The following is a 144,179-nucleotide window of genomic DNA, read 5'->3' on the forward strand; positions in this document are numbered from 1 at the left end:
ATGAGAAGAGATGAGATGAGATCATTTGAGTTAAGATGAGACAAATTGAGAAGAGAAAGAAAAAAATGAGATGAGAAACTGAAAAGAGAAGAGACACTGAAATGAAACTGCAATTAGAAGAGAAGTGGTATACTGAAAAGGAGAGGTCGGAGAGTGTTGTTTTGGAGTGAGCGTGCTGTTCTTCAGGAAGCGCTGAGTATTGGTATGCTTCTCTGTTCCCCTCTGACTCTTACAGCTGTTTCCTCCCATCAGCCCCTGCAGGAGGCCACAACACCACACTGATCTGTATTACACGGCCCCCAGCCCTGCCTGACACTATACAGCTCATTTTCATCCCAGCATGTGCTGTTTCCAGACAACAATACACACACACACACACACACACACACACACACACACACACACACACACACACACACACACACACACACACACACACACACACACACACACACACACACACACACACACACACACACACACACACACACACACACACACACACACAATCCACATTATTCAGAAAGGAAAATGGAGTCATTCCTCAAAAGTGAGGTAAGCTGTAAAAGTGGGTCCCAGCCAGAAGGTAAACATCTCAGTCTTGGATCAATATGAGTGGAAGTTTGCCATGATCCTTGGGCTAGAATGAAACCATAGAGTCCTGCAGTTTAAAGCTATTTAAAACAAGCAATGAATGTTGAAAATTATGACACATAAAACATTAACTTTTTAGATTTATATATTTATTTAGCTTTATTTTTTAATGGTTCTTGCTAACATAAGCGTCACTATTACAATTGCCTTTTACCGCTATTTCCCAAGTATTAAAGAGGACCTATCATGTGTTTTTTTTTTTTTTTTTACATTTTCTACTCCCTGAAATGCCTCGATTGTAGTCTTGAGTTTTCTTGCGGGAACGTACACATAACAATTCCTGTTAGAGAAAAAGATGTGCTCCATTTTCTAAATTTTGCTCTTTTAATCAAGAAACAAACAACACTACTTCACAAGTGTGTCTACAAAAGCAGCAGCCAATGAGTTTGAGGATTCTCTACAACAGTTAATGACATTATTTCAATATAATAATCTCATGTGATGTACTTTACACTATTTAGGTAACACTACAAACGTTTTTTTCTTAATGTGTAAAACTTTTTCGACTAGCGCCAAAGTACAGAAAGCACCTTTAAGATTGTCAACTAGCATATCATAAAAATGATTGAAAGTTACAAAGATTTTCATTAAAGGAGGCACTTAAGCCATATTTAGAGACGAGAATTTAACATATACTTGTGAGTGCACTTTTTTTTTTGTCTTGGAACCATAAAACCCCTAGCAACCATATTGTAATTCCCTAACAACCATCTAGCACACCCTATAAATTACATAGCAATGAGGTTAGTTTACCCAAAAATGAAAAATGTCATAATTTTCTCATTCTCATGTCGTTTCAAACCTGTATGACTTTCTTTCATCTGTGAAACACGAATGGTGTTTGAAAAAGGCCTCTGTCCATGCAATGAATGTCAATGGGATCCAGTTTTGTTTTGGACCCCACTGACTTTCATTATAAGAACAAAAACAGTTGAAACATTCTTCGACATATCTTTTGTGTTCTGCAGAACTTGAGGGTTTTTCATTTTTGATCGAACTATCCTTTTAACATCAACCTAACAAAGTAACAGATGACAGATACTTTGTACAATCATGTTTTGGTGTTTCACCTGATATATGAAACATTTCATAAACTTTTTTTTCAGAGGGGAATGTTGCACCTTTTTCATGAGCTCAGCATGTATGTTCAAAACAGCAGCTGACAGCCAAGTAGCAGACTTATTCATGTGAACAAAAAGACAGTTATCTCTGCTCTCCTTTTTCCTTTTCAAAAAACATAGAAACACTGATCTCCTGTGAGCCTTCTGGGCTTTCCAACACTGCTTTAATTACTGTCTGCTTCTGGGGTTCAGACTGTCCACATGGTTGTATGGGAGGAAGGGTGTTTGATCAGTCTGAGGTTGTCTTGACTTGTGTGACTTTGCTGTGCTGTTCTAGTTTTGATCCTTCTACTATTTTGTGTTTTTTCCTTCCTGTAACCCTTTGCTGCAACCCTACAACAAAGCAGAACCTCCCCTGATCTGTCAAGGCCTGTTTTTCATGTCACTATGCTCTAAACCTAGTCATTACCCTCTCGATTCCCCAACCCTCCGTCCCACAATGCCCTACACATTGCTGTTTCAGGCTGCTGTCTTCTATGCAGGGCTTGACATTGACACGCGCCCAAACTGCCAAATGCAGGTCTATTTCAGCAGTGGCGTGTAAAACAGTTACACTTTGCCACTTTGGCGAGCTGAATTTTATATGTGATATATAAATTTTTCAGTTGTAGTCTTTTAAAAAGGCATCTTAGTAATAAACTAAGTTAAATTAAGTGTTTTCAAAAATAAAAATTGTTCGATACATATCGATACTGAAATATCTGAAACGCTTCCAATTCTTATTTTATGCAGAATAGATACACAATACCAGCTGCACTTTCTCGCTCTCTCATCTTTCAGACAGCGAGCTGACACAAACCCGCCTCCACTCACTTACTCATTTAATTTGATCTGGACTTGGATTTTGGGGTTGCATTGCTCATATTGCGCATAATCTTACTCATTCCTGCAGATTTTGTGCTCACACCCATAGTGCGCATACATAGAGCTTATTTTAATAATTGATAAATCTGTCGATTATTTTTTCGATTAATCGATGAATCGGATATAAATATATATATATATATATATATATATATATATATATATATATATATATATATATATATATTAATTTCCAACCCTTTATTCAAAAACAGAACTGACAGTGCAAATTCACAGTGCAAAAAAATCCAGTGCAAAAAAATGGACTAACACAAAAAACATACACGTGTATGCTTTACATCTGCCAAATATATAGATTTTTTTTTAAAATAAAGTGCACAAAAAGATGTATATTTTTGTTTAAAGGGACCTAAGCTGTCAGAACAATAAATAATTGATAAAAATTAAAAAAAATCAGAAAACTTAACTTAACTTGTTCTCACTACACTCGCACACACTCACAAACTCTCACACTCACAGATGCACACGCTCACAAACTTGTGTTTTGCTTACTCTTATATAGTAATATACTTATATACTTTTATATACATATATATATATATATATTACTATGTAGTATGTACCAATTTACTAATGCTCAGACACACTCAGTCTCTCTTGCGCACTGTCGCTCGCGCGCAGACACACTCGGTCTCTCACGAACGATCTCGGGCGTGCTCGCTGAGTTCTTTTTGCTTTTGTCCAGTCCGGCGCCTCATAGATCTGCTCCGCTCCGCGCTCAACTCAACTTTTTTATATTTATACTCAAACATCTCTGTGAATTATTGACTGGCGTAATAATTGTGCGACACCACGAATTGATAATTCGTTTCCAACTCTTTTAATAATCGATTTTTATCGATTTTATTTGTTGTTGCAGCTCTAACGTATGTTTAACAGTATAATGGACCCGTGTGTCAGGTTTTAAAGTGACAGCTGCCTAATATACCTGCTGCCAAATTATGAGATAAAATGTCAGTTTTTCCTCATGGTATCTGTCAAAATTGTGGCCAGATAAAATTTTGAGTGGCTAGTAACTATGGAAAACCACTAGCCACAGTAGCTGGTGAGCAGAAAAGTTAATGTCAAGCCCTGCTTCTATGGCATGGTGGTTGAGTCACTGCATGTATTTCTGTAATAATTTTGGCTTTGACTTACTGTAAATGCCCGAGAGAGAGCTTTCTGCTTTGAGGTCATGCCCATTGAGATATGAGATGACTAAGATTAGCCCTGCTGATTTCCTCGTGTGAGATGCGTGGCTAATTGTCACCACAGTGCATTTGGCTTCACTCAGAGGGAATTTCAGAGAGTGACTGTTCCTCATCAAAGTGCCATTGTTTGAATGTGAGATAGAAAAAGAGAATCACACAAACAAAGTTTGTCACAGATTACAATCAAAACCAGTCACTATGAACCAACTGAAACAGTGTACTTTCGCATTGGAAGCTACTTTGAACCGTAGCTTCCACAGCTAAGCTACTCATTATGTAAAGTAGTTAAACCATTCTTTTTAAAAAGGAATTTTCCACACTACAAACTGATATGAAGTGGTAACTACATTGAAGCTATTTAAGTGGGCTCAATCTCTTTGGATAAGTTTGCATGTTTATATAATACTTATTTATGCACATTTATGTGTATATTTTATTTATATATATTTTTTACCTCATTTAAGAAAGTTTTACACATAGGAATTAAGTACTTTTTGAAAATGTTTCAAATTCCGCTGGCAAGAGAGACTTTTAATAAACTTGACTTTAAATAAAAAAAGCTTGAAATGGTTGCTACATACAGTATAGAGAAAATAGAAAAAAAAGGGTGATGGCATTCAATTTGGTAACACTTTATTTCGATAGTCCACTTTAGACATTCTACTAACTATAAGTAACTTTGCAGCTACATGTCAACTAACGTCACGTTACTCCTGTCTTTAGAGTATTAGCAGACTGTCTGCCTAATATCTGCTAACACTTTATTTTGTTGGTCCCCACATAGACATTCTACTGACTATAAGTAACTACAAGTCAACTTGTTCTCCTAACCCGAACACAAACACCTAACCGTAACCTACCAGTCTACTGACGGTCTATTACAGCCTACTACTACTCTAATGACAGTTAGTTGACATGTAGTTGAAAAGTTACCTATAGTTAGTAGAATGTCTAAAGTGACTATATAAATAAAGTGTAACCTTAAATTTTTCTAAAAACTTTAACATCCAAAATGCATTTTTGATTTTGGTGCAGCCCCTCTATTGATCCGACTGTTCATGGGTGGGAATAGAAGAATGCAGGGATTAAATTTGTAGTGTTAACAAAGGGCCGCAAAAAAAAACCAGGTAATCTGACTTTTAGGTAATCTGGCGCAGGTGAAACAGAGAAAGAGTACACATTTTTCATTTAAATTATAAATTTGTATCGACTTTGCAACAATACAAAGCTGGTCAAAAATCTGCAATCTGAACAACTTTTTAGGTATCCTTAACTGCTTAACTGTCACCGTTTTTAATTGCATTTTTTCATATCACATATTTTAATAATCATCATAAATGAAGTATCATTCGAAAGCTTACAAATTCATCCTGTGAAAACCGGTTTGAAATTGGATGTTGCGTTACCATGAAAACGGTACTCTAAATTATTTTAGCAGGCTCCTCCCCTTGTGGGCGGTGTCAGTTTTCATATTACAAAATTTATTCTAACTACTTTATAATCAAAACCTTTTTTAATCTTGATAAAACACATATGGTCGGAAAGGTCTGAGTCTCAAGGTTCCATATTTTCTGATATGTGTTTGACTTTGGAAGTACATTAAAGAGCATCTATTCATGATTAAAGTGCTCGACACGGATCTGCGGGGGTTAATAAATGTCTTCTGCAGTGAAGCAATGGGTTCGTGTAAGAAAAACATCCACATTTAAAACTTTATCGACTAAAATAACTAGCTTCTGGCAGATGGCCGTACGCATCGATTTACGCCAAAAGAGTAACCCTTGAACTTGACGCACAACATATTGAATAGATGTGCTTTAATGTACTTCCAAAGTCAAACAGCCATTCACTCTCATTATCAAGCCTGGAAGAGCCAGGACATTTTTTAATATAACTCCGATTGTTTTCGTCTGAAAGAAGAATGTCAGAACTATCCCTTTAAAGGAGAATGCATCAAAACAAAATTTCAATGTGAATGACACCCGGTGACTATTTGTGGTACAGTGCCTAAACAAAATCTCATAGGAACTTCAATTTTTAACACAACTTAATTAGACATATGGCTTTGATTTTAAAGTCATTTTAGAGTAAAATATTTAATAATATAATATTTAATATTTAATACAGTACATTTGATTTACAGTAAATTTAAACTTCCATAACTTTTCATAATTTCATTTTATGAAGTGCTTTCACTTCAGCAATAATCTGCTGAGTGTCTTCTTTAAAACAAGACTTTGGTATACAATTTAGTTCTATATTACCATTCTTGAATTACAAGCATTTAAGTTTGGATATTTGCAAAACCGCAAAACACTCAGGATATCACAGGATCAAAACATGGTCAGAACAACCAACTTAACTTGACGAGAACAGACCATGAACTGAACAAACACAGAGTTTAAATACACAAACAAAATAATCAACAAACATCAGGTGTAAATCATAATCAAATCAATGAGAAACCATGGAAGAAAACTCAAACATAGGAAACAGAATTGAGACAAGTACAAACACAAGAACAGAACCCATCGTCACAAGTATATGTTACTATGTGTCGAAAATACAACTAATGGAACTCTTTTGGGAGAACAACAGCATTGAACACTTTGCGATACAAACGAAGGTGGAGGGACTTTGCTCAGGCTCAAATGATTCAGTAAATTGTTAATTTGAATTGGTTCGTCAGAACTAATTGACCAAAATGATTCGTATTTCCCAACATTTCATATTTGAGAAAGTGTATATTTTAGGAAAGCATGTTTGATTAACAATAGTTTGCTACTGAAAAAGCTACACTATTTTTTAAAACCATAAGCTTTTGTCACAAAAGTGAAATATTTACTTAGTAGCATTGCTGCTTTTAGTACTTTTAGTCAAGGTCTGCATTCAACCCCTTCTTTTTTTGTTCTTCTCTCATATGTATTTTGGTCTTTTCTGTCTCCCTTTGTATTTATATCCTGGTCTTATAATTTTCAAGGTCTGACTAATATTAATCATTTTAATTGTCACTTCAGCTTCCTTCACACAAATAGATGCTCAAGACAAGCCATTTCTGCATCTAACGACCCCATTATATTCTGGGATGAAGGATAGCTGTAGGCAAAGAATATCTTGGAAGCATAACTCACTCTTTCTGAGTAGACAGACAGCGGCTGGTGCCAGACTCCCAGCCTGACTCTTTACGTCTGTTACCCCCTGAGTAACCAACTCGGTCCCATTGATAACTCCAGTGAGACCTGTACCAGTAGCTATTAATTTATATTAGCTCAAATATAGTGCCGCTGATTTTCCTATCCATTTCCCCAGCCCTCTCCGTGCATCTGTGCCTCTTGGATTAATGACTGTTTTCTTTGGACACAACGTATTTCACCCTCTATATTTGCTGAATATGACATGACAGATGCCAGAAAAGGGAAAGATACTCTTGCGTTTGACATTTGAATGGAAAATCTTGTCTTAAGCCAGCAGCTTTATAGTGCCATAGACAAGAGATGCATGAAAACATAAACAGGATACCAGTAAAACCTTAAATGACATTATGTATGAACATGATGTAACGAGACTTGTTATTGCTGCAACACTGTTTATCTGGCCTACTTTCGATTCTACCCACACTCTGCTACTGTTTATCATCCTCAGGTCTGGAGTTAAAAAAAAAAAGATAAATTCCTACAACATAAACATTTAAATTAGTAAAGTCTGAAGCAATTTGAGGTTTTTCACACACGGTTGTCATAGCTCAAGGGAACTATTGTATTGTCTGCTGATTCCTGTAGTTTAAATGCCGATTGCTGTCTGCACCTCTGCCACATTCCATCTTATTAACCGTAGAAACATCTCAGGTTACGTATGTAACCCAAGTTCCCTGAAGAGGGAACAAGATGCTGCTTCAAGATGCGGTGGGAACGCCCCTGCATGATTGCGTCCTGAAGCAAGCGTATAATCAGTCCATTGGAAAGACGTGACGTCATCGGCGGGTGACGTCATCGACCAGGAAACAATAAAGCACACCTGAAAATAGACCACGCTAGCTTCTGAAAAAGCCAAAGCAAGTCGATCACAGGCATGCAGGGAGTATGGCAGGGCGACGCAGCGTCTTGTTCCCTCTTCAGGGAACCAGTGTTACATATACATAACCTGAGACTTTCCTTTTCAAGGGAACTCGAGCTGCGTCGAGACGCTGTGGGAACACCATACCCACGACGCCATAATACAAATGCCTGTTGTGTGTTAAGTCAATGCGCACACTAAGAAGCAAGCACCCTAGACCCTGGAGTGGAGCCTAGATCCAAGTCATAAAATCGAACAAATGTATGCGGTGAGGACCAGTCTGCCGCATCGTAGATGTCATGGAGGGAAACCCCCAATAATAAAGCCTTTGAGGCAGCCATACTCCTAGTACGGGGGTACTAATAACAGACAGAACACCCCTTTTCAGTGAACATAGGGAGCATAGATACCGGGGGGGGAAAGAGTACAGGTGTAGTGGCGGCCACACCTGAACCATCGCATTCAACCGAGAGGATCTGGGTGCGTGAGAGAGAACCACAAAGGACAGTGCATTGTATCTGACGATGCGAAAAAGTCGACTTGAGCTTGACCGTAGTTCTCCCAGAGGAGCTTTACCACCTCACGGTGAAGTCTCCATTCCCCGGGCATCACCCCCTGCCTTGACAGGATATCCGCTCCCTGGTTTAGATACCCCGGAATATAAACTGCCCTGAGAGACAGTAATTTCCCCTGGGCCCATAGGAGGATCTGATGAGCCAGTTTGCAAAGCTGACATGACCTCAGGCCCCCCTGATGGTTGATATAAGAGACCACTGGTCTGGCAGCTCTGGCATGAAGTGCTTGAGAGATCGAAACACCGCCATAATTCCTAGCTGATTTATGTGCCAGGAAAGTAGATGGTCCAGCCATAGAGCTTTCACCGAGTAACCACTCATGATTGCCCCCCAATGGCTCAGTGGGTCTGAGCCACCACTGCAGCGGTCTCATGTACAGCAAGCCAAAAGTTATTACATTGGACGCAGCTGCCATGAGACCCAACAGTCTTTGAAACTGTTTCACAGTGCGTGACTGGCCTAGTTTTACTCCATTTATGGCTCGGAGAATCGAAGAAATACGTGCCGGTGACAATTGTGCCCGCATCGTTGTCAAATCCCATACCATATCTAGAAAAGTGGTCCTCTGAGACGGGAGGAGCACACTCTTCTTGGTGTTGAACCTCAACCCCAGCATCTTCATGTGAGACAGAACTACATCTCGTCGCCGAACTGACATCTGCTCAGACTGAGCTAAAATCAACCAATTGTTGATATAATTCAACATTTGGATGTCCTGGAGTCTCAGGGGAGCCAGAGCTGCATCCACACATTTCGTAAAAGTGCGGGGTGATAAACCTAGGCCGAACGGAAGAACCCGATATTGGAATGCTTCGCCCCCAAAAGCAAACCTCAGGAACTGCCTGTGATGAGGATGGATGGATACATGGAAGTAAGTGTACCTCAAGTCTATCGTGACAAACCAGTCAGCATCTTGAGTTTCTGAACCCTGCAGTTTAGTTGGCGCAGATCTAGAATAGGACGCAACCCCAATCCTTTTTTGGCTGTAAAACCCTGACTCCCTGCTGGGAGGAGGAACACTTTCTATAGCCCCCTTTCGTAGAAGAGTCTGTACTTCCTGCTCCATAACCAGAGCCTGCTCGGGATCCACCACCGTAGGGAGGAATATGGGCGGACGAGAACCGAACTGAATTCTGTAATCCTTTTCTATTGTATGCAGGACCCAATGAGATATATTTGGCAGTAGTTTCCACGCTGCCAGAAATTCTACTAAAGGAACCAGTCTCTCGAGACTGGCCTCAGGATTTGGTCGAACAGCCACTTCGGTGCCCTTTAACGGCGAACCAGGAGGGAACAACCGAACTGGCTGTTCTACGACCCTCCTCGGAGGATCGTTGAGATGTGCAGACACCTCGATGCCCTGAAAAGGTGAACCGGCAGGGAACAACCGAACTGACTGCTTTATGACCCTCCTCTGAGGATCATTTGGGGACGCTGACACCTCGGTGCCCTGAAACGGCGAACCGGCAGGGAACAACCGAACTGGCAGCGCTGCGTCCCTCCTCAGAGAGTCGCCCCCCAGGGGGCGCCGAGAAGACACGGATTCTCGAACCCGTCTCTTTCTGGAGGGCACCACCCTCAGAAGTCTGATACCCTCGGCGTCTGAATAATGACAGTCCTCAGATCTTGTCTACCTCTAACAGGCTTCGACTGAGACCGCCACCCAGGCCCCCCTGATTGTGAAGGCGACGCTCGAGTCACGAGTGGCGACGCTCCTTCTGCACTCTGTGCTGCGAGGAGCTTGTAGACTGCCGAGACTGCTCACGCCCAGCAGTCTCAGGGACATTAGATCGGCGAGGAAGAAACTTCTGGAACGCCGCTGATGGCTTTTTCGACTCTGAAATCTATCAACGACAGTGTTTATAGTGTTGCCGAATAGCCTTCAAGGCGAATACGGAGCGTCCAAAAGAACAGATCTGTCTCTATCTTTAATATCAGAAAAATTCAACCATAAGTGTCGCTCCGTGGTGATTTGGCCGTCTCCTTGGTGGCCCGGAGAGACAGATATGTTGCGCCATGCAATTCTCAAATTACGTCAGCGCTGACTTCCTCACAATCATCCATGTCCCTAAGCAGATCAGCCTGGTATGCTTGCAAAAAAGACATAGTATGCAAGCATGTCGCAGTCTGACCTGCTGACGAATATTGTTTACCCACCAGCCCTGAAGTAGCTTTTAATGGCTTGGTGGGTAACGCCGGGGCTTTTAATGATGACGCTAATTCAGAAATAGCTCGCAAGCGTCTCTTCAGCCCGAGGCATTGTCATATAACCAAAATCATTAATACCCATAACATTGCTGTAATTAGATGTCTGAGGATTAAAAACTCGAAATGAAACTGGTTTATTCCACGATTTCGACACCTCAGTATGGAGATCAGGGAAAGAACGGCAAACCCCGGCGATGAGGCTGTGATCTAGATGGTAAATATCTTTCATCTAGTAAACTCTTTTTATAATCACACTGTTCCTCGGCTGGCCAGTCAATATTTAATTTGGCAACAGACACAACCTCAATAAGCTCCACATCAACAAGGGTATGAGATGGCAAACTCTCATAATTCCCTGCATCAATGCTGACAACATCCAATTCCTCAGAACTGTATAATTGCAGCATTGGTGTCTCATCCTGGGGAGAAGAAACCACAGCGTGTGCTTCTCCCTGAGATAAGACACTGGATCTGGCAGGTGAAGGCTGAGACAGCGTTGGGCCCGTCTCAAACCCCACTGTCAGATCCATTTGCAAACCCCAAGATGTGCGTCGCCGCTGTGCCTTGGCAGCAGCGGGACCCGCACCTTGGGGAGAGTGCACCGAACCGACCTCCTCAAAGAACGCCCGGCGGGAGTGGAGCATCCTCACGGACAGCTTCTCGCAATGGTCAAAGTCAGCTCACTCGAGAACTGACTGGGCATGCTCCACTCCCAAACAAGCAACACAAAGCTGATGTGTGTCCCCACCCTTGATAAAACGAGGGCAGGGAACAACACAACGCTTAAAATCTAGCTTGTTCGCCATATTATATTTATTCTGTGAAATATTGTGCTTGCTATGACTGACAACAATAAAGAGACAGGGACAGTATACAGAGAGCGCTTGCTGAAGGCACAGAAGCTAGAACAGGCTGTTTTCAGGTGTGCTTTATAGTTTCCTGGTCGATGACATCACCCGCCGATGACGTCTCGTCTTTCCATTGGACTGATCATACAGCGCTTCACTACGCAATCATGCAGGGGCGTTTTCACTGCGTCTCGACGCAGCTCGAGTTCCCTTGAAAGGGAATTATATTTGTTTTCAAATCTGAATTGGGGATGCTACTTTGAAACCGTATATTTTAATTCTACTAGTAAAAACCCTTTTAATGTAGGACTACATTCAGATAAATTCACTAAATCCACCACATTTTTGGAGCATTTCATATAAATAACAATATGGAATTGTATTGAGCTGAAAAAGTGCTTCACAGCTCACAATAATAATACAGCTCACAATTTCTAACACTTTAATTTTTACATACATTCCTTACAAACAGTGCTATACATACTGTAAGTCTTGAAGATTTGTAAAAAAAAAAACTAAAAGAAAAGATAACAAAATAATAATACAATAATTATCATTATTATTATTCAATATTTTGTAAAAATATTGTTATTCTGACCTGTGAAGCACTTTTCAAATGCATGTATAAAATAATGTGCTATAAATGATTATTATTATTATCAGTATTTTTATAATTTACACATTTACATTGCTTTTATATTACCCTTCATACATAAAATCAAGTTTTAACAGTTATCAAATAAACCAAATAAAATAAAGAAAAAAACATCAAATCATCACAAACTGATTCTCTAAAATGACCTCAACTTCTCAATGCAAAATTCATATGCAGGAGAGATATATTTAGGGCAAGTATGTTTATATTATTACCTAAATTCACTCAACTGTAAATCTGTGTGCAAAAAAAATAGAAATGTATCTTTGTAACACCACACTGCTACTAGTTGGAAAAAGTAGCTTGTTACTGAAAACTTACTATTTTCAAACCATCTGAGCTACTGTCACTCTACTGAATCTGAAATTACTTTTAGTTAGTTATTCCTCAACTCTTCTTGTCCTGTAATAGTGACAGATGTCGACTGTTGTTCCTTCTCTGAGTTGAAGTGTGTGTTGGAGTTGTGTACATCCTCGCACAACGTTTGTAAGAGAGAGTGTTCTCTGTGGAATAATGGTGTGCAGGTATGAATTATTCCACGTTGCCTGCCATGGTGCTGCATTGATTGACGTAACCCCTTGTGACGTTTCCGTAGTAGAACTGAGCTTTGTTTTGTGATGCTAAAAAGTGCTGGGTGCACAGCGTGCGCCTTCCACGTAAAGAGAATATCAGATTACGTGCACTCTAGGCTGATTGGGATGGACAGCGCAGCACACAGGCTAATACAATAAGACCATTAATTGGGTCTGGGTTGTGGGGTCTAACTATGGCGTAAGAATTGCAGGCTCTGCGGTTACACAGTTACAAGAGCATCTGGCCCGAAATTAAATGCACTGTATTCTTTAGTTCTGAGAAATCCGATCTTCATCCATGTCTCTGTAGAGTCAAAAGGCCGTATTTATATCCAGCTGCATGCAGGTCAATGCTTACATTGGTTCAGTAGCCAACAGCCTTGTAGCCTCGTTGCTCTTCCACATATTTATTTATTTGGATCTGTGCCCTTCGTGGGTCACAGTGACCTGATTCCTCTTCCATCTAAAGAGTGTCAGGTCTCTGATTTGGATCCAGATGTTTGCCCTCAGGCGTATGAGAGGACAGCTACTTAGCCTCCAAGACCATCGCTCAAAACACTGGCAGGAGCTCAAAAACCGAGCAAGTCACGTGTCCTATTTTATCTTCCAGAGAAATGTTTTTATTATTGTTATTATTATCAGCTTTCAGTTGGATTGTTTAAAATGTGCTATAAATTATTATTATTATAGTATCAGACAGATAAGACAAATTTCAGATTCTCTAAAATGAATTGAACTTCTTAATGTGAGATTCATATGCAAGAGAGTTTACTTTGCTGTAAATCTGTGTATGCATGCATATCATACTACAAAATTAGGAATACACATCTCTTTGCTTCAATTTACAACTCATAGCAAGTCACGTGAGAAATGTCTGGGTTGTAAACAAATTAGGTCTTCCATGCTACCCATACGGCATATCAACTCTAACTGTGTTCATGTAGGCCTAGTTACGGTGGCTTATTTTAAAAGGATATCCATCCCTCGTGAAACGCCCTCTGCCCCCCGACAGTCCCCATCTTGTCTCGAGGCCGTTGTCCATTACCCCCTGCTTCTGCTGTCCCTCTTCTCACTCTAAAACTAGTCCTGAAGGTCTTCATGTCCCTGTCTTAACCAGAGGTGGCATTCCCAAAGTAGGGTGTTTTCGGCATGGATCCCCAGGCTTTTTCTAGATTGGTGTTTGCAGGCCTGGTGGGGTGGCGATGGGGGCAGTTCTCTGTTGCTGTTGAGCTAGAGAGAGGGCAATTGGGCTTCTGAGGATGTTGACTCCACAGATATGGGTCATGAGAGGATTTGCCAGAGATCAGGGGGATGGAGGGGAGGAGGGGAGGCGGTAAATACGGCTGTTGTGGTGGCACTTTATTGGAGTCATTGAGTTTGTTGTGCTTCAGTAATGTTAGGAGGCACATCGTCTGGCTCCATTTAAATGGTAATAATGTCTCAAACACAAGAGTGCAACAGAATGAAGTACTTTTTTTAACTTGACACAGCATCATACAATTATGGCAGTCCTGGTGTGAGATAGCCTACTTATGAAAGGCCAATTGTCTCACACAGCTAAATCTTTGACTGGATGTCATAAGGCAGTGTTTCTCAACTTGTGGGTCGTGGCGCAAAAGTAGGTCGCAAGACCATTTTAAGAGGGTTGCAGTGTGTAGTCATGGAAACAACTCAACAACAAAAAACTTTGAATAAAAATGTATGATGCATGAGACTTTAATTTTGAAAGACGGTTGACCCTTCTGCGAAGACTCATCTCTTCCGTCAGACAGAACGTGTTTTTCCATTCCACTGTTAGACCGTTGCACTTGAGTCTTTTGCCACATCTTGCATGTGACACGGTGTTCTAAAACCCGCCATACATTGCAAACACCAATCTAGAAAAAGCCTGGGGATCCGTGCCGAAAACACGCTACTTTGGGAATGCCACCTCTGTTTAAGACATGAGGACATGAAGACCTTCTGGTTAAAAGAAGTCCAACTTTTGAAAAATGCGTCTCGAGACCTTGCATGTTTTTTGATTTTTTCAGTTTTCAGTTCCAATGACCTGCGTCTCGCGTTTGATTTGATATCTACTGTCAGTTGAAATGTTATCAGGCCATATATCAGAGTCATTATTCGAATGTTATTTTCATAACTTGTTAGGCCCGGTTCACACAGAACAATTTTTTGTGGTTAAAATTACGAGCATGCAACGTTGTAGCTATGTTGTCAATTATTAAGTCATGAAATTACCAAAAAGTACCTAAAAATTACGTAACTATGTACATCGCGTGTTAGCTGGGAGGGATTTGCATGCAGGTATGATGTTCATTCTGTTCATCAAGATCAGTGTCCATATGTTTTATTAACAGTTTATGTTAGTATTGTTCGGGCCACATTCCATAGCGAGCTCTGAGCATTCACAGCACGACAAATACACACACTCTTTACTCTATTCGATTATGTAAGTGTGAACTCGAGAATGTTAATAGTTTGAGACTGCTATTTAACATCATTATAATACTGTTTATTCGTCAGTTTTAGTTATATTCTTACAATGTATGTGTATGTTAATTAAAGCTGGATGATACTTGTGCGTGTGCAAAACATTTTTGAGAAATACATTTGCTTGGTTTAAATTCCTAAAAAATGTGGGTTGCGGCTTTAAGACCATGGGAAAATATGATTCCCACGGCCAGACCAATTGAGAACCACTGTCATAAGGTCTAGACCATACTGCACCTTATTCTGACCAAGAACCGCCCAATTATACAGGAAGAGACTATCTGACTGAAGCTATTTTCCACTACAAAATAATTTATCTCACAATTCGGGGGACAAATGAAGAAAAATTTGAATTCTGATTTTATTTATTATAATCATGAGTTTATATCTCAATATTTAAAGAAATAAAAGGGGGATAATTATAAGATGTTAACTCAGAATTCAGAGAAAAAGTCAGAATTATGAGATATACTGTAAACTCACAATTCTGAGAAAAAGTCAGAATTGCAAGACATTAACCTTAAGTCAGAATTGTCGCAATTGACTCTTTTTCTTTTAGATTGGGCAATATAGTTTGTGTGTGTGTGATCAATACCAGTTATTTGTATGTTTAAATGTGTGATAACTGATATGCAGAACAAATATTTATTCATTTTTGTTCCCATTAAACTTTGAATATACTATTCTTTCCCATTGTGTATGATGTTATCTACGATGTGTGTTCTGATTTTGATGCTGCCCTATTGAAAAATATAATCAATGGTAAAACACCCAAGTCTCCAACACTCATAGTCAACCTACCCACATAATGCAATTTTGTGTCATTACTTTGACAACCACTGTGGACATTAGCAAACATGCTATTTTAAAAAATCAGATGTGCATGGCCACATTAATATGCAGTTTGAACAGTTGACAGCCTGATTGTGCTTTTACTTCAGGAAATTGTGTCAACCAATCAGATTTGAATGTGATTTAAACAAGTGCTTTACCATTTTTTTAGTGCAGTTGGCATCAGACTGTTAGTGAACGGATTGTGGGCGAGACACAATGAGGGCCATAAATCCTTATGTAAACACCCCATGTTTAGCTTCCTCCATTTATTCAATGATATTTTAAAGTTCATGACCTTTTGTTAATCTTAACATATTCTCAAGTCTTTGGCTAATTTATTATGTCTGTAGGGGTAATGAGAGGAAGTGAATGTTTACAGAGTCACTTGAGGATAACTCGTGCACCGTCAGCCTTCAACAGTTTTCCACAGTGTAAGGCTTTTAATATGAGCAGTTACATGTCTGCCGAGTGAGAGCGGACCATCGTTGCGGCCGCTAACAGCATGTGCCAATCAGCTTCAGCAGATCTGTCACTTCTGAAATGCCACTTTCTCTTTTCCACCACCTCCTTTAGTCTCTCTCACTGTTTTCTCTCTTTATCCCACTCACTTCAACGCTGACTCATTTTCTCACAGAGGCTTCGTGTCTCAAGAAAAAAAGCCAACAACACTGAACTGAAGTGAACTCCCTCTTTATTACTTTTTTCGGTGCTTCACCCCCTCCCTCACTCCTTCTCGCTCTTGTTCTATCCAAACCATAGAGATGGCGAGGGTTTCCAAAACAACAGCTGGATCGAAGTCACCCAGGGCAGGGCAGGGCAGGGCAGGAGTGGATTCAGATAAGGATAAATGGGTAAATAGAGAATATATAATGGACAAGCATAGTCTAAGTCTGAGTATACTATTTTGAGTATATATATATATATATATATATATATATATATATATATATATATATATATATATGAGTTGGACATTTATGCAGCAGGAAACAAATACAATCACATACATGTTTACCTCTATTCTCTTTAGTTTGGCTTTTCCCAGAGGAGAGAGAGGCTGAAAGTCAGCAATCTGCCAAGCTAACGCTTGCTAATGCATCCTTAACCAAAAGTGACAGTGAAGGCATTTTCAGTCATTTTCATTGGAGGAGCATGATGAGCATATGTGTATACATACTGTAATGTTAGCTTGTAAAATTGGACTTGGGTTACATTTACTCAGATAAGAAATTGCCAGCTAATGAAATCATCTGTAGGCATAGTTGCAGTAGTGTACTGAAGAAAATGAAAACAAAAAAATGTTCCCAAAGTCACCAGAATTCAGACAGCTTTTGTGCTGTTTTTGCAGAAAATAAATCTCGCAGGGGACCATGCCCCTGGATCCCCCTTGAAAATAAGGGTATGCTTCTTTACTTGATACGGAGCCTGTGCCCCAGTGCTGATGAAAGGCTATAATGCCCCTGGGAGAGGGAAGCACATCTCTTCTGTTTTCTCCCTAAAGAAAGGTATTGCAGCATTGTTGGGCCTTTTACCCACATCTATCTGTCCAGGCTCTTATAATGCTCATCTAATGAAAATTATCACCCTATCTGAGTCTATTAAAATCATAAACAGAGAAAATAATTGTGTAGGTGTTGCCACAAACCGCCTGTTTATTAATTATACAAATTTGTGTTTTGGTGAGTGTGAATCGCATGATTCTCAATGGAACAACAAACAATGAGGAAATTGAAAAGTGACCGTGCCGTCTTTGCTTTGTCCGTATGCTGTCTTTTTTTCTGTTGTCATATCTGTCTCTTCCTCTTACTCGTTTGTCTTCATTTGTACAGGACAAACACAGTGCAATCTAACACATAAATCATCATAGGAAAGAAGTCACAAATTAATTATTGTAATATCTCAATTGTTTCTAGAGAGCAATGATATTAAATTGAGAGTAAATAATAGACTTTTGAAATGATTTTGCTTCTTATACTATACTTACCCTAAGAAAATGATCCCAGTGATCTCACATATTTCAGAAGAGATCTCAGCAGTGTCTCAGGACTGTGCTCAGATTTGCCAGCATACTAAATAAAAGACAGATCACAAATGAGATCTTTTTAATATGTCAATTGTTTCTCATAGACAGCCAAAGAGCAAATTGAGACTTTTTAAATCGCCTGCTGCTCAGATGTTTCTCGTGACACAAAGACAACAATCTCAGAAAAGATCTCAACCAACCTAACGAAAAGATAAATCACAAATGAGATCTCTTATTTATTCTCTTATTCTAAATAGTTTTTCATAGATAACCATGAGAGGGTATGTTTACCCGACAATGATATGCTTAAAACTGAGAAGTTTTTCCTATGAGTTTTCCGCGTACAGACGACACCATTGTCAAAACGCTCCCTATTCACACGAATCAACGAAAAAGATTCGCTAGGCCATTAGATGGCGATGAAACACTATATACTGAACATGTAATATGCATGTCCATGACGTCATCGTTTTCACAGATTCATGTTTTTATTGTTTACACGCATAGGCGGATTAACCATATGGGCAATTGGGCAAGTGCCCAGGGACACCACGTCCAGGGGTACACCAGCAAATTTTTATTCATTCTTAAACGTATTTTTAGTCTATAGGCTATATATACCCTTTCATCAGAACGTAACATTAGCGTGTCCACCGGCACGGAGCAGATCGAGTGTTTTCAATGAATTCTAATGGAAGTTAAACTTTAAGCTGGCACGTGAGCTTGAAGCTAAACTTCTAAATGAAGTGAAAACGCTCGCTCTGCTCTGGCTAGTGGAAACGCACCATTACAGATTATGGGAGTGTGATGTGCGGTTTCGGGTGTTTTGCGTCCTTTGAATCGGAATGAAACTGCCTCACGATGCTTATGTAGGCTATGTGTGAATCCACTACAGAGCATCAGTCTTGCACTTTCACGTTGTACTACAAAAAAGTTGCAGAAAGAGTTATTTTCAGTTCAAAACCTCACAAAACCATATAGCTAAACAGATGTTATTGCCAGACCAGTCTAAAACATCGGCATGTCCCTTTTCAATTGTCCAGATGTTGTTCAGTTTTTTTTTAAATAATATTTTGCAGCATGCTTTGTTTAATGAAATTTATATTGTATCTTGAAGTGAAACAGATGTTTATTATATTATGCCTGTAACAGTTGGGTTCACTAGTTCTAAAATGTTTAATGTTGCATACTTGCAGAAAGTTATCTATAACATTTGGGTTCACAAGTTATAATTTATAATTTATAGAGTACATTGCAAAAAGTGGTAACCTGATTTTTTTTCCTCAAATTGTTTCAACTTGAGCCAACATTCTGTTGTCAGATAAGTTTATTAATCAGTGCAATTTGTCAGTGCCGAAAGTTGGGTTGACGTCAGAACTCAACATTGGACAGACGTTGGATTTTGGTTGGAAATGAAAGTTGGCTTGACGTCAGATGTCAGTCTTGGTGTCAGTGCCCAGGGGCACCAAAGAGTCTTAATCCGCCACTGTTTACAAGGAGACCGTTTTCAAAAGTTTTACATTTTTATTTGAAAATAGTGTTGTATAAACAGCCCCTAAATGGAGAGCAAATCGAGATTCGCCTGCTTCTAAGATGTTTCTTTTGACAAAGACACCAGTCTCCTCTTGAGTTTCAGATCTCAGCAAAGTCTCAAACTTTACTCAGATTTCCAAAGAGACCAGGGTTTACATTCAAAAGTCAGAGATCTCATTATAAACTCAAAAATGTCTCATCACATTCTTCCAAGACGGAGTTATCTGACCTATGCATTAAATGTTATAGCTCTGTAAACGAGAAACATTTACATTTTTTTTACATTTACATTTACGCATTTTGAAGACGCTTTTATCCAAAGCGACTTACATTGCATTTCAAGGTACACATTTACATTCTTATCAGTTCATCTGATAAGAAACATCTGAGTATCAGAACAAATCAATACAATTTTCAGATACTCTGATTCTTTAAGCAGAAAACTGGGAAAGGTATTCTTGGAAGGCCTGAGACTGTACATCAGTGCAAGGTTTTACACCACAACAATCAGCAAACCACGTTTCAAATACAGTCATCCCTTTTCAACCCGTTTCAAGTTGCTAAACAGGCGGAGAGGAGGTGTTCCATTGGTGTTTGTGTCCTGCAGAAAGTTCCCCAATGCTTATCAGGTGAGCGACATGTGTTGTTCCTCTCACCGCCTCACAAAGCTTGTCCGGCTCGGTTATCAGAGAGACCAAGCCCACTGCCATTTGAGAGGGTGAGTCAGCTCCCTACAGCCTGGATCAGTTTCTAAGTCCTTCTGTCTCTTTATATCCCTGCTGTACCCCAGAAGCACATGCTTGAGAAACATGCACACAAGCACCTGTACTTCTTTTTGTCTGTCCTCCACCCTGCTAATGGACAGTTGACACCAGAGATGACCCACCCTCATGCTTTCTGTAAGAAACAAAGCTGGCCTTACCTTAGGGATGCACCCGTAACCGTTAGGTAACATTAGTTGGTTAACTAAATGTGTGTTTACCACTGTACACTGCCTACTCACTGGAGCGGTGAGTCTAGTTGAGATTGATATCAGTACTTGTGCTTTTTTATCTTTCTTTAAGCAAGAACAAACATGTTTTTCATTGGAGAGAGCTCAGTGTTTTTGTGGAAAGGTTAAAAGCAGCTTGTGGTTTGGATATACGACAGACGGCCTCTGGTTAAACATGAGCCAATTTGATGGTGATTGTTTGAAGCAAGGACCATATCTGCCTTCTGTATCTGTCTTTTTCTTCTCTCTTTCTCACTTTAGCCCACTGTCAATCCTGCTAAAAGACAAGGATCTATTTTTATGCCAGTTTAAGCTAGTTGTTTTAGGTTAAGGACTCTTTTAGCTAATCAATAGGCGTAGCCATGCAGCTAACCAGCAAGATATGCTGGTATAAAAATATATATATATTTTTTTACTGATCATCCGTGTCCGTATCCGAACCTGTATGACTTTATTTCAAATAAGAGATATTTTGATGAATGTGCTGGTCATTCTTTTCCTTACAATGAATTTGACCTGGAGCTTTCAAGCTTCAAAAAGGATGCAAAATCGCCACAACAGTATCGTAAAACTAGTCCAAAACTATCAAAATCAGAAATGACAATTCAATGCAATTGCACACTCTTGTTAAACAAAAAGTACATTTTTAAATTATTTTTGAAATTATATAGTTTTAAACCTGGTTGAAGTTTACTGCCGAAGCATGTATGGTAAATTAAAATACTTTAAAGGTGTTACGTGTGGGTTTTGTTGTGTCTTGTATATCACGTGATTCCTTGTTTGTCATGTGACCCTGCCATGTGTCTTGTCTTTTGTTGTTGTTGCTCAGTGTCCACAGGTGTTCCTCGTCCATGTTTATTAGTCTCCCCAGGTGTTTCTTATTAACCACGCCCCCTTGTTATCTTGTTTAGCTTGTTTGTTTGTGTATTTAAACCCCTGTGTTTCAGTTGTTGGCTGTCGGTTGTTGTTTGATGTGAGATGTTCCCAGTTCCTTGTTCCGTGTCTTGTGTGCCTTATACTGAGTTTTCCCTGGATTTCTGTTTGTTGGATTATTAAAGTGCTTGCGATTGGATTCACTCTCTGCTTCATCCTTGCTGCATCGTAACAGAACAACCGACCTTAAAATGAATCCAGCAGCACGGACCTCGTCTGATCTCTCCAGCATGAGCCGGGAATTCGCTGATTTATTTCAATTCACGTGGGGATTTATTCCTCTTGCTACTTCCTGCTACCTCGGAGACGAGGCTATTAAATTGTGTTATCGGCTGGGGGTTAAGGAGGTCAACCCGAGGGAGCTTCCCAATATCTCTGGTCTGGACTGGAGAGAGGCACTCTCCCGATGTCTGAAGAGCTTCCTCCCATGGTACGCCAGGTCATCATCTGTCCTCCACGCCCAGCTGGATTTTCACGTCCAGCCAGAGCTTCACGTCACCCATGTCCAGCTAGAGCCTCACGTCAGCCACGTCCAGCCAGAGCTTCACGTCAGCCACGTCCAGCCAGAGCTTCACGTCAGCCACGTCCGTCCAGAGCTTCACGTCAGCCACGTCCGTCCAGAGCTTCACGTCAGCCACGTCCGGCCGGAGCTTCACGTCAGCCACGTCCGGCCGGAGCTTCACGTCAGCCACGTCCGGCCGGAGCTTCACGTCAGCCACGTCCGGCCGGAGCTTCACGTCAGCCACGTCCGGCCGGAGCTTCACGTCAGCCACGTCCGGCCGGAGCTTCACGTCAGCCACGTCCGGCCGGAGCTTCACGTCAGCCACGTCCGGCCGGAGCTTCACGTCAGCCACGTCCGGCCGGAGCTTCACGTCAGCCACGTCCGGCCGGAGCTTCACGTCAGCCACGTCCGGCCGGAGCTTCACGTCAGCCACGTCCGGCCGGAGCTTCACGTCAGCCACGTCCGGCCGGAGCTTCACGTCAGCCACGTCCGGCCGGAGCTTCACGTCAGCCACGTCCGGCCGGAGCTTCACGTCAGCCACGTCCGGCCGGAGCTTCACGTCAGCCACGTCCGGCCGGAGCTTCACGTCAGCCACGTCCGGCCGGAGCTTCACGTCAGCCACGTCCGGCCAGAGCTTCACGTCCGGCCAGAGCTTCACGTCAGCCACGTCCGGCCAGAGCTTCACGTCAGCCACGTCCGGCACAGAGCCTTCACCGCTGGTCCCGTCCGGCACAGAGCCTTCACCGCTGGTCCCGTCCAGCACAGAGCCTTCACCGCTGGTCCCGTCCAGCACAGAGCCTTCACCGCTGGTCCCGTCCAGCACAGCGCCCTCACCGCTGGTCCCGTCCAGCACAGCGCCCTCACCGCTGGTCCCGTCCAGCACAGCGCCCTCACCGCTGGTCCCGTCCAGCACAGCGCCCTCATCGCTGGTCCCGTCCAGCACAGCGCCCTCACCGCTGGTCCCGTCCAGCACAGCGCCCTCACCGCTGGTCCCGTCCAGCACAGCGCCCTCACCGCTGGTCCCGTCCAGCACAGCGCCCTCACCGCTGGTCCCGTCCAGCACAGCGCCCTCACCGCTGGTCCCGTCCAGCACAGCGCCCTCACCGCTGGTCCCGTCCAGCACAGCGCCCTCACCGCTGGTCCCGTCCAGCACAGCGCCCTCACCGCTGGTCCCGTCCAGCACAGCGCCCTCACCGCTGGTCCCGTCCAGCACAGCGCCCTCACCGCTGGTCCCGTCCAGCACAGCGCCCTCACCGCTGGTCCCGTCCAGCACAGCGCCCTCACCGCTGGTCCCGTCCAGCACAGCGCCCTCACCGCTGGTCCCGTCCAGCACAGCGCCCTCACCGCTGGTCCCGTCCAGCACAGCGCCCTCACCGCTGGTCCCGTCCAGCACAGCGCCCTCACCGCTGGTCCCGTCCAGCACAGCGCCCTCACCGCTGGTCCCGTCCAGCACAGCGCCCTCACCGCTGGTCCCGTCCAGCACAGCGCCCTCACCGCTGGTCCCGTCCAGCACAGCGCCCTCACCGCTGGTCCCGTCCAGCACAGCGCCCTCACCGCTGGTCCCGTCCAGCACAGCGCCCTCACCGCTGGTCCCGTCCAGCACAGCGCCCTCACCGCTGGTCCCGTCCAGCACAGCGCCCTCACCGCTGGTCCCGTCCAGCACAGCGCCCTCACCGCTGGTCCCGTCCAGCACAGCGCCCTCACCGCTGGTCCCGTCCAGCACAGCGCCCTCACCGCTGGTCCCGTCCAGCACAGCGCCCTCACCGCTGGTCCCGTCCAGCACAGCGCCCTCACCGCTGGTCCCGTCCAGCACAGCGCCCTCACCGCTGGTCCCGTCCAGCACAGCGCCCTCACCGCTGGTCCCGTCCAGCACAGCGCCCTCACCGCTGGTCCCGTCCAGCACAGCGCCCTCACCGCTGGTCCCGTCCAGCACAGCGCCCTCACCGCTGGTCCCGTCCAGCACAGCGCCCTCTCGCTCTCGGAGACGGAGGAGGAAGAGGACTTCCCGCGTCCCGCAATGCCTGGAAGTCCTCCCTGTACTTCCTGTCAGCCCAGAGTCCTCGCCGCTGGTCCCGTCCGATCCAGAGACTGTTCAAGTCACGTCTGCCGATCCAGAGAATGTTCAAGTCACGTCTGCCGATCCAGAGGCTGTTCAAGTCACGTCTGCCGATCCAGAGGCTGTTCAAGTCACGTCTGCCGATCCAGAGGCTGTTCAAGTCACGCCTGAACCTGATCCAGAGGCTGTTCAAGTCACGCCTGAACCTGATCCAGAGGCTGTTCAAGTCACGCCTGAACCTGATCCAGAGGCTGTTCAAGTCACGCCTGAACCTGATCCAGAGGCTGTTCAAGTCACGCCTGAACCTGATCCAGAGGCTGTTCAAGTCACGCCTGAACCTGATCCAGAGGCTGTTCAAGTCACGCCTGAACCTGATCCAGAGGCTGTTCAAGTCACGCCTGAACCTGATCCAGAGGCTGTTCAAGTCACGCCTGAACCTGATCCAGAGGCTGTTCAAGTCACGCCTGAACCTGATCCAGAGGCTGTTCAAGTCACGCCTGAACCTGATCCAGAGGCTGTTCAAGTCACGCCTGAACCTGATCCAGAGGCTGTTCAAGTCACGCCTGAACCTGATCCAGAGGCTGTTCAAGTCACGCCTGAACCTGATCCAGAGGCTGTTCAAGTCACGCCTGAACCTGATCCAGAGGCTGTTCAAGTCACGCCTGAACCTGATCCAGAGGCTGTTCAAGTCACGCCTGAACCTGATCCAGAGGCTGTTCAAGTCACGCCTGAACCTGATCCAGAGGCTGTTCAAGTCACGCCTGAACCTGATCCAGAGGCTGTTCAAGTCACGCCTGAACCTGATCCAGAGGCTGTTCAAGTCACGCCTGAACCTGATCCAGAGGCTGTTCAAGTCACGCCTGAACCTGATCCAGAGGCTGTTCAAGTCACGCCTGAACCTGATCCAGAGGCTGTTCAAGTCACGCCTGAACCTGATCCAGAGGCTGTTCAAGTCACGCCTGAACCTGATCCAGAGGCTGTTCAAGTCACGCCTGAACCTGATCCAGAGGCTGTTCAAGTCACGCCTGAACCTGATCCAGAGGCTGTTCAAGTCACGCCTGAACCTGATCCAGAGGCTGTTCAAGTCACGCCTGAACCTGATCCAGAGGCTGTTCAAGTCACGCCTGAACCTGATCCAGAGGCTGTTCAAGTCACGCCTGAACCTGATCCAGAGGCTGTTCAAGTCACGCCTGAACCTGATCCAGAGGCTGTTCAAGTCACGCCTGAACCTGATCCAGAGGCTGTTCAAGTCACGCCTGAACCTGATCCAGAGGCTGTTCAAGTCACGCCTGAACCTGATCCAGAGGCTGTTCAAGTCACGCCTGAACCTGATCCAGAGGCTGTTCAAGTCACGCCTGAACCTGATCCAGAGGCTGTTCAAGTCACGCCTGAACCTGATCCAGAGGCTGTTCAAGTCACGCCTGAACCTGATCCAGAGGCTGTTCAAGTCACGCCTGAACCTGATCCAGAGGCTGTTCAAGTCACGCCTGAACCTGATCCAGAGGCTGTTCAAGTCACGCCTGAACCTGATCCAGAGGCTGTTCAAGTCACGCCTGAACCTGATCCAGAGGCTGTTCAAGTCACGCCTGAACCTGATCCAGAGGCTGTTCAAGTCACGCCTGAACCTGATCCAGAGGCTGTTCAAGTCACGCCTGAACCTGATCCAGAGGCTGTTCAAGTCACGCCTGAACCTGATCCAGAGGCTGTTCAAGTCACGCCTGAACCTGATCCAGAGGCTGTTCAAGTCACGCCTGAACCTGATCCAGAGGCTGTTCAAGTCACGCCTGAACCTGATCCAGAGGCTGTTCAAGTCACGCCTGAACCTGATCCAGAGGCTGTTCAAGTCACGCCTGAACCTGATCCAGAGGCTGTTCAAGTCACGCCTGAACCTGATCCAGAGGCTGTTCAAGTCACGCCTGAACCTGATCCAGAGGCTGTTCAAGTCACGCCTGAACCTGATCCAGAGGCTGTTCAAGTCACGCCTGAACCTGATCCAGAGGCTGTTCAAGTCACGCCTGAACCTGATCCAGAGGCTGTTCAAGTCACGCCTGAACCTGATCCAGAGGCTGTTCAAGTCACGCCTGAACCTGATCCAGAGGCTGTTCAAGTCACGCCTGAACCTGATCCAGAGGCTGTTCAAGTCACGCCTGAACCTGATCCAGAGGCTGTTCAAGTCACGCCTGAACCTGATCCAGAGGCTGTTCAAGTCACGCCTGAACCTGATCCAGAGGCTGTTCAAGTCACGCCTGAACCTGATCCAGAGGCTGTTCAAGTCACGCCTGAACCTGATCCAGAGGCTGTTCAAGTCACGCCTGAACCTGATCCAGAGGCTGTTCAAGTCACGCCTGAACCTGATCGCTCTATGTTTGTTTCTGTGTTTACGTCTGTCCTTGTGGCTGTTTCTGTTCTGGTGTCTGTTCCAGAACCGGAGCCAGTGTCTGTTCCCGAGCCAGTGTGTGTGTGGTCTGTTCCCGAGCCAGTGTCGTCTGTTCCTGCGCCTGAGTCTCCGCCCTGGCCGCCCGAGGGGTCGTCTCCGCCCTGGCCGCCCGAGGGGTCGTCTCCGCCCTGGCCGCCCGAGGGGTCGTCTCCGCCCTGGCCGCCCGAGGGGTCGTCTCCGCCCTGGCCGCCCGAGGGGTCGTCTCCGCCCTGGCCGCCCGAGGGGTCGTCTCCGCCCTGGCCGCCCGAGGGGTCGTCTCCGCCCTGGCCGCCCGAGGGGTCGTCTCCGCCCTGGCCGCCCGAGGGGTCGTCTCCGCCCTGGCCGCCCGAGGGGTCGTCTCCGCCCTGGCCGCCCGAGGGGTCGTCTCCGCCCTGGCCGCCCGAGGGGTCGTCTCCGCCGGGTCCCCTGCACGAACCTGGCCCTCCGTCCCTCCCCCAAGACCGCCTCCACTTCACCACCCTCCTGAACTTTAGTGTTTTTGTTTCAAGGGGCGTCGGGAGCCGCCCATAGGGGGGGGGCTATGTTACGTGTGGGTTTTGTTGTGTCTTGTATATCATGTGATTCCTTGTTTGTCATGTGACCCTGCCATGTGTCTTGTCTTTTGTTGTTGTTGCTCAGTGTCCACAGGTGTTCCTCGTCCATGTTTATTAGTCTCCCCAGGTGTTTCTTATTAACCACGCCCCCTTGTTATCTTGTTTAGCTTGTTTGTTTGTGTATTTAAACCCCTGTGTTTCAGTTGTTGGCTGTCGGTTGTTGTTTGATTTGAGATGTTCCTTGTTCCGTGTCTTGTGTGCCTTATACTGAGTTTTCCCTGGATTTCTGTTTGTTGGATTATTAAAGTGCTTGCGATTGGATTCACTCTCTGCTTCATCCTTGCTGCATCGTAACAAAAGGGCTGGTAAAAGACAATTTCACTTTTCTAACTTTAGTTAGTGTGTAATGTTGCTGTTTGAGCATAAACAACATCTGCAAAGTTACAGCACTCAAAGTTCAAAGCAAACGGAGATATTTGGGTTTCACTTTATTTTGATGGTCCCTTTAACACATTCTGTTGTTTATAAGTAACATTGCACCTACATGTCTACTAACTTTCATTAGAGTATTAGTAGGGTATTAGTAGTCTGGTAGGATTAGGGTTAGAATAAGTTGACATGTAGTTGCAAAGTTACTTATAGTAAGTAGAGTGTCTATTGGAGGAGCATCACAATAAAGAGTTTGCAGATATGAAGCAGAGAGTCTACAAATACTCTAAGAGAGTTATTTGACATGTAGTTGCAAAGTTACTTATAGTTAACAGAATGTTCAAAAGGGACCATCAAAATAAAGTGTTACCGATATTTGCTTTTAAATAAATACATTTCTAAGGACTACAGCAAACAGCCGGTTTTGGACTACACGACATTCCGACAGGGTTGCTGACGTCAGCAACCCCAATAAACCCCTCCTCCGAGAATACGAAATAAGGGGGGCAAGGCCATTTTATATTGCATTGGAGAAGAGTTATTGTGGTATAGGAGTGTTGTTGCCGCCGCAATGTCGTCGAAACACTGTTATTTTCATCAGTGCCTGGATTGCAGGTCCACTTTGTTCAGGATTCGCACAACGGCTTGTGCTGAAAGATGGAGCTGTTCCAACTTTTAGAATAGAAGCTGTTGTTTACGGGCCACAATCTGTAAGTATGATTTATTTTTCAACGATGTGTTTTCCTGTAATATTTCGTATTGTTAATTGTACGTTGTAGCAAGGAAGTAAACAAATAATAACGCTGTCTGCTCGATCATCTTCACTAACATTCTCTGGGTCTGATTCGGGCTCAAATTGGTATGGTTTTATTGATGCCATCGTTTATAAAACACAAAAGCACAAACTAGGCTACCGGTAAAGGTACGGGGCGTGAAGTTTCCGGAAAACGTGCACTAGGCGGTTAGCGAATCACAAAACACTGGGCCAGCTAACCAATCTGAGCCCATTGCGTATTTTTGAGGGACTGGCTTCATAGAACCCGGAAACCATCAGACCATTTTTACAAGGAGGGACAGAGCAGTGTAGAATAAAGGTAAAATGTATGTAAAATAATGCAATTTTTTAAAAACGAAGCATGAACACATGTTACAGTGCACCCCAAAAACACAATCAAGCCTTTGAAAAAAATGTGTTTTACCACCCATTGAAACTTATATGTTATGTACTTAAATATGTTTATGCGTTTTTTTATGCAATTACACATTTGTAATGAAGTTACAATTTAGTTAAAAATGAATGAAAATGTACTTAAAAGTAAAACTTCTAATGTTACATGATTATAAAGTGCAATTTTTACTGAAGTGTGTTTAGAAACAGTCATGAAAGTGTATTATTTAAGTACACTTACAAATTAAAAATCTATCATTTCCTCACCCTCAAGTTGTTTCAAACCTGTATGAATTTCTTTCTTCTGCTGAACACAAAGGAAGATATTTTGAAGAATTTTGGCAACCAAACAGTTGATGTACCCCATTGACTTCCAGTAGGAAAAAAATATACTATGGAAGTGATAAGGGTGAATCAAATGTTTGGTTACTGACATTCTTCAAAACATATTATTTTGTGTTCAGCAAAGGAAAAAAAATCATATGCATTCAAGGTACACATTTACTTTCCCAGGGAATCGAAACCATGACCTTGGCGTTGCTAGTGCCACACTCTACTGTTTAATGTACAGGAAAGCTAAAACAGTATTTGAAGGATTTTAAGTGCACATTCAATGCAATACGCTTCTTTCTCAGATAGAATGGCAGAGATTAAAATTTTTAACAATCGCATTAAGCTTATTCAGAAACCTGATGGAGACACTGGCACATAAGCATCCCCCAAACACACGCTGGTGACAGGCTATGCTGGTCTTTTCATCAGGGAATAGAAAGATGTTAAATGTTTCTGTGTCACGTGTGGCTGTATTGTGTCATAACAGCTGCCATCCCAGAGTGTGTGCCTTTTAACATCCTCTGACTCACCAAACCTGTCAATTGTCCACTAGGTAGGGATATTATACACCAGAGTTCATGACTGGGCCATGGCATTGTGCTCCCTTTGCTGTTTTCAGCCAGCCGACCTGCCTTTCACAGTCTTGACTATGGAGACACGCTGTTCAAATAGCTCAGTGAGCAGCTGTTACAGGTGACACATTCAAAAAGACACGCAATATGAGTAACTAAACACTGGCCTTTCTCAGTAATAAATGGTAAACGCGACTCCAAAAACTCCAGATGTTAAACTGATAAGGATAAAAGAGAACAGGGAGTTTAGGATTCACTCCACCTGTCAAAGTGTTTTTGGGTAATAAAAGCATACCTTGCCTTTGATGGGACATGAGGGTATTGTGCTCACATGTAGTACAAACACTGACTCACAAGCCAAAGTAAAGAACAAAAAGTGAACAAGAAAGAGAAAGAAGAGTAAGTTTTTGGACTCCTCTGTCTTGGTTTCCACCTTGTTGACTTAACTCTCATCTTCAATTGATCCCTTTTTAAGTGCTTGTTCACTTGGACCGCAGGCTATCGATATACTTAGGAGGTAAAAGGGCTATTCACTTTTCCCATCTTCTTGTTTTGTCTCCTTCTCTGAGAAGGAACTCACCTGGCATTTCAATTGAATCGACTGGTGTTGCAAAAGCACAGACAAAAAAAGAAGAAAACCTTTTGTCAAGTTGTTCTTCTCACACAGCGTCTTGAGTCACTAACTCCATCTCCTAGCTCTCAAGCTAATGAGTCTCTGAGTGACATTTTGCTAATTTCACAAGACAGGCTCCACAGATAAGTGTCTTTCAGTTATGTCTTGGTTTCTTTGAGAACTGACATCTTCTAACTTGTTTTTGTCTCTACATACTGTCAATTTTCAAATCAGCCGATAAAGGCTGACACCCAGTGAAAGACGAGTGTCAGCAGGAATCGCTAGAGCGGACACTAGCATTGTTGCTTTAACCAAACCATGAAGTTTATTATTTCTGATATAATTATGTGTGTGAAGGTACAGTCTTCTTGAAGTTTGTTTAGGAGTTAGCCAAGGTAAAAATGAGCCAAACATCTGACTGTGTGTTGTTGAGGTGATTTGTTCGCATGTTTGGCTAATGCTTTAATGATTTAACAACACAAAAGCAGTGAGTCAAACCTGGAAACAGACTTTTGTGATGTTCTGTTTATAAAAACTTTCCTCCACTTTTCAAACTGAAATACTCCTCCACAACCACGGCTTTCTTGAAGTCACAATATTTCACAAGAGTTGTCAGAAGCTTTTGCTTACTTGACTCCCTGAAAGCATCTTTTTGTTGGCTTTGAAACTCCTCTGTCAGCAGTGTTCGGACAGTTGGTCCATATGATGTGGCCCTATATCAGTTTTCTTGAGTTTTATGTGCAAATCCACTTAAAAGTCCTCCTGTGAGACTGGACTGACCACTATACATCAACAAGTTACGCTCCATTAAAGGCTGGAATGTGGTTTAACTGTCTGTGTAGCGCTAGCTACTTGGGGACCCTGCAGTTTATTGTTTACAGTACATACAGTAAAGATAAAGAAGCTAAAATGGCAAATTAGTTTTTTTTTTCAGTACGTATACAAGAACCACTCTCATACCTAAATGTTTGCTCTGTAATGTTTCACATACTGCATACTACGAAATTTAAAGTGATAGATCACCAAAATTGTGAACATTTCATCATTCACTTGACCTTCATGTTGTTCTTAACCTGTATGACTTTCTTTCTTCTGTAGAACACATAATAATATATTTTGAAGAATGTTTACACTGTGTTTTCCACATCTTATCTAAATGTTGGACATTACAGTTTATCGTGTTACACTTGATGTCACAAACTTGCTTTGGCTCATGTAACTGTCTATGTTAAAAGATAATCAATAAGGATGTCGTTAATTTAAAAAAAATCTGTACGATTTTGGACAGTTATGGTTGCAAACTCTCTTGGTCTCCCTACTCTACAATTTTGAGAGTGATTAATTTGCCCCCCTAAAAAGAGAAAACACAAACTAAAGTTAAAGGTGAATATGACTGATAGCATTATTCATTTATTTTATTTATTCATTTTTTAAAAACTATATCTATAGATATTGGACTAATATATAATCTTTTGGCCTTATTTGGCTACAATTATAATTTTGTGAAAATCTTGTATTGTGAAAGCCTTATATTCAAATATCTTAGTAATATTCAGGAACTGTATCTAAGATTAATAAGGAGCTATAAATAAGATTACACTTTATTTCAATAGTCCACTTTAGACATTCTACTAACTAATAATATTAATAATAATAATACATTTTATTTATAGGCGCCTTTCATGACACTCAAGGACACCTTACAAAATCCATAAAGTTATCACATTAAACAATAAAACCAGTACACCAACAAACCTTAAATCACATAAAAGCCTGCCTAAACAGATAAAGATTTAAAGACTGAAAGACTAGAACTTCTACAAGAGCAATTATCTATTACCACAGAAGAAATATGTGACTTAGTTATTGTATTTTTTGAACCAACAAGAATAATTTCTGTTTTATAACTGTTTAATCTTAGAAAATTACTTGAAAACCAATGGTTTTAATTCACTTAAGCACTCACCAAGAGCAGAAGAGGTAAACTTTGAAGAAGGTTAAGAAGACAGATAAAGTTGGGTGTTGTCGGTATAACAATGAAAATGAATGTTATATTTCCTAAAGATGATGCCAATTGGTAAAAGATTAATAATAAACAAAAGAGGTCCAAAAATAAAACCCTGGGGAACACCAGTGACAACATAGGTGGGTTTTGATTTAAACTGTTTAACAACTAATTGAATGCGGTCGGTGAGATAGGAACGAAACCAGCTTAAAGCCATACCAGTAATTCCAATGGATTCCAGCCTGCTCAAGAGTATAGAATGTGAAATGGTATCAAATGCTGCACTAAGATCAAGAAGTATAAGTATTGATAAAAGACCAGCATCAGCAGCTAGTAATAGATCATTAGAAATCTTTACAAGAGCAGTTTCAACACTGTGATGAGAACGAAACCATGATTGTAACTGCTCATATTAACTATTACAAGAAAGATGTTCTAGAAAAAAAATTTTTTTCTAGGATTTTTGACAGAAACGGCAGATTCGAAATGGGATACAAATTTTTAAAATTCTTTGAGTCTGTCCCAAGTTTCTTAATAATAGGTGTTATAACAGCAGTTTTAGGTGCCGTAGGGACAGTACCTGAAAGAAGTGAAGTATGCATGATATCAGTGATTAAAGAGTAAAGAAATGATAAACCAGCTTTAACCAAGTGAGTCGGTATTGGGTCCAGTTGACACGTGACATATTTAGATTTTTGTACAATGAAACAAATTCAATCAACTGTTAGAATTTTAAAAGTAGAAATGAAGATAACGGAAATGGCACGGAGCTAGAATGAATTATGTTACGATCAGGGTTTGGTGAAACCAATTGCTGGTGAATATGTTAAATTTTCTTATTAAAAAAGAGCATGAATGCTTCACATAATTCTAAGACACCAGAAGTCAGAAGTAGAGCAATAACCAGGAATCACACCTGAACAGCAGACCAAATCAAGAGTATGGCCTTTAAATGAGTTGGGACATTGATAAATTGCTGTAGTCCAAAACTATCTAGGCATGATAAAAACTCCTTTTAACATAAACTATTTGTGTTGTCCACATGGATATTAAAATCACCAACCAATACCACATGGGGACAAGGAACAAAGAGGAACAAAAAAATCCTGTAGGAATATAGAATTGGCCTTCGGAGGCCTGCATACAATAGCAAGGATAGTTGGAACGAATCCATTGATTTGCAAGGCAACAGGTTCAAATGCTGTACATTCTGTTACAGGAAGAGTTGTAACTTTCCATTTTTCCTTATATAGTACTGCAAGCCCCCCGCCCCGACCAACAGTACGTGGTTTACAGAAAAAAGCATATCCAGGAGGAACAGAATGGATAAAATGGAAAAAGTCATTACTTCGTTGCCAAGTCTCAGTTAGATAGAGAAAATAAAACTTACGATCAAGCAGCAGATCATTCACAAAAGGACCTTTATCGGAGATTGATCGAATATTCCATACTCCAAATGAAAGATCGTTCTTACCGTTGTTGAAGGTAGTCGTCTTGGTTACCTTGGCTAACACACTGTGATTAGCAGTCCGAATATGTTTCCTTGGAGGACGAGGGTTCGTAGACCAAATGGATGGAATTGCACTCAGAGAGACAACTTTAAAACTCTGGCGACATCCACGATGAACATATATACGGTGTGGTATAAAAGCAATATCCTGATGTGGGTACAAAGCAGACGGAGGCTCGCCATAATACACGCGTAGCTTCAACAATACTGCTGCCGAGTTTTGATACAGCGGATACACAGGATGGAAGATTGAGCAGAGGATAATCCACACAACTGAAATCCATATAGGCAGTTTGACGATCATCATAGCCACAGCTGAGAGGATAGAGGAAAAGTCAGACAGGCCTCAAAGCAGATTTGACAGGTGAGCAGGAATCCAGCAATGTCTCAGGCAACAGTCTCAGGTAGCAGCAAAATCTCGGTAAATCCAAAAACCTCGTACAAACGAACAAAGTTTTTATCCAGTCCAGGCAGGTGAATAAAACACAGGTAAACACAATTAACTAAGCAGATAATCTAAGAACTAAAATCGTTAAATCTTCCTCAGAGCAGCGGCTGCTAACTGCGCCAGCATTCGCCCCACAGACCTGATGAACTATATGTAATTTTTCAACTACATGTCAACTAACTCTCATTAGAGTATTAGTAGGCAGTAGTAGACTGCCAGTAGACTATTAGGTTAGGGTTAGGTGTTACGATTCAAGTTAGGAGAATAAGTTGACTTGTAGTGTCCAAGTTACTTATAGTCAGCAGAATGTCTGTTGGAGGAGCATCAAAATAAAGAGTTAGCAGATATTAGGTTGATAGTCAACTAATCTCTAATGACAGTTAGCTGACGTACAGCAGCTGCAAAGTTACTTATACACTTAGTAGAATGTCTAAAGTGGACTAATGAAATGAAGTGTTACCATAAATAAATACATACTAATATTACTAATAATACATTCTATTTATATTTATTGTTTTTATCATTTTTGTGTGTGTATAAGTAGTGACTCACACTGTTTTGAAAGATTACGTGTTGAAGAGCAACTTTTAAGTCACTTACTCACACAATGTTCTCTCTCCTAAAATATAAACAAGTGTAAATGTCAACAGCATCATGTATATCTAAAGGACTGAAGTCTGTCAGGTAAAACCTGAATTTAGTGATTTAATCAGCCTGTTATTTTATTCCAACCGTTACTTCTGTTTGGAGGCTTTTATAAATATTTAGGATATACATAGTGTTAAAGGGCACCTATTATGCAAAGTTCACTTTTACATGGTGTTTGAACATAAATGTGTATTGGCAGTATGTGAGCAAAACCACCCTAGAATGATAAAAATCCACCCAGTGTTTTTTTTACAATCTCAATAAATCATAAGCACTGTCTCAGAACGAGCTGTTCTAAGATTCGGCTCAGTGTGACGTAGAATTGAGCAAGCCCCACTGACGTGGTTTGATTGACACAATGGTTTTGGCATAGACCCCGCCCTCAGTGATCTGTACACCAGCCTCCATTGTTTCAATGACAGCCGGTGTTCTGACGATTTGTGCTGCCTTATCGAAAATGTCTCCTAAGAAACATAACTGTTCTGTTGTGGGATGTAATAATGTACATAGTAGTTTTCACTTACTTCCGACATCAGAGCCACTGAAAACGCAGTGGATGGATTTTATTTAGGAAGGAAAGGCGCCACTTAAACTTCCAAAATACATTTATGTTTGCACGAATCATTTTCTGACAGACTGTTTTGTGAACGAGGGTCAATTCAAAGCAGGTCTTGCTTCAAAGTTAATCCTCAAGTGTGGATCATTGCCTACTGTTCGCGATCCAACGTCACCTCCAGTAGAAGTAAGTGTATTTTATGATTTTTGAGCAAATAGTCATTTCAGTCGATGTCAGCCAATTCAACAACAAATGCGTCTAAAGTTGTTGTCGTCGTCGTAGGATGTGTAATAATTTAAACCTTGTTTGTATAGTGTGTGACCACACGTTTATAAATATATTTTTTAAAGATATTGTATTAAAAACTGTGCATGTTTTCTGTAAAGACAAGACATCAAAATTGCTGTTTCATCCGTCTTGTAACCTTCCATACAACAAATAGCGTCAGACAGTTTTATGTCACGTATTATTTTTTGCAACAATTACAAATGTAAATAAATGAATATCTGTTCTATCTCTCTTCAGCATATATTTTCTTGTTCTGTAGCCATCTTCTCACATTTGCCACAAAAGCACCTGTACGGCAAGTAATGTAAACATGACGCAACAGGGCCCTCGCATAAATGTAATTTTGTTTGTACGTAGCAAACGTTATCACAGTATTTGTGTTTGTAGTTTCAAAAAATTGCGCCAACGTTATCACAGTTTGTGTGTGTCTGTGTGTGTGTTGCACATCCATAATTGCAAAGGGGACGCGATTACAACTCTATAAGTACATACATGTATCAAATAACCATTCCGAGTTATGGACCATTCCTGGTCCATTCTCATTTGTGTTTCTTCTGCCGGAGTCTCTTCATCATCTGGGTCTGATTCCGGTTCAAACATGTACGGCTGAATGCCATACAAAACAGCGGGTCTCGTCTCTCACTCTCAGCCATTGTGCTTCTACCGACTGTTGTTTGCAAGTTACGCCCTCATCCAAAGGCTGGGCGGGGATATGCAGCTCATTTACATTTAAGGTGGTACACACCTAAAAAGCTCTTTTTAAAACAGGCCACAAAAATGCCATTTTTCAAATGGTTATAATAAATTAATTGTGGGGTATTTTGTGCTGAAACTTCACAAATACATTCTGGGGACACCCGAGACCAATATTACATCTTGTAAAAAGGGGCATAATAGGTGCTCTTTAAATTTGCTCACTGTATGCTCGCAAAAAGCAACATGAACATTCTTCCTAAATTTCTCCCTTAAAAACGAAGAAAGAAGAGTAAATGATGACAGAATTTTCATTTTGGATGAACTGTCCCTTTAACCTTAAAGTCCTCCTGAGCTGAATGTTCTGTTGCAACTGTGGTTACATGGACTGTGTATGACCTGACCGGAGAACTGCACGATCCCCCCACCCCCCACCCGCACATACACAGAACTCAAACTAATGACTTTTCTTTCCTCACTCCCTCACAGAAAGATGATAAGAACACCATCAACCAGGTTCACCTGAGGCCAGTCACTATGCGAGAGTCCTTTAATCACTCTCTCACTGTCTCTCTCTCTCTCTCTTCTCTCACTGACGGTTTTCCTCTTCTTTCTGCTTCTCGTCACATCTCATCTTTTCTCTTCTGGCTGCAATTAATGACATTGCTTTATCAGACGAGTTTGTCCTTAGAAGATGCGCTGAAGATTAACATGCATGTCTCGTAAGGCCTCTTAATGAGCTGACCTCCTGAAAGAGATGAAGACCGCAGGAGATAAGATGAAGATAGTATGTGTGCAGTCCACATGGCTGTGCTTATCTAATAGAACTGATGCAATCCACATCATGTCATGCCAAGCCAAAAATACACTCTCTCTCTCTCTCTCTCTCTCTCTCTCTCTCTCTTTCTGTCCCCGTTCATGCCAGATCATCTCATTGCAGCTCATTTCCAGAGGGGTTTTTGGGGACAAGGGGACTTCCATCTGCAGTTTATAAATACCAGCAAGGTCAAAACATTCTGAATTCCTTAAGTAAACAGGACATGCAGAGAATTAAAGTCTGTGTGTGTTTTTCTTTTTTTCTTTTTTTAATGGCTGCTGTTTTCATGTGTTGTCGTAAAGCACTGGGTCCATTTTTTCCTTCAATAAGTTCCTGGTTTTGTTGACTCTCCAAATGCCTGCGTGTCGTTTATGAGGTCATATGTCATGTGTTGAACAATTAAAGATACATGCTAAAATTAGAGCGCTGCTGGATTTTACTGTCCCCACCTGCAATGGGTCCAGCAATTGTTTCCCATAAAAAAAGCCCTGCGGGTCAGAAATTAAACTGTGACTGGCCAAGACTTTCATTATATACCAATATTATCATCTTATTTTTTATCATCTGCTCATATGTTCCTCTCTGTGTGTGTGAGACAAAAGCTCCATTTAGAAGGGATTAGACCCTTATTAACATTGGATGTCTGTGATGTCATTTACTGATTCTAATGGGGTTGGGATCTCTGTAGTTACAAAGATGTCAGTGTTCGTTTTCTGAATGTCGACATTATGGAAGGTTATGTGCTTTGGTTGTGAATAATCATATAATTAGAACCTACTTGTTATGTCAAACCTCTATGATTTTCTTTCCTGTTAACCCTTTCACACGTATGTTTAAAATATCCCAAGGCCGTGTGTCCACCAAAGCGTTTTTTCATGCAGCTGGTGTATTTTTCCAATTGTTTTCAATGGGAGCGCCGCGTTTCTTAAACGCCATGAGCGTAACGAGGCGCTGAGCGTTTTTTACTGGTCGCCGAGAGTTGAAGAATGTTCAACTTTGGGGTAAAATGCAGCGCTCATCACTGTCACTTTTTACCCAACCATCCAATCACAGTGGAGGAGGGGCGGGACAAATATCACACCGACCAACCGCCATATTCTGCTTCTTAATAACGGAGCAAGCATAATAACGGAACAAAATAATTTAAAAACAAGAGCCAGAGAAAATACTTTACATGTCGACATTTTAATATCGAATCAACACAGAATCAAAATATGTGTGAAATGAGATACTAGTAACACTTTTGTGGATATTCCGTATAAGCAAAGTGTCTCAACTGAAAAAAACAACAACAAATGCTGCGCTGCCAAAACGCTATCAAGTGCCCATAGCTTGGCCTTTTCAGCAGAGCTCCTAGCGTTTTCAGCTGGCTAAAAAATGTTTTGGTGGACACGCCACCTAACTGACCCCCCAGTGAGAGTTTTTCCAAGGCGATCGTTATTTAGAACCTGTCACTTTAATGTTTCCATGGTGACGTGTTATTGCTTGTCACATGACACAGTGCAACCACAACACAGCGCTGAATGAATGATGATCTGCTTTTACGTCATTTTTCCTTTTTAATTCAAAATATTCACAAATGTATTAGCTATAGCATGAAACACTGATATTCCGATTGTCAAATATGTGCAAGTGTATGTGTTTTGTTGCTTAAACCATTTATAACGATCGCGTTAGTTGAGCTGTATGTGCGATGGGCGCCGCCATGTTAGTTTGTGCCACAGTTCAGTGAATCGGATCTGTTGGATTTACAACACGTCAATTCTTCCACTTCTCACAAAATACATGAAAGTAAGTGGCCGGTGAACTGGGAGAAGAATAGGGTCAAATGTAAAGCTACTTACACAATGTGAATCTGATATGAATAAAACGTGTTGTCTTATTATAATGGAAAGGATTATTATTGCCGCTTGCATAGATGTCAGTGTTTATTTAACAAACTCAAAATCAATTTTTTGCTAGTACTTATGTGTATTTAAATGTCTGAAACCTAAAATAAACATTATGTGGTTGAAAACACTCAATAGTTGTGATATATGACAACAATGAGTGCGTCCGTCTCTGGCTCAGCGCCTGCCAACGCGTGAAAGCACGTTTGAATTTAGCAGCTGATCACGTGATGCACTGACCGTTCTAATCACACCGGTGTGATCGCACGCTTCCAGGGACCAGCCTAGACTGCTCACACCGGTGTGATCATTCGTGCGAAAGGGTTAATCATAAATATATATTTTTAGCCCATACAAACTAAGTCAGTGGTAACCAAAACTCTTTGGTTACAACATTCTTCATAAGATATAATTTGTGTTCCACAAAATTAAGAAATTCATATAGGTTTAGATTTGAACGACATGAGTGTGAGTAATTATTTAAAGGTGCAGTTTAATAATGAATTTTAGGCTCTCTGTTGCCATCTTTGTTTGAAACATAAATTGCAAGTGTGCAGATCGTTAGTGCCTCCCTCTACAAACTAGATTAATGTAATTAATACATTTGAACACTGATTTTCTATAATTCAGTCCATTTATAATGAAAAAATTACATGAGGAATCTTTTGTAGAATTTTTTTTTTAATTGTTCATTGGCTTTTTGCCTTTATATTAGGGCTGCAGAAAAATGACTGAATAAGCCCAGGGAGTGAAAGTGGCATTGGGACCGGGACATAACCCAGGCTGAACCCGAACCTAGACCAAGCACAACAGCTTTCGTAGTAGCGCACTGCCCCGTTTCACAGTCCTGGTTATAATATATCTTTTAAGGGAAGACATTACTTAAGGTTAGAATGGCTACTACTATTACAATGATCCTTTTGAGCAGTTAGCAGGATCTGGCTCTCCTGATTGATTTAATTTTGTTATGTCGGATGGGATGCCAGCTGGCAGTAATTCTAAAAGCCAACTGTTGCTGGTCCATGTTACCCAGAAAGTTGTCTAAAAAGGTGCAGAAATGTAGCTTCAGTTACACTATTTGACAACGTTCTAAATAAAGGAGAAGTGCTGTGAAAATACAAAAAAACAAACCTGAATTTACCCGATCTCTTCTGGAAAAACTAGCCCCTGGACTAAAGCTAGATATTATATCTGATGATTTCATATAATTATTTGAATACAGGGATAGTCAGCACTAAGAATTTCGCCCTAAAACAGTTATTGAACCCATCAAACTTTTAACCATTTGTGTATGACAGTTCTTTGAAATATAAATGAGAATGATAAAACTCTTTACAGTAAACCATCTGGAAAACACACATTCATTCAGTTTGAAATGCATTTCCAGATCGTTAATGTTTACCTTAAAAATATAACGTGTCGGTCAGGTAGACTGCTGTACATTAAATTTCTTTGCAGTAACAACACCACAAACTCATCTGACTGGCATGTTGTCAAACACAGGCTCTCAGAGATTAGGCTGCTCTTATCTACATAGCTGAGATGCTGAATCAGCACTGTGAAGTGCTAGACTGAGCATGCTCTCACGACTGACGCCTGGCTCAGGGTGGCAGTTGTTTATCTCTGCAGGATGTTAGTCAGGGCCCCTGGGAGCAGGGTTATGGAACAGGCATGTCTACAAGAGCTTCTAGGGGAGTCCTGGGTGTCATAACACTGACTCATGACCCTGTACTTCAGGAGGCCACAGCATCACGCATACATCCTTGTTGACTCAAAAATCCAGTGTGGAGAGACAAGCTCATGAAATAACAATCACAGTATGAAAGATAAAAGCCATCCAATCCTTCAGCCCTTGACTTTCCTTAAGACTATCGGCATGAATTGAAACCACAGCACTTTTGCCAAGCAGCTGTTGAGGTCACACCAAAGGGAACTTCAGAACAAACCAATGTAGTACATTTAGACTAGTTAAAATATTTTTTTAAATCTCTGAAATACTGACTTATTACTAACATATGCTGATTTATTTAAAGGTGCTTTAAGCAATTTCTTTTTTGTAAGTACTCTCTATTGCTTCATAATTTATAGAACTGAATCAAAGACATGGTGGTGAACTTAATGTAAGTCTATTCAAAATACTTAAAAAGTCATGTAGTAACTCTCATGTATGGAACTCTACGCTACGTCCATTTTTGGTGATGCTATGGGAATGTATACCAACTGCGCCATACATACTGTGCGCCATCACCTGAGCACAGATTATGACGAAAGCACTTGGGACCCAAGTGTAGAGTCCAAATCCAAACTATAAAATTTGGCAAATGTGTGCAGGGAAGACCATCATGCTTTAGACCATTATGCTTTAGACCATTACACACATCCTCGAGAGAAACTCCTGACAGAAGTGCCTTAAATGCTGCCATACTTCTGGTGGAGTGGGCCTCACAGCCAGAGGCGAAGGAAGGTCACGCACCTTGTAAACCTTAGAGATAGCCTTCACTATCCCCTTACTTAATGTCTGCTTGGAAGCTGGGGAACCCTGTCTGGGTGAACCGAAGCATTCCAACAGCTGCTCTGATTTACACCATTTAGCTGTCTTGTGTATGTAACATTGTAGGGCCCTAACAGGGCAAAGCAAATTTAGCTTCTCATGGTCTGCTGACACAAAAGGAGGAGGCAGAGCTGGATGTGTGAGGGAGAATCAGAGCAGGCAATGTGTTGTCTCCTCAGATGTAAACAAGTCCAAATTAATTCCTGCACCTTGGGGTGGAGTCTCCATTTCCCGGGCCTCAGCCCCTGTCTCGAGTGGATGTCTGGTGATTTATGTACGAGAAAACTGATGTGTTGTCTGAGTGGACAAGAACATGATAGCCTCTGAGGTCCAGAAGTAAATACCTCAGCGCAAGAAATACAGCCATCATCTCCAAGGAATTTTTGTGCCACAAAAGATAAAGAACCCGAGTTGAGTGGCCGCCTAGAACTGCAGCCCAGCCTGAAAGGGACGCATCCGTCGTTAGTGTCTTGCGATGACAAGAGGCCTCTAACACAGGTCCCTGGGACAGAAACCAAAGCTTCTTCCACATCACTAGGGTACTAAGGCATCTGCATGTAACCCTGATGGTGTGGAATGGTTTGCCTCATCAGGGAGAACCCCTTGGTTTTGAGACACCACTGTAATGGTCTCATTTACAGAAGGCCAAAAGGAGTCACGTTGGACGTAGCTACCATGAGTCCCAACAGTCTCTGAAACTGTTGAAACACAGTAAGGCGCTTTGCCTAGTTTGGTCCTGCCTACGGCTAAAAGGATCATCTCGATATGAGCAGGGGATAGTTATGCCTGCATAGTAGTTGAATCCCAAACTACTCCTAGAAAATTCTCTGTAGTGGAGAAAGCACACTGTTCTTGGAGTTCAGCCTTAACCACAGAAACTTATGTGAGCGAGGATGACATCTCTATGCAGAATCACCATCTCCTCTGACTGAGCCAGAATCAGCCAGTCTTCTATGTAGTTGAGAATATGGATGCCCTGAAGTCGCAAGGGAGGCAGTGCTGCATCTTTGCACTTTGTGAAGGTGTGGGGTGACAATGTTAGGCCGAAAGGAAGAATGCTGTATTAGTACAGCATTGGGGTGTTGTACAGCATGTTGTACAGCATTAGTACAGCATGGGGTGGTGATGGCGCAGTGGATAAGACACATGCCTTTGGTGTGAGAGACCCTGTCACATGCCTGTCCTGTCTTGTGTTGCACATGGGTGTTTTGTTATTTTGGGCCATGTGCTCTGGTCGTTGTCTGATCCCTCCCCCTCGTTACCTGATTATTGTTTGAGTTCTTCCACCTGTCCCCTCTTGATTTGTTCCCTTCTTAAGTCTCCTCTTGTTTGCAGTCTTTGTCGGATCGTTGTCTAATGTCTCCTGTTCCCCGTGATTCCCCGATCCCCACTTCATGTTAAGGTTCAGTTGTTTCATTCTTATTTATTGTGTTTTTCCCCCTCGTGGGTTTTTGCTTTGTGTTTGTTTATTGTTGTAATAATTTACCATTCTCTGCATTTGAGTCCTCACACCTTTTTTTATCTTGCACGTTCCGTGACATAACGATCCGACCAAATGAGGACTCAGCGGAGAAGAGGGGCCATGCCAGAGACTGTTTACGTTCTGTCTACCCAGCGAGAGACTGTTCACGTTCCGTCTGCCCAGCGAGAGACTGTTCACGTTCCGTCTGCCCAGCGAGAGACCGTTCACGTTCCGTCTGCCCAGCGAGAGACTGTTCACGTTCCGTCTGCCCAGCGAGAGACTGTTCACGTCCCGTCTGCCCAGTCTGAGACAGATCCGGAAATGCCCATTTGTGTGGCCGCCAAGGCACTCACGGACTATCTGGAGCGTCTGGCTCGGATCCTGGACATGCCCGTGTCTGCTGTTCCAGAGCCGGAGCCAGTGTCTCCTGTTTCAGAGCCGGAGCCAGTGTCTCCTGTTTCAGAGCCGGAGCCAGTGCCCGTTCCAGAGCCGGAGGCAGAGCCAGTGCCCGTTCCAGAGCCGGAGGCAGAGCCAGTGCCCGTTCGGTAGCCTGAGGCAGAGCCAGTGCCCGTTCCAGAGCCGGAGGCAGAGCCAGTGCCCGTTCCAGAGCTGGAGCCAATGTCTGTTCCAGAGCCAGCGCCTGTTCCAGCGCCAGAGCCAGTGTTTGTTTCTGTGTTTGTGTTTGTTCTTGTGACTGTTACAGTTCTTGTGTCTGTTGTTCCTGAGCCGGTGTCCGCTGTTCCTGAGCCGGTGTCCGCTGTTCCTGAGCCGGTGTCCGCTGTTCCTGAGCCGGTGTCCGCTGTTCCTGAGCCGGTGTCCGCTGTACCTGAGCCGGTGTCCGCTGTACCTGAGCCGGTGTCCGCTGTACCTGAGCCGGTGTCCGCTGTACCTGAGCCGGTGTCCGCTGTACCTGAGCCGGTGTCCGCTGTACCTGAGCCGGTGTCCGCTGTACCTGAGCCGGTGTCCGCTGTACCTGAGCCGGTGTCCGCTGTTCCTGAGCCGGTGTCCGCTGTTCCTGAGCCGGTGTCCGCTGTTCCTGAGCCGGTGTCCGCTGTTCCTGAGCCGGTGTCCGCTGTTCCTGAGCCGGTGTCCGCTGTTCCTGAGCCGGTGTCCGCTGTTCCTGAGCCGGTGTCCGCTGTTCCTGAGCCGGTGTCCGCTGTTCCTGAGCCGGTGTCCGCTGTTCCTGAGCCGGTGTCCACTGTTCCTGAGCCGGTGTCCGCTGTTCCTGAGCCGGTGTCCGCTGTTCCTGAGCCACCGTCGTGGCCACCCGAGGGGTCTTCACCGCCCTGGCCGGGCCTCCCAGGAGTAAGCGTTCTGTCCGTCCCGTCCCGCCCTGGTCTGTCCCTCCCGTCCCGCCCTGGTCTGTCCCTCCCGTCCCGCCCTGGTCTGTCCCTCCCGTCCCGCCCTGGTCTGTCCCTCCCGTCCCGCCCTGGTCTGTCCCTCCCGTCCCGCCCTGGTCTGTCCCTCCCGTCCCGCCCTGGTCTGTCCCTCCCGTCCTGCCCTGGTGTTTCCTTCCTGTCCGACCCTGGTCTTATGGAGCGTCTGGTAGCCGCTCCGTAGGGAGGGGGTAGTGTCACATGCCTGTCCTGTCTTGTGTTGCACATGGGTGTTTTGTTATTTTGGGCCATGTGCTCTGGTCGTTGTCTGATCCCTCCCCCTCGTTACCTGATTATTGTTTGAGTTCTTCCACCTGTCCCCTCTTGATTTGTTCCCTTCTTAAGTCTCCTCTTGTTTGCAGTCTTTGTCGGATCGTTGTCTAATGTCTCCTGTTCCCCGTGATTCCCCGTTCCCCACTTCATGTTAAGGTTCAGTTGTTTCATTCTTATTTATTGTGTTTTTCCCCCTCGTGGGTTTTTGCTTTGTGTTTGTTTATTTTTGTAATAATTTACCATTCTCTGCATTTGAGTCCTCACACCTTTTTTTATCTTGCACGTTCCGTGACAGACCCGGGTTTGAATCCACTGTGAGACACCAATGTATCCCTGAGCAAGACACTTAACCCCTAGTTGCTCCAGAGGCGTGCGACTTCTGACATATATAGCAATTGTAAGTTGCTTTGGATAAAAGCGTCAGCTAAATGTAAAATGTAAATTATAGTATACTTCACCCTCGAAAACGAACCTGAGAAACTTCCTGTGTTGAGGAAGGATGGATATATGGAAGTATGCATCCTTTAAATCTATTGTCTGATTTAAGTCCTGGTAAGGCTGATAGTTAACATCTTGAAGCCGAACGTCCTCAGAGTACGGTTCAACTGCCGAAGATCTAGTATGGGACACAACCCCCCATTATTCTTGGGAACTATGAAGTACTGGCTGTATAACCTGGAGTCTCTTTCGGGAGGATGGATACGTTCTATAGCCTCCTTTGCGTATAAATATATTTATTATATTTATATAATATATTTATATTTATATTTATATAAATATTTATATTTATATGTATATAAAATATATTAAAAGTGTACTTAAGTGTGTTTAGAAGCGGTAACACTTTATTTCGATAGTCCACTTTAGACATTCAAACCGAAAAATTCACTGTAGAGTGGTATAGGGATCCTCCATAGGGAGAGGCTAGTTGGCACTTCAGCACTGCATTGTCATCAGGTCCAGGCGAAAGTCCTTCGTCAGATCTGGAAACGGCCCTGCGGGAAAACCTTGGGATAAACAAACACACTAAAATTAGCGTAGATGCCATTCTTCTTATGATGTAACGAGTACATCAGGATTTAAGGGAAGTGTTCCCAGTTCCGGCTGACCTAATCTAAGCAGCCTAATATTGAATTATAGAAGTCTATAGAGTGTTATGTGAATGCTAGGTCAAAGAGATGTGTTTTTAGTCTAGCTTTGAACTGACAGACTGTGACTGCTTCCCGGACAATGTTAGGAAGATTGTTCCAAAGTTTTGGTGCTAAATAGGAAAAGGATCTACCGCCAGCAGTCGATTTAGATATTCTAGGTATTATCAACTGGCCGGAGTTTTGAGATCGCAATAGACGTGAAGGACTATAATGCGTTAAGAGCTCGCTCAAGTACTGGGGAGCTAAACCATTTAGTGCTTTGTAAGTAATCAGCAATATTTTAAAATTTATACGATGTTTAATAGGGAGCCAATGCAGTGTTGACAGAACCAGGCTAATATGGTCGTACTTCCTGGTTCTGGTAAGAACTCTAGCGGCTGCGTTTTGAACTAGCTGTAGTTTGTTTATTAAGCGTGCAGGGCAACCACCCAGTAGAGCATTATAATAATCTAGCCTTGATGTCATGAACGCATTAACTAGTTGTTCCGCATTTGTCAATAAGAGCATATGACGTAATTTAGATATATTTTTAACCCTTCGGAGTCTTGGGCTATTTTGGCCGTTTTTGAGTACTTTTATTTTTTTTAAATTTTGCAACATAAACAAATGTTTACCATACCAATGTTTGGTATAATTTTTTTCAGCACAACATCACCTATATGATCAGACAATTAGTTTTTCACTTTGATGTACTCTATCAACATACTGGACCCAAAATCACACAAAAAACACAAAATCCAAATAGAAAAATTATAGCTTTTCTACTACAAAAAACACAAACATGCTCAATGAAGCATTTTAAAAGGTTTAAAATGTAAACACAAGTTGTAAATGTCAACATATACAGGTACAATTCAGATATAATCAACCTATATACAAAAAAAATATGATTTACAAAAAAAAGGGGATGTAGCCATAGGCTTTTTTTCTTTCTTTTTAGCTCAGCCACTATTTAAAAAATGTTGTGCACACAATTATTCAGAGAGCTAAATTTAAGGCCTTGCATTCCCAGAGTATGAGGGTTCGCAAATAGTGCAAATACAACATAAAAAATGTAAAATTGAGATAAAATTAAACTATATGCAGCAAAAAGCAGGTGTGGCAATTGGCGTTTTTTCTTTTCTTTTTTGCTTAGAAACTCTACAAAACACTTCATGTACAATTACACAGACAGCTACATTACAGGGATTTCATTCCTTGAGTAAGAGGGGTTCCTCAATAGTGCAAATATACCATAAAAAAGGTAAAATGAACACAAAATCAAATTATACATACAACTATTTACAACAAATATCAGGTGTTTTTTTATTTTTATTTTTTATCTGTGCCTCTCCTCAAAACAGTTTATCTAAATCTACTCCTAAACTACCTAAACTACTCCTAAACTACCTAAACTATCTACACTACTCCTAAACTATTCTCAAAATCTACTCAAACTCTTCCAAAAACTAGCAATAATCTCTCTCTCTATATTTAACGTATATATGTCTCTCTTTATCAACTCCGTAAATCCTCTGCCTTTCAATTTTGCGTCTTAGCTCAGTTGGCTCCTCCTCCATTCCCTAAAATGTGCAGCCTGAAGAGCAGAGTCAGCAGATTCACACATTTTTCTCCGTTTTGTTTTATGACAAAAACCGACGAAGTTATTAGAATAAATGCAACGCCTGTCGCATCCCATCTGGCGTTCTTTTACGAACGCGTCAGTATTTTTTTATATAAAGTTTAAATGAGCATATCTCCGTTTTTACTTGGTCTATCAACACAAAACAAAAAGTAAAATAGAATTTCAAGCCAGCACTTTCGACAGAATTGGACGGCAGCGCTCAACGTGACTTTGTTTTTATGCTTCAACGTCTTAAACTGGTCATGTAACTTGATCACGCCGGCGTGATCGGCGACCCCGAAGAGTTAAGATGGAAAAAGGCGGTTTTACAGACACTAGACACGTGACTTTCAAATGAAAGATTGGTATCAAAGAGCACACCCAGGTTCCTAACTGACGACGAAGACTTAACAGAGCAGCCATCAAGTGTTAGACGGTATTCTAGGTTATCACGTGTGGAAGTTTTTTGTCCAATAATTACAATCTCTGTTTTTTCAGAATTTAGTTGTAGGAAATTACTAGTCATCCAATTTTTTATATCAACTATGCATTCCGATAATTTTGTGAATTGGTAAGTTTCGTTAGGTTTGGAAGAAATATAGAGCTGAGTATCATCAGCATTACAGTGAAGCTAATTCCATGTTTCCTAATGATATCTCCTAAAGGTAGCATGTACAGAGTGAACAGCAGCGGTCCTAGTACTGAGCCTTGTGGTACGCCATACTGAACTTGTGATCGATAAGACATCTCTTCATTTACTGCTACAAACTGATAGCGGTCAGATAAATATGATTTAAACCATGCTAATGCAATTCCACTAATGCCAACATAGTTTTCTAGTCTATTTAAGAGAATGTTGTGGTCAATGCTGTCAAATGCAGCATTAAGATCAAGTAACACTAATAGAGAGATACAACCACGATCGGATGATAAGAGCAAATCATTTGTGACTCTAATGAGAGCTGTCTAAGTGCTATGGTGCGGTCTAAATCCTGACTGGAAATCCTCGCAGATACCATTTCTTTCAAGAAAGGAACACAGTTGTGAGGATACTGCCTTTTCTAGTATCTTTGACAGAAAAGGTAGATTTGAGATCGGCCTGTAATCAATCTTATAAATGAAGAAGTTCATAAAGTCATTACTGCTGTGTTTCTTGGAAACCTCTGGGCTTGAAGCTTTCTTTTTCGTTAGTGTAGCCACTTTTTCAAATAAATACCTTGGATTATGTTTATTTTCTTTTAATAGGGTTGAAAAATAAGCAGATGTAGCAGCTTTTAAAGCCTCTCTGTAAGCAATCGAGCTCTCCTTCCGTGAAATCCGAAATACCTCTAGTTTTGTTTTCTTCCAGTTGCGCTCCATTTTTCTGGCTGCTCTCTTAAGGGCCCGGGTGTGCTCGTTGTACCACGGCATTGGACTATTTTCTTTAATCTTCTTTAAGCGCAACGGAGCAACTGTGTCTAAAGTGCTGGAAAGGAGAGAGTTAAAAGTTTCTGTTGCAATATCAAGTTCTTCTAAGCTATCTGGGATGCTGAGACGATGAAACTGATTAGGAAGATTATTGATAAAGCAATATTTAGTGGCAGAAGTGATAGGTCTAACATACTTGTAACACGGAGTTGGCTTTGCAGCCTTGGCTAAATGTAATTTACATGAGACTAGATAATGATCAGAGATGTCGTCGCTCTGCTGCAGAATTTCAACAGCATCAACATTGATTCCATGTGATAATATTAGATCTAGAGTATGATTACGACAATGAGTAGGTCCTGACACGTGTTGTCTAACTCCAATAGAGTTAAGAATGTCTTTAAATGCCAATCCCATTGCATCTTTTCCATTATCTACATGTATATTAAAATCACCAACAATTAGGACTTTATCTGCAGTCAATACTAATTCTGATAGAAAGTCAGCAAATTATTTGATAAAATCTTTACGGTGCCCTGGTGGCCTGTATACAGTTGCCAGCAGAATTGTCAAACTTGATTTATCGTTTACATTATATATTTTTACATTAAGCACCAACACTTCATAAGAAGTATATTTAAAACTAGATTTTTTAGTGGTTTTGAAAATATTACTATAAATTACAGCAACACCTCCCCCTTTGCCTTTCAGGCGAGGTTCATGTTTATAACAGTAATCATGGGGGGTGGACTCATTTAAAGTAATGTAATTGTCTGGTTTTAGCCAGGTTTCTGTCATACACAGCACATCTAGGTTATAATCTGAAATCATATCATTAACTATGAGTGCCTTTGAAGTAAGGGATCGAATATTCAGCAACCCAAGCTTTATCGTTTGCTCATCTGTATTATATCTATTTTTTATTTGTTGAATATCAATTACATTTTTAACCTTAGATCGGTTTGGACGTTTTTTGGATTGCCAAATTCGGGGAACAGACACAGTCTCTATATGATGATATCTAGGTGAAAGAGGCTCTATGTGATGGGATTTATCTGACCTTGGTGAGCTGACCTTTAGTCAGTTTGTCTGCTTCCTGACCTGAGCCCCAGATTGTCATGTTTTGTCTCTAAGACTATGAGCCAAATTACTAGAGAGAAGAGCAGCACCATCCCAGGAGGGATGAATACCATCTCTTTTCAACAGGTCAGGTTTGCCCCAAAAACTTTTCCAATTGTCTATGAATTCTATATTATTTTGCGGACACCACTTAGACAGCCAGCCATTGAGTGATGACAATCTGCTAACTATCTCATCACTCCTTCGAACAGGAAGGGGGCCAGAGCAAATTACAGTGCCTGACATCGTACTTGCGAGTTAAAACACCTCTTTAATATTAATTTTGGTTATCTCCGACTGGCGGAGTCGAGCATCATTAGTGCCGACGTGAATAACAATCTTAGAGAATTTACGATTAGCATTAGCCAGCACTTTTAAATTTGCTTTGATGTCAGGCGCCCTGGCTCCCGGCAAACATGTGACTATGTTGGCTGGTGTCCCTATTTTCATGTTCCGTGTAATATAATCGCCAATTACCAGGGCACAATCAACAGAATTCTCAGTGGGTGTTTCACTGAGTGGGGCAAATCGATTTGTTGTGGTAATCGGAACAGAAGAGTGTTTTTTTGATCCGCGACTAGAGCGATCCCTCACTGTCACCCATCTGCCTGACTGCACAGGCAATAATTCAGCCGGAACCGAATCATGTAAAGAGTTCACTATGCTAGGGGCATCCGAAATAGAATCTAAAGCTCTAGCACACTTACTATCCTCAATTAAAGTTTGGATGGGTGTTTCTAATTCTGAAATCTTCTCCCCCCGCCTGACTGTTTTCTTGCATTTATCACATATAAACCCTATAAGGCTATGCTAAACATGTAACATGAAGTGCAGGTGACAATAACAGGACAATACATTACTCACCGTGTTTGTTGACTGATTCTTAGTCACCTGGGCTTTTTATGAACTCAGAGGCGCGGGCGCGCGAGAGAAAAACAAATAAATAACTGAGCGCACGGGTGGCGCGTTAACAGGCTAGCGAGTTACTAGCGTGTTGTGCTAACAATAACGGAAGCTAGCGATGTCAGGTTAATCTGAGATGTTGTCTAAGCTGTATTTAGTAGTATAAACAACTAGAAATGGTAGTAAATGATGGTACAAAACAGAAAGAAATACAAAGCTAATACGAGGCTTAGACGGAGCTTACAGCCTCGAAGCAAACAAAACACAGCAGGCAGCTAGGCAGACAGGAGCAATCGATCAGGAACAGCAATCGATCAGCAAGTCTAACAGCCGTATAAAACCTCTTTAATTAAGCATGCTTCTTTTTCACAATGGAATGAAAAAATACAGTAGAATAAACTAGAACTTTACTTTCCAATGCTATACTTAAGCCAATTCATTAGAATGAATCATACCTTCCAACACCACTTCTGAGAGAACAAGCCATATACAAGGAAATGGGAGCTCTAGCGCAAGTTCTACCGGGAAGATTCGAATGTCATGTCATTCATTAACCACAGATCTAGCCAATCATCACTTGACATATGGAGTATATAAATCCGGTTAACACCCATTACTACGTTTGCAAATACTGATGCCGGCATTCACCCCCATCCTCTCCACCACCACCAGGTCGGTCCCTGTCCATCCATATGGGGTAGGCTCTGCCCCTGCCTTCATATTCAGTTAGGGACCGCAGGTATCTGCTACCCTCCAGATCTGAATTACGTTTGAGGCCTACGCCAAATAACACTATCATTTAATCTATTTGATACTAATTTGCAACACAACGCAATCAGGATAATGCAACCAAAGAATCAAGTGGGCAAGTGCCTGCCCTTTGATTTGTGGAAGCTAGCCTTTCTAGTAAAACAACAGAAGTTTACCAGTATGGCTGCTGAATCGTTGTGTTTTTGATCCTGGGTACCCAGCTGGCATCATAACTACCGGTAACTTAACCAGCAAGACTACCTTGGCCAAAGTTCTCCATACTTTCATTGTCTGAGCAACTAGTCTGTTCCTCATTAGCAGTGTGTATATTGTCCTTATCTCTCCATATTTCCTCAAGACCTAGGCACCCTTGACTGGTAATAAGGGCTTCTCTTTTTCACGCTTGACCTTTTTCTCTGACCCTGAATATAAGCTGCTAAGCACTAATTTCATTATCGGGTGAAAGGTCATGATACCTGTGCTCTCAGGGCCCTGTTCTAATCAGCTGCTGTGTAATAGTGAGTGTCCAGTTACACCCCCTGTCTCTGATGCTAATGTCTACGTTTGGGGTCACAGGGCAAAGATCAGGGGTCAGGTCAGAGGGCTGGGAACTTGGGGCGATGCAGATCTATTCAGGAAAGCGGGTCATCCCAGATGGTGAGAAGTATACTTTTGCTCCGGCAGCCATCTGATGGTTATGAAAATCGAGCAAAATTAGATTAGCACATGGCAAGAGACCATTCATATGTGGACAGGATACGTTTTTGGCTTAAATACTGCGTCTATTTTTCTAAAGTTTAATCAAGGACATTAAGGACATTCTAATAAATGAATATGAACATCATGAAAATGAACATACACTGTACACTACATGTCAACGGTTGGCAAGATTTTATATAAATCTTTGATAAAAGATTTTTTGATTAACATATTTTTAAAAGAAGTCTCTTTCACCAAGGCTGCAATCAAAAATACAGTAAAAACAGAAATATTGTGAAACATTATATTTATTTATTTATTTAAGATAAATAGTAATCTAGCCCTGTGATGGCAAAGCTAGTTATTATTTAACAGCCATTCTCCAGTCGTCAGCATCACTTGATGATCCTTCAGAAATCTTTCTAATATGTTGATTTGGTGCTCAAGATATATTTCTGGTTATTATCAATGTTGAATGAAAACAGCTACTTTATATTTTTGTGGAGACTATGATACATTTTTCTTTCGGGACTCTTTTATTAATATTATATATATAGTTCTGGAAGAAATTAAGAGACCACTCCAAAATTATCAGTTACTCTGGTTTTACAGTTTGGTCAAGTTTGGTAAAGGATAGTAATAATAAAAATAAAAACATAGCAGCAACCCTGAATTTCTTTAGTAAAAACTTGCTCAGTCATAGTTTAATTTTATTTTTTAAACCCAGTCAACTGTTTGAATAACCGTTTGAACGTGCAGCTGCTGGGTTTGGTTGGACACAATTTGAATGCATGACTTTGTGAGAATAAAGCTGGAAAATGACAGGACATGGACCATCGCATCTTCCCAGAAGCATGAGTGGTCTGCACAGCAGGTGTTTAAATATTCTCAGTTTTTCTGCAGGAGAGACTAGGCCAGTAGCAGAGCTGCAGTCTGGGTTCTAGGGTCTGTGTATCGTGCTCGGTCTCGTTCCCTGCCTGTGTTAATGAAGTGCTGACATTAATGCCCAGACTGGCTCACTGCAGGCCCTGCTCAGGATTGATGACGTGGTCACTGTGGAGAGAGGCTATGGCTGCTGTTTAGAGTTATGAGTGATAGATGGGGACCCGCTGTTTTCAGCATATTGGCCTTAACATACTGTTCCAGAAGATGTTAAAAAAAAACATTTAATCAGGCCACGCATAGCGCTAGACCAATGCAAAAAGGGACAAGAGGAATTTCAGAACAACAGTGCCTTACTGTTTTTTATACTCGTTTTTTTCACTTTTTCAAACACTTCATTATAATTTTCATTAGTAAGTCCTTCTCAAACTTTATATAATGCTCTCTCACACGCACGCACGCACGCACGCACGCACGCACGCACGCACGCACACACACACACACACACACACACACACACACACACACACACGTACGCACGTATGATGCTAAAGGCACAAAAAGGCACACCTTACCTTTAAATTAAAATAAGTTCAAAGATCAAATTATATTATAAATATATGTAATGCCCATGATCTTAGAGGGGACAGAGCCTTTCACCAACACTCACTGATTCCTGTTTGTCTTAATGAGATCCAGATTCAATAATTATAATGTGGACTTTATTACCTTTCATAACATCCAGCCACAACTTCATGTCATTTCCACAGCACTGCACTTAAACGATACTAATGAAAACAAGCTCATTAGGATAGAAGGAATGGCAACAAGCCAATTAATTGCTGCAAAGTTTGTTCAGTTAAAGTTATCCATTGGCTTGATTAACTTCCCTTTTTCATGTTATTTTCAGTTGAGTAAACCAGTCTGGATACATAGTAAAATATGATCTGCTGATCTTTGAAAAGGTTGATTAATGTTCAATCTAACATGGTGACATACATTGAACTAAAAACATTGAGTTTATCTTGCTTTCAAGGCCATCTGAAGACAGATTAAATTTTGTCATTGGTGTATAGTTGTGAAGTGCTTGGGGAGGGATGGAAAGGGAGAGCGCTCTTGTGAGTATGTGTCTGTAATAAGAGAAGACCATGTCACACTGAGAAAAAGAGGAAGAGATGTGAGAGAGAAGACACAAATTGCCACACACATAATGGCAACCTTAAACTTCCTCTCAAAAGTGGTCATGTGCTTCTGTGGACCTGTCATTTGCTAATCGGACTCACAGGATGGGTAGTTTTGGTCTTAAACTGGACTAATGGTAACCTCAAAAACAGTTCTACTTTTGGCAAATGTAAAGGCAATTTCACACCTAAACTGAAGAGAATAAGCCTTAAGCTTTAAGCCTCACACCTGTACCGTAGATGTCACATCTCAAACAAACCTTGTATGTTGCCTGGATTGCTGAAGTAGAACAAAGTTCAATACTCTTACTTAAGCAATAAAAACAAAAAAGAAATGAAAGACAAATGTGATGTTTTTTATAGCATAAGTCATTTTTGCTTATTCATATGCTTGAACTGTAAAGTCAAAGGTCAGCAGCAAAGTCATTGGTTAATACAGTGAGATTAAGTACAGTATATTAAGTATAGTAAAGTAAATTTATAATACATTTAACTATTGCAGGGTTGCGTAATATTCTGAGTTTGCATTTCACTGTTGTTATTCATTTAGAGGAATAATGAATCTGTCTTTGTGCAAGTGAAATGAGTAAATACATGCTCACATTTAGTCTAGAACTACAATAACCATGTTTACACAGCACACACACAATGCCTCTGCACCTTACACCTGATTTCTCTCAACAGGGGACGTGAGAGATGTCAGTCAATAAATGGGAAAAGTGACCTGCGTTATTTTGTTGTAAGTTTAAAGGTAATGCATTACTTTACTAGTTACTTTAAAAAAGTTATCTGGTTATGTAACTTGCGTTACTTGCAATGCCCCCAACACTTTTAGTCAGCCAGCAAAATATAAACATATCTGGTTCCCTATCTATCTGACTGTTTCAATAAGATTCTATAAAAAAAAAGTTCAGCCTGAACTGGTCTCAGGTGGTTTAAGCTGGCCTGGCCAACGTGCTGTTAAGCTCGTTTATCTATAGTCAGCTGGCTTCTGACAAACCAAGGGGGTATTCCAGAAAGCAGGTTACTGTATATGTTCCAGGGTAAGTTTACTTCAGAGGTTTTCAGTGCGTACATGCCTTATTGATGAGGAATACTAGTATATACATATAGTTATATTTTTAGTCAAGTAATGTCCCCTTTATTTATACTGTGATTTATACAATGCAGATTGTTTTTAAAGCAGATTCACAGTGATAACAGGAAAATAATGCATTCTGGATGTTGTTCATCTGAAGTTCATTCAGTTCACATTTAAACTAAATGGGGAAGCAAAATGTCTAAACATGAAAAAGAAACTTTTTTTACAGCCATCTTATCTTTGTAAGCAGACTGCTCTTTAATTCAATCATTTTATTTATGTTTGTGTATATCTTTATCATCTATATATCATCAAACAGACAATATAATTCTTGTATAAAGTAATACAAACTAATTAACAATTAAAAGACAAGATTAAAAAAATTTGCACAGTAGGTGGCGATATGTACAAAGAAGAAGAAAGAAGTATGGAGCACGTCTGTTTCTATGTGTCTCCTGGATTCGGCACTCTGTTGAGAATGTGTTCACTGTGAACATACTCTAAGTTGACTAAATTTACTCCCAGTAACGTTCTTCAGAACAAATTACCACAAGGAAAAATAAATTAAGCTGGTCTTCCAGTTTGGCCAAGCTGGTTTTAACTGGTCTAAATAGGTCACCCAGTCAGTCTCAGGCAAACCAGACCAGCTGGACCAAAAGGTGCCAAACTGTTTAGTTCCAAGCCTTCTCCACCACACATACAGTACATGCAGTTTTCAAATAATACAAAAGCACTTGAATAGCTTGATCAGGTTCATTTAATTAGGTTTGAAAACTTGAAGCTAAACTCTTTTTTTTACAGCAGGAATGTGTGTCTGTTCTAACATCCCTTGCAGCAAAGCTGATAATGCAGCTTGTACTTGCATTGTTTAATGAATTGCGTTCTGGGACATTTCTGAATGTTTGAATGTGTGAAATTAAGCTTGCGTAGCTAGCGATTGCCTTCATATAACCTTGTTGAGTGTGAAAAGTCTTATATCAGTCTAGGTCTCTCAACAAACATCACATGTTGTATAGTAAGCACTTTTTCCCTGGTTTAGCTGGATAACTGTTCAATCCAGCAGGAAAACCATGCATACTGAATCAGTTGAATTGGTATCTCTTAAATGTGTTTTTGTTGTGTCTGTGATGCAAAGTGAATGAAAGTCCTTTACGCCGTCAGCAGCAGACGAAATGTAAAGCTGTTCGTGTGAGCAGGCTGTCTGGGTGTTAAAAAGGCCCTTGAGGACCCTCCTTTTCTCAAATGCCTCTCCCCGTTCCCCCTCCCTCCTTCCACCCTGTTTCTGGCTGAAAGCATCCCACCCACACTGCATCTGTTACTATGGCAACAGCCACCCTCTAGGGGGACGGGTACCATCATTAAGAAGCTGCTGCTCCTATCAGTGTGCGGCTGAGACTTCAGCCCAAATCTGGGCGCCCTCCTCCCCGAACACTAGTGCCATCTTGACACAGACTCCGTGACAAACACACCTCAGTTTACACACATCAACATCTACGTTATCTTGACATATTTCTTATCGCTCAGCTGGAGAGAAATTGTCTCCGCAGTTCTAAGTGTAATTTCCAGATACTCTGAATGACAGTGTTTTGTCATGACGAGGGTGTGCGGGTGGAAAGAGTATTTCAGGAGGTGTTAAAAAGACACAGTGTTGTTTGCTTTGGGCTCCTTGGGTTAAATGAACACCATCTGTTGACCGGAGAGGCCTATGGTACTGGAATATGTGAATATCAATTAGTTGCATTTTTTGTGAATCTCGGCTGTAACAAGATGCTTCGTATTCACACACAGCTTCAGGATGTGGAAGGAGGTGTGTGTGTGTGTGTGTGCCGACAAGCGGCATTCTTAATTAAACCTAATTGATATGCATGGAAAAGGCCTGATATCTGTGTGCGAATTTGACTGTTATTGTGAGCATATGGTGCCTTAGACAGGGGAGATGGTCCCTTTTTTTCCCCTCTTGATAAGAGGCCCTCTTTGGGGCCAGGCCCCGACTGTGAGTCTAGGGTGGGGCCCTGGCAGTGCTTTTGCCATCTTTCTTTTATTTTATTAACCTGTCTATTACTTTGTAACACTGCTTTTTCTTTCCTTTCCATATACCCTCAGTTTTCATTCTTAATCAATGTCTTTTTTTCTAATTCTTCTTTTATCACTTCCTCTCTCTCTCTCTCTCTCTCTCTCTCTCTCTCTCTCTCTCTCTCTCTCTCTCTCTCTCTCTCTCTCTCTCTCTCTCTCTCTCTCTCTCTCTCTCTCTCTCTCTCTCTCTCTCTCTCTCTCTCTCTCTCTCTCTCTCTCTCTCTCTCTCTCAGTCTCATTAGGACAGATGGAGGAAGAGTGTTTTTTGTCTGCTGGGTCAATGTGAAGTTATTAACCTGCGCAGATTGCACTTCTTCCTCTAGTCTTATTTTTATCTCAATTCTCCGAATGAAGGAGTGGGGGAGAGAAAAGTCAACTATTTTTTAGTGTTTGCAAGGCAGTGCCGTATTGATATTCCTCAAACGTTTTGGTTCGGGATGGTTTTAAAACTCTGACTCCGAGCATTAAACTTCTGTGATTCAGCTATCGATTTTTGGACTTTGCTTAGTTTTTACTTCAAGAAATGTATATAGATTGATCCTAATATATGTAGAATTATGTGTATGTTTATTACTGATTTTACTTTGTCTTATATATATATATATATATATATATATAGGGGTTAACTAAAACCATAAAAAATAACATTTTTGTTACTTTATATAAAATAATGAAATATATAAAAAACTTAAAACTATTTGATTTCAGCTAGTTGCCAAAGCAACATTTCTCATTTTAATTTAGTTTAATTTGATGTACTAAAACAACTAAAACTAAAATAAATATTTATAATAAAAAATTAATAATAAAAAAAATTACAAAAAAATTTATTGTAAACAGAAAATTGAAAAATAAAAAACTAATTTAAAATATTAAGTAAATACATTAGAAATATAATATGTTTGTTATCATAACTGAAACTGCATGACAAGTGTTTTATTATTATTATTTGTGTGTGTGTGTGTGTGTGTGTGTGTGTGTGTGTGTGTGTGTGTGTGTGTGTGTGTGTGTGTGTGTGTGTGTGTGTGTGTGTGTGTGTGTGTGTGTGTGTGTGTGTGTGTGTGTGTGTGTGTGTGTGTGTGTTTTGTGCACAATCCCATTGGTGGCAGATTGTTACATCTTTACGGAAAAAAAATGCAATGTCATTGTACCATAAACTACAAAAATGTCGATTAAGAATATACAGTAATTGTGAATAAGTCCAAAACGTCACATGGGACATGCTGGCAGGGAACCAAGCCAGACGGTTTGTGGTTTTGAAGATTAAACCCTAAACTTGCCTAAAACTAAAACACTGTTCTGCCATGAATGCACATGTTTTTTGCTTCAGGAAATTTTAATCTAATTTTCTGCGCTGCATCTGTTGACGGATAATGTTTCCTCCACGTTACCCATTACAGAGAAAATACACTATTCTCTCTTTTCCACAGGTGTCTTCTCAAGTGTTTTTATTTTTATTCTTGACAACATTGCTTTGTTAGTGCTGCTCCTTACCTCCGAGCACTGCTATCTTCTCTATTCTTCATGCTAATGCTCCTCTGTTATTGTGTGTATGTCTGTGCCTCGGGCCTATCACATCTCTGCGTGTGTGTGAAACCTGTGTGTGAAACTGCTGCAGTCAGCATTCTGCGAGATACAGAGTCCCTTGTGGTTAGTAAACAACACACTCCTGCGGGCCGAAACTGTTTGAGAGGGCGATCCAGGAGCAGAGGAGAAACAGACTGAAGAACAGAGAGAATTTTAACGGCATCTGGGATGTGCAGTTTGTGTATTCTCACAGCCATTTGACATGGGTTTTGTATGTGGCATTTGCCTGTTTATGTGCTAACGTTTTCTTCTCACAATGTTTCTCTAACCTGTTTTTCCAGAACAGTGATTCACTGCTTACTTTGGAAAGTAAACACTAAACACAGTTTTAGATTCCCTGTGGGAAGTTTTATTGCTCTGTTACAGCCCATGAGACTATAGTCTCAGTTATGTTTAATTTGAGTACTTTAGGAGAAATACAGTAAATGAGACAATCGTTGGCACAGAATAGGACTATACAACTATCAAATTATCGTGGTATAGCTCAGATAATTTGGTCTTAGTGCAATTTGATAAGACCCATTGAAAATTTGCCAAGCAGGAAATTTAAATGGCCAATGACATGATGTTCTTTTTTGTCTATTAATTATTCAGAAAATATTAAAAATACAATTCCCACATACAATGACTTGAATACACTTCTTCTGCAATGAGAATGTACCATATTAAATGTATACATTTAAAAAAAAGGTAGGGCATACATTTGAAAAAAAAAAAACGCACAGATGCAACCGTCCTGATTACATAATGAGGAAAAAAGGGCCTTCAATTATTGAACAGAAAAAATATTTGACCAGTTTAATATAAATTATATACAGTTTAGTATATATATATATATATATATATATATATATATATATATATATATATATATATATGTATAGGTGCCCTCTCTCTCTCCCTCTCTCTCTCTCTCTCTCTCTCTCTCTCTCTCTCTCTCTCTCTCTCTCTCTCTCTCTCTCTCTCTCTCTCTCTCTCTCTCTCTCTCTCTCTATATATATATATATATATATATATATACTGCCGTTCAAAAGTTTAGGATCGGTAAGATTTTTCATGTTTTTAAAAGAAATCTCTTATGCTCACCAAGGCTGCATTTATTTGATTAAAAATACAAGAGCAAAAAACAGTAATATAGTGAAATATTATTACAAATTAAAACAAATGTTTTCTGTTTTAATTTATTTTCAAATGTAATTTATTCCTGATGGCAAAGCTGCATTTTCAGCATCATTACTCCAGTCGTCAGTGTCACATGGTCCTCCAGAAATCATTCTAATATGCTGATTTGCTGCTCAAGAAACATCTATTATTATTATCAATGTTGAAAACACATAAAAAAGCCAATGGTATCATGACATTCTCAAGGTCATCAAGTCTTTTCAAATTTCCGATTACAATGCCACATGGTATATGTATCTTTAGGAGAAACGATATAATTTGTAATTTTCTGCCGTTAACTATCTAGAATAGATTTATGAAAACCGGATAGAATTATTTGAAATTGAGGTGTATTTTAATTTAACAGTTATAAGCACTGTTCACACATTATTCTCATATCAAGGGTTTATTTAAGCAATGACTTTATAATAATGATTAAGTCCTGCAGACAGAATGAGAACTATTCCAGCAGGTCATACAGGAGTACAACTTTACTTTTCTGGCCACATCCTGAACGAATGTAAAATAAGGATACAATATTTTAAACCTCTAATTGTTAAACTCCAATTATTTTCCCTTCCCACCCATTTCTGCTGGGAGCTCTCTTGTGTCTGCCCTGCACTTCCACTCATCTCCCTCAGATTGTCAGTCCAGGTCCATTTTTCTCCCAGCGGCCTTACTGACGTTCTATTGAGGTTGAGTGCACAGAGTTGAGTGGTAGTCGATAATGAGGAACAAAAAGAACAAACCCGATAATGAATATGGCTGATTGTAATTGTGTGGTGAGGATGAAGCTCTTCCCCAAGATTGATTGCAGGTGGTTGGTGGAGAGACTTTGATTCCATTTGATTCTCAGCAGAGAGCTCCTTCTCCATATCAACCTAATCTCCACTCTGTAGGACATATGCCCACTCTCTGCGTGTGTGTACTTGAGTGAGACCACAGACACGAAATAGCTCAGCACATGTACTGATTCCATCCACCATCAAGTCGATGTGTGGCTCACATAGAGTCAATGTGAGAGAAGAATAGACAAAGTCACACGAAATATTGAAAATCGCAGTGCATCTAGGTACTTAATCTTACAATGAGGAAATAGATAATCATGAATAATTGATATCATGACTTGTGGTTGACCAATTAAAATGGCTGATACCAATATCAAGAGGAGAGAGTCACACTGTGCCACTTTAATGCAAATGATAATAAAAATAATTCTAATGATATATACAAAAATATTTAATGAGAGCAAATGATATTTATACAAAAATCCAGCAACACTTTACAATATGGTTCATTAGTTAACATTAGTTAATGTTTTAACTAACATGAACTAACAATGAGTAATACATTTGTTACATTAATTATTAATCTTTGTTAATGTTAGTTAATACAAATCCAGCTGTTCATTGTTTGTTCATGTTAGTTCACGATGCATTAACTAATGTTAACAAATACAACCTTTGATTTTGATCTAATGTTAACTAATGAACGTCTCGGTAACGTATCTAACCCTCGTTCCCTGAGTAGGGAACGGAGACATTCCGTCGTGACGACGAATGGGGCTTCGCTTAGAAAACCTATCAACTTCGAGAATTACAAAATGAGCCAATTGCAAAGAAATGCCATGGGTCTGTGGAATTTGCATTGTGTAACTCCGCCCCACCTCGTGGGTATAAAAGGAGGACGTCGGCAACATGCAGATATGTTTCTTTGCTGGGGAGCCAAGACAGTCCAGTCGTGCCAGCGGTGCCAGCGGAAGTGGCAGGAAGACAGAACTTCACCCTTTCCAACTCAGGGAACGAGGATGAAACCGAGACGTTCCCTTACGTAGTCACTACGAGTTCCGTCGTGGTGGCAAACAGGGTTCCAGTCTAATCACGCCACCTTCTGGGCTGTCTTCCAGAGCCCTGCGTAAGTCTGAGCACCCTTTCGTGAGACTAGCACGGACGAAGGAGTCCTACTTAAAGGATTAATTCACCTCAAAATGAAAATTTCCTGATAATTTACTCACCCTAATGCCATCCAAGATGTTCGTGTCTTTCTTTCTTCAGTGGAAAAGACGCGCCAGGCATTACGTCATCACGTTGGAAAGGTCAAGTGAAGTACCGCCCCATTGTTTTTAACCCTTTGGGGACTAAGCTCTTTTTGGTCCGTTTTCTCTATTTTTACATTTGGGCTTATAAACCATATGTAATGGAGATGGAACACTATGTGTTTGGTATCTATGGATTCAGAAGACCCTAAGCTAACATAAGCACACATGTAATATGTTTATAAAGGAAGTATGCCTGAAAATGTACCATAAACTAGAGAATTTCAAAAACGGAAATTTGATTTTTGGCATTTATTTTACTGTAAATCACACATCACACAACAATAGTGAACAGTTTTTGAACAAAAAATATATATTTGTCAAAGCCTTTGCTTGACAGATATGTGTAATTGTTAAATAAAATGTGTAAAGAACAATGAAAAATGTAACTTTATTTACAAATAGTCCTAGGCGTTTTTCTTAGGAATGCTTAGAATTTTCTAAGCAATGCTTTCTCCTCGTCACTCTCCAATAATTGTTCCAGAGCTTGTTCCACCGTAAATCGTTTACTGCTTGCCATCATAAAAGTGCTAAAACAATAAATAATAATATAATTGTATGTGTATATATATATATTATAATTGTTCTGTCTCTCTCTCATATCTCTGTGCGCTCTCGCTCCGTAAAGCCTTGTTTATATTCGAGGCGTCCGTTCGCTTTCTGTCGTCTCTGCCACTCAATGCTGTTTGCGTAATAGTATATGGTACCACCCCTTGCAAGGCTACAGAGTCCTCCGATTTGCTAGAATACGTCATGGTAACCTTCCTCTGATTGAGTAAGAAAAATATTCCTCCATCGGCAATTTTTCCATTGGTTGTTGCTCGTGAATCTGCCAACAACATCGATTTCATTGGTCTTTGACGAAGTGGTATTGCGCAACAAGGAAGTGTGTATACAAGCCGGGTAAGTTTGTTATCACTGTTTTCAGCGGAATCTGAGGAAGACGGCAAAAAAGACCGCACCTCTCTATCATTAATAGTTTTTAAGATAATTACACATTTGTAGAAGTATGTCATTTTGGGCGGTACCGCCCAATCCGTCCCCAGAGGGTTAAAGTGTGGAGAAGGAGGATCGTTCAAATTTTACTATATGTTGAATGACATATTTATGTCTTTGTGTCAGTTTATTATTTAAAATGGTCCTTTCGTGTGCGTATCCTGCATGTTTAAAACAATGGGGGCGGTACTTCCACTTGACCTTTCCAACGTGATGACGTAATGACTGGCGCGTCGCAGACCAGCACAACAACAATTGTGGTTAAAAAGTATATCAATTTTTATTTTTTTTAGAAAATGACTGATCCTTTCGCTAGATAAGACCCTATTCCTTAGCTGGGATCGTGCAGAGACCTTCGAAGCACTTTGAAGCCCTTTGAAACTGCATTGATTTGGACTTCATATGTTGGTGACCAATAAAGTCCATTGTGTGGAGAAAAATTTTGAAATGTTTTCCTCAAAAAAACTTAATTTCTTTTCCACTGAAGAAAGAAAGACATGAACATCTTGGATGGCATTGGGGTGAGTAAATTATCAGGGAATTTTCATTTTGAGGTGAACTAATCCTTTAACACAGGAATATCAAGGTAAACTGGGAAGCATATCTCAGTGGAAATATGCAATCAGTGCCAACCCGAAGTGGGGGGGGCACATACACATACATACACATACGACACGGCGGGAAACACATGGAAGAACACTGGGGTGTCCAGCCCACAGGGTGGAATGTTTCAACCCCATGGGTGGCAAGGTGGCTTGCCGAGGGAAAGACATATGCTCAGAGAGGCTTACAGTGGAAATACACATGTGGGGGTCACCATTGGGGAACCATGCACCACCTAGGGATGGAGTCGCCATTCTCCAGGAAGAGGCTGAAATCGTGAGAGCTCGTAGGCTGCACAATTCAGGGTTCCCGGAATATAAATGGCTCGAAGTGACCTCAGATGCTTCTGACTCCATAAGAGGAGGTGGCGGGCGAGTTGCGACATACGGCGGGAGCGTAGACCTTGTCGGTTGATGTACGTTACTGTCGCGGTATTGTCTGAGTGGACTAGTGCGTTTTGGTGCTTGAGCAACGCCAGAAAGCGGTGCAAAGCAAGGCGTACTGCCAGCAACTCGAGGCAATTGACATCCCAAAAGCGCTGGGGTCCTGTCCAGGAGCCCGCAGCAGCATGTCCATTACACATGGCACCCCAGCACGTCGTGGAGGCATCTGTTGAGACAACAACATGCCTGGAAACTCGTTTTAAGGGCACTCCAGTCCGTAGAAAGCTGAGGTTCGTCCACAGGGTGAAGGTCTGACGGCAGGTCGGAGTAACTGGTACTCGGAACGTGCCTTGTTGCGATGCCCACCTCGGGACTCGGTCGCAAAGCCAAAGCTGAAGTGGTCTCATATGAAGCAATCCGAGCGGCGTTGCTGCGGATGCCATTTGCCCCAGGAGGCTTTAAAATAACTTCAGTGGAACCGCAATTTTGCCCAGCAGTGACTGCACGCGCTCCTCGTCAGCTGTGCAGACATGACAACCGAGTCGATTTCCATACCGAGAAAAGAGATCCTCTGCACTGGGCAAAGTTTGCTCTTCTCCCAGTTGACCCGAAGGCCCAGACGAGATAAGTGCCGAAGCACTAGGTCCCTGTGTTCGCAAACCTGGTCTCGAGAGTGAGCTAGGATTAGCCAGTCGTCGAGATAGTTCAGGATGCGAACCCTGTGTTCCCGTAGATGAACAAGGCCTGCCTCGACGACATTCGTGAAGACGCGAGGAGAAAGGGCTAGCCCAAATGGGAGAACCGCACACTGATATGCCTGCCCCTCGAAAGCAAACCGAAGAAACGGTCTGTGTCGAGGAAGAATGGAGACATGGAAGTAGCCATCCTTAGGTGGATCGCTGCAAACCAATCCTGTGGTCGCACACATTCAAAAATGCGTTTGGCCGTGAGCATCTTGAACGGCAACCTGTGAAGGGACCGGTTCAAGACGCGCTGGTCTAGGATTGGCCGTAACCCACCGGATTTCTTCGGGACAATGCAGTAGGGGCTGTGTTCATTTTAAGGAACACATATTTTCAATATTCTTATATTTTTAGCTTGTTTTCCAGTACAAATATCTAAATATTCTGAAAACAAGATACAATTACTTGAGAAGCAAAATGACATGAGTTAACGAGTCTTGTTTTCAGAACAAATGAATCAAAGTGGCTTTAGGCTTAAAAACGAAAAGAAAAATCTGCTAATGGTGTATGGATAATCTTGTGTTCCCTTTAAACTAAGATTAATTTTCTTACCCCACTGGCAGATTTTTTTTTGCTTAAGTTAAGCATAAAGTCACTTCATTTTGATACATTTTTCAGAAAACAAGACTTAATTTCTTAAGTATTTTTGCTTCTTAAGTAATTGTGTCTTTTAAGAATGAATTGAGAACTGGTTTAAGAATGTTTAGATATTTTTACTGGAAAACAAGACAAAAATACAGAGGAAGAAAATATTTCTTTGAGTGTGTAAAATATTCAAAAATTTGAGTTTAGTTCTGAATAGCAAACACTTTCTTGCTAGCATTGAATCCCTTCTGGAGTGCTCTTGGGAACAGTTTAGTCCTGAATAACATTTTCTTTCAAAGTATTGCTAGCATTGTGAGTTCTATTTGGAGGGCTCTTGGGAAACGGGTGAGGGAATCGATAGGTCATAGGTTATCTCTAGGGAACACAAGGCCTAATGGAATTCTAATGACACATCTCAAGCTCATTGGTCAATAGCCACAATGCACACTCAGGCAAACGCAGCTAGACGTCAATAGCGCTCCAAAATGTAAAATCATGGATAAAACCCATAAACACCCTTAAGGTGGACAAAGAGTGAATAAAACTCGTCTGTTTGAGGATGACAGTGTTAAGCTAAGTTTGACTTCTGGCTCTGAGGTCCTTTCATAGATGTTGATGGTAATTGAGCACTGCGAGCACACTGTCTAAGTGACTGCAGGACTATAGAGCCGTATTGATGAGAATTGGAGTGAAAAGAACTTGCTGGAGGTGAGTGTTCACTTTAGTGGCCAGCTGAGCACATCCCTGCTACCAGCATGTTTGAAGGACGCAAATGTGCTTGATAAATCTTTCCTTTTGTGAGAGAGCTGACACAATGTGCCAACACACTGATAATGAAGATTCGCTTGAGGAGCCAATTAGATTCAGCTCTGCATCACCTGATTTTTACTGTATGAGGTTTCTGTTTATGGATATCCAGACATGGGTTTGATCAACACAAGTCATATGGCATAGATTGGAATGGCAGATCTTCATCTTGGGTGATAACTCAACACAATCTCATGAAAGTGCGTATCTATACCACGGATTTTATTTCTCGTGCCAATTATACGGCAAAAATGGTTTTAGCGTGTGTATGCTACGCACTAAAAAACACTTGGGTAGGATTAGGTTGGGGAGAGCGTCCGTATTACACGCCATAAAGTGTGTATCATATGCACGCGAAAACTGCGTAGCATATGCACGCAAAAACTCTTTTTGGCGTATAAATGCCACGAGAAATAACTCATTACGCTTCCTTTGAATCGCTGTGGCCTGACATTCTCTTCCTCTTTTACATCTCTTTTTTTGTGATAGAAATTAAAAACAGATCACCTCTGCCTTCAGAAGCCACAAGGGCGGATAGAAATCAGTGAGGAAGTCGATCTGCTGGCCACGAGAACTCAGTTATTGAACACTAATACTGTGATAGACATAACCTCAAAAACAGTTTGGACAAAACTTAATTTACTTTTTTCTTGAAAAGTGTGCTTGTGCACACTTGTATCATTATTATTACTATTTTAAAAATGAACTTTAAATAAAAAGTTTTTTGCATCAGAACTTTAATTCAGCAGACAGAAAGGTTTTGAAACATTTATAAGCAGTTTTTTTAATGAAAAATATGATAATGCCAAACTACTTAATAAGTTATTCTTTTTTTAATCACTTTTTTTTCTTCATTTATGCCTCCCAATTTGTCAACATTTCTTTAACATAATAAATAAAGTCATACAAGTTTGTAAATTATTTATGATGGTGAGTAAATTATGACATAATATATATATATATATATGTGTGTGTGTGTGTGTGTGTGTGTGTGTGTGTGTGTGTGTGTGTGTGTGTGTGTGTGTGTGTGTGTGTGTGTGTGTGTGTGTGTGTGTGTGTGTGTGTGTGTGTGTGTGAATGCATGTAATATTGTTTCATCATTGATCATTACTTTATGGTTTATTATTGTAAAGCTGCTTTGAAACGATCTGTATTAAAGCGCTATATAAATAAGGGTGAATTAACTTGAATGTCTTTGCATTACTAACAAAATATCAAAGCAAGTGGGATTTTTGTCCTAGCTATTAATGTGTTAAAAATACACAAAAAATGCTATTAATTTAGTTCACCCGAAAATGAAATGCTGTAACCATTTACTAACCTCAAGTTGTTCCAAGACTTTTTTTCTTCTGTGGAATGCAACTTATATATTTTGAAGAATGTTGGTAACCAAACAGTTCAGTGTTGATTCAGTTCAGTTCCATGACTGTATAAAGTTCATCAATTATGAAATGAGTTCAATTCATCTACTGTATAAAGTAGCTCTGAAGAAAACAGTGATAGTATCATCCATTAATGTCAGTGCATTCAAGTCAATAATATTGCTGAATATTAAGTATCCCCAAATAAGCAAGCCAAAAGGAACGCCATCAGTGACAGAACTGGAGAAAAACAAACAAAACAAAAAAACCTTTGGGAGAGTTTGATGTCATTCAGAATATTTCATCCAATTCCTTCTGCTTGAAGATTTGGAGTCATCATTGGAATGGATAATTTGTGCAGTCATTAAGTATCCAGGATCCATTGTACCCACACATAAAGTATATACTTTAGTATACAGTAAAATGAGTCTCTGAAGACCAGAATTATGTTATATCATAGTGTTATATCATAGCATATCATAGTTATATCATAATGTGTTTGTTTGAAAAAGTCATCCATGTTGCATCTGCACATTGGCCTCACCATCTGCACAGCACATGCAGATAAATCTCACAAATTGGACTGTTTGGCAAACGGTGTTGGTGGTGGGTAGAGAGTGTGTGTGTTTGTGCGAATAAGTCTGTTTTTGCTTTATTTGAACATTAATTCATTATGTGTCAAGTGAATGTGTAGGTCTAGTTCCCACATCCCAAGAGAAACAGTGTTTTGTTTCCTCAAATTCTACCCTTCTCTCAGGTGAGCCAACCACTCGCACCGTGTGATCACAGTATTTTGATGTGATTTTTAACTAGCGCATTGTAATTCCATGAACAAAATGTGGTATTTACATAAACAGGCAAAAGAAAAGCAACCACCAATTTTGTTCCCATTATGTCAAAATATCCTCAGTGCCCTTATGCAACATCATAACATCACAGCCTTTTGAAGATTAGCTTTGCTTCAAAGCCCCGCTCTTTTTCTGGCCTATTTCTTCCAGACACGGTCTTAATTAATATCTATTTCTATGCCTGGGCTTAAACGTGCATTAAGGGCAGCCAAGAATTCATCTCCTTTAATCTGTGCAAGGAACTGCGAGGAACCTTTTATGTCGTTTTTGTTTTCATCTGTCTCTCTTGGAGAGACTAGAATGGTATTTCTGAAGTTGGCTGCCGTTCCCAACTGGAGGGCTTCATAAAGCGTGTTTCTAGAAGCTTTGGTCTGTTTGCGGCGTGTGACGGTACATTCAGAAGGACCTGAAAAAAGGTGAAGATTTGATTTCCAGCGCTGCCACAGTCTGAGAGAGATATCTGAGGTAGAAGATGTTTTTCTGCCTTTGTTGTTGAGGAACAGGAAGATGTTAGGCTGTTGTAAACATGCAAATGTTTCAGAGGATGTGTGTTCGAGTGAGAGACGAGGGGGAAAATATTAACACGTGCATACACACAGATTCTTTTCAGAAGTGTTTCATCCTTTTCTACTTCACGTACAGAAATACTGACTGTACTACAAGACTCAGCAGTGTGATTAACACCAGCGCCGGTTCCCTCGAGGCGCAGTGGGAACACAGAGAGCCGGTTCGCTCTACCCGGAGGGTCTGTACACTAAGGGGGAAAGCAAACACATTTACAAACACTCCCTCTCAAACTCTTTAAGTGCATATTTGACCTGGGTTACAACACTTTCTCCCCCATCCCTCACTCTGTGTCTCATCCACTGTTTTAAATAATGCATCTGCCTGCTAGAGAGAGACCTATTAAGGCCTGATTTCACCCAGGGGAGTTCAGAGAGCTGTGTGTGTACATGTGTGTGTGTGTGTGTGTGTGTGTGTGTGTGTGTGTGTGTGTGTGTGTGTGTGTGTGTGTGTGTGTGTGTGTGTGTGTGTGTGTGTGTGTGTGTGTGTGTGTGTGTGTGTGTGTGTGTGTGTGGCTGGCGGTGGATGTTGGTCTTTATAATCCTGTGAGACTGCCAGCTCTGTGTAGCTTTGTTTCTGAAAAAATTCTCTGGATGTTCAGGGACTTCTATTTGTGTGCATCCTTATAGTAAATATATATTTTGTTTGTTTGCGTGTGTGTGTGTGTGTGTGTGTGTGTGTGTGTGTGTGTGTGTGTGTGTGTGTGTGTGTGTGTGTGTGTGTGTGTGTGTGTACAACAACAACAACAACAGCGCTTGTATTTTTTGCTGTGATAGGGACAAAATACTACATTGCTTATAAAGCAAATGTGCATGCATGTACACTTGTGAAAAATAAGTACACTTAATTGTATTGAATGTGCACTTCAAATCTTAAAAGTATACATTTAAAAAAGATTACACGTCATGACTATTTCGTAAAAGTACACTTTGTAACAATGTCAAATTAAAAGTTGTACTTTAAAGTACATCTATGTCATGCAAATGAAAGAAGTACACTTATTTTGATGTGTTGAATTCGATTACTAATACACTTGCACTAAGTGCTTGATTATACACGCTTACACGATTTAACACGCTTGAGTGTGTTGTTTGATATTACATTTAAAGTGAATATATTTTAAATGTACTAACTAACTTCACCATTACAAAGGTGCAATTACAAATATATTTCAATCGACGGCATAGAAGGTTCGATAGAAATGAGATTGAAGTATATTTTATTGACCATAAATGCTTGTCAGTACATTGGGTAGAACACTATAACTATATTTCAAAGACAATAGAAGTAATTATGAATTACATATAAAGATGTTCTTAAGACCTACTTAAAGGTAGGGTAGGCCATTTTGAAGAGGCTAGCAATAGCAAGCTAGCTTTGAAAGCATGTGATCCCACCCTCCATTCAGAGCATCTCCAAAACCACTCCCTTCTTCAAAACACATAAACACACACAGCAGAGTCTGAAAAGTGTCACATTTCTCATGTCTCAAAGCACATGACATTACAAAAATAATGATTGTAAACAACTTACAGAGTCCTGACTTGTACCACCTGACTGCAGCAAATTAATTTCGGCATTGACAGTGTTGACATAAAAATTAATAAATCCAAGTCAGAGGACGTGAACAGTTCCTGTGAAGAACGTCACAAGTTGCCATCTTGTAATTATGGTTATGACATGGCGAGAACGCAGCATAAGGTCATTTGTTTTGGCTCAGGAGGAAAAGGCGGCTTCTGTTTGTTTGTGGTGCTTGATGACTGTCAGTCTATAACTCTGCATAGCCTCATGGAACGCGCTGGTTTAATGGCATCAATAAACTAACAACATGTAAGCTGCTGATCAGAGAAAAATATGTAGTGTTTAAAACGTGTGTAAGCGTAAAATGTGTAAAATGAGAGTTGCTTGTCACAAAGGGTATTATGGTTGGTTCCTGTGGTTGCTAGGTTGGTCTGGATGGTTTTTAGGTGGATGTTTACCGGGTCAAATCAAAAGAGTCCAATATTCCATCACCTTACTTTCACATGGCAACATTTCAAAATGGAACAAAGTTTGTTAATAGAGGTCATGTGTGAGCAAACTGTTCTTTTCATTGGTCAAAGTGCAAGTCATTTATTAATCTTTAAAATGAAATAGCATTAAAATATGACCAATACGAATAAGCCATAAAGCCCATATTTTTTTATGTTATGTTTTTATTATTTACATTATTACGATAATCGTGTTTTACGCAGTACGTTTGAGGACCAATGAGGTTCATTCTCATGTGTTTCACATGAACGTTTGAGCTTCAGCAAGAACCAATGAGGTTCAATCTCGTGTTACACAGCACAGATGAGCTTCGGTAACAACCAATGAGGTTCATACAGCAACTTACAGCAACTTACAGCAACTTTGAGAGAGAGCGAACTTCAAACAGTCATCATCTTTTTCCCAATCATATCTGCAAGAACGAACGGTTCATTTTCGTGTTATGCTGCACGTTTGAGCTTCCACAAGGTTTGTTCACGCACGTCAAGCAGGTTTGGTTGAGCTTTTGTTTATGTTCACTGATCAATATTTATATGTAAAAGCCTAAATTCAATCTGTTCATCAAGTGATTGTGTCTCTTCAGAAAATTTGGACTAAAACACTACATTTATATGGATTAGTTTTACTATCTCTTTTTGAAGTGTGAAAGTGGTTGCGTAGATGTCAATGGAGAGTACAGAACTGGCAGATTTTATTAAAAATAATCGTCATTTGTGTTCCTAAGATGAACAAAAGTCTTACGGGTTTTGGAACAACACGAGCGTGAGTAAATTATGACAGAATTTTCATTATTTTGGGTGAACTATCCCTTTAAAATGGCTGGTTCTAGACTCTTTTTTTGTTGTTTTTTTGTTACTACATTACTGTTTTTATGCTGCTTTTAAGGTAAAACATTTCAATATATTCAGTCCAGTTTTTTTTTTTTGCATACACCTTAATTATAAAGAGCCATTATGCACCATGGTGGTGACTAGACTGGGACCCATTAGATAATCAGTTGCATTGTATTTAGTTATTTGGTTATACTTTGCTTCAGGGTCTGTGTGATGCCTCAGGAAAAAATGCTAAATTGGGCAATCAAATCATGTTAGAGCAGCGATTATGATCAATTTGAATTAAGTGCAAATTTAAAACAGCTCTTTTCCATGGTGCTCAAGGAACCTGGAAATGTTACTGCCAAAGACTTGATTTTACTTTTAATTAATTTTATATTATACTGCTCATGTGCATTATATAATAACATATAAATGCAATTTATGTTTTAAAATCAAAGCTGTAAATGTGTACTGACTTTTTATTAGGAATGCACCAATAATAAGCCAATAATTTTTTTTCATGGTATAATGACCGGTATAATAATTATACTATTCTATTTTGATTCATTTATAAACTTGTAAAGTATGAAAAATATACATTTATTTTGAGAGAATGAAGATTACATTTAACAGTGTTATTAAATTAGTTTTTTTTGTTTTTTACAGATCAACTTGTGTTGTGTTAGGTAACTGCTAAGATCATCTAAATAAATAAAAATATAGGAGTAGGAACAATTATTCAATATCAAACCATAATGATTATTTAAAAAAAGGGCTGATGATTGATGTGATAACTATATATAATGCATCCCTGGTTCTTATGTTTTTGAAGAGTCTTGTGCTTACAAATGCTGAATTTATTTGTTAATAAATAAGTAATTTTTGAAAAATCATTACAATTTAAAGGGCACCTATTATGCAAAATTCACTTTTACATGGTGTTTGAACATAAATGTGTGTTGGCAGTGTGTGAGCAAAACCACCCTAGAATGATAAAAATCCACCCAGTGTTTTTTTTACAATCTCAATAAATCATAAGCACTGTCTCAGAACGAGCTGTTCTAAGATTCGTCTCAATGTGACGTAGAATTGAGCAAGCCCCACCGACGTGGTTTGACTGACACTGTGGTTTTGGCATAGACCCCGCCCTCAGTGATCTGTACACCATCCTCCATTTCAATGACAGCCGGTGTTCTGACGATTTGTGCTTCCTTGTCGAAAATGCCTCCAAACATAAGTGTTCTGTTGTGGGATGTAATAATGTACATAGTAGTTTTCACTTACTTCTGAAATCAGAGCCACTGAAAACGCAGTGGATGGATTTTATTTACGAAGGAAAGGTGCCACTTAAACTTCCAAAATACATTTGTTTGCGCGAATCATTTTCTGACTGACTGTTTTGTGAACGAGGGTCAATTCAAAGCAGGTCTTGCTTCAAAGTTAATCCTCAAGTGTGGATCGTTGCCTACTGTTCGCGATCCAATGTCACCTCCAGTAGAAGTAAGTGTATTTTATGATTTTGAGCAAATAGTCATTTCAGTCGATGTCAGCCAATTCAACAACAAATGCGTCTAAAGTTGTTGTCGTCGTCGTAGGATGTCTGTTTATAATTCAAACCTTGTTTGTATAGTGTGTAACCACACATTTATAAATATTTTTTTAAAGATATTGTATTAAAAACTGTGCATGTTTTCTGTAAAGACAAGACATCAAAATTGCTATGTTTATACAAAGGCCAGCACATCGACACGAAGCTGTAGAACGAGGGATATTGGCGTGCAGACAGAAACATCACATACATGTAATTTTGTTTGTACGTAGCAAACGTTATCACAGTATTTGTGTTTGTAGTTTAAAAAAATTGCGCCAACGTTATCACAGTTTGTGTGTCTGTGTGTGTGTTGCACATCCATAATTGCAAAGGGGACGCGATTACAACTCTATAAGTACATAAATGTATCAAATAACCATTCCGAGACGTCCTGGTCCATTCTCATTTGTGTTTCTTCTGCCGGAGTCTCTTCATCATCTGGGTCTGATTCCGGTTCAAACATGTACGGCTGAATGCCATACAAAACAGCGTGTTCTCTCACTCTCAGCCATTCTGCTTCTACTGACTGTTCATTGCCATATAGGTATGCAAGTTACGCCCTCATCCAAAGGCTGGGCGGGGATATGCAGCTCATTTACATTTAAGGTGGTACACACCAAAACAGCTCTTCTTAAAACAGGCCCCAAAAATGACATTTTCAAATGGTTATAATACATTAACTGTGGGGTATTTTGTGCTGAAACTTCACAAATACATTCTGGGGACACCCGAGACCAATATTAAATCTTGTAAAAAGGGGCATAATAGGTGCCCTTTAAAATAACGGTTTCCAATTTTAATGATATGTAATCTAATACTATAATGGCAAACCTGAATTTTCCGCATTATTAGACCAGTCTTCAGTGTCACATGATCCTTCAGAAATTCTAATATGCTGATTTGCTGCTCAAGAAACATTTCTTATTATTATCACAGTTGAAAACTGAAACAGCAATACATTTTCTTGGTATTTTAGGATCGCATGTTCGACCTTTTACCAAGAATCTGGGTGTGATTTTTGATAATGCTTTTAAATTTGATAAACAGATTAGTTCAGTTGTTAAAACCAGTTTTTTTCAGCTGAGGCTTCTGGCGAAGGTCAAGCAATACCTGCTACGCAAAGACTTTGAAAGAGTCATACATGCTTTTATTATGTCCCGTTTAGACTACTGTAATTCTTTGTATGTTGGATTGGAGCAGTCATCCCTTCGTCGGTTACAGTTAGTCCAGAACGCAGCAGCTCGACTTCTAACCGGGACTAAAAAGCGCGACCATATTTCACCGGTCTTAGCCACGCTGCACTGGCTTCCTGTTTGTTTCAGGATTGAATTTAAAATTGTACTAACGGTTTTTAAAATTTTAAATGGGTTGTCACCGTCTTATTTAACGGAGCTCTTACATTTCCATACACCTGTCAGAGCACTGAGGTCTTGTGATCAGTTGCTCCTCGATGTGCCCAGATCTAGGTTGAAGAATAAAGGTGACAGAGCCTTTGCAGTGGCTGCTCCACACCTCTGGAATAGTTTACCTATTCATGTAAGGAAAGCTCGGACCATTGTAACATTCGAGTCCTTGCTTAAGACCCATTATTATGCCTTGGCTTTCAATTCAAGTTGAGCTTTGATATCTTGACCTATTGTTGCTTATTTTTATTGTATATTGTGTATTGTTTGTGTATTTTTATTTTAGTTTATTTTTTATCTTGAATTTTGTTAAGCACTTTGGTCAATCATGGTTGTTCTTAAACGTGCTATATAAATAAACTTGAACTTGAACTTGAACATTTTCAGGATTCTTTAATGAATAGAAAGCTCAAAATAACAATTTATTTAAAATAATTTTTGTAACATTATAAATGTCAAATTTGATCAAGTTAATGCATCCATGCTGATTACAAAAATAAAGAATATTATTAAACCGAAACTTTTGAACTGTAGTGTCAGTTCTAACTTAGAGTATGGAGTGATGTAAGAGGTGTTTCATATCATGTGTTGCGTTCGCTCCCACTGCATTCATTCATTCTGCTCTGTTGCACATTGATACGTATAAGCCTATGAAAGAGTGAGTAAGAGAATGAACGAGAGAGAAAATAGATGTTGCTCTGGCTTCATGTCACTGTCAGATGTAATGAAACATGGATATGAATCAAATGCACGCTCTCACACACACAAGTGTGCGAAATCCGCCCTACCTTCATTAGGCTGTACATATTTTCCCATGTAAAGAAGATTTGAATATGAAATTGAAAGAGTGTGCCCACTGAGGCATGTGTGTACACAAGGCAGCCTCGTCCTAAAACTCATCTGTGTGTTCAGTCAGGTAGAGAGATGTTTTTCTCTTTTAAATTGCCACTTCTGCTGTTTTCCCATGATAATGACGACAAGAAAAAAGGCAGTGAGCGATAGATATGGAGAAAAACACTGAGATATATAAAGTGATGTGGAGAGGCACTGCCATCCAATAGAGTTTTAAATCTTGCATACTCATTTAAGCACAATTCACGCTTAGATTCCTCAACTGTTTGCGTGGCAGATATTAGAAATCTCGTTGGTCGCATGTAAGTGCTGGATTTTTTTGAGGGAAGGAGTGAATGTTATGCCGGATATTTCTGGATGATTACTTACAGCGTAAAATTCCCCTGTGCCTCATGTCAGGTTTCTTGAGTGTTGTCTGGTGGCGGGAACATGAAAGTGAGGTGATGTTACACGAGTGAAAGTGAGAAGACCACAAAAAATAATGAATGCGCGAAATGGAGGAAGAAGCAAAGGTAAACGAGTCTTAGGAGAATGCGTGATACAAAATCGAAGGAATGAATCGGAGACAGAAAAAAAGAGTCAGACAGGGTGTAAAAGGCAGAGATTTATGCAAATCATTATGCAAATGTGGGGCACTGCTGAGGTAAAATTGCCCTCTTTCCAATCAGAGAATCAAATCCATCACTAACCTGCTGCTAGAGAGGAACTGTACGGAGACCGGTGGAGGAATGGATGGATGGAGGAAAGCTAAATGACTGCCCCATACCCAGAGATAGTGGCTCCCTGCTGGGGGGATAACTGCAGGCTGGGGCCCTTCTCTCCTGGAGCTCTTTGTCTCTGAGACTCCCAATCAGCCAGACTTCAGTCTGCCATCGCCTCTGGAGGGCATTAATGACACCTGCTACACACACACACACACACACACACACACACACTGTGATGCAAATCCCTCTTTTGGGTTCATGCTTCCACTGTTGGTTTAAATTGAAATAGTAATAGCGCTGAGAGATGGCTAGGCAAGCTTTTGTCTGACATTATTTTGAATTTTTGGAAATTTCATTTGGAGATTGGATTTAGAAACTGCTAAGTTTTCTCTCTTAATTCAGTTTTTGTAGGCATACTTTGACATGGAATACACATCCTGGAACGGTTTGCTTTTGCTAAGTATGCAATGCTGCCCAGCATACTCCAGAAACATGGATTTTAGGAGGCAATATTTGTGGGTCAAAAAGTAATTGAAATGTATAATTAAATGCACCTTTTTTTTTTTTTTTTGCAAAATAAGTGGATGACTTTATGAGTGAATATTATGGCACCGCTGTTGTTCATCTATCTTGAATTTTGGATTTAAATTAGAACTTAAATGGCATGCGTATATAACTAAAATGAATTTTGAAAACAGAAAATGTAAAAATAAAATTGAAATCAAAATATGAACAGAAACTGCCTATTATCAGTTATCATAAAAATGTAAATAACATAAACATAACATAAAAAATTATGGTCTTTATGGCTTATTCGTATTGGTCATATTTTAATGCTATTTCATTTTAAAGATTAATAAATGACTTGCACTTTGATCAACGAAAAGAACAGTTTGCTCACACATGACCTCTATTAACAAACTTAGTTCCATTTTGAAATGTTGCCATGTGAAAGTAAGGTGATGGAATATTGGACTCTTTTGATTTGACCCGGTAAACATCCACCTAAAAACCATCCAGACCAACCTAGCAACCACAGGAACCAACCATAATACCCTTTGTGACAAGCAACGCTTACATTTTCCTTAGAAAATATCTAACTGCAGTTTTAAACACTGCATATTTTTTCTCTGATCAGCAGCTTACATGTTGCTAGTTTATTGATGCCATAAAACTATTAATAAACAATTACTAATTGCTGTTGTGTTTACATTCATTTAAATCCGCAAAGTGTTCGATGGATTCAAAGCAAGTTGCATCTAATTAGCTCACAACCACATTCTTCTACTTTCTTAGATAACACAGCAGTCAGTCCAAACATGAAGATGAAATGAAAATTCATTCCACCCGTCAAGATCAAAGGTACACCTTTCTAATCAAAGGAGATTAAAACTCGCAGTGTGTAATAGGCATGTGTGGAAGTTTAAATTGGTATTTAGTTTGAGGCTGCGCATGCATGGTGAGTTTGTTAAGAGCGCGGGATGATTTGCCAGGTGGTTGTGCTGCTCTCTGCGCATTTGCAGATAGACCCTCAACTCAGAGGGTGAATATATTCACCAGCCCCTCTGAAAAAAATCCCTTAGGAATCCGGGCCAAACCACACACGCTTCCGCTCGTTCCAAGCTTGTTTACCTGCTACTGATTTGCCTCTGGAGAGGAAGAGGGCTCAGAGTGCCACGCTCTCCCTCCGTGCCCACTCCCCCAGCCAAGTCATTTATTTGGCCATTTACACACTGCTTGCCAACACGTCTCTCAGAAACCAAGAACGACTGCGGGGAGGACGCGTAGGGGGAGGTCCCGGGGCGTTCGTGAGCCAAGACACCCAAAGAGAGAGCAAAGGGCTGCAAAAGTTGAATGCTAAAGTAGAACACATGCACATGGCCGTTTGAAAAGAGATGGCATCTTTTTTTCAGAGTGAATGAAGAAGCGATTTTGTGAAGAGTGAGGCTGAGAAGAAGACTGCAAGTGATTTTTGGAGGGGCAAGTGTGGGTTTGGCAGCTCCGCACCGTATCCAGCTGCTCCCACGTCCCAACGCTGTCATTCGGCGTTCCAGCGGCTCACATTGTCAGGAGTTTCACAGATGGTCAGTGAGAGGTCAGGCTGATATGTTCGCCGCCATAGCCAACAAAGCAACCTTTCCTTCTCTGTTCTTCACCCAAAAAAAGATCATAAGATTACGCTAGGAGGCAGTGATTTTTCTATTCACAATTGTTTTTAACAGACGTGCCACTTCAAGTTCTTGGCTTTTAACTATTTTAAAAGCTCTCAACAACAAAAAAAGCTCTTATATTCCCTAGGCCGGCGTTTCTCAAGCTGGGCTCGCAGCAGGCCACAAGGGGTTGTGCAAAATGAATGAATTATTTCGAGTTAATCTTGAAAATAATAATTGCATTTATTTTGTTTGTTTATTTTACAAAATATATTTGTAGGGCTGTTAAAGTTAGCACATACTTAAGATAATAATTACATTTAATAAAGATCATATTATTTACTTATGCTTTCTAAAGATTGGTTCATGAGTGGGACTGGGGGTGGGGGTGGGGGTGCAGTGGATAAGACACATGCCTTTGGTGTGAGAGACCCGGGTTCGAATCCACTGTGAGACACCAATGTGTCCCTGAGCAAGACACTTAACCCCTAGTTGCTCCAGAGGCGTGCGACCTCTGAAATATAGCAATTGTAAGTCGCTTTGGATAAAAGCGTCAGATAAATGTAAATGTCATGAGTATCATGAAATCATGAGATTAATAGTAGTTCTTTTGACAGCAGTAGTTTTTCATGAACAGGAGGGCAAAAGCCATTTTTTCAGTCACAGTCATTTTCAGTCACACTGGAACGTAATATTTAGCTTCATTTGAAAATACAGAGGCCATTTTGGAAACAGCATTATTTCCTTGTAACATCGCACAATATTTTATATAGGTGTCTTTATGTTGAACTCTTTCCCTGCCATTGGCAGAAATTTCCGGCTTTCTGTTTTCACTGTTATGCACTATTACGCATCTTCTGAAAGAGTACTGATCAAAACAAAGGCGAAGAAAAATCAGAAAAAAGCGATTGATGCATTTGCAAAATAACGCGATCATCAACATTAAACATCATATACAGTAAATCAAAACTGCCTAACGTTACCGAATGAAATGTCGACCAAGGAAGAGTTATATAACTGTTCAAGATTTGGGGGTGTTGATGGACTCGGTCTACTCCATCTATCTTTTGATCATCATTCTGAATCCCATCCAGTCTTTGACAAAAACATTTTTTGCTCAAAATGTACTTGCCCACATTCAAATGTTGATAAAAAAAAGGAATGGATGAAGCTAAAATAAAGTGTTTGTTGTTTGTTGTTCATGTTGTTGTTTAATAATTGACATTAAAATGCACTATACAAACTTAAATGGTTGTAATTCAAGAATGCTTTGGAATAAAGACCTAAGTTTGGTCTTGTTTTAAAGAAAACTAACAGCAGATTATTACTGAAGTGAAAGCACTTCAATAAATTAAAGTATGAAAAAGTTATGGAAGTTATAATTTACAGTAAATCAAATATACTTTATTCATATATATTTTTTAATATAAAATAAATATTTTACATAATATTTTTTACTATAAAATTACTATAAAATGAAAGCCATATATCTAACCAAGTTGTGTTCCAAATTTCAAGTTGATATCACAAAAATTGAAGTTCCCATGAGATTTTGTTTAGGCGTAGTACCAAAAATAGCCACCGGGTGCCATTGCATTCCATTGAATTTAATTGTATAATTAAATTCAATGGATATGTATATAATATATATATATATAATATATTATACTTTTTAGAGGACTTCTTACTTTACTTTTTAAAATATAATTTTATCTTTTTTTATTGACAAATACTAGATTATGTTTTATTATGAACTTTTAGCATTAAAAACCAAAGTTTCAATTATTAAAAGTGTGTGTGTCGACTTTTTGTGACAAAGGTCCGAAACTCCTGTAATGACGTTGATTTTTTGAGGCGTACTCTTGTCATAAATTCATATATTACTGTTCAAACATAATTTGTAAGAAAAAAACAGCGCTAAAATATCTATTTAGAAGTCTTAGACCTTTCCAACGATATATAGTTTGTCATAATTAGATTAGGATTTGATAGTAATATAGCGAAGTAAAGTTAGATATCCCGTATAGGGGATCGTGACAGTTAAGGGGTTAAAAGCAGATGGTATGTTCTTTCTTTTGATATATTTCATAGTCAAATATTCATTCATACCTCATGTAGCTACCAATAGGAAGTACATTGAAAGTGCACAAATGTTTAAAATAAAATGCAACCATGTTTAATATGTAAATATGTTTAATGCAATGATTTTTGATACAGTTCATGTTCACCAAATCTGGTAATGTTTGTTATTGTTATTTGTTTATTTATTTGTTCATGCTTTTTAAAGACTGGTTAGAAATCATGAGATTAATTGTAGTTAGTTTTATTTTTGATGACAGCATCAGCCTTTAATTGAAAGGAGAAAAGTATTGTTCCCTATCGGTCAGTCACTACAACGTAGGTCAAAGCCATAAAAGCTATTTTAACGGCTGGTAAGGTGCGCTGCACAGAGCACGCAAAAGCTGTTTTCACAGCCGGTAACCAGCGAGAGAGAGAGCGCGGACAGACGGGTGCACATTCCTGTCTGTGATCGCAGTGCCTGTTCCCCTGTGTGCCTCAGCACTTGTGAGTGTAGTCCCTTAAAGACCATACACAGATAGTTTGCATCTCTTTCAAGATGATGTTCTATCTGTGTGTTTCTGGATGTGGTCGTTACCTGGGGTCATGGAATGGTCACGCTCACTGCCTCGTGTGTCTGGGCCTCGAACACGCCTAGGCAGCGTTCGTGGATGAGTCATGTACCCATTGTGGGAAGATGACCATCTCGGAGCTGAGGTCGAGACTCTTGTTCCTGCAAAGTGGCGGAGTCCCCGTGCTTCTGCCTCGTTCCAATCCTCCCCAGAGGGTTGCTCCGGGCAGTGATGTGGGTGACCTGAGGATTACTGTGAGCGCGCTTCCTTCGGGGAACCAACCCCCTAGGAACCCTCAGCCCTCCCATGCTCCGCAGCCAGTTGAGCTACCAGATGAACGGACTGGACCATCCTTGAGGTGTGTACCAGTTTTTCAGTTTGGTGCTCCCCGTGACGACCAGATGTCGATTGCTGCATCGGAGGGTGGGTCAGAAGTCTCTGCGGACTACGGCTCGGACCCACTGCCTCCTTCGGCTGTGCCAGCGGTGCCCGATTCGGACCCAGAGATGATGGCCATGCTTTCCCTGGCCGCCAACAGGGTTGGGCTCGTGTGGAACCATCCATAGTGTCCCTAACCCTCGAGGCTGGATGATTGGTATCTCGGGGTGGCACACGCTGGTTCTCAGCAATCCACCCCAGTTCACTTCTTCCCGGAAGTGTGTGAGGAGCTCACGGGGACGTGGACGGCACCTTTCAATGCCAGAAACCGTTCCGGGGGTTCCTCCTCCCTCACCCCCCTTGATGGCGGGGCAGCTAAGGGATACACCCGTATCCCGCCAGTGGAACAGGCGGTTGCTATGCAGCTGTGCCCTAACTCCACTTGGCGCGGAGAACCATGTCTTCATTCCTGGACCTGTAAGTACTCGTCGGACCTAACCGGCAAGGCTTACAGAGCCTGTGGGGAAGCTGCCTCTGCCATGCACGCTATGGCGTTGCTGCAGGTCCTTCAGGCCAAGGCACTGAAGGAACTGCACGAGGGTGGTCACAATCCACAAGCTCTCGAGGGAACTTCGTGCCGTGACGGACCTCACGCTTCATGCGTCGAAGGTTACCGCTCGGTCAGTGGGTCGCGCGATGTCCACACTAGTGGTCCAGGAACGCCATCTCTGGCTGTGTCTGGCCGACATGTGGGAGATCGACAAGATCCGGTTCCTCAACTCCCCCGTGTCCCAGACCGGCCTCTTCGGCGAAGCGGTCGAGAGCTTTGCCCAGCAGTTCTCGGGTGAACAGAAGCAGACTGAGGCCATCAGACACATCCTGCCGCGGCGGTCAGCTGCTGCCTCCACACCATCATCCGTGGCCCCCCAGTCTGCTCGTCGCCGGGGGCGTCCTCCTGTTTCTGCCCCTGCTCCCGTGCCGCAGCAGCAGCCTCCACCTAAGTGGCGCCGTAGAACCGGTCGCAGGCAGGACATCCCGCCCATCCAGGCCCTCGCCAAGAAGGGCGGCAAAGCCAAGAGCAAGCGGCCCTAAGACGGGCGACCCAGAGATGGAAGGGACTGCTCTCCAGGAGACGATGACCTCATCGCTCCATCCTCCGGGAGAGGGCCGGGCGTATAATCCTATGTTTCGTTTTCTTTGTGTTCCGCCGCTGGCCTTAGAATCAGCGGTACCCAAATTTTCAATAAAAGAGCAGTTTCTACCATCTCTGGGTCCGAAGAGGACCCGGAGAGCAGTGGGGGGACAAAATCCTCACCACTCTCATGCACCTCCTCTGTCGCCAGCAGGCAGCAGTGTGCGGTCCGGGAACGCCACCGAGCCGCCTCCTGCACCTCCTGCCCTGTGGAACCAGTTAAGTGCTGCACAGCACACTCAGACGCCGCTACAGGCCACCTCCCAGAGAGAGCCGCCCGAGCCGTGTCCCTGTGTTGCACCTCGCTGCCTACTCCGGGTACACCTACGGCCCCTTTGGTCCCGCTTGTACGGTCCCTGCAAGCCTGGTTAGCGCTCCCCAGACAATCTCGCTGGCTCATTCGGACCATCAGGCTATGCGATTCAGTTCGCCCAGCGTCCCCCCAAGTTTTGGGCCATCCACTCTACTACAGTGAGAGCATTTGATGCCCATGTCTTGCGTGCGGAGATCGCAGTCCTACTGGCGAAGGACGCGATAGAGCCGGTCCCTCCAGCCGATATGAGGTCAGGGCACTAGAGTCCCTACTCATTGTACCAAAGAAAGGTGGTGGGTTACGACCGATCTTGGACCTCCAAGTTTTGACTCGGAGCCTCCACAAGCTACCGTTCAAAATGCTCATGCAGAGACGCATTTTTGAATGCATACATCCCCGAGATTGGTTTGCAGCGATCGACCTGAAGGACACGTACTTTCATGTCTCGATTCTTCCTCGACACAGGCCGTTCCTGCGCTTTGCGTTCGAGGGTCGAGCATACCAGTACAAGGTCCTACCCTTCGGGCTATCCCTGTCCCCCCGTGTCTTCACAAAAGTCACGGAGGGGGCCCTCGTTCCCATGAGAAAACAGGGCGTTCTCATCCTCAACTATCTCGACGACTGGCTCATACTAGCACACTCTTGAGATCAGCTATACGAACACAGGGACCTCATGCTCAGGCACCTCAGCCAGTTGGGTCTTCAGGTCAACTGGGAAAGGAGCAAACTCTCCCCCGTGCAGAGGATCTCTTTTCTCTGTATGGAGTTGGATTCGGTCGCACAGACAGTGCGCCTCACAGAGCAGCACACTCAGTCTGTGCTGAACTGCTTAAACACGTTCAAAGGCAGGACGGCGGTTCCACTGAAATTCTTTCAGAGGCTCCTGGGGCATATGGCAGCAGCACCAGGAATAACCCCTCTAGGCCTGCTCCATATGAGACCGCTTCAGCACTGACTTCACGTCCGAGTCCCGAGATGGGTGTGGCATCACGTCACTCACCGGGTGGCAATCACACCGGCATGCCACCAGACCTTCAGCCCATGGTCAGATCCCTCGTTCCTGCGGGCAGGAGTCCCCTCGGAACAGATGTCCAGGCATGCTGTGGTATTCACAGAGGCCTCTGCCACTGGCTGGGGTGCCATGTACAACGGGCATGCAGTGTCAGGGGTGTGGATGGAACCCCAACTGCATTGCCACATCAACTGCCTCGAGTTGCTAGCAGTACATCTTCCCCTGAGCCGCTTGAAAAGACGGCAACAAGGCAGGGACGTGCTGGTCTGTACGGACAACACTGCGACCGTTGCGTACATCAACCGACAAGGTGGTCTACGCTCCCGTCTCATGTCGCAACTCGCCCGCCATCTCCTCCTCTGGAGTCGGAAGCATCTGAGGTCGCTTCGAGCTATGTATGTCCCCATGCTCAACTGTGTGGCCGGCGAGCTATCACGAGCTATGCTTCAGGGAGAATGGCGACTCCACCCCCAGGCGGTTCAGCTGATCTGGAGAGAGTTCAGGGATCCTCAGGTAGACCAGTTTGCCTCCTCAGAAACCTCCCACTGCCAGCTGTTTTACTCCCTGACCGAGGGAACACTCGGGACACCTGGCCCCTGGGCCTCCGCAAACATGCGTTTCCCCCAGTGAGCCGACTTGCACAGACACTGTGCAAAGTCAGGGAGGACGAGGAGCAGGTCCTTCTGGTGGCGCCTTACTGGCCCACCCGGACGTGCTTCCCAGAACTCATGCTCCTTTTGACAGTCCCTCCCTGGCCCATTCCTCTGAGGAAGGATCTTCTGACTCAGAGATGGGGCACCCTATGGCAACCGCGTCCAGACCTCTGGAAACTCCATGTCTGGTCCCTCGACGGGACGCGGAGGTTCTAGGTGACTTATCCCCAGAGGTACTTAACACCATCATTTTAGCACGGGGGCGTCCACGAGACGTGTTTACGCCCTGAAGTGGAACTTGTTCGTCGAATAGTGTTCTTCTCGCCGAGAAAACCCCCAAAGATGTTTGATAGGGTCTGTGTTTTTTCCTTCTTGCAGCAAGGGTTGGAGCGAAGGCTGTCTTCCTCCACCCTCAAAGTACATGCTGCAGCTATTTCAGCATATCACCACCACATAGATGGCAAAACAGTTGGGAAGCACGACCTGGTCGTCAGGTTTCTTAGGGGGGCGAGATGATTAAATCCTCCTCGTCCACCCGCCATACCCTCTTGGGACCTTTCCCTGGTGCTTCGAGCACTTCAGGATGCTCCCTTTGAGCCTCTGCAATAAGTAGACTTAAAGGGTTAGTTCACCCAAAAATGAAAATGATGTCATTAATGACTCACCCTCATGTCGCTCCAAGCCCGTAAGACCTCCGTTCATCTTCAGAACACAGTTTAAGATATTTTAGATTTAGTCCGAGAGCTTTCTGTCCCTCCATTGAAAATGTATGAACGGTATACTGTCCTTGTCCAGAAAGGAAATAAAGACATCATCAAAGTAGTCCATGTGACATCAGTGGGTTAGTTAGAATGTTTTGAAGCATCGGAAATACATTTTGGTCCAAAAATAACAAAAACTACGACTTTATTCAGCATTGTATTGTCTTCCAGTTCTGTTGGGGATCCGCGTTCATGAGTTCTGTGTAACTCTTGCTTTGCGTCTACAATGCATATGACACATTGACAGGCCCTTAGTTTTGATTTCTCAGCATTGAATATACGTTATACAGTGCTTGCACTGAGACAGTGACTGTGATGTCAGGTTAGGTTTGTTACATGGGCTATGGTCTGCTTCCCCCCCACACTTCATTTAAAGGGCATTAAGTCAGACTAGCTTTACAGTTGATGGTTTCTGGCCCCGTGATGCACATATAATGTATATATGTCATATCTGTCTCTTGAATGTTGTAAGTTTCTGGTACTGACAGTCAAGTGTCAGCCGTTAAACCCCAAAGGTCTTTTATAGCCAACAGCCAGCGTCCTACTCAGTTCTGTCACAAAGTCTTTATTTTTCCTGATATTTCTTGCTTTTTCAGAAATGCATGACAAACTACAGTAACACTTTTTCGGAAACGCATGACAAACTACAGTATATTTGCTTTATTTAATATTTTAAATAGCATTTTTGTATTTGGCAATATAAAGCGAACGTTAGATTGTTGTAACTGAAAAGGTCTCTTAGCAAATTGGCATCTGTAATGCAACTTGTCCTCTAATTTCAGAGATTTATTTTAACGTGTGTCTCTTTGAGAAATCATCATTTAGAGCGACATTTGCCTATGAACAACAGAATCAGCTGCGGCTCTCATAAGTGTTAATGGAAAAGCTAATGACAGCAGAACATATGTTCACACATCAACTCTCCCTCTATCACTCCTTTCTATCTCTCATTTGACTCACCACAGCTCTTAAGTCCCAAAATGAGAGCTTGTTTTCCTAGTATTCAACTGCCATGGTTAATTGGAAAATTATTTTCTTCAGGTCTCCTGTTCGTGTCTCCGGGCTTTTAAAAGAGATCTCTACATTGAAAAATTAGGCAAATGGACTTGCCAGAAAAATATTTTTTCCTCATGCATTTAAACATAAAGACCCTTCACACTGAAGGAGAGATTCATTAGCACAATGTTGCAAAAGCTTGTTAGTGAGGCTCCTAAATGAAGATGGCTAATATAGTCAATATGTGTTTGGTTATTACTTCTTGGGCTGAGCTATTAGAGCTTTCAATGTCCTCACAATTATGCCACCCTTATTTCTGCATGCACACAAACACATTACACGCTCAGGATGTGGGATATTTATATCTTGAGAAATGTAGTGAGACGTTCTGCTGCTTAAAATGCTGCTATACTAGTAGATAATTATTTTTTATTAAGACCAATATGATGAAAAAACAACAGCATTGAGTCACAGTCTGTCGGTTAGACACCTGGTGAAATGGCAATTGAAAGAAACTTAAATGCATGCATTTACTTAATTTAGCCTATCATTAAAGACATTAAAGGAATAGGGCACCCAAAAATCTTAATTTTGTACCAAACCCGTATGACTTTCTTTCATCAGTCAACCACAAAAATAAATGTTAGGCATGATATCCACGCTGCTCTTTTCCAGTGGAAGTGAATGGTGACCAGGTACTGTGAAAAAATAAATAAAAATGAAATGTCAAAAACAAAATTAAAACATTTACTGAAAAACTAACATACTGTAACTGGGAAAAACTTGCATAAGCCTGTAACGTTGCTGACATGGAAGCAGATGAAAACAATGATGTAGTAGAGGACCAAAGTGCAGTTTATTATAATGGTGATAAATCAAAAAAAATGTGAAACATAAACCATCAGATAATCCAAAACATGAAACATAATCTAGAAACTTGAAACCATAATCCTGGAACATGGAACAGCATTCAAACTTCTATACATGACAAAGTAACAGGGCAGACATGAGGGTTTAAATACACAACGACTAATCGCAACAAGGGACACCTGTGAACAATCAAACAATGAACCAATGAGAACATAACACCTGAAACAAGGAAAGCACATGACATGATCACATGAGGACAAGGGAATCCCATGAAAAAAAAAACAGGAAACAAGGAACCATGACTACAAAATAAAAACTAAAATTAAACTAAAAATACAAATGACCACAAAATAATTTTAAATGTAGATTTATACATGTTATTATAAAGCTAGGAAAGAGTGATGATTTAAAATGTGTCTTCTTCTCATGTTAAATATAGCCCAGTCCATAATACTCTTATTATGCTCTTTTAAAGGTTCCTAATTTTGTTTTGGAGGTCTCCTACAATAGTTGATGGATGGATGATGGATGATCCAAGGTCAAAATGCACTTTAATTTTCTCATAATATACATTGCACATCACATTCTCACAACATCACAACATTCCCTCTAAACCCTCCTTTCTGCGAGCCTACTCTGCTCTGATTGGCCAGATGGCCCAGTCTGTTGTTATTGGTCCACCACTTACAGTGCGTGCCGGAAACGAAAAGCCAATTGCCATACCTACATTTCAGCAGGATCTTTCTTAGTGCAGTGATAAGAACAGAAACGTGACACAACACAAACATAACCCTTCCAGAGCTCAGCTACAGCTACAGTGTTAGAGGGTCAAAGTAGACATTGTTCATGGATAGCCAATGAAGACCATAGACTGGCATTATGCAAATTTGTTACGTTGTCACATAGGTATGTAACAGTATGTGAGACTTACCAACAACTTGTTTTAGTAGTTCAGAATTATTTTTTTCTTTTAGGATACAATAACTTTATTTGTTGTGCACTATGATCTTTAAAAACTTTGCAGACCTTTACATTGACAAACAGATATACTACACACTACATGAAAGGTAATATTCAAAAAAGCATAATTGGGACACTTTAAGGTGTGTTTTTGGAGCTTCCTAGCCCTTGGTCACCATTCACTTATTAAAGCAGAACTAAGTAACTTTTTTACCTTAACCGAACAGTTTGGAGTCATTGTAATGTTTATATTACTGATTTCGTGTTGAATGGTGGTCGTCTCGCACCCCCCTCGTGCCTGTGAGCCGCAAAACCACCCTTGCAACTTTGGGCCGGCGGGCCGCCGGCCTCAGTGTTAGGAAGTATTGTGTGATATCAGGTCTCGCGAGGTAACGAATTGCTTTACGGCACTGCACGCGTATACGCCCCCATCCAGGATACGGCTAGCTATAAGAACAACTATCGTCCCATGGCAAAGCTGGCATATAAGAAGCAGAAAGCTAGAAAAGCATTGTCGGAGGAACAGAGAAAGAGGAAATGGCAGACTGACCGAGCGAGGAGTCAGACACGAGTAAACATCGGACCTGCGTTTTCAGAATGGCGAAAAAAACCGAAGAAAGCGCGGTCGGAAGAGTCTAGAAAAAGGTAACGAGAATCTGACAGCGCGAGGAACCGGACAAGAGTCCCACTCGCTCAGTCTTTCACTTTTAAAGTTGATTCCTGCGATTATCATGAGAACAGTTGTCAATGTCTCACATAATTATCAGGATATAAATAAGCCTACATGTTGTAAATAGTGTAAATGAGCGCAATTTGCAAACTATTATGATAAATTGCAATAATCATGTCTAACAACATCATAACGGACATTGTTACGAAATCAGGGCATTGAGCGTGACAGTCACACATTTCGGTCTTTTGTCACGCTCTCCCGCCACACATTGTATTTCTCACGCTGAAAAACTATTTGTAATATATTTAATATGCCAAAACTCTGGCCGTGCCGCTGTCACTGTGGAACCGGCAGGAATCAAGCGTGTCTCCTCTGGTGTTGTTTGTCGAGCTACACAATAGCCAATCAGAAAATAGCACTATTGTATCTGGGTAAGATTTAACGCAACAATCAATGACAAAAATGTATCTGTCGGCTGGATGTCACTCTTGCTTGTCTTCAAAACTTGAGAGCCCTGCGAAATAATGCGACGTACATGATACACATTATTGGTGTCATCTGGCATTTAGGCTCAGGTAAGCCTAACGCGGTAGGCTACTTTATTATTATGAAGTGCAAAGGCCATGAGTGCAGATACGCTCTGCTCTAGTGGTGTTTACGAAAGTAACGTTAAATACAAGTACTCTACAGCGACTCTAGGGATTGCTGTTTGACAAAAACAGAAATCCTGCATAGTGCCGCTTTAAATGAAAAAAGAGAAGCATGAACTTGGAACAAAACAGCATGTTTTGTTTTCCATGGAGAAAACCCGTCAGGAGAGTGAATAAAAAAATTATAAACTTATCTTTTGATTGAACTATCCCTTTAAGATTTCACAAATGCATGTGTGGCAGTGCTGCAGGGTCATAGTTGACAGTACAGTCCTTTCCGGGTCAGTTGGTTAAACAGTGACACTAAGGGGAAAGTACCTAATAACTTCATAACTACAGTGTCACAGGACTGAACCTCTGTAGGCAGCAGTTGGTTATTATAAAGTTAATTGGGGAACATGGGAAGCATTGTATAGCACTGGGGTGAGAGGGTAAAGATGCCATATTGTTGAGACGTGTGTTAAGGGCTGCAATATCATATTTTCCCTCTCGGTTGGGGACATGATGGATGTGGCCCGTCCGTGCCCAGATGGAGCAGGGCAAATCCCATCCATCACACAGAGGGGGCAAGCAAAAATTTCACCCCACTGGCATCCTCACGTAGCACACCCTGTCCTGCTGTACATTAGCCATCACTATGGTGATACCGTTCGCTCGCTGTTCAGCTGTATTACAAATGGTCATGTGAGTCCAATGTGCTTTTAAAGACCGTCATGGTCTTTGGAGAGTGTTTGCACCATGCAGGCTCCTTAGTTAGTCATACATTTAAACTTTATGGTGACAAACCAAGAACTTTAGAAACTTCAACACCACTTGCAAGGACTAATTCATAAACACATACACGGAGGGGTTTGACTGAATTTATGTTTCTTGATTTATTAGGCTTAGACTTAAATGCTTGAAATTCGTGTTGTAAACATGTACAGTATTGTTCATATGTAAAACAAGGTGGATATTTTTAAGAAGCTCAAATGTAAGGTTTGTTTAACATTTTTGGTTACTACATCTCAGACCAAACCAAATAAACGTTAACTGAAATAAAATAAAATACTATAAAATGTAAAAATGTTACTATAAAAATACAATGGTTTATATATATATATAAACATTTTAGTTCTGCTAGTCGTTTACTTGGTTTACTGGACGTACTAAAATAACTAAAACTAATAAATAATAAATAATCTATAAAGAAACATATATACTGTGTGTTATACGATATATATATATATATATATATATATATATATATATATATATATATATTTATTTTTATATATATATATATATATATATATATATATATATATATATATATATATATATATATCAATATATCAAAACTATTGTATATCAGTGATATAAAAAAAAACAATGTCATAGTTCATTGTTCATTTTGTGTTTTGCGTAGTTGATGACTTTTATAGTATTCTAAAATGCAGAAAATAGTAACAAAAAGGATTAGATATTTATTTAGTAGATATCCATTTGTTAACATTGTGCATTTAATATCATCAACAATGTTTCACAGCATTAATCTTGGTTTTAATGTAGTATATAATTTATAAATATATATTTTTATATATAATTTTAGTTCATAATGCATTAATTAATGCATATTAATTTATATTAATTTATATTACATTATATTATATTATATTATTATTATATTATATTATATTATATTATATTATATTATATTATATTATATTATATTATATTATATTATATTATATTATATTATATTATATTATATTATATTATATATTTCATTACATTATTCACATAAGCATACACACAATGCTGATGTGAGACTATATACCAGCACAGGAAAGAAGCGCACACTCTCACTGTGCTTGGATTCAAAACAGATCGATAGCAATTCAGATCATTTGAAGTCATTCTGGGTCTTCTGAAATTCAATGACTCGATGAAGGGAGAAAGTGAGAGAACTGGAGACAGAGCGGAGGTTGGAAGTATAGGAAAAGGGGAATAGGAAAAGAAAGAGCGAGCGTCCCTGCTGCCAAGCTCACATCTGCTCATTAGGAGTTATTTCCATATTCTCAATAACTCTGTCAAATTTGATTGGGTCTCTGCCGTTGTGTTGAGAATGTTTGGGATTGTAATGGAGTAGAATATAACACAATCACCACTCCTGAGATCAACAGAACCGAGTAACAGCAAATTCATTTAATCACTAAATCAAAATAAGGGCTCGTTTAACAGCTATGCTGAAAACTTCAGAGGTAATAATAGTAAGCAAAGCAATGCCATTGCAGGAAGTTGACTAATGAACCATAACATAAATAATTACCCCTCTCATTAATTACACTATACAGTAGGTATTTAATCCATTGTCATTAATTATTGAAGTTGAGGTTAGCTCATCTCCTAGGTTAAATCGCAGTGATAATATTAATCTGAGGTATCCGAGTTAAATATTAACGTTGCTAAATGATGCCTTGACAGTTCAATGAAAATATATAATTTGGAATAGGAACATTTATAGGGCCATAAATCGACATGATTGACACGTAATATCATTTAAATTAGTGGACCGAGGTCAAAGGTATCAGTGTGTGAGTCATGTGGGGTTCTCCTGCTCCGGACCTCCTGCAGGGAAGAAAAAAATTGTCCAGGCAAATTACCATTTTACTTTGCTAGAATTCAAATCAAACCCTTTTAGAAATAAAACAAAAAGGGGATTTCCTTTTCGAAAACTCTTTTATTTGAAACGTATTTACACTCAGCGGGGTTATCTAGGTCATTTTCAATCAGAAGATGCAATTAATAGACTCATTGTTTTATCAGCAGACCCGGAAATAACCTGTTTATGTTATCTCATAACAATGCCAGGTTATTGCTTTTGTCCCCCTCCATGATTAACCACCAACAAACAATAATTAATTTGATATTTAAGCCTGTTACAATAGTGGCAGCGACGAGCTCCCTGCATTTATTTTGAGTTAGAGCCATTAAGCGTCATTCATTGTGTTTGGTTTATTTTAATTAGCGCCTTTTTTTTTTTTTTTGGAAAGCAGCAGAACTGCATAAGGAAGAACAGAACAGAATCTACTGTTGTTATGTGCAGCTGGAGCATCGCCAGGCTTTTGTTTAGCGCAACCATATTGCCTTTACGATTGGCTGATGAAATAACAACTGAAATCTTGCATGTGTATTTTTTTGCTCTTTTTATTGCGAGCAAAAGTAGCACATTCATCCATCACTGAAAGGCTTTGTGTTTCTATGGGTGATGACGGCCCTGAAGATAACGTGAGGTGAACAAAGACATTGGCGCTTCCTGATTGGCTCATTTAATCTCTGTCACTGTAATTGTTGCAGGATGACTGTAGACTGATTTATGTGCTAAAATCAATGACCCAAACATGCCTTCAGCAGCTAAAATTCCCTTCAGCCTCCAAATAAGAATTTCCAAAGGTTGGATCGAATTTTTCTTATTAGCTAAGGCTGGTTTGTACATAAGAGCATTTACTTAATTTTAGTTGATTTGCATACTGGACTATAGTATATAAAAACCTAGTGACAAAGTGTGTGGCCACACGGATCAGATTTCATTTTACTGAACAGTGCGTTTGGGTGAGCCAGACTCTAACACAACACAGAAGCAGTTAGTCTGACTTCCTATCATGTACATGCCAAGTGCAATTAACAGCCTGAAGACAGGCTGCCAACACTGGGATAGGGAGAGGGTCACTTCATATGCATTGTTCCTGCTGGTAAACTACTCGAATCTGTGGACACTCCATGCCAATTTAAAATAGTCAATTGAAATTTGATCCAAAAACACACATATAGGTGATATAAACTTTTTTGTAATGTTATGAACGGGTTTGAATGGTGTAGGTGTGATTAGGTGAGAGAGGTGGTTGGGCAATAGAGTTTTTTCCTTGGATCATCAGGAGTGACTGTAGAAAATACTTTCTTAAAGTGATTTTGATAATATACTTCAGAATTTTGATAATATACTTCTGAACTTTAGGTTTTTTAGTCCAGTGTAAATTCATACACTACTGTTCAAAAGTTTGGGGGCTGTAAGATGTTTTTCAGTCTTTTATGCTCACCAAGGCTGTATGAGTTTCTTTCTTTTGTTGAACGCAAAAGAAGATATTTTGAAGAATGTATAACCAAATAGTTGATGGGCTCCACTGACTTTCATAGTATGGAAAAAAGTACTATGGAAATCAATGGGGTCCCATAAACTGTATCTTCTTTTGTGTTCATCAGAAGAAAGAAATGTATACAGGTTTGGAACAACTTGAGGGTGAGTATGCAAAAAAAAGTATGCTTGTATGCAAAGTATGCAAAAAATCCATAAAAAAAATCACATATTTCACTATGAACTCAAATATTTCTCCTCAAATTCTTCCAAGATCAAATGATCTGAGCTAAAGTACAGTTCCAAGTATCCTAGTAAAGTTCACTGTAAAAAAGAAAGTTGCTGCCTTAATTTTTTTGTACACTCAACTTGGATTTTTAAGTAATTTCAACTTACATTACATTAGACTTAAAAAGTAGAAATTGAGTTGAAAATTGCATATAAGTTAAAGCAATACAAAAACATATGTTGTCATAACTCATTGATCATATCATTTTTTATAAATAGATATTTCATTTTTTTATATATTAGAGTCAAAGGTTTTTACAGAGGGGGTTCTGGATATGTTTATCACCCCACAAAACAGAAAATACTGTCAACAGCCAAAAATAAATACATTTCAACCATTTTTTAAGGAATAGAATTTTATATTAACAAACCCCTCAGTAAAAAAAAATAAGAATATAAATAAAAATAAAACTGTAAAGTTTGTGCTACTGAAGTGGAGATTTCTTGCTCAATGTAGAAAAACTAATTTTGAGAAAATGACCATTTACAGACGCAAATAGAAGTGCTCTAAAAGATAGAGTTAAATGTGTATTTTGGATGTTGTCTTTCTACTAGTCTGAATTAAACACTTTATAAAAAGCCAAAAAACAAAACAAAATCTCAACATTGACGGATGCGTGAAAAAACACTGTTTTTACCTGTAGTGTCTTGCCTTAAAAGACATTTGAGATTCAGTGAATACATAGATGAAACAACTGAGCTATGAAAGACTAACATCTCTAAAGTTTCCCCAGGGATATGTTACATGTCTGTGACGTATTATGATTTCTGTCCTAAAATTACCCATGATCCCCCCTCTTCTTTTCTCTTAATTCCATCAACACGTCGAAGCTTGCTGAGTATTTTTTTTCTCATTTTTCCGAACTCTAGTTTGAAAAGTGTCTCTCAGCTCAGTTGTTGACATGCATCTTCAGTCGAGGAGACAGCAGGGAAATTATGCAAGCTCAGCGAGCTCCTGCAACATTCTCACATCTCGCTAAGCAGATTATTCAAATTACCCCACAGGTGCACTATATATGTTCTGCCGTAAGACACCTGCAATAGTGCCTCCCAACAGGAAGCACAAGGTCAGAGCTTATTCAGAATTAACCTCTAAGATCTTGTTCAATCCTCCGTAATGCCAAAGAAGAACAGTAAATGAGTTGTTTGTCCATTCAGTCGTGGCTGTCGGTCGCTCGGCACCATACCAGTGCTGAATTTTTCTATTTTTTTGGTGAGTTTGTGAGAATAAATGATCATCATGCTTCATTACTTGTACATCATATATTTAGTTTGAGATCTGTAAGCTTATTCTTATCAATTTTTAAAACAGGACTGCTTAATATTTTTGTTGAAAGTGATCTTACTGTCACATTTGCTCAATTTAATGGATCCTTGCTGAATAAAAGTTTTTAATTCTTTTAAAAACTTAATGACTCTAAACTTTTGAACTGTAGTTGGGGGGGGGGACAATAGATTTACATAACAATAGATTGAAGTTGAGAAAGTATTTGTTCAAAGCATTGAACAAAGCATATATATATATATTGAATTAAGGGTGATTGGGACATATGTCATGGAACGGGTGAACGGAGACGAGGATACAAAAGCAGGTTGAGGTGATGTGTATAAAATAATACAAAATAAAGACAAACTACAACTAAAACAACCCGATGGGAAAAACAAGTAAGGCTTCAGGCAAAAACAGGAATCACGAGGAAACATTGACAATGAACCAGCACAGGACTACAAACACAGGGAGGCTAAATAGGGGAACAAACAAAGGAGGGTAACGAGCAGGACAGGTGGGACAAATTAACCAATAATCTGATAATAAAATGGGCGGGGTTAGACAATAGACCAGAGAGCAAGAAATAACAAGACAGTCTTGTGCTCACAACAGACCAGAATAACACAAACACATGACAACGTGACATAACCCCCCCTCTACGGATCGGCTACCAGACGCTCCAAGACCCACAAAAAACAAACAAAAGAAGAGTCCAGGAGGGAGGTGAAACGGTGGAGGATCAGGGAGAGAGATGGGGGGCCGGGCCCATGGAAGGGAACAGAAACAGGGGGTGATGGTTTAGACGGCGGCCAGGGCGAAGCAGACTGTCCATCGGGCGGCCAGGGCGAAGCAGACGGCCCATCGGGCGGCCAGGGCAAAGCAGATGACCCATCGGGCGGCCAGGGCGAAGCAGACGACCCATCGGGCGGCCAGGACGAAGCAGACGACCCATCGGGCGGCCAGGGCGGTGAAGACCCCTCGGGCGGCCAGGGCGGTGAAGACCCCTCGGGTGGCCAGGGCGGTGAAGACCCCTTGGGCGGCCATGGCGGTGAAGACCCCTCGGGCGGCCATGGCGGTGAAGACCCCTCGGGCGGCCTTGGCGGTGAAGACCCCTCGGGCGGCCAGGGCGGTGACGACCAGGGTGAAGACGACCACGGCACAGGAACAGAACCCGGCTCAGGAACAGACACCGGCTCAGGAACAGACACTAGGATAGTAACAGCCACAAGGACAGACACAAACACAGAAACAAACATTGGCTCAGGAACAACAGACACTGGCTCCGGCTCAGGAACAACAGACACTGGCTCCGGCTAAGGAACAACAGACACTGGCTCCGGCTAAGGAACAACAGACACTGGCTCCGGCTAAGGAACAACAGACACTGGCTCCGGCTCAGGAACAACAGACACTGGCTCCGGAACAGCAGACACTAAAGGTCTGAAGGGCGTCTCCAGGATCCGAGCTAGATGCTCTAAATAGCCGATCAGTGCCCCTCCGGCCACGAGAATGGGCATCTCCCGATCTGTCTCCGACTGGGCAGATGTGGCGTGAGCCGTCTCTGTCTGGGCAGATGTGACGTGAACCATCTCTGGCTGGGCAGACATGCCCTGAACAGTCTCTGACTGGGCAGACGGGACATGAACATTCTCTGACTCGGCAAACGTGACGTGAGTGGTCTCTGGTACAACTTCCGGAAAAACGGCGGGCTGCTGGGTTCTCAAGGCGGCTGGAGGTCTTCCTCCTCCACCGTCTCTGACGGCGATGTGCAGACTCTGGGCTGGACGGAACCATCGATGAAGGCCCTACGCTGGACGGAACCAGCGGTGAAGGCTCAGTGCTGGGCGGAACCACGTGCACAGGAACCTGGCTGAAGGGTGACTGGACTGCGGCCCGATGTTGGTGCCCACGACGACCATGTCCCCCTTCATGGCCTCCACGAGTCCCCGAGAATCTGGCCAAGCGGGTTCCCCCAAAAGATTGCGACCGAGCAGGAGTCCCAGACGAGCTGCCAGTCGCAGTCCTGGGCTTACCTCCTGCCACCCAACTGCTGGCTCCCATGGTTTCCTCAGTCCTATGAGCGCACATAGCGAAATAGTCCAATAAGGAGATAGCAGATCCCTTCTCTCTCGCACGAAAAATCTCATCCCGCTGTATCCACATATTGGCTGGTTCGTTCTGTCACAGAATGGGTGAACGGAGACGAGGATACAAAAGCAGGTTGAGGTGATGTTTATAAAATAATACAAAATAAAGACAAACTACAACTAAAACAACCCTGAGGGGGAAAACAAGAAAGGCTTCAGGCAAAAACAGGAATCACAAGGAAACATTGACAACAAACCAGCACAGGACTACAAACACAGGGAGGCTAAATAGGGGAACAAACAAAGGAGGGTAACGAGCAGGAAAGGTGGGACAAATTAACCAATAATCTGATAACAAGATGGGCGGGGTTAGACAATAGACAGGAGAGCACATGGCACAAGAAATAACAAGACAGTCATGTGCTCACAACAGACCAGAATAACTAAAACACATGACAACGTGACAACATACTGTAAGGTCGAATGGGACAGTATAACCAAATCAGTACAAAAATTATTAATATCATGTTTCTATTTTCAGAATAGGTTGTTTTTATTTTGTCCCATCCACCGAAACACAATTTGGGTGGATGGGACAGCATGATTTTGGGTGATTGGGACAGTGCTTAAAGGCTTTGCTAATTAAGAAAATGATTAACCCTGCAATAGACAACCATTGTTTATACTCTGTATGCTCTAAATCAGTGGTTCCCAACCTCTTTATTTAAATAAGCCCTAATCAAGCACAAAAATATTCATGAACCAAGCTAGATTTTGCTAAAATAAAATGACCTAATTCTGAAAATAGAATTTTATATATAGTTAATTTTTTACTGATTGTGTCAAATCTGTTTGTCAAACAGTATGTGTGTTTTTAATTTATGGCAAGAAACCTTGCACAATGCGGAAATTCAAAAACTGTCCCAATGACCCTTAATTCACCCTATACGTAAATGCGTACAAAGGCGTAATTTGTGGGTGGGACGGGGAGTAACCATTTTATATTAGTAGATGGATGAAACTATCAATGTACCATTGAAATAGATCTCCCACCCCACACACACACACCCCTGTCCCACCTAGTTTTTCAAATAAATTTGTGCCATTATACACAGTATACATATACAAACCATGTGTCATTGAGTAGGAAAGGGCATGATCATGCTTCTGCTGTCATGTCAAATCTGAGCTTCTGACTGTGAATAATTCCGACAATGTTATTTGTGAATAAATCTGCGAAGCATCTACGTTCATTCATCCGCTGTCCTCTGTGAACTCTAACAAACAAACACACAATCACACACTCAGGCAGCACTCAGATACCCCTCCCACAAAAACACTTCTGTTTGCCAGACAAACACACACACACACACACACTTCCTTATATGCCCTCTCCTTAACAGACTCTAAGGCACTTCACTCAACTGCCGTACTCAGACTCGCATACACACAGACACACACACACACACACACACACACACACACACGCACACACACACCTTTACCACCTTCCCCTGCTGTTAGCGAGGAACATGCCAAAGCAGAGCGGCAGAGTAAGACACACAGCTCAGACTGGAGTGTGACACTCGGAATAAATTAGCACACTGGCTGGTGGAGCGAGAAGGGAAGGTGGGCACGATAAAGGAGCCAATCAGGCGCTGAAGCCCCCCTTTACAGGACATGGGGCGACTGGTGCTCGGCTGTTGCCAGAGTGAGGAGAAATTTTGGCTAGCAACATTTCAGCCAATCGAATTCTACAAACACCGGCAAAGGGGAAAACAACTTTACGCTGTGTGTGTCAAGAAAATGAAAAATGTGCTCTAAAAAAAGATTTCTGTTGCCAGGTTTTGGGCTGCTTCTTAGGGCGTGTTTGCATGCCGCAGACTAGGACGAGACAGACGCTGTCTGAATCTGCTCTTTTGTCTGGTTCTCGCTGCAAGTTGGCTACCTTTAGGATATTTTTAAAAACATGGATTTAAGCGTGACAGATTATCTATAGGTCGCACCCCTTCTCACTAGCTGCCTTAACTATTCCTCAATGTTTCCAGTTGACATTTGTTGCTGCAAAGGCATGTTTTCTCCTATTGTCCTGTCCTAAGTAAACGTGCGTGGCTGCGAGAGAGAGAGAGAGAGAGAGAGAGAGAGAGAGAGAGAGAGAGAGAGAGAGAGAGAGAGAGAGAGAGAGAGACAGAGAAAGAGTTGCGTTTGACTGACAGTCGTAACCTTTTCAGTATGCGGAGTTGAGGTAGGGTGGGGAGGTGGCGCGTTTCAGAGCAGACAAGCTCTTGTCATCTTTCGATAGAAGTGTGGGAGGTCGTCCTGTATCCTGTCCGTGTCGCGGCTAAGCGTGCGTGCGCCCACAGATAATTTCATACTCCACATCTGCTTCAACCCCCACACCCCCACACCCCCACCCCCAATCAAACCCCCATTCTTTTTTCTCCCTTAAGTGATGTTATATCCTGCTTTTTTTCCCTTACATCTCTGAGCAATTAGCACATTATTCTGAAGGATTGCAACCAGCACTTTAAAAAGGCGTAATTATCTTTATTGAGCATGCTCCCTTTTTTTGGCACTGAGGACAACCGCTCTTCCCTGTTGTTACCACGGCCACCGTTGCCGCTGTTGCCATGGTGTGGGGTTGCTCTGTTAGGTGTTAGGCTGCATTTGATTGGTTGAGAGTGCGGTTCCCATTAGGCAAATGTTAGCGTCCTGCCGGCCGGAGTGAGATAGGCCTAATGTACACTGAAAATATTGAACTTGGCTTTCATTTTACATCATCATATCAGGCTCATTTGATTTATCTTAACTATGTTTTTCATTTTAAGAATTAAAAGTGTCTTTAGAGTTTTTGAACAATATTATGTTAATGAATAAGAACAATTTATTTGTTTCAGCTAAGATCCTGTCTGCATGTTGTGTTTGAGGTGGGATAATTCACACAAACATTTCATTATACTGTACAAAATAATTATATAATTATTCAGCATTTCTTATATAAGACATTCTGCAAGACATATTCAGCAAGAATGCATTAAATTAATTAAAAGTGACAGTAAAGACATTGATAATGTTTCAAAATTTTTCTATTTCAAATAGCCTAAACGCTGTTCTTTTGAACTTTCTACTCATCAAAGTATCCTGGACAAAAAGTGTATCACGGTTTACAGACAAATATTAAGCTGCATAACTGTTTCAAACATTGATAGTAATAAGAAATGTTTATTGAGCAGCAAATCAGCATATTAGAATGATTTCTGAAGGATCATGTAACGCCGAAGACTGGAGTAATGATGCTGAAAATTCAGCTTTGCCATCACAAGAATAAATTACATGTAAAAATATATTCAAATAGAACAGTTATTTTAAAATGTAATAATATTTCACAATCTTACAGCTTTACTACATTTTTTATCAAATAAATGTAGCCATAATTATGCTCTTAAGAGCCTTCTTTGAAAAAGGTAAACAAAAATAAAAAAAATAAAAAAAAACTTACTGAGCCCAAACTTTGAATCCTTTTAATACTGTGCTTGTTTTAGCTCCCACACTATACTTCTAGGACACTCCCTAATTTCTTTAAAATGGTCCGCAGAAGTACTGGCACACAGCAAATGATTACATGACCCAAATCAAGACTTGATCTGCACACTGCATTTCAATACTGGTGAATGAAAGGGTGCATCGTTAAACTTCTTTCTCTTATGGTTTCTTGTGGAATTTCTTTTTTTTTGCGGTTTAGTGGTCAAGCCTGATTCTTTGATGCTAACCTTTCGAAATAAAAGTACTTGCAGAATGTTCCCACTTTTGGTGACAGCGTGCTTTAAACGCTCGGTGAGTAATTTGTGAAATGAAGCTATTTTACAAGCCTTTCACAGCAATCTTAAAGCACATTTTGAGGAGCTCATAGGCTAACAATAGTCATTGTAGACCAAATAGTGAAACACAGAGAGAATTACTAATGTTTTTTTTTTTTGTTTTTGTTTTTTGCCTCAAATGTCTTGAGAAAAAGCGTGTTGTGTGCTTTCAGCATTGATGTAAAGAGTGAGCATTCAAAACGTTATTTTAAAAACTAACTTTTTTCCTTGTATAATTGAGTAACTTTTGCAATAAGGAGCCAGAGATGTAATCTCTGTTTGGTTTTTGGCTTTTCAAAGCCTGATTATGTCAGGGTCTTGACTATGAAAAAAAATCTATTTAGTCTTTATGCTATTAACATTGAGAGATGTAATTGCTCAGGATGTTTGCAGGCATGCTTTTTTATTATAAAGGGATGAATTAATAGTTACATTAAAGTTAGTGACTTTCAGAGTGGATTGGAACATAGCTATTTGGATTCTGTATGGTGTTATTGTGATTTTAAGAGGCTAAATAAAAGTTTTAGAACTTGCAAGAAGTTTTAGAAAAAAGGTTACTAGAACTTGCCTATTCCTAGACTAAAATGCAGGTTTGAGCTGTTTTACCTGAAAGCAACGTGCACTGACATATCTTAAAATATGTCACTGCCATTGTTTTGTCTTAAGATGAACACCAGTAATGCTTTTTTGCTAAGGCACATATAAATGTCCTAATTGAACTGAGGCCTAACACTGTAAAAAAAAAAAAAAAAAACACTGTTTAAGTCATTTCACCTTAATTTACATTAAACTGACCTTAAACAAATTAGTTGGATCTTATTCAACTAAGCCTGTCTTAGTCATCATTTGTCTCCTTGGTTACTCATTGATTAGTCATTCTGTTCAGCCTATCATTAGTTCACTTTGTTTCCATCTGGTATTTGAGTTTCTATCTGTTCCTTTGTCTGTTCTCGTTAATGTTTAGTGGTTGCGTTTGTACTATTCTTGAGCGATCTGTGTTTCTGCAAGAGGATTTTGTGCACTTTATACTTGTTTGCTTTATTCTCAGCAATATATAAGTTATATATTTTTTATTTATTTACCTTGAATATAACTATACATAACTATGTAATAACGTAACTAACGTGAATTACTGATGTAACATTAAAGTTTTCAAAACAAATCTTGTTCTACCATAAAGACTCAGAAGGATTCTCGAAAAAAGAATTTATTTTGTGAAAGGAGTTTACAGACAAAAATAAAGGTAGATGCTCGACAAGCTCCGTCTCTGAGTTCTTTGGCGTAGGCCTCGTCCTCCGTCAGGGTCTGAAGGTTAGCTTATAGGTCCTGCCTGATGTTAGAGGCAGGGGCGGAGCCTACCCCCCGACGAGTGGACGGGAGCCATTCTGGTGGTGGTGGGGAGGATGGGGGAAAACTTTGCTACGACACCTGCGGGCAACAACATGGAACGGTAGGATCAGTCTTTTATATTCAATGTCGAGCTGTGATTGGTAGTGTGGAATTATAAATTAGTGACGTGCAATGGAGTCTTTCTGGTAGAACTTACGCTTACGCTTTCATTTCCATCCTTTATCATTACACAAAAGAACGACAAACAATCGTTTGTAAAAACACAGTTTTAGGTAATAGTGGCCCACAGATGATTAGCAGAAGTTTTTCAGTAAGACAGTAATAACGCGAGTTAGCCAGTTAGCCAGAGACATACACAATATAAAACCCATATTTTGAACACCTGGTAGAAAATATATACATCAATAATTAATCATACTTACAGGTTGTGATTCTGAGGAGCAAATTAGTCCAAATAAACTGAGTACTGACCCATCTTTAAAGTGTCAGGTCTGGGATTCGAACCCAGAGTGTGTTGCTGGTAACCCAAGGTTCTAACCACTGTTCTATGGGGCAGGTTGAACTCAATTGGCAGATAATCACAAGAGGCAGGTCTTGAAGGAAAAAGAAGATAGTCTTTACTCAGTTTTCTTCCAAAGCCAACACAAAGGATCTAGCATAAGTGCTGGGTTTAGCAAGGTACAAAGCCACACTGAATAATACAGGCAAAAGGGTCCAAAAACGTAAAGCAAAGTTTATCAGATAAGCTGGTCAAAAGGTCTGAGCAAAAAGTCTTCCAAGATAGACCAAACGGGAAAACAAAAAAGGCTTAGGCTAGGCAAGAGAACTTCAAGACTGAGCATAGATACAAGCAAAGACAAGTCTTTAAATATACACCCATTAACACTAAATAGGCACAGGTGATCTCATTGAAACAATAATAAGCAGTGAATTAGTAGAAAGATGTGGAAGGTCTTGTGCTCTCAGTTTCCCTCTGCTGGACAGACCGTGGTGTGACATCAAGAGCAAGCGTTTTGCAAATCCCGCGTTGAACTCCGAGATTTGAGAAGTGGATGTCAGTAAAAAGACGAGTTGTGGGTGGGTCAAGTTTTCCGCGGACGGACAACGTACAAAATAGGCGGGTAGAACGTCCTGGTTGCGTATGCAACCCACCGTTCCCTCCAGGGAACGGAGGACGTAGTCGACGGTCGACTGAATGGGGACCTTGCTAGAGAGCCTACCCTCTTCGAGTACTATTAAACGAGCCAATGTAATTGGCGTGCGTGATTCGCATCACACACTCCGCCCCCCCGCGGCGCGGGTATAAATACGGATGTGGATGCACGAACTAGTTGCTTTTCGCTGAGGAGCCGATAGTAACCCGGGGTCGGCGGTGGTCCAGCGGTAGTGGCAAGGGGACTACGTCCTCCGTTCCCTCCTTCAGGGAACGGTGGGTTGCATACGCAACCAGGACGTTCCCTTTCAGTTGATAACGTCAGATGTAGTCGACGGTCGACTGAATGGGGATAACCTTTGAAAACGCCACTAACGCTGCCACCTTCCAGTGCCTAAACCAAAGCCTACTGATGCCCCCGCAAATTTAAGGCGGGGAAGGACAGGGCTTTGGCCAGGGAGGGAAGTCACTGCTGTTCCTACAGGACCACTGGGAAAGCGTTCCCCGTACATTGGAAGGAAGGGACGCTGCGGAAGCCATATCCAACCCAGAGGGAGGTAACGTGGAAAATACACATATGAACTGGGCGGAAACCGGGCAGTCTAACATATGGAATGTCACTGGGGTGGCTCCAGCCTAAGACGGGGGGAGACACACCGGACAGTGACGGCAGAGAGACTCTGCCGAGGGAAGACACGCGCTCACCGCAGGGAGCCGTATCGTGGAAGAATACACATATGGGGTCGCCGTAGGGACCGCAACATATGGACCCAGCCTAACATAGGTTCCACACTGCTTACGAGTGGTAGGCCTAACACCAGACGTTCCGCACGTCCGACGTCGGAGGGGTGTGGAGGAACTCAACAAGGTTCAATTTTAAGGGAACTCAACTGGAGTAGAAAGGCGCACGTATCCAGTCCATAGGAGGGGAATGGCGCAGCAAGCTGACACTTGAACCGGGCTCACGGTGAAACTGTCTTCATGAGAAGGGAGCCCACGGGAAGCAACGGTTCAACTAGGTGTCGTCCAGCCCCCAACTCTAGAATCTGTTTTAGCAAAGCATATCGTCAACGCCCAGGCGGAGCACTTTACAAGTGGACATGTTGCATCTCGGATTTTTACCAAAATGAAGGCAAGCACTAGTGCGACTTTGAATGGAAACAGCCTTCCCTCTCTGCTGAATTCCAACAGATATTTGTAGAGGTGGTCTGAGGTCTATGGCTTGCGTTCTGTACACATCCAAGCGAACGGACAGATAAGCCAGGGCTGGATCTGCCTCCTCCAGGGCAGCGCTTGCAGGCTCCCCACCTGCTCCTATTACGGGAGAGGTAGGAACCTTGGGCACAATCCGAGCCGGGGGCTCAGCTTGTGAGAGTTAGCCGGCCTAGACTCCAGGCACAATACGTTGACCGAAAGCGAGCAAGTCCCTACCCTCTAGTAGAGACCACGCGAGCAGGAGAACTGATATAACAGAATTTTTAACTCACCTCTGCAGTGGCTCGGGGGCGGTCTCTGCAGTGCATCGCACCAGGGACAAGGCCCAAGAGGATAAAGAGGGACGCAAGGATTTACAAGACCTTGCTCCTCAGGAACCTGACGATCAGAACGTGCTTCTGCACACTTCTGCAACACGATGAGCGTCGTTTAAACACCGAGGCAACATCATTTTGAGGGTGAAGGAAAACAGCCTACTCCAACCCATTTTGCAGGAAAGAGAGCACTGAAGTGATGGAAAAGCTTTCAGGATCTCCTCTGGAGAGAAGACGCACTCAACGACTAGGTTCCACTTCTAAAGGCGTAAGCACGCTAACCATTTCTAGGGGGTGCTCGCAGAAGTGATGGTAACTATCACATGCCTTTGATAGCCACCTGAACCTCCGCGTTCAGATGTAAGACCGCCCGAAATCTCCGGGGGAAGAACGCGTGTGCCATCGTGCCCCGTTCCTGAAAGAGTTTTCAGGGGAAGTCAGGAAGGCTGTCGATGGGAACCAGGTCTAGTTGGGCCAATAAGGGGCAACTATGAAGACCTGTTCCTCTCCTGACTTGGCACGTAGGTGCAAGCGACGGGCGCAAAAAGACAGGAGCATTGCTCAACACAACATGTAAAGATCACTAGGCTTTAGGAGCATTTTCTGCTCAGCACTTGAGTGTGATTAGTTCACTGAGCTTCAGGAGCATTCCTGCTCAACACCTGAGTGTGATAAACTCACTGAGCTTCAGGAGCATTTCTGCTCAACACTTGAGTGCGAAGAACTTCACTGAGCAACAGGAGCATTTCTGCTCAGCACTGCGTGTGATGAATTCACTGAGCTACAGGAGCATTTCTGCTCAACACCTGAGTGTGATGAACTCACTGAGCTACAGGAGCATTGCTGCTCAACACCTGAGTGCGATGAACTTCACTGAGTTTCAGGAGCATTTCTGCTCAACGTGAAGTGTGATGAATTCACTGACTTGAGCAGGCGCAAGGCGACCATGAGTCACAGTCGCTTTTAGAAGGCTCACAGGGGTTAAACGCATTTCTGCGGGCCCCTGGGGGAGCTGAGAGCCAGTGTTTGTCCAAGGGTAGTCCGCTCGGTTTATACAAACACTGGCAGGAAGACGAAACCGTCGAAAACAGAAAGACATGACCCAGCAGGACCCAGGGGATGGAGTCTCCACTTGCCCTGGCTATAACTGTCATGAGGCTCGATGGCGGCACGATTGAGTAGAGCGGGAAGAGTGGAACAAAGCGTCCTCAGAAGCTTCTGACTCCATGGAGGAGGTGACGGGTGAGTTGTGACATGCAAGGGAAGCTTGCGCAACGGTCGCAATGTCTAACAACTCGAGGCACGAATGCCCGTGTAGTCGAGGGTCGCCCCGGCCCCCGTTAAAACACGCCCTTTGTACATGGCCCCTCTGTTTAAGAGGGTTTGGCAGCAGACCGGGATGAACTATAGTCACACAGGGTGAGCTGCTCTGCCACGATCACCTCGGGACTCGATCATGAAGCTAGCGCTGAAGCGGTCACATATGGAGGAAGCCAAAGGCTGCAACTACCATATACCCCAGGAGCCTCTGAAAGTTCTTTCAGTGGAACCCTTTCTCACCTCAAACACCAGCTGAACACATTCTCATTGGAGAGACGTGTTAGACCGAGTCCATCTCCAAAACTGAAAAAGAGATACTCAGCCCGTGGGCGAGATTACTCTATTACAGTTGACCTGAAGACCCAACGGGCCTTGGAGCACTCGAGGGGAAGGACACTGTACTGATACTCCACCCTTACATGCAACACACAGGATGGCCTGTGGTGCGGAAGGTAGAGATCTGAAGCACATGTCTTTCAGGTCGGAGCTGCAGACCGATCTTGGGCCAAAATGGTCACGACCCACCACCTAGTAGCACGAAGAACGAGTTTACAACTGGCCTTCGTACCGGCTGGAGGAGCGGCTATATCAAATCCTTCGCCAGCAGGATAAGATAAGCACGCACAAGACAGGAGCACTGCTCAACACTCGGTGTGATGAATATCACTGAATTTTCAGGAGCACGTCTGCTCAACACCTAATGTGATGATTATCACTGACTTGAGCGGGGTAGCCGAGCCTGAGGTGGGGCAGCAAAGTAGAGAGAGTGGTGTTAGTGTGCTGTGCAACACTTACCTGTCTCCACTAGCGGCAGGGGGCGCGTGAGAAGGCGGATGACCGGGTCCTCGAACGCACCGAGCTGCCTGCTGGCGACCAAGGGGGAGCTGAGGGGTGTAAGGCTATACAGGGTCACACCCGCCAGACTGGCCCTCTTGGGACCCAGGAACAGATGAAATTGCTCTCTCTTTGAAGTGTGGGTACCGCTTGCTCCGCTTTTTTTTTTTTTTTTTTTAGGGAGCGAGCGGCGGAACAGACACACACACAAACAAAAGGCTCCACCCGGCCCTCACCCGGGGGGAGGGTTGATCGTGCCACTCCAAGAGCATCTCATCCATTCCTGGGCGGCCCGCTCCGGAATGCTTCCGCTTTCGCTTGCCACCTGGCTTGGCAGCGCCTGGAGCGGGCTGGGCGTCTCTACTGCGGCCGGCTCCATGCTGAGGCCTGGTTGGAGGCTGCTGCGGAGGCCCAGCAGGAGCGGCGGCCGGGAAACGCCCACGGCGACGAGCAGGCAGAGGAGCTGCCACCGGCGGCGGGTGGAGGCAGCAGCTGGCCACCGGGGCAGGATGTGCCGGATGACCTCCGTCTGCGCTTGAGCAGCAGAGAACTGTTGGATGCAGTTCTCCACTGCGTCGCCGACCAGCCCAACCTGGGAAATTGGGGAGACCAGGAACCGAACCTTGTCCGCATCCGCCATACCAACCAGGCTGAGCCAACGAAGGCACTACTGGACCACCACGTTGGACATCGCCAGACCGATCACGCACGCTACGACACTCGTGCCCCGGAGGCTGAGGTCGGAGGCAGTGCGGTGCTCACCTATGAGCGCACGGTCTGGATTACCCTCGTGCATGCCATGGGTGCCCTAGCCTGCAGCAACGCCATGGGATGCAAGGGGAAGCGGCTTGCCCACAGGCTTTATAAGGTCTGCCCGTTGGAACGGACGAAACTCACAGGCCTTAGGGGGGAAACGAGGATCCCCCCAAAAGGCAGCGGCCGCCGGACACAGGTGCACCTGTGTCGACAGACCGCTCCAATGGAGGGACCCTTCGCATCCCTTCACCGTTCCTCCATCAAGGGTAATGAGGGGGAAAAGCTATTCAGGCAGTTTCTGGCAGAGAAAGATGCTGTTCACCACCTGATAAGCTCTCCATGCATTTCGGGAAAGAAAGGCACTGGGGCGGCGAGCTGAGAATCAGCGCGGCCCGCCCCAAGACACCAAACTCCAGATTCCAACCGAGACTGAACGGGACACGGTGGAGGTTCCACTCGAGCCCGGCAGCCTCGGCGGCCCGTTTCAGCATAGCTGATAATTCTGGATCCGGCTCGGGCAACATTGAACTCCCGGAGGGAGACAATGCAGCCGAGTCATCATCTCTAGAAGTCACCTCACCCTCCGATGCTGCAATCGACGTCCTTTCCTCCAGGGGAGCCCCGAGTGAAACCGCTGGCCCACCCATTACAGATGGACCAGCAGACAACACAGGAGGCTCCAGTGGTTGCAGTGGAAGGGAGGAGTGAGGAGCCCACAGGGAATGGTTACCGGGCGGGACATCCAACACTATCCTCCGGTCACCCATCCCACACAGCACCCGTGCAGGGTGGGGCATGGTAATGGACACTCGCTCTCCGCATTTAACGAAGTCGAGTCTCGCCCTCCACACTGCGACAGTCATGTTCCCACAGTGAAAACATGAGCTGTCCACAAAAGCTGTCTCAGCGTGCTGTAAGCCCAAACACGTGACACAACAGTTGTGACCATCAGAGAGAGACAGGGAACGACCGCACCCAGAAACGCACGGGCGGAATGACATCTTGAAAAAGACGCAAACGCACCCGTGTTGCTCTTTCAGAAAATAGGACCGTCACCAGTGCCGGAGCACACAGGGGAATGACCGCGGCAACACTGAACAGAGAACTGAAACAGTGAAGCACTCACTTTTCCGCCCTTTAACCAGCCATCAACACACACAAACATTTAGAAATTTGTTGCTGTTAAAACAGCAGTTGAGAGCTCAAAGCTCGCGATCACCGCTGCACTCGCACTGTAGAACACCAGCACTGGGAGTGTCTTCCTGAAGAAGACCGACACACTCGCTCGTTGTAGACAACAGCACTCTCGGAGACATCAAACGATCGGCTCCGAAGCGAAAGGCAACTAGTGCGTGCATCCACTTCCGTATTTATACCCGCGCCGCGGGGGCGGAGTGTGTGATGCGAATCAAGCACGCCAATTACATTGGCTCGTTCAATAGTACTCGAAGAGGATAGGCTCTCTAGCGAGATCCCCATTCAGTCATCCGTCGACTACGTCTGACGTTATCGACTGAAAGGGAACCGTAAAGCAGTAGGATTCGAAACAAAAGTAAGTCGTAAAGGCACTTCAGAGTCGATTCTTTTTTTGGGAGACAATAACTTTATTTATCGTGCACTTTTGACTTTACAAATTTGCGGAACGTTTAAATTCACAAACAGCTATATTACACATTGCATGAAAGGGAATATTCGAAAAACCATAATGGGGGAAATATTTATGAAATATTTTGTTGGTAGTTCAAGGACCTGGAGAGGATCACACATTGTAAACTCTTTCTGTAATCATACTGTAATCATAAATAATATGGATATTCATGACATTTTAACATTCACTTTATTGTATGCTCTTTTTAAACATTTGTGTTGTTTTCCACTTGCTCGTGGTGACACAAATTGTGTGGGAGTGTGTCAGTGTATTGCGTTGTTAATCAGGCCAGTTTCTATTGTCTTCATTTGTCTTTTAATTAACAGCGCTCCCTGATATAAACAAATAGTTTTCAGTCAGTTAACCAGTGTGCATCTTTATTGTTGCATGGCCTCTACTTGGCAGAGGAAATCAGCTGTGTTACTTCTCTTTCAAAGTAATCTTTTAGCCACTTCTCCCACATCTGACAGCCAATTATCCACAATTATACAACAGTATTAAGCAAATCTGTTATTTAGAGGCAGATACCTCCTCCTCAAAGCCAAGGCATTAAGATTTGACAGGACTATGAGTCTCTCTGCAGTAGTCAATATCATGTTAAACAAAGATAAGGATATCTATCTGCAGGAGTCCATTGAGGATGGACAGTATCTCATGTTATCACAACCTCCAGAGAATCAGGTCAAAGTGTTTATTTCATGGTCAAATTTGTGATCATGGAAATTTCAAATTCCACCCAGTGCTGATTTTCAGAAGAACATTCCCTCATGTAGCTCCTTCACCTCCAACTTTCAGTTTTCACCTCACTGATCTCACTCTCACCCTCTGATATCATCACACTCTGATATCATCACACTGTGTGATGATATCATCACACACTGAGGAGTTCATCATTTCAACAACAAAATATTCAGCATTGGTCACTCAGAACCTTGACACAATCTACTCGCTGACCCTATTCCACTATAATTCATTCATTTCATTTATTTATTTATGAAGGGACCAAGCACAATTTTTAACATAAAATGTCCATTTTAATCCACATCTGACCTCACTTGAGGCATACCAGATGAAGACTGTTGGCTGCTCTCCATCTTCCCTTTCATGTCAAAAGCTTTTGAGTTTGGTATGTGTAACTTTCTTACGGAGAACAATCTGCTTGACCTTTATTAATCAGGCTGGAACCAGGCCAGTCCAACTGAAGTGCTTACTTTAGCCAGAATGCTCTCACTTAACGCCACACTATTTCGCTCTTTACTCTCACAAATTTACAGGATTTCCTAATTTAGATTGTATTTCTGGATCAGTACTTTGACTTTATTTGAACTTGATCATGTCGAGCCATGAGAAGAGCACACTCTCCTCACCCCTCGCACCACTAACATGCCACAGTTGGTCAACGTTGCAAATTTGCATGACCAACTGAACCCGATGTTAAAGGTGCTCAAAGCGATGTCACGCGTTTTTTAGGCCAAAACAGTTTTTGTCACATACAACAAACATCTCCTCACTATCCGCTAGCTGCCTGTCCCCTGAAAACACTGTAAAAAAACACGGTCTCTGCAGACACCCCAGGCTCCACAAACGGCAACAAAAACAAACTGGGCTTACCCGCACCACGAAACATAACAAACTGTTCCAGCCAATAACCGATAAGAAGGGTTTGGGGGGTTAGTGCGCGGATGAGGAGGAGGGAGGGTCTAGCTAGTCTTCATTTTGTTTGACAATACTTTAAACGTCAACAAGAAGTGATGTCACCCGACATCACTTAGAGCACCTTTAAGTCTGCACCCTGATTGTGTGAATTCCACACCTTAATCTATTAAGCTACTTTTTAGTGGCTGTATTTGTGTGCTCGACTACATCAGATTTTTTTTAATTACAAATAATGAGTACAAATGGATTTATGTTCTTTTTCTGGTTGCATGTTTTTAACACATAAATCTCCAAAACAAACTTCTTTACATCCTAAATAAGATAAGTGTAAGATACACTAAAAAATAAGATAACAGACACTCTCTAGAACTACAATACCCATAATGCTCACATATACTATAACAACTTACAGTATATGATGCTTGTGCACCCTATATAATTCAGTAAATCCCCTAATATGAGGCAGTGAGATGTTTTCATTGCATTTGTAAGTCAATAAATTAATTAATAAACAAATAATTAAATTCATAAATGTTTAGACAATCATTATTACATATTCGGGTCTTTAGCGACACATATCTATATCTAACACACATTGAGCTCTGCCTGTCACTATAATATAAAACGTCTCGGGTTACGACTGTAACCCTCTTTCCCCTGAGAAGGGAACGAGACGCTGCGTCGAGAATCGACACATTGGGGAACGCCTCCAGCGTGACGCATCTGAAGCCTGTATGGAACTAGTCCAATCTTGATTGGTGTTGCGTCATGACGTCATCCGTGACGTCGCATGTGACGGTGAGCGGAAGCTATAAAAGGGAACCGGATCATAACAATGTCAGCTTTTGATTGGTCAAAGCAAGTCGCTCTCAGGAGCGCTAGAAGTATGGCCGAGGGACTCAGCGTCTCGTTCCCTTCTCAGGGAACGAGGGTTACAGTCGTAACCCGAGACGTTCCCTTTCGAGGGAACTCGCGCTGTGTCGAGAATCGACACATCGGGGAACGAAATGCCCACTGCGCCACACTGAGAGAGTACGCCCTGGTGTGAAGCAATCTAGCACACTTAGGACGAGAGAACTTGTGAACCCGGAGTAGAGGGCAGATCTAGACTGTAGTGTCTAATGAAGGTGTGAGGGGAGGCCCAGCCCGCGGCATCGCAGACCTCCTGAAGAGAAACTTCTGACAGCAAAGCTTTAGAGGAAGCCACTCCTCTAGTTGAGTGAGCTTTTACTAGCAGAGGCGAAGGCAAGCTGCGCGCCTCGTAAGCTAAAGATATAGCCTCTACTATCCATCTGATGATAGTCTGCTTGGAAACAGGGGAACTCCTCTTAAGTGACTCGAAACATACAAGTAACTGGTCCCCCTTCCTCCAGCCTGAGGTTCTATGAACATAGACCTCAAGGGCTCGGACCGGGCACAATAAATGTTGTCTAGCTTGCTCATCCGACACATGCGGTGGAGGATGAAAAGCCTGAAGAATTATAGACCGTGCTACATTTGACGGCACCTTAGGCACATAGCCAGGTCTAGGGTGGAGAATGGCCTTTACTCTACCGGGAGCAAACGCAAGGCAAGAAGGAGCAACCGATAAGGCCTGCAAGTCCCCAACTCTTTTGAGGGACGTAATGGCAAGCAGGAAGGCTACTTTAAAGGACATACATTTCTCAGACACGTCATCCAATGGTTCGAAGGGTGCCAGGGATAACCCCTCGAGGACCACTGTCAGGTCCCAAGTGGGAACCCTGGACTGGATGACAGGCCTCATCCTCCTAGCTCCACGAAGAAAACGTATAATAAGTGGGTGTCTCCCCAAGGTGCCCACCCCTAGAGGCGTGTGGAAGGCAGCTATGGCCGCCACATAGTCCTTAAATGTGGACGGGGAGAGTCCGTTAGAGAAGCGACTCTGGAGGAACTCCAGCACTGAAGACACTGGGCAGTTAACTGGGTCCAACTGAAGTTATCTACACCATAAGTTAAACACATTCCATTTTAATGCATATAGTTTCCTCATGGAGGGGACTCTAGAGTTTAGAATGGTCTCAACAACCTCGGTTGAGAGACCAACATTTATGAGCTGGTCCCCCTCAGGGGCCAGACCCACAGTTTCCAAAATTCCGGCCGAGGGTGAAATATTGTGCCCCTGGCCTAAGAAAGAAGGTCTCTCCTGATCGGAATTTGCCACGGAGGGCCTGCTAGAAGGACCATGATGTCCGAAAACCATCCTCGGGCCGGCCAGTACGGGGCTACTAGGAGTAAGCTGATACCGTAATGCCGGAACCTCTCTAGAACCCCTGGGAGCAGAGCGATCGGGGGAAATGCGTACAGACGTAGCATCGACCACGCCTGCACCATCGCATCCACCCCCAGGGGAGCTGGATGCGTGAGAGCGAACCAGAGTGGACAGTGAGTGTTCTCGTGAGAGGCAAATAGGTCCACTTCCGCTTGTCCAAACTCCTTCCATATTAGCTCCACCGACTCGGGGTGGAGTCTCCACTCCCCAGGCTTCAGCCCCTGCCTCGACAGGATGTCTGCTCCCACATTGCTGACCCCAGGGATAAACATCGCTCTGACTGAGAGAAGTTTGCACTGGGACCACAGGAGGACCTGATGCGCCAATCTGCATAGAGGGCGCGATCTCAGGCCCCCCTGACGATTTATATAAGAGACCACCGACGTATTGTCTGTCCGAATTAGGACATGATGGCCTAAGAGGTCTGGAAGGAAGTGTCTGAGAGCCAGAATCACAGCCAGTATCTCCAGGCAGTTGATGTGCCAAGAGAGATGGGGGTCCTTCCAGAGACCCCTGGTGTAACAGCCTTCCATAACTGCACCCCAGCCTGTGAGAGAAGCATCCGTAGTCACAATCTTTCTTTGACATGGTGCTCCCAACACAGGACCTAGGGACAGGAACCAAGGTTTCCTCCACATTACCAAAGAACGAAGGCATCTGCGCGTTACCTTAATAGTGCGAAATGGGTTCCCTCTCGGGGAAAATCCTCTGGTTCTGAGCCACCACTGTAGGGCTCTCATATGCAGCAGGCCAAAAGGGATTACGTTGGACGCTGCCGCCAGGAGACCCAGCACCCTTTGAAAATGCTTTACCATGATGGTTTGGGCTAGCCTTAGGCTCAAGATTGTAGTCAAGATGGTATTCATACGAGCGGGAGACAGCTGTGCCCGCATCGTAGTTGAGTCCCAAATTACCCCCAGAAAAGTAGTCTTTGTTAGAGGCACCAAAGAACTCTTCTTGACATTGAGTCTTAGTCCCAAGCACCTTAGATTGTACAGAACAACATCTCGATGTTGAACCGCCATCTCCTCTGACTGTGCCAGGCTAAGCCAGTCGTCGGTATAATTGAGGATGCGAATGCCTTGAAGTCTTAATGGAGCAAGGGCAGCATCCATACATTTCGTGTAGGTGCGAGGTGACAATGCTAGGCCGAAAGGAAGAACCCTGTATTGGTAAGCCTTTCCCCCGATAGCAAACCTTAGGAACTTCCTGTGTCGTGGAAGGATGGATATGTGGAAGTAAGCATCTTTTAGATCTATCGTGACAAACCAGTCCTCGGATCTGATCTGACTCAAGATCATAGGTATTGTTAACATTTTGAACCTGCATCTCCTCAGAGACCGGTTTAATACCCTGAGATATATGATAGGACGTAATCCCCCATCCATCTTGGGAACTATGAAGTACCGGCTGTAAAACCCGGCTTCTCGCTCTTGGGGAGGAACATACTCTATGGCCTCCTTCGCTAAGAGGGACTGAACTTCCTGTTCCATAACCAGACCCTGCTCGGGGCTGATCAGTGTGTTTACCACCCCGCTGAACCTGGGCGGGCAATATTCGAACTGAATTTTGTACCCCCGTTCTACTGTGTGCAGGACCCATTGAGATATATTTTGAAGACCCTTCCAGGTGTCTAGATAATCTACTAGGGGGACCAGTCTCTCGGGACTGGCCTCTGATGTTAAATTCGATATATCGGTGAACTGAAGCATTTGACTGGCAGGAACTAACCGATTTAATTTTTCTGCAGGCCTCAGGAGAGGAAGCGAACTGGACAGGGCCGCCAAAGTTTTGGGCGGACAGTGTGATATGCGTTCGCTGGAAACCGATGCATCCCAAGGCGCTCTTAGCTGCGGGAAGTAAACATCGATTTCCTGAGGGCTCCGCGAAGGAGTGAGTTGTTGATACTCGATCGCGGGAGGGACCACCCTCAGAGGCCTGCGCCAAACGTGAGGGCCTCTTCGCCGAAGCCTTCCTAGCCTGAATGACAGTCCTCAGATCTGTCCTAGGCTTGGAAGGCTTTGGCTGAGAGTGTTGCCTCTGGCTCCAGGCCTTTTGCGGGGGAGCACGAGAAGCAACACTCTCTCTCTGCTGTTGCAGGTGTGAGGAGCTGGCGGCAGCCTTGTGGGACTGCCCCCTGGCAGCAGCCCCACGAGACTTGGAACGACGGCGGGGGATGAGTTGGTTTAATGCGGCTGACTGCCGTTTCGTCTCCTGAAACCTCTCGACGACAGTGCTGACTGCATCGCCAAAGAGGCCAGAAGACGAAATTGGGGCGTAGAGGAGGAAGGCCCTGCCCCTGTCCCCAACGCCCGACAGATCCAGCCACAAATGTCTCTCCGTGGCTACCAAGGCTGCCATAGAACGGCCAATTGCACGGGCCGTCTCTTTGGTAGCACGGAGAGACAAGTCAGTCACTCGACGCATCTCCTGAATGTCGTCGAGGGTGACCTCCTCGCTGTCGTCCACATCTTTTAGAAGGTCGGCCTGGTATGCCTGCAGGAGCCCCATTGTGTGCAGGCATGCACCACCCCGACCCGCCGCCATATATGCTTTCCCCACCAAGGCCGATGTTGTACGGCAGGGCTTGGAGGGAAGCGCCGGAGCTCTCAGGGACGATGCGGCCTCGGGCGAGAGATGAGATGCAAAAGTCTCCTCAACCCGAGGCATCGTCCCATAGCCCCTCTCTCTCGACCCCATTATTGAAGCATATATATTTATATTGGGGCTAGTCAGTCTAGAGGAGAAGGGCTTGTTCCACGATCTCGACACCTCGGTGTAGAGATCGTTAAAAACGGGAGGCTCCGACGCGAAGGCTGTGACCGAGCTTGCAGGAAGCGCTCATCAAGCTTGCTTTTTACTGTCGCTTCCTGCTTTTCTGGTGGCCAATCGATATTTAATTTGGCCACGGCCCTAGTCACAACCTCCAGCAGCTCCTCAGATGCAGGGGAATGTGATGGCAGATCTCCACATTCTCCTGCATCGATGCTCAAAATATCCACCTCCTCGGAGGCAGATAATTCGAGCACCGGGTCTCGTTCATGGGCGGAAGAAGCCGCTGGGCGGGCTTCCGAACCGTGAGCTAGACCACGAGAACTGACCGATGAATGTTGAGAAAGGGCCGAAGCCGTCTCAACATCCTCGGCCAGATCCCTCTGCGATCCCCATGAATGCAAGCGCCGCGTTGCCTCGACAGACGCGGGACCTGATCCACGGGGAGCGCGTGCCTGGCCTGCCTCATCGAACAGGCTCAGGCGGGAGCGGAGCGTTCTCAGGGGCATGAGATCACAGTTAGCACAGACACGCCCTCGAGCGCTGCCCATGCATGCTCCACTCCCAGACAAACAATACAGAGAGAATGTGTGTCACCCACGCTCAAAAAGCGCGGACAAGGGGACGGACACTGCCTGAATTGTTTCTCTGCCATTGCTTTTATATATATATATATATATATATATATATATATAGGGAAGGGATAACGTACAATACAACACCTAATAAGACAAACAGTCACACAGAGCGCTTCGCTGAAGAACAGAAAGCTGACATTGTTATGATCCGGTTCCCTTTTATAGCTTCCGCTCACCGTCACATGCGACGTCAGGGATGACGTCATGATGCAACACCAATCAAGATTGGACTAGTTCCATACAGGCTTCAGACGCGTCACGCTGGAGGCGTTCCCCAATGTTTCGATTCTCGACGCAGCGCGAGTTCCCTCGAAAGGGAACTCTCCTGATATTAGAGTAACAGTAGCTCATTTCCCAATACATTCATCATCTGGCTCATATTCGCCATCTCAAACTTTTTGTCAAAACTATTTTGATCGCTGACAGCTTCTTCCCCAGATCCACCATCAAGTGAAATTGGCACTAATATCTGATTGCGTTCAGCACTTGCTCTGCAATTAATCGCTGAGCCATTTTAAGTTTTGTTGATGATACTTCCTATTCTTTTGTTTTCTGCCGGCAGTAACTGTGAGTGAAACAACATTTCATAATTGTGTATAAGACAATGCCACCCTTTGAAATAAAGGTGAATGGCACTTATTCAGTCATCATAGATTCAACTATTGTTGTGCAGAAAAAAGTATACTTTTACTTTTGAACACCTTGGGATAAAAGGGCAACATCATATTATCTAATTAAATTTTAAATGTTATTAAATTAACTTTCTCATAATGTGGGGAAAAAAAGTTTTAGAGCAGCATTCTCGCAACGTCTTTACGATGTTAGTAATATTTTCTGAATGTTTTTAGAATGTTAGCATAAAATATTGTGAGAATAACGTTTATGTATATGTCCTTTCAATTTCATTTGTAATTGATGAACATTCTAAAAATGTTGAATGAAAACGTTCTTAGAACAACATTCTCAATGTTTTCAGAATGTTGGCATAAAATGTTAAAATAATTCTCAAAACACATCAGAAAAAAAAAACTGATATATTAAACGGCTTAGGTTTGGGTTTCTTAATGCTTTTAAAGGAACATTCCACATATACCCCTAAATAAACCGTGTAAATACAAAAATATCACTATCACGTCTTTTTTTGCCTTTTATGTTTTATTTATTTATTTGGTCATACAACTGCAACTGGAGCAAAGAGGATACTGACAATGCGGTGACAGTCAAGACAGAGTAGGTTCCCAGCAAGCAATTCTGCGTTTAAAAGACGTCTAATAGCTGTCCAAACACAGCCCTGACGTCTTGGCTAAAACAAGGCAAAATTTGGGTTGTCAGTGAAAATTTAAAATCTAAACTCTAGCCCAAGAATAGACTAGTCATCAATAAGAGAACATGTCAAATGTGGAATATCATACATCGTTATTTTGGCAAAAACGACAAATGACCAAATTCAAGGTTATTTTGGCTAGAAGGAGGTTACTCATAGCTAGATTATATCAGGTCTATAGTTAACCTAGACGGTGAAATGACGGCTTTTGGTTGTTGGGTTACTTTTTGATGTGAAAAAATTCTCAATTTTCAAATTATGTTAGTTTGATTACGATATATTAAAAAAAATGGTTTTAATGCTCTTTAATGTGGCATGAAGGATCGCTGTAGCACCTCAGTTCAAGCGACATTTCTTTCTCTTTAATACTAGTTATAGCACAAAATAAATATGAATTAACATCAGAAGGAATGTTGAAAGATATCGTATTCGACTTACCGAAATGTTTCATGTCTCATATAATCACTCAATCAGTGTTTCAACTGCAGAAAGATGTTAACAATACATCTTATAAACAACATGTCACATTACATTTACCTCTGGAAAGCCAATCAATGACCATAGACTGGATAGTCATCATCATCATCATCTTCTTCCGCTTAGATCAGCAATCTCAGCAGAGATTCACAGACTTCCCTCTGCCCAGACACTTCCTCCAGCTCTTCCGGGAGAATACCGAGGCGTTCCCAGGCCAGCCGGGAGACATAATCCCTCCAGCGTGTCTTAGCTCTTCCCCGGGGTCCCCTTCCGGTGGGGAAGGTGTCCCGGGAAGGCATCCAGGAGGCATCCGGAACAGATGCACGAGCCACCTCAGCTGGCCCCTCTCGATGTGGAGGAGCAGCGGCTCTACTCTGAGCCACTCCCGAGTGACCAAGCTCCTCACCCTATCTCTAAGGGATCGCCCAGCATCCCTGCGGAGAAAGTTAATTTCAGCCGTCTGTATCCAGGATCTTATCATTTCGGTCATGGCCCACAGCTCAAAGACCATAGGTGAGAGTACGAACATAGATTGACTGGCAAATCGAAAGCTTCACCTTGCAGCTCAGCTCCTTCTTCACCACGACAGACCGGTACATAGACTGCATTACTGCAGAAGCTGCACCGATCCGTCTGTCAATCTCCGGTTCCATCCTTCCCTCACTCGTGAACAAGACCCCAAGATACTTGAACTCCTTCACTTAAGGCAGGAACTCTCCTCCAACCTGAAGTGGGCAAGCCACCCTTTTTTCCAACTGAGAGGTGGAGGTGCTGATTTTCATCCCAACCGCTTCACACTCGATTGCAAACCGTCCCAGTGCATGCTGAAGGTCCTGGAGTGATGGGGCCAGCACGACAACATCATCCGCAAAAAGCAGAGACGAAAATCGTGTGCTCCCCAAACCGCACATCCTGCGGCCCCTGGCTACGCCTAGAAATTCTGTCCATAAAATTTTTGAACAGAACCGGTGACAAAGGCCAGCCCTGCCGGAGTCCAACATGCACCGGGAACAAGTCTGACTTACTGCCGCCAATGCGAACCAAGCTCCTGCTCCGGTCGTACAAGGACAGGACAGCCCTTAGCAAATGGGCCCCGGACCCCATACTCCCAGAGCACCCTCCACAGGATGCCACGAGGGACACAATCGAATGCCTTCTCCAAATATACAAAGCACATGTGGATTGGTTAAGCAAACTCCCATGAATAGTGGATATTGGATAGTCAACAAGAAAATAAACTAAATCTCCATATTACCTATTAATTATATCTGTGCTCTTATTAAAGTTATTATTATAATATTATTATTTAAAAAAAACTGCATTATTTGTAATTGTATACATATCAGAGGTTAATTAACATTAAATATTATAGTAATGTACCAGCTGACAGTGTTCCCTATATAGTTTACATTATTCATTGAGAAAGGTTTTTCCTTGATTATTTATTCAAAACAGAAGATGCTCCCTTCATGACTCACACATATGCACTCCCATGAGTTCATTAACCTTACCTGAAAGATGTTTTTACAACACAGTCTGTTGTGTAGCACATTTTCATGCATCACCACCACCAGTTAAGGTAAATATTCCAAAAAAAAATTGAATACTCCATTGAGCCTTGGTTGATTCAAAACAATGTTGATATTTCCTTGTTTTCTTGTGGCTTATTTGACTCAAGTTTGTTTGTCTGATGAAGCCAAACAAAAAATATCTCATGCTCATCTTATGCTACAGTTACTGTATAATAACTGATAACTTAATGCTACTGACCTGTAAGGCCCTAAATGGCTTAGCTCCTGTGCATTTAACTGATCTTCTATCGCCCTTCACTCTCTCTCTCTCAAAAAAAAAAAAAAGGTACAAAAGCTGTCTGTCACGTTTCAGTATGTTTGAGTTTTGTTTTGTGATCTTGGTTTCTCCTGTGTTTGTGATTTTGGTTCAGTCCTGTTAGTTTTCCCGCTCTGTCTGATTAGTTATTCCCGTCACCTGTGTTCTGTTAATTATCATATTAGTCCCTGTTCATTTAAGCCTTGTGTTCTCCCTCAGTGTTTGTTGGTCGTCGTCGATGTAAGGTTGTGTGTTTTTGAAGTCCTGGAGTTTCCTTTGTTTCTGTCTGTTCCTGTAAGTTTAGTTTGTAAATAAATCAACTATACTTCAGTTCCCGTGTCCTCGTCTTCGGCATCCTGCAACAACCCTGACAGAACGACCAACCATACAAAACCGAAAATGAGCCAAAGGAGGAAGAACAAAGAGGTGAAACCATTTCACACACCTATCCTCTTTCAAGGTGAGCGCTCATTAGAAGAGTATGCGGGGCGTTACCTAGAGCTCTATGATGATGTGACGTTGGATGAAGAGGAACTGAAGCAGAGTTTCTGGGGTGGTCTGAAGGACCCGCTAGCCCAGATAATTCTGGTGAAGGACCTCAATATGTCCTTTTATGAGTTTGTGGATCACACGCTATGGGCGTGTGGATCCAACTACCTCGTAGAAGATCTCCCACTCCAATCAGTTCCAAGCCCGCCAGAACCGGAGCCAGTGTCTGCTGTTCCAGAGCCAGTCTTCGAGCCAGAGCCTGAACCCATCGCCTGCCTGCCTGAACACACCACACGTGAGTCCACACGAGAAGACACAGCGCTGATTGTGATGTGTGCGGCGATTCTGTGTGTGTGGGCTACACGCACATCAGCTCTGGCCCATGAGTCCAGTTCCGAGTCCCATGATGTGCTGGCCCCGTCCAGTTCCGAGTCCCGTGATGTGCTGGCCCCGTCCAGTTCCGAGTCCCGTGATGTGCTGGCCCCGTCCAGTTCCGAGTCCCGTGATGTGCTGGCCCCGTCCAGTTCCGAGTCTCGTGATGTGCTGGCCCCGTCCAGTTCCGAGTCCCATGACGTGCTGGCCCCGTCTAGTTCCGAGTCCCATGACGTGCTGGCCCCGTCCAGTTCCGAGTCCCATGACGTTCTGGCCCCGTCCAGTTCCGAGTCCCATGACGTTCTGGCCCCGTCCAGTTCCGAGTCCCATGACGTTCTGGCCCCGTCCAGTTCCGAGTCCCATGACGTTCTGGCCCCGTCCAGTTCCGAGTCCCATGACGTTCTGGCCCCGTCCAGTTCCGAGTCCCATGACGTTCCGGCCCCGTCCAGTTCCGAGTCCCATGACGTTCTGGCCCCGTCCAGTTCCGAGTCCCATGACGTTCTGGCCCCGTCCAGTTCCGAGTCCCATGACGTTCTGGCCCCGTCCAGTTCCGAGTCCCATGACGTTCTGGCCCCGTCCAGTTCCGAGTCCCATGACGTTCTGGCCCCGTCCAGTTCCGAGTCCCATGACGTTCTGGCCCCGTCCAGTTCCGAGTCCCATGACGTTCTGGCCCCGTCCAGTTCCGAGTCCCATGACGTTCTGGCCCCGTCCAGTTCCGAGTCCCATGACGTTCTGGCCCCGTCCAGTTCCGAGTCCCATGACGTTCTGGCCCCGTCCAGTTCCGAGTCCCATGACGTTCTGGCCCCGTCCAGTTCCGAGTCCCATGACGTTCTGGCCCCGTCCAGTTCCGAGTCCCATGACGTTCTGGCCCCGTCCAGTTCCGAGTCCCATGACGTTCTGGCCCCGTCCAGTTCCGAGTCCCATGACGTTCTGGCCCCGTCCAGTTCCGAGTCCCATGACGTGCTGGCCCCGTCCAGTTCCGAGTCCCATGACGTGCTGGCCCCGTCCAGTTCCGAGTCCCATGACGTGCTGGCCCCGTCCAGTTCCGCGCCAGAGCCCGTTGATCCTGCGCCAGAGCCCGTTGATCCTGCGCCAGAGCCCGTTGATCCTGCGCCAGAGCCCAGTGATCCTGCGCCAGAGCCCGTTGATCCTGTGCCAGAGCCTACTGATCCTGCACCAGATGCACCAGAGCCCACTGATCCTGCACCAGAGCCTACTGATCCTGCACCAGATGCACCAGAGCCCACTGATCCTGCACCAGAGCCCACTGATCCTGCGCCAGTCCTGTCCGGCCCAGAGTTTCCTTTGCCGCTGGTCCTGCCCAGCCCAAGACCCTCGTTGCTGCCGGATCCCCCCTTTTCTGTCAATTTCTCCATTAAAATTTTGGGGGGGCGCCCACCCGAAGGGTCCTCACCGCCATGGCCAGCCGAGGGGTCCTCACCGCCATGGCCGCCCGAAGGGTCAGCTCCACCATGGACACCCGAGGGTCCGACAGCTCCGCCCTGGCCGCCCGAAGGGTCAGCTCCACCATGGACACCCGAGGGTCCGACAGCTCCGCCCTGGACGCCCGAGGCTCCGACAGCTCCGCCCTGGACGCCCGAGGGTCCGACAGCTCCGCCCTGGACGCCCGAGGGTCCGACAGCTCCGCCCTGGACGCCCGAGGGTCCGACAGCTCCGCCCTGGACGCCCGAGGGTCCGACAGCTCCGCCCTGGACGCCCGAGGGTCCGACAGCTCCGCCCTGGACGCCCGAGGGTCCGACAGCTCCGCCCTGGACGCCCGAGGGTCCGACAGCTCCGCCCTGGCCACGCCCACAGCCGGGTCCGACAGCTCCGCCCTGGCCACGCCCACAGCCTGCTCCGACAGCTCCGCCCTGGCCACGCCCACAGCCTGCTCCGCCCTGGCCACGCCCACAGTCTGTTCCACCCCGGTTCCCCGAGCTACCAGCTCCGCCCTGGAGGCTTCCCGTTCCTGCACCACCATGCCCTCGTCAGCCTCAAGGGCGCCCACCCTCCCACCCCTTTGGATGTTATACGGCGCGAGGACGCGCCTTCGGGGAGGGGGGAGGTACTGTCACGTTTCAGTATGTTTGAGTTTTGTTTTGTGATCTTGGTTTCCCCTGTGTTTGTGATTTTGGTTCAGTCCTGTTAGTTTTCCCGCTCTGTCTGATTAGTTATTCCCGTCACCTGTGTTCTGTTAATTATCATATTAGTCCCTGTTCATTTAAGCCTTGTGTTCTCCCTCAGTGTTTGTTGGTCGTCGTCGATGTAAGGTTGTGTGTTTTTGAAGTCCTGGAGTTTCCTTTGTTTCTGTCTGTTCCTGTAAGTTTAGTTTGTAAATAAATCAACTATACTTCAGTTCCCGTGTCCTCGTCTTCGGCATCCTGCAACAACCCTGACACTGTCACTGGGGCGGTATATTTTCAAAAGGTACACTTTTGTTCCTTTTAGATACTAATATATAGCCTGGTCCTACCAGACTCTCGTACATTTGTTGAAGTTTAAAACTATTGGTTCTCCCCAGAGCCACTCTGAATCTGCCATAACAAATCGCTAACGTTTGGTCGTGACGTGTTTTTTTTTTTTTCTGTACTATTCATCATGCTCTTTAAGTTCACAAAACTCTGGACTTTAAGTAATACCTAGGATATCTACGTCCAGGAGGTAGAGAGTTTTTGCATTTGGCTCCTAAACTCTGGAATATGTATCTGATAATGTTTGAGGCTCAGACACACTCTCCCAGTTTAAATCTACGTAGATTAAAGACACATGCTTTAGCCAAGCATTCACATAATGCACCTCATAACTTGTACTCCAGTTATATCAGATAAAAAGCACATGATTATCTTTTGCTTGAAATGTTATGAACAGCAGCTACGCTAATCATTTTTCCATTTGATTTTCTGTCTCTACCTCGGGATGCCGCGAGGTAACTAGTGAGTATGCCAGCCCAAGTTTGGATCCAGATTCGTATGAAGATTTCAGATGGCCCAATACCTGTGAAGAGATGGTGCCAAATCCAAGATGACGCCAACTTTGAATCAACATGCGCCTATGCTTAATTTCCCATCTCTGACCTACACAACAGTCACATTTCTAGAGTTTCTGGTGTCAATTTCAGCAGAAACAATATAGACTCCACTCATTTCTTATATGTTCCATCTTTAGAACTTGAAACCTTGGTAGGTTTCAAGGCACTTGACTTTTCAGCTGCTTGTTTCGGTGATGACTACTTAACATAAACCTTTCCGTCATTCCAGTCATTCTGGTAAGAAAGAATCAACCAAGGACATCATTATAAATGTAAAATTATTATATGTGAAGCTCTGTAAAAGAGATGAAAAGTAGCATGAACACAATGTCATTTTGTGTAGCTCATGCTACATTTTCTTGATCTTTTTCGACATGAAATTATTAATTTTTTACGCACATTCCAGGTGAGCAATTTATCAGTGCACGTTATTCCAAAGAAATTGCATGTCTGCACAATCTTTAATCAAAATGTTTCCTCTGGAACAACTGTCCTTTTCTGTTGATGTCATTAAGGCCACGCAGGCCATTAGACAATGTTAGCCAACTGTCAAATTGCTATGAATTCTGGTGTGTAACACTTTTCAACATCCAGTCAATTCCAAGTGGATAAAATCAAGCACCCGCTTTATGATGTTCTGAGTTAATATCCTATTTCCCTCACGAAAACAAGTAAGTTAGGTGGCAAACGACATTTCACTTTGACTTTAAAGTCTCTGTTGCTTATTTGGATGTTGTTAGTGTGGCATCCTGCCCTTAGTCACTGATACCTGAACAACTCTGATGACTGAACTTCTCTCATGTGCCTTTATTTATTCATTTGCTGCAGGCAGACCCTGCTGTGCTGTTTTCTGGTGCTTTGTGTTTCTGAGGCGCTGAGCTCTTCTATGACCGAAATGAGGAAAATCATACCACACCCCTTCCCTGTAGCCTCCAGGTCTAATAAAAGGCCTCTGATTGCTTCCTCTTTCCTCAGGAGAGACAAAGAGCGAGATAGACTGTAAAAACAGCATAGACATAAAAGCAGGTCTAAAAGAGACAGAGAGAGAAAAGGAAAGGGAGAGAAACAGCAGTGCGTGAGTGGCCGTGGCGCTCCATGTAGAGCTAGGCGCTAACAATGAGCCATCTCCTGTGAGTTTTATTAAATCAGCTTGAGATTGACACCTGAATATGTTTTCATCCTCTCGATCAGCACAAAGCGTGTGGTGCTTCAGGCGCCAGTCCCCTCATTAGTACCCTGTTTGGCAATGAACTTCTAAAGGCAGCCCTCCAATATATCAATGTCTACATTTCAATAGAAGGAGAGGCGCTAGCGCTACTACAGAAGAATTCTGAAAGCTCAGAGAAAGTGAACCCAGTGGCCTGCAAATTTCCTCGCATCTTCATTGTGTACCTTGTGTTGCCATTGTGGAATTCTTCCCATTTGTGTGAAAAAAAAGCCTTTATATACAAACAAAAACTAAGGCTATGTAACTGCCAGATATTAATAATGCACTAAAATTTTAAAAACCAATTCACTCAAAACATCCAATATCAGTGGTTCTCAACCTTTTTGACTCCTTTTTGACACAACAGTATTTGCAGGGCCCATGACATTTCCAGTTTTTTTGCATACAATTTGTACCTGATTTGTATCTTTAGAGCTATGCCTAATTAGAAAAAAAGGTATTTTCATAAAATCTATTAAAATGTACATGGAGATATTATTAAAATAAATAAAATAAAAACTTAATGATTTGTACACCTGGAAATATTATGTGCATTCCTTTTAAGACATCCTGAGGCCCCCTAATAAATGTGTTGATGTTAAAAACCACTGTTGTAGGCTATATTAATTATTTGGTCTGTTATATTTTTATATTCAACTTAAAGGGATAGTTCACCCAAAAAAATAATATTATCTCATCATTTACTCACACTCATGTCGTTCCAAACCTGTAAGATTTTCGTTAATCTTCGGAATACAAATGAAGATATTTTTAATAAAATCTGAGACCTTTCTGGACTACCACTTTGACGCTTCAAAAAAAGTTCATAAAGAGATTGTAAAACTAATTCATATGAATTGAGCGGTTTAGTTAACATTTTCTGAAGAGTCTTGATCGCTTTATATGATGAACAGATTGAATTTATGATTTATTTACATATAAACATTGGTCAGGGAACATAAACAGAAGCTCAAGTGAACTTGATTGATGCACAAGAACAAATCTCAGGTTCTTGCAGAAGCTCAAATGTGCTGTTTTACACGAGATTGAACCCCATTTGTTATTGCGTGTCAAGCCAACATTTGAGCTTCCATTTACCATAACTGATGTGAGCGTTGATGAATGTTTAGATGTGAATAAAAGCTTAAATGAAATATAAAGTAATTGTGACTCATCAGAAAATGTGGACTAAACTGCTCAACACATATGGATAAGTTTTACGATCCCTTTATGAACTTTTTGCAGCGTCAAAGTAGTTGCGTAGACTGCCAAGGGAGGGACAGAAATCTCTCAGATTTCATCAAAAATATATTGATTTGTGTTCCTAAAGATGAACCAAAGTCTTACGGATTTGGAATGACACAGAGGGTGAGTAAATAATGGGTGTGATTTTTTGAACTAGCCCTTTAATATGACATAATCAGTTATTGAATTAATGTAACTTATGTATATTAAGTTCAATGAACTTTCAGTAATATTTGAGTAAAATGATCTAATTTAATTTAGTTAATTTCACTGTTCAGTTTTGCAGTGTGACCAATAATCAATAAGATACCACTAAATCATGAATCCCTAAAATTGGTGTGTATGCATATGAAGTGAAAAAGTATTGACTTCATTTAAAGGTCATTTTCATCCAAACACAAAAACAATGATGACTAAAACAATTAACTGTGTGAAAATCAACAATGCTACCAATGTATCCTTCCCTTCACAACATCAGGCATCTAACCATATGGTGACATATGTCAATGCCGTTGTGGGCTCTGCATTACAGATTGAGCAAAGCGGTCAAATTTACATGATGTCACCCCAGATGTCGGTCACATGTAGCTTATGTGCCCTCAGTATCAGGGGAAGCATCTGGAGGGGGTCTTCGAGAGCACATTTGTTTTTCGTGCTCCATAAAGCCCCCTTAGCTCTGAGGGAGAGGAGTTTGAATCAGGCCAGAGGAGAAACGGGTCTGGCAGTCCCAGCCTCCCTGCGCATCTGGCACAGGCGAACGGTGCGTGAAGGAAGGGGTCTGACTCCTTGGAGGCATATGTCAATGGCTTTAATGCAGAACGTATTACAGATTACAAATTTAGCAGGGTGGGATTCTGCTGTCGAGTTTGTAAGACAAGAACCACACACAGCTCGTCTTTAGAGCTGTGGATAAAAGCAAATGACAGTGATTTGTGTTTTTCATAGAGGCTGGCTTGATTCGCTGAAAGGCAAGAAATGCATGAAGAGACGTTGACCTTCACTTAGACAAAATAGATGAAAGTGGCCAAGTATGTCATCGTATTAAACCGAACCACAGGCAAGCATATCTCCTATTTATCGCCTCTTTCCTCTTTCAGTCCTCCATGTGTTTGACTTTAGTTTCTTTCATTACTTCAGAGCAGTCTTGATATGTGGCTCGATCCATGTGTGTCGTCAGATGAGATATGGCTCTAATTTGATTTGAACAGATTTGAAAATCCTTCCTCCATTTAAGGCACCAAAAGTGTCATGCTACATAGCAAATGCAAGGTCATCTGAAAAGGCCCACCCATGAAGACTGACTAGCTGTGGTCTGACTATTTTGCTTTGCTAATTCAAGACACTACTTATATCACTGTTTATATTGCATGTCAATCATGGCAGCACATTTCAGATAATTGCAGAAAATACTCTAGACACCCCGCACAAATATATTGTGCTACAGGATCTGTTCGTTATTAATGTAAATTTTGACACATGCCACCTTCTGTTTTCCTTGCACCGCAATGATGTTTTGCATTTTCTTCTGAGTTAAAATACTTTCCTGTTCCAGATTAATGTGAAAACTATACTATACTATATAAAAAGTACTCCATAGTCTGTTCAAACCAACACGAATATTTGGTTCAATTTTCATGTGTGATTTGTCTGTTCAGACCAATGTGTAAAATAACTAAAGACGGGCTGAATGAAAATACAAGATAATACAAAATACAAGTCACTCGCAGTGATATGAGGCGCTTTCAGAAAAGCAGAAATACAGTGATACCCCAGTAAACAAAGCAACAAATTGAAATTAATACTGCACAATTTGGGTATTCATCTGAGTGTGTTCAGTTTGTTTGGGCCTCCGACCAGCCTGACACAGTAGCATTACTGCATAACATGAGTTTGGGGGCGGGGCGATCTGTTTGATCAACCAATTGAAGACAGGGGAAGTTTTCAAAAACATCTTTTTTTGTATATTCTGATGATATTGACACAATTCATAACACACTTCAACTTTACATTGTTTTTATTTATGTACTGTAGACACACAAAGTGTAGTGTATACACAGAATCAAAATCTATTCACAAACATTTGTGTCAGCTGCGAGATCAATAGCTGATTTCTTTTGAAGCCCCCGGTTTCCTTTCCTCCTTCTCGTCTCTTTATCTACAACACCTCCTCTGTCTCTCTCTCTCTTTCCTCTCCCCAAGAATTGTTGATGGATTAGTAGCGCACTCCGTCCTCTTAACGCCACATGAGAAGAGATAGGGTGGCACACGGCCAAACGTCCTCCACCCCACACCAGTTTTAACCTTTACTCTGACTTCTCCCTCTTGCTATATCTCATTACTCCCTCACAGATTAGAGTGCATATATCTGTCTAATCCTTGTATACATCATCCTCTTTAGTGCATACATCCTCAGCTGACCTCTCTTTATGGTTTATATAACTAGGAGTAGATAAGTGCTTCTGCCTCAGAGACGCTGAGACAGCCTCTTACTAACAGTCATTTGACCTGAGGAGGAGCAGCCGTGTTGTCTGACTGTGACTAAGTACACGAATGATCTTGTTTTGCTAATTTATGACATTAAAGGCAATGTTCTAGCACACAAAACAAGAGGAAGTGTCTCGGCCTTTTATGTTTTTAAGTCTGTGACTAGATCAGTCAACTAGAAATGTGTAAACATTAGTCTGTCTGTCTGAATAACCAGCTAACAAAACTATGTTTTAAGAACATTTTGATAATATTGATATTAAGTTATGAAAACTTTATTTCTTAATGTTCCCGAACATTCAAAACGTCCAGTTTTTAAAAAAAGAATTTAACTTTTTTTTTTCTTTCTTGGTGATGCGAATGCTACTGAAACATTCCATTTTATCTTTTTGTAAACATTATTGGAACATTACTTTTAAACATTTTCTAAATATTCTGAAACTAGTATCCGAAAGATTCTTTAAATTTGGCCTCCAAATGCAGCCTTCGTTTCCTGTGAAGTGAAGGATACAACAGATGAATCCTTTGTGGTCTTGCCTACCCCAGAATTCATTGCGCGCCAGTGAAGATAGGATTTTTTGAGCACCCTGCTCTTTATTATATCCATAAATGGACCATGGTGAACATATATAAATATGGTTTTAAATCTTTTCTATGTAAAGTAATATAAAGTTATATTCAATTCTGCAATTTTTTTGCCATGACAACACAATTCCATAAACCCTAAAGCAACAATAATACAAAAAAGCTTTCCATGTGTAATAATTTTTTTTGTGAAATTGTAACCCTTATATTCCTGGTTTTAAATCCACCCAAAATTATTCCAATTCACTTCCATTGCACAGGTGTCTCACCGTAACCGTGACATTTTTTTTAAGACAAATGACAAACAAGTTGAAATTATTTTTGTAGTAATCGTAATGCTATAAATGCTGTTGTTTGAGCTGAACTTGCACTGAACCCAGAATATTCAAGATTGCTATGTGTGTGAGTTTTCTGTGTGAACAGTAGCGCGGATTGGTTGCTATGATCTGGTCAATGACCCTGTAATTGACACACCTAGTCTGTAATTAGTTGTGTAAAGCTTCACAATAACATTGACAATGTAACAGAACACAAGAAGCTGAATCTTTAAACGACAAAGTTGTATTCGAGAGAGGTACAAAAGGTCTGACTTTGATCAGTTCCAAGTAAGTTCCCAGTGAGAGAAAATGTGTTATGATGTTTGTCACTAAAACTTCCTTCAAAACTGGTACATTTAGAGCATAGAATGTTATATGTATACAACATCTGAGTTCTTATTCACACTGCAAGCAGTTAACACAGAACAGTCCATTTTAAAAGACTACATTTGCTTGACAGCTGGGGTACAGACCTCGGCCATTCTGGGAATAATGCACTGAACTCCACTAGGGATTTTATTTTCACCAGTGTAGATAAGATTGCACCACATTAGTTGGTTGAGTTCAGGTTTGCTCTGAGAGTAAGCACTTTGTCATTCCCACTGGGCCCAATATGACCTGGCTGTACCCTCTTCTTTCTCTACTTTTGAAAATATAATTTTCTGGCTGTAGAGGTGCCCTCTGCCTCATTGAATCACACTGGAAGGCCTAGAGCTTCTGCTCTCTCCACTAGCGTCTTTACCTATGGGAAATACCTATGTCCCCAAATTATACCAGAAAAGTATCCTTGCCCTCTGCAGAGGTTGTCTTGTCAGAAAAAAAAGTCTTGTTTAGCAAAGGGAAAGAGCCAACCCCCTCTTTCCCTGTTTCGTGGGGAGCAGGGGTGGCCTCATTCAGCAGAGCTAATCCCTGCCTGGTGATGTGGAAGAGAGGGCCAGACGAAGTGGCACATGTCTGGGGCACAGACAGCCTCTACCCAGCCAGTCCTGTCTGATGGTCGGAGCCAAAAGATGAGTCATCCTCAGGGAGTGTGAGGACACAAGGTCTGGAGGCAACGAAGACCTGGTAGACATACTGAGTCTCCACTGGCAATATGCTCGCTATAGAAATAACTGACGTACAGAATTATTTGATGTTCTTTAAATTATTTTTGAAAACCTTTGTATAACACAATATGAGCTCTTCACTTGGTGGACCCAAGCCATTGTGCAGTGGGCCTTTATTATTAAATAGATATTTGCATCTACATCTAAACACATGTTCGTAGATAAATCTAAAAGGGTCAGCAATAAGGAAAAATTGCAATCTTTTACAAATATACATTGTGAGACAAAAAAGTGCAAAAACTGTACACTTAAAGACACAACATTGTACATTGCCCCTAAAAGGTGCATACTAGAGTTGTAATATGTACACTTAGTTACGCCTATTATAACCTCTATATACTCATATAGCCGAAATGTGTTATTTTCCTGTTATCACTGTAAAGCTGCTTTGAAACAATCTGTATTGTATAAAGCGCTATATTAATAAAGGTGACGACATACATACATGTATAATTTAAAGAATTATTAATTATTAATTAAATAATGTCACACCACTTGACATGACATTTACAGACTTGCCTTGTCAATAAGACACATACTGACCTTGACATTAGGGTCTGCAGGGGTCCCCTTTATGATAAAATGTCTTGCATGTTCGTTGAACCATGATTTCGATTCACTGGACAAGAGTTTTAAAAGTAGTGACTACTAAGTCTTTTTGTTAAAATAATGTATTTTTTTCAAGTAAAAAATAGTAAAAATTGACGCCAAACTTAAGGTTTTTCCATTCTTTATTATTTTTTTTGTGAGCTTTAAATGAGTTTAAGTTGATTGATGAGACCATGTTTCTTTGACATAAGCATGCCAGATGTTTAAATGTCACTGCGAGTGCAGCTGAACATTAATATCAGTGCCTGATCAGTTTTGGACAACTGAGCAATAATCATTTGGAGCCTGTACAACCAACCTGGAGCCCGGTTCACCACTAGAGTATCCAGCCAAGTCGAACACTGTCCGATCTGGACTCTTGGTGCAATTAAACCCGCAGTTGGGCCCATCTGTTTTTGGTGGCTAACACTGAGATTTGTTTTAGCACTAAAACTTGGCCTACGGAGTGTCACAATAGGTCCTTGTGTTATGTCTCATATCACTTGCTGCAGCCATCCACCTATTGTAGACAGATAAAGGGATTAAATTAACAAGTCTGGTTTTAAGGGTGTGAGCGTAATCTCTTTATTACTGATGTTTAAAATGGCCTTGGTGAAGAGACACACAATTGAACGAAGAGTAAAAGAGAATTCGCTCTTTATGGGACCTTGATATAGATTAGAGAGTATACAAAGGTGGTGTATAAAATGTTAATCTGTCAGATTAGTCATCTCCCTACGGTAAACAACAGGGCTATGCCTATAAGGCCTTTCTTTTTGCTTTGTGTTGCAGTGAGAAGAGAACAATAGGGGCAAACAGTGAATGACAAACAAGATGGACATCAGTCTTGTTGTCTGAACCCTAGAGAATGCTGTGATTTGCTTCTCTATCTCTTGGGGGTTGTATGGCAGTTTATTCTTCTATCAATATTTTCCTTCATTCTCTCAATTGTCCCAACTGCATCTTCACCAGTGGTGTCCAGTTCTACTCATAGAGGGTAACTTTCCTGCAGAGTTTAGGTCCAACCCTAATTAAACTCACCTGAACCAGTTACTATCTTCTGCATTGCTCAAAACTTCCAAGCAGGTGTGTGGAAGCAGTTTGAAGCTAAAATCTGAAGGAAGGTGACCCATCTTCTTTCTTTCTTCACGCTTCATGCTCCTCTTCCTCACCTAGTCCGAAAGAACCAAGCAAAACATATTGATGTGAAAGCGCTGGGTGTAGGTTATCCCATCCATCTTCCTTACACTAATGTCCATTTTAAGATGGAGACCTCCTGCCATCCACCCCATCTCACCAGCCTCTGTTTGTTATTCTCCAGTTTTAATGCCATGGGGAACATTAAGACTCTGAGATTTTTAGACACACCCCATTGCCTCATGTACCAGCTGGAAGGGTGTCTGAGACCTTGTATCTGTTGTTGGATTAGAGAGAAGGTTTCTGCCTCTCAAAGCATGTTACCATAATCAACATGTCCTTTCAGAATTAATCTTTAGCTGGGTACACACAGACACAGTGACTCCTGCCACTGCTATTACCCAGCTATCCTCTATTATTTTAAAATGTATCAAGATGAAGTTTATATAAACCTGAAGTCCCCTGCTATGGGGTGCAGGATGAAACCCCCTCCTCACTCCGAAGAGGCCCCGTGGATTATTATTCAGACTGATGGGCTTGGAGCTGATATGTGGGCCAGTGCTGTCACAAGCTCTCAGAGCAGAACCTCAGATTTATGCCCTGGGCATAGCGTTCTGCCAATGTTCCCCAACGCTCCCCCAACGCTCCTGCCTGTCCAATCACACAATTAGTCTGTGACTACGGTGGACACGGTCCCTGCTGTGCATCTGCCTGGAGGGCTTCCACAGTTTACATATACACACAATACTGTGATACTGTTTTTCTGCTCCTTGGTGCTGCCATTGTAATCTACATGAAAAAAACACAACTTATTTTCGTTACATGAAACTTTGAATTAATTTTTGACATGTATTGTTATCAACCCCTCAGTATATACCCAAAAGGTATTTCACACCATGAAACTTCTCTTCAATGCCTCGCTGAGAAAAAACACAGGTCTTACGATTTTTGATCTTAATACCGTGGCTCTAAAGGGATAGCTAATCTAGATTACATTGTTGAGAAAGGCATTGAAGTAGATGGGACCTAATAGCCATCATATTTCACCTCACTACATACTCAAGCATGTATAGTAGAAGCACTTGACATGGCCCATAACACTACACTATAGCCTTGACATGAGAGGGTAATTTGGTAATCATGGTACTTTATAAGTCTCATACCATAAACACGACTCAAAAAACAACAATTAATAATCATATATGCTGCTTAAAATGTTATTATTTTTTGAATGGACAATAACCTTGGTTTGAAAGTGGTTTGTGGATGTTTTATTATTTTGGTGATGTCATCTCTCATGTTCACTGCTGGGAATTGGTGAATAATGGCATGAAGCTGATTTCTCTGCTGACATAACATAATTTTATATAAAGTATATATAAGATTTACCATTGGACTGGTAGATGACCTTTGCTTTACCTTTCCAGTTCATCATTTCAGTTGCACATATGATTTTGTGTGTTATTTGACATTAAAGCAATATTATTTGAGATAAGCTCAAGGAGAATCTTCACAGATCTCACCTTACCTCACGTGATCTCATGGGGAAGCAGATGCAAAGAAAATGGATGGCATTTCTGTTTTTGTCACATTTCAACCAGCCTTTCCTCCATCCCTGTTGTCCATTGGACCCGTACAGCTGCTTGTTGTTTCGTGGTCACCATTTCAAAACGTTCACTTCTGTCTCCTTGTAGACTTGTCTCTCATTGGCTATTATAAAAGTACTGATGTAATCATAGTCGTAATCATCCCGATTTAAAACCTAAATATCAAACATATTCAATATTGTCTGGGTAGCCCCGATGTGTCCGCGAGCAGATTGGGAGGTTTAAGATTTGATCTGTAAACGCCTCACATTTCCAGATAATCTGGGCCAAACATCCGAACAGACTGATGCCCTGGATGCATTTTTTTTTTTTCTCAGCATGTCGGGAGAGGTGAATCTGGGATAAATCTGCCTGAAACTCCTGTTGTCTGATTTTATTTATTTTATTATAATTTTTCTTTTTTTTTTTGCCAAACAATCATCTTTATGAAAATATCTTCTTTACATATTGTTAATGTAGAACTGATTAATTGTGAGTGCACTGTCTACAGTTCTTCTGAAGACCAAGAACATTTAGGTTATAATTATGCAGGACAGTTGTTTGGTCTCTGTTCTGTTCTGTTCTGTTCTGTCTACCTGTTATACTGATGACACTAGTGTTGCCTTTTATCATGGCTATACTGGGCTGTTTTTCATGGCTGTTTTCTTTGGTTTGGGGAACACGCAGTTCTTGTGCGAGGGCTGCTCTGTCCATGTGCTGTGCTTTTGTTGAGTGTGTACACACACATCACTCCCGAGCTTCTGAAATCACATGCTGTGGTTTTGTTGATAGAGAGGGGATGGGATGCTCAGATACAAGAGGTTGAGCTACACCTTTTATGCAGTACACTAGTTCCGTCTTCACCACCAAGTGCCATAATACAGAGATTTTGGCCAGCATCCGAATCACTGTTCCTTGAATGGATGATTGCGGTTGATAAATGTGTGCCCTCGTTTTACATGTTTATTTGCTTCCATCTTAGACTGCAAAAAAAATTGTAATGTTTTTTTCCAAGTAGGAAACATGTAGACTTGTTGGTCTTGAAACAACAAATGTTAGGTTCAGAGTTACAGTGATGGATTAAAGAACATGCTTATCAAACTGTATATAATATCCTTCTGATTTTTGGGTTATTTATTTATTGGTTCAAATTGGGGTTGAGGGACTATTCTAGCTTAACATGAATGATATCCCAGGAACAACAAAAGATTTGTCTTGGATAAATCACCATCACCCTGAATAAGTTATGTTTTGGGTCTGGTTCCCATGCTAGATCTTCAAGACTTTCACCATCCCGGTCAAGCATTTTAACCAGCTTTTATTGGTGAACATCCCGGCAATGCTATTCCATAAATATGTATTGTACTAATTATCATAAACAAGTCTAGACTAATGCCATTATTCTAGTAGAAACTAGGCTTGTGTTTTAGCAACCATTATGTAGTTTACGGGAAGATATTTCCCAGCTAACAGGGAATGTTCTCAGAACTATGGCTAACGTTCTAGCAAGGTTTTCTCAAAGTTCTTCCAGTAACGGTAACAGAATGTTCATTCAAATTTATCTGATCTTTAATAATGTTCTCAATGTATAATAATGTTCTCAATGTATAATAATGTTAGCACAAAAATGTTATTTATTTATTCATTGTTCATAACATTTTTAGTCCCCGAAACTTTTTGGTTGGATGTTCGTCTAACACTTTTTAAATGTTACTACTTGTTTTAGAGAACATTACTAAAGAGAACATTATCTAACAAGTGATGCTATATGTGTGATCCTGATTGCATCACTGCAGGGTAACATTTGTAAATTGACATTTTTGTCTCATAAACAAACAGGACATTTGGTAAGCTTTACAGCAGAATACTGACGGTGCATATACAGCAGTTTGATCTCAATAGGCTGACCAGCTTAAATAAAAATAATCTTCAGCTGATAATTGAACAAATAATGATTTTAGGCACAGCTCTCACTACACACATAATGGGGCAGTTTGCCCTAAAATGGAAAAGGTGCTGTGTTTAAGTGTGTGTGATGTGAATGTAGGATATGTGTAACTAGTGCTTTAAAATCGATTAATTGCAATTAATCGCATAATAATAAATCGCAATTAATCGCAACATAAACCTTTGATAAAATACAACAACAACAAAATATATATATATATATATACACACACACACACGATTTGACAGAAATCGCGATTTGACAGAACTCGTGTTAATGTGTTCTTTTCATTTTTTCTGCTGGATCTTTTCTGCTTGTTGCATGGTTTAATCTGGAGCCAATACTCCTTTCTAATATGAAGGTCTTTGAGTTCCTGCATGTGCATGACATTTTGAAGTGTGATTATTCTTATGAAAAGTAACCTTGGTTACCAGCATTCCCCATCATTGTTTAATAGTTCACTCTGGCAGCTAACATGTGATTATGTTGAGTTCTCATGTGTGCGTATGACTTTGTGCCGGCTGACATGTGATTATGTTGAGTTTGCGCAAGTGTTTTACGTTGTTGCCTTTTGCATCGAGAACGGGATTCGGCAGCAATCAGGGCTGTGTATTTTTGATTGATGGTGCAATCACATGGCACAAAAGACTTCATTACCATTGGACACACAATTGCTAACAAGCAATCATGAATACACACAGGTTAGTGACTTGGGCTTGAGTCTTAGAAGCGGTTTCACATGGGGTGGCAGTTATCACAAAGTCACCAGAAATTAGGGAAGTGCTTTATCAGAGAGTCATGGCTATATGAAGGTTATAAGGGTCAGCTTTAGTTTATGCGGTTCGCTTCAAAGCAGCCAAACAAACTGTGAACCAAACATGTAGTTTTTTCTATTTCTGGCATTGGTTTTTTCCCCTGTACGGGGGGGGGGGGGGGGGGGGGGGTAAATACATCGAAATTCATAATTAGATGTTCAAAGTTTTCATTTTTGCTCTGTACAACAGCAGTATATGGGTCAACTGCTGCCAATTGCATGAACTTCAAATGAAATATCAGTGTGTCCCAAGACTATTGCTTTTGATTTTTATTTTCCCTGCTGATTTTCCTCCAGTGCAGATTGAAAATAATAAATATATAAATAAACATCCATTTGAATTTTCTCCTTCTGTTCTCTTTTTGTTGACGCATTAGTTAACCTCTAAGAATAGATGCCTGGAGAGGAAGCAGTGATCGGTTAGAAAAGCCGAAGCAGATATAGGTTGATGCATGTTCTCATTAGGTTGATGGCTGCATGTTATTTGGAGTGTCACTATAATCATTATTAATTATAATAATCTGACTTATGAGTCATCATATTATTAGCATCCCAGAGCAGCGCTTATTGTTATCGCAACCCTGAAAAATAATTAATGTGTTCCTATTTCTATAGCCTAGGGCTCAGAGCTTTGGGGGAGCATGGATTTTATGTGTGTGTGCGTGTGTGTGTGTGTGCGTGTGTATATATATGTGTGTGTGTGTGTGTGTGTGTTTAAAGGGACTCAGACGGGAATCTAGACGGCAAGGGGTGGGAGAGGCAGTGCGGATGGTACAAAATCAGGTGCACGCATCCTTCCCTTTCATGCGTTCCAGCCAAGCCAACAAAGAGAGAATGAGACTACGTGATGAGAATTACACAGAGCCGGCGTTGAGAACTCATGGAATATACATACACACACACTAGCGCTCAAACTACACACTACACACCCAGCTGCACACACTCCCACTTACACCCAGCCACTTGTATATGCACACACACTCTTTACACAGCCCCTCTAAAACCCCTCACACACACTCTCTGCCCGTCAGCGGTAGTGCAGGCACTATGGACGTGATAATTGTAATAAAGGCTGCCAGTAATGGGTTGTGTGGCGCGCGGCTGCACTGGCCAGCCGCTCTCCCTCTTTTGTTATGCTAATGCAGAGTGATTAGAGGCCTTCTGCAGAGCTGCACTGCCTAATCTGACTGCTCCCCCGAGGAGGAGGGGGGTTCGACACACACTGGGGATATTACACACAGGCCACGGGGTCAGCAGCCTCCAACATCATCTTACCTTCCATTTATATTCCTTTTTAATGAACACCGCACAGCAATACATGTGAAAACAGGCAGGTTTTGTAATCATTTGTTGTGAAGATGAGCGATATTTTATGCACATGTGAACTGCGTTTAGTGTTGGTATGAAAGGGAGAAAAAAAAATGTTTACTCTCATAGACAGTTTTACATTTGAGTTTTGAGTTGAAGATGTAGCATACATGCATACACTGTTTTTAAACTCAAGATTTTGGGGGGCAACATGTATTATTTAACCCTGGCCCAATTAAGTTCTTTATAGGTAATTTTACCTCTGAATTTATTTTGCTTTCAAGCTGTAGTGTATTCAATTGTAATGCATTCAGTTCCTATTTTTAAAGATGGTGTAAGTGATTTTTCTCTATTTTTTTTTCATACCGGCAAACAGCAAAGTTTTTTTGTTTAGTTTTTTTTCCGCTATCTTTGGTTTTAATATATTATGTATGCAATACATTTCATTTTTAATACACATATGAAAATAATATAGGTTGCTGCTCAACATTTTGGTTGTATCAGTATTGTTTTTTTATTTGTCTGCATTTATTTATTTTATAAGTCTGCATTTATTTGATAGAAAAAATATAGTAAAAACATATATATATATATATATATATATATATATATATATATAAAGTGAAATATTATTACAATTTAAAATAACTGTTTTCTATTTGAACATATTTAAAGAAAAAAAATGTATTCCTGTAATTGCAAAGCTGAATTTTCCAATCATTACTCCAGTCTTCAGTGTCACTTGATCCTTCAGAAATAATTCTAAACATTCTTCATATTTTGTTGAAAGTATGATACTTTTTTCAGGATTCTTTGATGAACATAAAGCCTAAAAAGACTTTAAAAAATTTTGGGGGTAAAACTTTATTTTACAGTGTCATTGTTACACATGTTACATGTAGTTACTGTAGTAATAACTATAAATTATGCCTAATTGCATGCAATTAACCCTGAACCAATCCATCATCCTTATCCCAACCCTATAGTAAGCACATGTTATTCACTACTACTCAGTACTTAAATCTATAATTACAATGTAATACTGACACCTTAAAATTCAGGGCATGTTTACAAGACAACAATATTCTTTAAACGGAACAGTTTTCCGCGTACAGACGACACCATTGTCAAAACGATCCCCAGTCTCATGGATCCGCGTTTGCGTTTTCAGGCACCCAAAGCGCCGTTGTCGTTTAAATGAACGGCCAAAACGCATAAAAAGTCTTCCGTTTTCAGTTGAAAACGGTGTCGTGTAAACGGCCACAAAGTGTGTAACCATTTTTTTTTTTATATAATAAGTATTTACATATACCTTAGAGTTTTGATCAACGTAATGCATCCTTGCTAAATACAAGTAATTTCTTCCTTTCAAAAATTCTAACTGAACCCAAACTTTCATGTAGTTGAATAAATTAAGTTTGTGACACTTTCCAAATGTTTAGTTAGTTTTAGACAAACACTTTTTCTCACGTACAATAACTGTTTTAATTAAGAAACAGGTGCTATATTTTTATGTTTCATTCAAATTCCTCTTGACTCTTGACACTCAACATCTTGGCTGCTGATCTTGACTATTCTTGGAAATAGGACAGAAAAGAATGAAACGTTTATAAAATCCAATCAAATGGCCTCAGCATATCTCACAAGTTTGTGTCCTGACAGTCTGAATGACTACATTTTCCATCCGCCCTTGTGGTATGGAGTCCCTTCTTAGCGGCACTATCAGAACTCTCCCCGCCACATGCTGATCGGCTGTGGGGATTTAAGTCTTAGGGCTTGGGGGGGGGGGGGACGACTGTAGACCAAGGCCAAACCAAACACACAGCGTTATTGTTGGAGCAGCAGGCTCAGGGAGGCTGGCTCACCCTGCCTGGACTCCCTGTGTCCTGCCAAGAGCAACCAGTTTCAAGCTGCGCTCTGCCCTGCCTTTGGGGTCAGCACAGGAAGAACGTACGAGTGGGTGTGGGTGCACACTGGATATACACTTTTGGAAATTTATGTTCTGTTGTGTTTCTGCTGGCTGTTGTAGACTCAGGTGTTGGATGTGATCGATATTAGGTGGAAACATGTACTCATTCTCAACAGAGCGGCAAAGATTGACTTCAACAACAGGACAAGAAAGTCATTCAGATGGATCAGGGTAACACCTAGTACCTTCAGGGAATGATTTTGATTTAGCATTGACCTTCGTCCTGAAATCTGACCCCAACCTTGGACAGCTGTCAGGATCACACAGGTTTTTCAGTATAGTCCCTGAAATGCGAGGTTGCACTTTGTCCCTCTGTGAGGCCTGCAGATAAGAGTCCTTTGATAGATCGTGACCATTCGATTTTTGTTCCCTCCGTCTGCATCTCTCAATATAAAAGCTTCATTTTCATCAGCCTACATGCCTTTTCATATTACCCTTCCAAAGCCCTGAAAGAGGGGAGAGAGGTGCAAGTGGAGGGGAGAGAAGGGGACTCTACCAAAAAAAAAAGCACTATTTTGCCAGACGGTCCCTTTGGCAAACATGCATTAAGTTGATTTCAATGGACCAGATGCTCCCTTCCTCTCAAAGCAATTTGGATGCATAGAGCTTTCCTGGCCTTGCTGGAGACTAGACTATCTGCTTTTGATTCGTAAGTGGCTCAAATTGAGGCTCGCATTCAAATGTGTGCACATGGAGTGGCCTTGTATTGCAGCCTGTGAGTTTTGTACTGCGGGGTCCTTATTTTTCCCCAGACAAAACCCCATGGAGCTTTTTCACAGAGCCAAATGCAATAAAGTGGAGTGGCATTGGATTTGATTTTATGCTTGTCAGGTTTTTGATTTTTTTTAGGAATATTATTGTAAAATACATTTTCTTTAGGACATGGTTCCTTGCTTTTGTATTTGAATCAAATACCATCAGTAATTCTCTCTTAATTTATCAAAGTCAATTGAAATATGACTTGATTGCTTAGTTGCTAAGCTAAATTTATATAGAAAATGGCTAGTGTCTCACAGTGTTGGCATTAGGTAATATAAATCAATGAATACATAGATTTCATGTCTCTAGCTTTCAAAACATGCACAATACCTCAGGCATCAGACATAAATGGACTGTTTGGGTGTGAACACGGAAGCATAAAGCCCACTAATGGTGAACATTATTGAGACACAACAACATTATACTGGAATGTGGCATTTAAACATTTAAAAAAATATATATACGCTTTACTTTTAAAGTTTACGTTTTACAACTGATGTTCTTCACAGATATATTAGCATCTAAGTGTGTTGTAATCAGGGTTGAAAAAGTAATTGCTAAGCTTAAAAATTGCCATTTAAACTTAATCATTACTGTCATATTTATGTATGATTTTTCTTGTCTCTGCAGTCGATGTGCTGTGCTTATGTAAAGGGCTACAAACCAGCGTCCAGACATGGTGGCTGATGGGAATTTAGTGCGCTGAGAAATGCAGGATCACAGAGATCACATCCAAATGGAAAACCCATTCATTCCTTCGGGACAGGGATTGCTACTGATCGGCTGGAGATTTCCCACAGGAATATGGCATTTCCTGTCTGTATGTATTTAAGCCAAGTCACGGTACTAATATACTTTATATCCCCATATTTAATTATTTTCATTGATTTGACTGCGCTTTCAACCGATGTGAGGCAGAACAGGTCTGAATATTGAATTATTAATAAATCCTGCTCTTTAGCAGCCAAATGTTGTGTTTATGTCCTCATGGAGTTATTTTTATGCGCATAATTATTACATTTTACGTAATTATATAAGCTTTAGTTTTCTGGTTCACTAGAGCCTCAACTCAACTCATTTGAAAAATGTGAAGTGACTCCAAAAAGTATCTGGACACTTAAAAATTGTCTTTGAGTTATATATATATATATATATAACCAACTGTCTTGTATTTAAAAGAAATAAATATTTATAAATATTATTTTTTCAACTAATACAACAACGGTTGTATTATAGTTTGCAGATGCCACTTGTTTTGATCTTTATAGCTGTGCATTCAAATTCACTTTTTTTTTGTTTCTTTGTTTGTTTTATATCTTAAGTGTCCAAAAACTTTTTTGAATTCACTGTAGTTCATGCATTTTTTCAGGTACAGGTATACAGAAATGCCACTGAAACCATGGTCAAAATAAAGCCTGATGTAAACGTGTGCACTTAAATAGCACGCATTTAAAGACTCATTCATGCTCTGTCAAACTCTGAGAGGCGGTGTGTGAAATGCTGGCTATGCCCCCCTGCTCGGGTAATTATGAAGGGGTAGAAGACAACAGGTTGAGAGATGAGGTCATGCTCATGCGAGAAGATAAATGCAAGGCACTCACTCTGAGAGACAGAAGAAAACATCATCTGACAGCGGCATATGTCAAATGATCAAATTACCGCCTTTCACACAGAGCGGTCACACAGGGACGAGGACAGGAAAAAGTAACGCTAGAGAGGTCAGTGAAGATGATGGCATGACATGTGTTTTACTTTGCATATGTGCAGCAGGTGTTTATGGCTTTTGTTGTCCTGACATTCACAATTAGAGTCCTGTGGAATCAAAGATAATTTCCCACTTTAGTACTCACTAATGTCCTTTGATAATAGTGCTAATAGTTCAGCGTATTTCAGGCTACACCTTATAACTCTTCAACATTTTTTTAAATCGATCTCTCCCTCTTGTCTTTTGAGTCAGGCATACATGGAATAGTGGGATAGTTCACCCAAAAATGAAAATTATGTCATAATTTACATTTACATTCATGTAGTCAACTAGTATGACTTTATTTCTCTTTACACTAAAGGAAAAATGCCCTGGACGTTCTTTTCCATTCAATTACTTTGAATG

This window comes from Siphateles boraxobius, unplaced genomic scaffold (assembly GCF_051911475.1).
Source record: "Siphateles boraxobius isolate OS27281-9 unplaced genomic scaffold, OSU_SipBor_1 35, whole genome shotgun sequence".
NCBI classification, from domain to species: Eukaryota; Metazoa; Chordata; class Actinopteri; order Cypriniformes; family Leuciscidae; genus Siphateles; species Siphateles boraxobius.